This window comes from Ruditapes philippinarum, unplaced genomic scaffold, assembly GCF_026571515.1.
Source record: "Ruditapes philippinarum isolate M1 unplaced genomic scaffold, ASM2657151v2 ctg201_1_1_1_1, whole genome shotgun sequence".
Lineage (NCBI taxonomy): Eukaryota > Metazoa > Mollusca > Bivalvia > Venerida > Veneridae > Ruditapes > Ruditapes philippinarum.
This window is the reverse complement of record NW_026867332.1, coordinates 1-144,179: the sequence shown is the minus strand read 5'-3', so window position 1 is coordinate 144,179 and position 144,179 is coordinate 1. Positions and strand designations below refer to the sequence as shown.

The following is a 144,179-nucleotide window of genomic DNA, read 5'->3' as shown; positions in this document are numbered from 1 at the left end:
TTTTCTTTGCAAATGAGGAAAAATATCAGCCTGAACTTCGGCATTTAATTAAGGAGGTTGTCTTTGATTTCACCTTGCATATTTTAAGATTGTCTAGACAATCAATAACGTACTCTGTTACGTTCAAAAATAGTTTAACGTGGTTCACCAGGGCACGTAATGATAACGCGTAACGTTATGAATAAACGTGCTATTTTTATACGAACCTGTCATTATTGACGTCAGAAACGTGTGAAATCATGTTTATTACACAAGACATCAAATGTTCCTTATCCTATATTTAATATACATCTTTGAATTTGAAGTAACCCGTATCAACATATAAATATTAAAGTGCACATAACGTTTGTATTTTAAGGTAAAGTCGGCGGCCACCTGCTATAAAATGTAACCGACTTGTCGGAGGTCGATTAATGAATGCGATACGTTAATTAACAATACAATGTAATCGAATAACGTACCAAATTAGGTTTTATATCAGTTAACTATACAATTTATACATATAAAAACATGTTGCCGTAGATGTTACTTTTGTCAGTAATGTATGTTTTTTATGTATTTACATTATTTCTTCAGAGAACAAACAACTATCACTTGTGTTTGATACGCGTCAAATATTTCGAAATGTAGAAAAGAGTTTCTTGATTGTTATTAAAACTATTGAAACAAAAAACGAATTCAATCTCAACAATGCTCATGCCTTAGAGTATGTTAGTATTGTAAACTCAGCAATGATGAGCATTTTTTCCTATTACAGTGTATTTTTTAATTCAACTTTGCTTCCATTAAGACACACCCTGTCAGTTCCGACCACCTGTCATTTATTTAAACCATGATCCTTATTGTACAGTTTGAGGAAAATAAACATAAAGTCCAGGGACGGTGTGCTATGCGATAAGGGTGTTAAAAAAGACAGAATTGAATTAAAGTCAGGTACATATAAAACGAAATCGACAGCTGCTGGTCAAGATTTAACAACATTATCCTATTATCTTATATAATATTAAATAAATCTACTTTCACATTGTCAAATCTATGCCACTATTTATTCTTAAATGTGAACCGTTTATTTTTCAAAAAAAAAAAAATATGCTTCATAATTAAACATTAAGCGAACTCCATTGTTATTTTACCCTTTTCGTTTGGCTAAATTGAAAAACAGTGCTTACCTATACATATTGTCTAAAAGATAGTTTCCAAACACACATCTTCTGTTATTAAACATCCACGAGAGGTGTCCTTATCCACTTAAAAACTTGCACCAAACTTTGACCACTGATATACTAATTATTCTTTTGTCATGCTAACTTGCTATTTTCGTGACTGAATGCTATAAATAAGTTCATACAATTAATTTATTACCAACCTTAAAGTCAATATCATAATTGAATATATTTTTTAACTTAGTTCCATTATTTCCACATTTTCCCCAATAAATGCACAAATAGTTTATCCGGTGTCAGGCAACTGTGTTGTTGTTTTCTTTCTTTCTTTCTTTTCTTTTTTTCCGATTTCAACAAAACTGGATTTATTTTTTCAATACAGCATTAAAAAGGAGAGGCGTTAATTTCGACAACCCTGAAAAAATAATTATTAACATATTTATTCCATTCATAGTACAAAGTACGTATTATCTACCTATAATAGCGTTCTATAATCTATGGAGTCAAATTCTTCCATATTATACAGCTCCGATCACACGACTGTCCGAATATCTTATATAAAAATACACGGACTGACGGCGTAAGTATGTCATAGCAAACTTGTAAGTCATTTAAAGAAATACAGAGTATCGGATAAAAGTATATTCTGTAGACAAAGTTTCATATTCATTATAAACTTGAGTGCCTTAGTACATTATGTTTTTTTATATACCAAGTGGTGGTATTATGTTACGGTTAGAAAATAACATATATAGACAACATTTATTTAACAACAGCGCTGCAACTGTATTCATGGTCATTAAACAAAAGCCAAAGCGAGGTTGGTAAATCTAATTACTTTATGCCATATTATTTAAGTTGGTAGTATTACTGGGGACGTAACAGTAACGCGTTGAAGAAAGTTATGTTAGAGTGATCCATGTATATCGCTTCTTTGTCAACCGCTTGTTTTCACTTGCTTGATTTTGTTGTTGCATTTAATGTTGTCGTTTCTTTTTTATTTATTAACCAAATGCAAAACATCTGGACAGAGGCTTTTCTTGTTCAATGTCTTTCAATGACAAGGTCATGTATGAATTACTCAATATCGCAGTTTGGTCCTGAACATTATTTTGTCCGAGTGTAAACCAAATAAATTATAAATAATAAAATTACAGCAAACTGATAGATCATAAATTATATAGAATTGAAGGTCATTCAGTGTACGGGTTAGCTGTATGGTGACTAAATATTAATCTAGTTAAAGTTTTAGAGAGTTTTTATACATTTTCATATCTGACCTTTAGGTTCAAATGCATTTATAGGTCAAGGTTATACTTAAATTACTTCACACGGCGGTATTTTTTAAGGGTTGGTATTGTATGAAGATTCGAAAGTCATTCTCATTGAAAGGTCAGGGTCATACATAAATTGATACAATTGACGGTTTTATTCTGAGTTCAAATATGAATCAATACTGATTACAATAATATGCCAATATAAATAACATATAAATATTTTGTCCTTAAAGATGAAGGTCAAACAAAGGTCATATCATATTTTAAATACTCGCCGTCACGCTTTTATACCAAGTGTTGCTAACCAAAATATAGTCATTTTGAGTTATTTTGTCAGAAAACTGGAACATTTGCGAGTTGCGTTGTAATTCCACCTCTCAGACAATACGTAATTCATCAAAAGGCGATGTAAACTTTATAATTATATACTTTTTTACTCAAAAGATCATTTCTCAAATTTGAAGTGGTCGAAAGTATTTTATTGCAAATATGAACATTAACAATAAAGGATTAACACTGTATTAAAACTTTATTTGTATAATTTTGAAAGTCCTTATGATTACAAAAGATAGCGTATGACAATAAAAATGACAATATACATGAAGTGGCTCGTTGTCCGGGATTACAATTACAAAGAATAATGTCATATTTACTTTCATCTAAATATTTTGCACTTTAATCGTTGTGTATTCATCGTAAAACGATACAGTGTTATTTTAGGATTTATACTATATTACTAGCGAGTGGAATTATATAAATTATGTATACAAATGTGGCTCGCTTATTCTTGAAGAACATCGCTTTAATCAAACTTGATACGGGTTTTACGTTGAAGTTGTTAAACTTAGAAGTTATTAAACTTGTGCAACAATTTAACCTAAGAAAATCCTTTTGAAAAGATTCAAGTACTATTCAATTTTTTTGAAACATTTTTTTTTTAATTGTGTACCATGTCTTGTCAATTTATGCAATTAATTGTGTACCATGTCTTGTCAATCTATGCAATTAATTGTGTACCATGTCTTGTCAATTTATGCAATTAATTGTGTACCATGTCTTGTCAATCTATGCAATTAATTGTGTACCATGTCTTGTCAATTTATGCAATTAATTGTGTACCATGTCTTGTCAATCTATGCAATTAATTGTGTACCAGTCTTGTCAATCTATGCAATTAATTGTGTACCAGTCTTGTAAATATATGCAATTAATTATATACCTTGCGTTACGATTACATGCACGGTCACTAAACATTTTAGGAGGATACATAGTGTATCTTGTACCTTTCTTGCGATTACCGGAAGTAGACATAATACACTATGTAGAAACTTCTATTTTATTGCAGCATGCCTACAAATTCGTGCTTTTTTCATGAAAAATTTTGAAAATGTTTTTTTTAAAGTAAAATATTGTGCAGTGAGTGAAGAAAGTAATTAACATATTGCACACGACACCTACAGTCCATGTAAATTAACAAACAACATGTCAAAGTGTACAAAAATCGCCCTTACTAAGTAAGTCACACAGTAGAAATACGATGAATGATAAATACTACAATATCACTCTTTAATCGCACATAACATGTTAATCATTATTTACTTTTCTTAAAATGTTAGTACATCTTTTTTCAAATTTGATTTTTTGAAATACTTTGGCTCATCAGAAGGCATGCAGCTTTAAAATTAGAATGAACTGTTCCAAATTCAAAACTGGGCTTAACCATTACAAAATCCCGGCAAATTAAAGGTTAAATAGCACAATAATTAAGTGAATAAAATCTAGGGACAAATCCTCGACATGATAATATTTTGTCGACGATTTAAGACATTTATATGATTTACACAGAAATTGTGAATGTTGACACAAAACAATTTTTAAGGTTCTTATAAAATTAAAATTTTTTCGTCTGAAATTTTACAAAAAAATTAAATCACGTTTTTCTTCAAAAAACCCAAAATCTATATTTAAATATTCAAAGTTTTTTTTAATTTATGTATTATTTATTATTTGGTTTTTAAAAAATTAAAATCGTATAAAATATATAGCTTTTTTTTTAGTCGCGCCCGGTGAAACGCGGAAAGAAAAGGATGCTTGCTTAAAAAGACAACTAAAAGAGACCCTAGTGAAAAAATAAATGTTATCTTCTTTGATTAAATAAATTGGCCCAAATTATTTGTACCTACCCCCGGAGTGTGGTCGTTGAGAAACAAGGGGATCGCGTAATTGAAAACATGCCCGGAAAAATGGCATTGCTGTTTTTCCCTTGGGTAAAGTTTTGGGGCACGACTTAGCTTGCATGAAGTTAACTGCCGGCTTGTAAGGCAGGCCATATTTTTTGGCACCAACAGCCCTTTAAAGTGCAACCTCCTCTCATTATTGTCTCAGGTTACTGTACATTTAGGTTCTCATTGACCGCCGTACAGTGACCAATTCATATCTTTGGCTAATACTCTGTTGAAATTGCATGGAGATAAATTATCACCACTTAGTGCTTCAAAATAAACTCTTTTAGGGCATGACAAGTGACATGTCCAGGATCCGTACTAGACAGCGAAAGCTGCATTTTATGCCCTTACGGGCGGATGGACCCTCATTAAGAATGGACTACAACAACAACGTCGATTTCCGGAGCATAATAAGGTAATAAGGGAGAGGTGGTGATGGGGCGGGGTGTCTGATTAAAGATGGGAAGACAGTCTTATGATTTAATAAAGGGCAATCAAAGACTGTTAGATTAAGTACTGGATGTTCTTTTCAGGGTCAAATTTGTTAATGGACGACGCAAATCTAACCCTTACGGTACGAAAGCAGTTAGCCTTTGACCAGGCCATCCTGCACGTACTTGCAGTCAAATATGATTCTATACCATTGGTTGACCTGCGTTCAAATTTTCATCTTGATATGTTCCAAATTTGATAATGGACAGTTCCAACAATTAATAAGAAATTCAGCAGATTAAGGAGGAAGATTTCAGAATGTTTGTAGATAATTAATGGACATCCGTTCGTTCGTGCTAAATTACAGTCCTTGCTGACCTTCCCTTTGGTACGTGTACGTTCTTGAGATGCACAAGACATCAGCAGAAGATTTTGGGAAGGCGAAAAAGAAAGCTGCGGACCAGCTGCTGATGTCCTGACTGGAGCAAAGGGAAGTGGCCCTACAAAGTAGGCAGGTACGACGGGGGGTCGTATGACAGGGCGGACCGTATTTTAGGAAGGGTGCTTGAAACGAGAGTCCAAAGCACGATCATCGATGTGATCACTCAGGGCCATCTCCTTAATTGTTGTCTCCGGTTTCTGTACATACTCGTAAGGTGCTCATTGGCTGCTGTACAGTGACCTAGTTTCAGCTCAAAATTGACTTCTTTGGCTAATACTAGTACTCTGTGGAAAATAATCGTTTTGTGGTTCAACATTAAACCTTTATGGGCATGACTGCTATATCCAGGGTCAATACTCAATACTAAAAGTTTCTGCCCAAGTGGATAGATGAACCCTCGTTAAACATAGGGTACAGACAGGCATGATGCATTCTTTTATAATTAGCATTAACAGTTTATTCGCCATATTATTATAGTATTTATTTTTATCAAAATCACTGTACTACAACAAAAATCTTTCCCAACATAATACACATGTTTCTTGGCTTTACTTCTACTGAATTTTTTTTATTGTTTGGGATACTTCATGAATAGATTTGCTTAACATAAATCTGTTATGTACAAAGGGAAACAACTCCCATTTGGCGAATAGGTTCACAATTACATGTCTCACTAAAAGTATTGGTAAAAATAACAATTGTTTGTTATATCTATCACACAAAGTTTTTATTTTTTTCAAGTTTTAAATTTACAATATCTCAGTAACATCTTGTATTACATGACATAATAAATCTGGCATGAAGAGCAGTATATATACATGTATTTGTATTTACTATTACCTGACAAATCAGTAACAAAACTGTTATCTTTGAATCAAACAGAAAGAAGTAGAAATGAATTTTGTTCCAAACATTAGTAAGACAGAGATGTGTACTTCTTGTTTTATTGTAACATATGATATTGATAAACTTTCTTATAAAACTATAAATCCACCCTAAACAAGCATTTTGCATGTAATCGTTTGTATTAATAGTTTAACAGACCAGTTAATACATACATGTCAATCATGTATATTCAAACAGTACGGAGAGTGATATACTTCACAGATTATTTTTTTTCGAATTACGGTTCTGCAAGAGTAATTTTACTTTCCTCTCTAAAAAAAGATAAACAAGTATACTAAATTGGGACTACAGTATAATATAGCAAACACATTCTAACCAATTATACAAAAGAAAACTTTTTGCCCCAGAAGAAAATATATATGAAACTGTGTATACAGTATTAAAATTCAGGGCTATGTTCCCATCAACGTTGTTTTACCTTGTATATAAGGAATATAAACACCTTCAGAAATTTGAAATGTCAACCTTGGAATTCTGTAGTTTTGTGCCAAGATACTCTATGACATTTATTCATGCACCAGGTCAACACTTCACTGAAAAACAGTTTCATTTTACTTCAATCATTCAATAATTTCCATGATCTCAATGAATTAACAATAACCGTATTGTTCACAAAAAAGTTTCAATTATTCCAGTGTTCTTATTTCCTGTGTTTCACCAGGAGTTCACTAGATCTGTCAAATTCTTCATCCGTCACATTTAACATCAATGTTCCAGCATTCAAATACACACGGTTCTGTGATTGGGAAAGCTGAAATAAACAGAATTTAAGTTAACATTAAACAAGACAATCATCTTCCAATTTTTAGTCATTATATTATATGTGTTCACTATGAATTTATACTTGACCAGCTGGATCCAAAGGTGATATAGAAATTGAAAAAAATTTAAATGCACATTATGCCTTAGAAACAAATAAATTCTAACATCTTTAGAAAGGGCAAACATGAATTTTATAATGTTTTAATAATGGTTTCAGAGAATGTTAGATGGTTGTTACTTGAAGAAAGTGGCGCTAAATGTGATTTTTTTTGTCATAAAAATAGCAGTATGTAAACAAAGTAGTATTCTAACTTCCATACAAAATACTAATTCACTATATAACATTATATGTACTTTAAATATTTGCAAAGTTGAACTGATCAACTTTTTACATTCTTCTACAGTTTTATTTTCTTAAAATAGTGACTTATCTGGAAGTGGAAAATTAGTTATATAATCTAAATATGGTCTGCATTAAGAAAATTGTGATGTTATACTATGATTATTTACTTCCTTTAGAGAACAATCAGGTCATGTTCTAAATACAAGTACAAAATTAACTTACTGTTCTTGCTATGTTTTGTGCCGCTCTTATTTTTCTTAGTTTCAGGTATCCGGGGTTTAAACTCATTGCTTTTCCTATGTACACCGATGTCAAGGAGAACAACTTTAAAATTGTACATACTATGAAGCTCATTGCCACAAAAATGATAAAATGCTTATGTCAATATTGACTAAAATCTTACAGCACCTGCAAGAAAATTACAGGGCCATGCAACTTGTTTAAAGCTTGGTCAACCTGTCTGTGCTATCTTACTTATAAGCACTTATATATGGTTTCTTATATTAAAACATTTTCATATAAAGTAATATACCCAAAGTTTATAACAACTGACCATCGTAAATGCTGCAATGCTAGGAATGTGGACGAGGTATGCGAGTTTTTTTTTCCCCAGATCCACATCACACCAAAACTATAAAGGTGGTATGGCGACTTTCCAGCTTTAGTCATTGAGGAAAACCTCATGTGCCCCCTACATTATACATATTTTAGGCAAGACAAAGAAGCATGCGAGGAGATCCATAAACATTCCGCAAGCTGTCTGTATAGCTACCTTTGCTGGATAGCTTTCTCACATGAAAGAATCCAAGGTTCCTGACAGCTGTGAGGTTTTTAATAATCAGTCCCCAAAAAGATAAGCATGGTGTCCTGAACTTATCAAGGCTGCTTTACATTCCAATATTATATAAAACCATAAAATCCCTTTATATGATAATGGATAGTTCCATATTCAAAACAGGACAAGTCCATCACATATATTCAGCAGGTTTAAAGTTGTATCATAAAGGAAAAAGGATATAAGTTCTGCTGCAGTAGCTTCTCCTTCAGCCTGTACAATTTTTTGTGCTTTCTCCTGTATGGCTCTATCTACAAAGAACACAGATCTCTGGGCATCTTGTTGGGCTACCTATAACAATACAAGTTTATTTTTCAATGAACACATATCTTGTTCATCTATTATTTTAACTAAATTTTATTTTGACTAGGTATTGCATTTAGTACACTTTTTTTTCAATAACGACAAATTTGCTTAAATTTCAAAAACAGGAAAAGCTCTACACAGAGACCCACTCTAGAGCAATACGTTTTTACATATTCACTCAATAATAATTATAACCTCTGTATAGCATCATCTCTCAGTAACCAACCAAAATGTCTGTTTCCCAAAGAGTGTTGCTCTACAGAAGCTATATGTATATCAAGCAGTATTCAGAGCATATGAGCTAATAAAACTGTATGTATGAAATAACAAGAGCTGTCGGCAGGACAGCAACGCTCGACTATTCTTAGTCCTTGATAGTAAAAAAAATGCTTGATACAGTTACCTCCTCCTGTTTACAGGTTGGGGTCATGATGGTGAACTAGTGTGCAAAGTTTCAAAGCCATATGTCAATGGACTTTGAAAATATTTGAACTATTACAAAAACTTTAACATAAATTCTAAGTCAAAAAAGGGGCACAATTCTGTCAAAATGCTTGATAGAGTTACCTCCTCCTGTCTACAGGTTGGGGTCATGATGGTGAACAAGTGTGCAAAGTTTCAAAGCCATATGTCAATGGACTTTGAAAATATTTGAACTATTACAAAAACTTTAACATAAATTCTAAGTCGAAAAAGGGGCACAATTCTGTCAAAATGCTTGATAGAGTTACCTCCTCCTGTCTACAGGTTGGGGTCATGATGGTGAACAAGTGTGCAAAGTTTCAAAGCCATATGTCAATGGACTTTGAAAATATTTGAGCTATTACAAAAACTTTAACGTAAATTCTAAGTCGAAAAAGGGGCACAATTCTGTCAAAATGCTTGATAGAGTTACCTCCTCCTGTCTACAGGTTGGGGTCATGATGGTGAACAAGTGTGCAAAGTTTCAAAGCCATATGTCAATGGACTTTGAAAATATTTGAACTATTACAAAAACTTTAACATAAATTCTAAGTCGAAAAAGGGGCACAATTCTGTCAAAATGCTTGATAGAGTTACCTCCTCCTGTCTACAGGTTGGGGTCATGATGGTGAACAAGTGTGCAAAGTTTCAAAGCCATATGTCAATGGACTTTGAAAATATTTGAACTATTACAAAAACTTTAACGTAAATTCTAAGTCGAAAAAGGGGCATAATTCTGTCAAAATGCATGATAGAGTTACCTCCTCCTGTCTACAGTTTGGGGTCATGATGGTGAACAAGTGTGCAAAGTTTCAAAGCCATATGTCAATGGACTTTGAAAATATTTGAACTATTACAAAAACTTTAACATAAGTGGTTACGCCGACGCCGACGCTCGGGTGACTACAAGTACAATAGCTCTACTTATTCTTATCGAATAGTCGAGCTAAAAATACAATTAATAGTGAAAATAGTTAGAATATTTAGAATATTACAGTAAATACAGTAAATACGGGGAATATTTATTATTTTTCCTTATTTCTAAGAATTGTTCCTTATATTTTGAGTGTGTTTCTTATTTCAAAGAGTTGTTCCTTATTTTTAACATTGCTTCAAATTTCTTACAACTGTTCATATATTGTTAACTTGGAGAGCTGTAAAGACAGCCTTGTGCCCGACTACCAGAGCTTTAAGCTTACCAGTGGCTGGTTAGATTTTTGTGCCATAAATTACAAAGATTTAACAGGTAAAAGATTTGTTAAAAAAATCTATGATTTCTTGGATAACTAACCAGTAATTACCAACTTGTCCACAGGTTACCAGCTTCTAATTCTACATGGTTTCTGAATAAGCGGTTAGAGATAAATGGTCATTAGACGATCAATGGAGAAATTATATTTTGCCAGAGGATCAAACCACTCCAGGGACCTCTGAATTAATAATCCGAAGCCTTTCCTATCTAGATAACTAAATAAAGAGCTTGTTTTCTAATAATAAAGACAGTATATGGTATTGTATTTACCTGTTTTGATTCTACGGCTGCAGCATATTCTTTACTAAATGTAAGATCTGTAATGGAGACGTCATCAAGAATGATATGGAAATCTCTGGCACGTTCCACCAGGTCGTTACGGATCATTATACTAACTTGCTGTCTCATTGTGATCAGCTGTGATGCATTGAATTTGGCAACAACACTTTTAAGAACCTGTTTAATACAACAAATCTGATTGTTATGGTTATAATAAAGCATTCATTATAACATGATATGTGATATGAATTTCATATTTTTTTATCAAAATAATAAATGACTTTGTATTTAATGGGAAGAGGTGGAATAAAGGGAGATGAATAGGTCAAGCATTGATGAGCAAATTAAAATAGGAAAATAAGACTATCGGATAAATTCAAATTAAAATGTTAAACGTTATAATATTGTCAATCCTTGTTTTGTTAGGAGCTGCATACAAATAAGACAGATGAAAGTTAGATATTTCAAAACTCATGAAAATCCTGCATTTAGTAATTTTGTTTATATTTTTATCTTGAAGAAGGCAAATTTTGTGAGTATAAGTAATCAAATAATTCTGAAAGCTCTAACCCATGTTATCAACAAAAACAACAAGAAAAGAAAACAGCTCTGCCTAGCTACAGAGTAAATGTTATACATGTAGCCTGTGCAATCAACCAATCCTATACCTACCTCATTACATATAGAGGGAAGAACTCTTTCATCAAAATCTAAACCTAACTCTCTGTACATTTGTGGTAACAATCTTTCATCTGGTCTAGCCAACACTCTTAATGACAAGTTCACCATCTGTAAATCTGAAATGTTAAATTTTCCTCAACATCATTATAAAAACCTTTTAAGCAATTCATAACTGTATTTAGTTTCACAACGCCTTATGCAATGCAACCAATTAAAATCACATGATTTTCCAATTTAATCATTATTCAACTAAATCTTATCAATTCAGCCTTATTATCAATTTTACCTCATAATCATTTTTTGATTCGAAAAATTTCATATCAAATCAATATTGGACTACATCTGGCCTTTTTTTTTTGAAATCCAAAAAATCTTTTTAAATTCATATTGTACTCTGCCTATGTTGTTCTTATTTTTCTGTCAAAAACAATTCATATCACTTCCATTTATAGGTTATTTTGTACAATAAAAATGATTTTTTCTGGAAAAAATGGAGTCACCAAATGATCTGAAATTTTGCATACAAGTTATTGGTATAAATCCACATAAAATTGTATCAAAAATCTTAAAAAAAATATTGCCAGTCCAGCCATGTCAAAAAACCTCAAATGAGTCTTTTAAAAGATAAAATCATATTATATTGTCAGGGAGTTAGGAAAACTCAATTCTGGTTTTGCTTGGAAAATAACAAGACATTTTAAATGTATTCGAAAAGTTATGAATCCAGACACAAAATTCTAGTTACAAAATGTACATCATAAAAGATGAACAAAGTAAACAGCCCAAGTCCTTGTTAATCACACAATGACACTAAAAATACTGTGTTTATCTTGTAGAGTTTAAAGTTTACCTTTGCTTCCTGTGAGTGATGTCAGTTTTCTAGGTTTAGACCTGATATCATATATAATTGGCCACTGAAACCATGGAACTCTGTAACGTGTAAAATATTTGCATAAATTAATCATATACTTCATTCACATATTTCAAAAACCTCTTTATGTTTTATAACAAAATGTTACAGAGTAACAGACAAAATTATAAATACATTTTCCCCTAAGTTGCCAGATTACTTGTTTTAATTGGATTTATACTTAAGTCTTTAAATGCTGTCAGTTGAAAAAATCATTAAATAAATCAACATTGTACTTTTTAACTAAGAAACTTCACCATTCACTAAAAAAAAATAGCTGTAAATTATGTGTACTTATTTTTACCTGAAGTGTAAGCCTTCCTTGTAAATGTTTGGTTGAACACCTCCAAGTCTGCTGAAGATAATTGCTCTGTGACCACCATCAACTAAAAATAATGATAAAACTATTGTTATGACAAATAAATAACTAAACTGTTCCAACAAACGGCAAACAGTCAGTTTGTTCAAGTGTATAAAGCTATATATCAGCTGCAAAAATTTAATTATTGTTTAAAAGAACATTTTCAAAATACTCATTATACTTATATGAAAGAAATATGGTTGTAAATTGTCTTAAAAGCGAATGCTAATGAGTTGATGCGCAAAATCATTGCAAAACAGCTAAATCGTATTAAAATATATTAAACATATTTTGTTTCTGATAACTTGTTACACATTATTCGTGTGTTAAATTATTAGAAACATTCTATGCCACATCTCTTTCAAGAATCACAATCAAATTGAAAACTTAAATTTTTAGGTTGATGACCCTAAATAACAATTATGAATTTATCTGAACAAGGACAATTTTATACTTGTTTGTTTGTTTCATTTTACGCCTCTTCCCAACAGTATTTCAGTCATATAGGCGGGTAGTTTCCTAACCATCATTCCTGGAGAGTAACTACAGTACTAGACTACCTTCCTTCATGCTAAACTACCAAAGCATCTCCGGGGGATCGAACCCACGCCAGAGAGGTAACTAAAGTAGAAGTTAACGACTCTAACCCCTTAACCACGGGGGCGGCACAGTGTTTTACATATGTACATACATATATGTTGCATTTTTAAAAAAAAACGAACATTTTTGTTGTTGCTTTCTCTGATGCAATGACTTATAGGGGAAATGTGAAAATTGCCCCCTGCAACAGGTTTCACAGAGCCCAAAGTAGAAAATTATCCTAGACCCTACTACAGTACAGCTCGCGCGGAAATAAAATTCATAAAAATGATCAAAATAAAAGAAATTGTTTCTTGTAAATGTATGTTGTAGATCTACTTTCGATTTCAGCAAGGATATTATCTGTTACCTGGCCGGTATTCCGGACCATTGCACACGTGTTTATATTTATACCTATGACATAATAATAGAGATGAGCGTATATTTTATCATATGCATATGTATATTATTTAAACTTGATGAATGCAGACTTGTTCATAATTTTATGAGACACCTATTATGCGTTGTCTTTCAACGAATTTATTTCAAACAATTCATGTTAACAGAAGATCTAAACTTTTGTAAAAGAGATTGTTGTTGTTCTTGTAGTAACTGTGTACGGTTTTAATGTTAGGCCTAATTGTTTTTGTGTATCATCAAATTCAATACATTTATATACATGTTTATCTTTAGATCCATCGTCTCTTCCCATCATTTTATTTCTAACGAGTCATCTTTGAAAATAGATTGTACACTAGTGTTTGTAATAATAATAATTTCTATATTTGTTTTCATTTCAGGACCTTAGCAGTTTTAATAGTTCAGAAAAAGAAGCGAGTTGTATTCTCCTTAAGAGTTCAACTTCACATTCTCTTCCCTTTTCTTTTCCTTAATCTTGTACTTTTGGATTGAGATTATCTACATATTATATGAGCGTCGATCTTCGGAAGATAATTATGTACTGTAAGCTTTGAAGACGTCAAGACAGACTTTCTGAATGATAAAACTTAGGATTTGTCGGATGGTCCTTATCAAAAGGCACAATGTATCCTCATTACAAAAAAAGAATTATAACAAACAACTTTTGACAAGCATGTGCACATCTGAGCAAAAAGATAAGTATGTGCAAACGGCGCTCAGTCATTGGCGTTGACGTCAAACAACATACTCAAAAAATGTTCACTTACCTATAAATATATCATCTATGCAAATGTTGAATATTGAATAAATATGTTCCTCTACCATGAGGAGACTTACTGTTGGATAGTTCTTAATGTCTCCGTATGTGATTACATACCCACCTTCTGTAAAGCGTCATATCCATGTACATGTATGTTTGCCGGCTTTAAAAAAAAAGGGGGGGGGGGAGGCAAAGAAAAATGATACACAGTATAACATTCATAATATTCTTTGTTCACTTCTTTTATTTGTCAACCTTTGTAGAACAAATAATATAATATTATATTATTAGTATTAGTTATACTTCAAGTAAGAAGTTATTTAGATAAGGCACATCGTCTCTGGAAACTCTTGAAATTTTCCATGCATGGTCATCTTGCTGAAAAAAAAAACGTTAATGATTATAAATGATTGATAGAATAAAAAGTATTTTGAAACCAATATCATTATACACTAAATGAGAAAAAAGAACGTTCAATCTTATTTATTGAAAATGAAGTCGGTATAGTTTTTCACCAGTGTGTATACATTTATATTGAGAAGAGAAACTGTATAAAACACAGATATATTTTATCGTAAATTATTATAGAGAATTGTAAAAGGTGAAGACATTATAATTTTCGCTGTTGACACATAAAATTATCAGTGAGGACGTACTAGTTTTGTTGTACAAATTTTTGGACATTTGAAATAGACATCGTGTACGCGTTGGGAAACGTATAGGTCAAGAACTACATGTATATAAACAGGTAACCAATGTCTTATAAACTTTAAAATCTTAAAGAAAAAGAAACTTTATAATTTGTGTTGTTGACCAAATTAAATATGTGAAGCCATGAGCAAAGCATGGAGACCGACGTATTTTAAAAAACATGCATGTAAAATATAAAACAATATAGGTGTAGTATTACATGTACACGTCAAATTTTCAAAACTGTTGATCTTATTTCTTTACAAAATATAAATAGGGTTGTTATAGTTTTTCATGTTGACACATTTACCACAGAGCTATCTGTAATAAAAATCTCTGAATTTACGGGTGATTGAAATAACGGATATATCTACAGTACATGTATATCTAGCTCCGAGGCCTATTTCCAACATATGCCAACATTTCCAATGCGCTTCAATACATAAAAAACTTATATACACCTACAGTATCCTTGTCCTAAAAACAGCAACAAAAAATGCCAAATAAAGTATAAAAACAAAATACGATGTAGACATGATTCAGCGGTATGTGTTCAAGAAGATTGTTCACAAGAAATACTACGATCGATTAATCAAGTGGACCTACAAATTTCAAAACAAAAATAAATAACAATTAAGATAATTACAAAATGTAGTTTCTTTAATGAAAAAGGAAAATTACTTTAATGAAAAAGGATAATTTTAAAATATAATTTCAACTTATAAATCGTGATTATCTTGGAGAATCTCCGCGGTAATACCTTTACACTCTCTAAAACTCCGCGATTGTGGTCCAGGTTGTTTCTCCGCGATTACGCTCAGAAAAACGCGGTGGATTAAGGAGTTTGCTTAAACGTCGATCGCGGAGGAAGCATAAAAAATGTACATTCCGCGCGAGCTGTACTGTATAGTCCTGCTGCAGGATCAGGCAGTGCCTATGAAAAGGGGCCGGGTTGACTAGACACAGATTTACTTCAGGACGGATTGACTAATTGGGGGCCAGTTGACTTGCACTAACCCGAGTCCATAAATAAATACTAGATTCCTGGCATCATTAATGTTAAGACTTACCTTCAATGTACCCATCCTTTGGATATATATATTCTAAATTTCTAGAATATTTCTAGATAAAGAGACAAACATTTACATTACTTTATCCAGCGTAGGGTCGCGAGATCAGAAATCTCTTATAACCCCCTCGAGGTCTGACACCCAATGATTATTATCCGGTATAACAGTATATAATTTGTTTTTCATAACCTTATCGAGTCTGTTTTTTAGCGAATTCAGCGTTGGTGAACATACTACAGAATCTGGTAATTTATTCCACTCTGGTATTACTCTTAATGAGAAAAAATGTTTTCTTAATTCCTTTTTACATGATTTTAACAGTTTTAAAGTCGATTCCTTTTTCATTTGAAAGATTTCGATACATTTCAGCAATTTTTACTAAAGACATAACTAGCCATTATGAAATTTTATTGAGGCCTGAACTGTCAGCAAAATAAACAGTCATAATGTAATGATCAAGTTTTCCAAGTATCTGACCTTGACAGTGACAGTCGCGAATAAAATCTGAATATTTTGACAAACCTGTGTATAATGATTTAGACAGGGCATATGCGCCTGCAGCAATAACTGCCGCTACTCCACCTCCAATTCCTAAGCCCTTTCCTCCTGATGCCATTCTGCCAGCGGCATCTTTCAACTTGCTAGGATCCATCTTTATGTAATTGATGCAATACACCGGTCGGTTTCATAAAAAAATGGCGACCCACGTGTTTTTATCTGAATCATAGAGACGCTTGAATCAGCAGATTACTAACGACATTTAACGAAAGGGACCAAAAAGCGAAATTGCGCTTAATGTTTTTAATAAAAATATTAATAGCATCATCAGCATTTTAAGAATGTGTTTATAATACAGGATTTCCATGACATTTTCACTTGATTCATGTAGCATTTAGATTTATAATAGTGCAAATTCACGGTTAATGGCAAAAGAACCAATTCTAAAGATGGCCCAGTCTTTTTTTTCCTGCATTGACTTTTAATATTTCATATTTATTTATGGGATAGTTTAAAGTGTATAGCCTGCTCATTCTGATGAGAAACCCATGCAACGAAGGTATTTTTCACTTTCCATAAAAGTCGGATTTCCCCAAAAATATTTTTATGTAGATCGACTATACGTACTACAATTAGAGAATTCTACTGTACACTGTATCCGAATGGCAAAAAAGAACTATAAAAAATATGGAAGAAAATAAAATCTGGACCGTGTATATAATGGCATTGTATTTTTCTTCTTCTCTTTTTGCCCTACACAGATCATAAAATGTCACGTGGTACGTACAGGTCACCGTGACATTTTTTAGAGTCGATTTTCATTTAAGAATAGTGATGTTCATAAAGTTAGTCATATAGTTATGACGTTATTCTCATTTTTTCCCAAAAAAGGAACTGTGTTGAATTATTTATTCTTTATAAAGATTTAGACAGATGATGTGCTACCGATTGTTTATGTACAGTGTACGTTATTCTCGCTTAGCGGTTCATGTAATATAAGTTTACAACCTTTTATAATCGGCAAAAAAAACTGATAACAAATAATATAAATGTTGAGATTGCAAGTACTGGATGATACAGAAGTGTCTAATTTGGACATGCAAATGTCGTGAAGATCAAATGTTTGGCATGTTAGATGTTAAAATGATTATTACGTTCATCTGTTAATTTGACTGTTGATCTATTGAAAATGGTTGGGATGTTACTATACACAAAATTGCTTAGGTCACATGTAAATGAATGAATAAAAGTACATGTATTACTATTGTTTGAAGGCACATATATGTTATCCTCTAGGATCTTTCATGAATAAAGTATGGTAATTATGATATATTTTTGATAATTTTTAAGTCATTTGCATGGCTATGCTCTGATATACATTTAATATTTATATAAGTATGCACCAGGAGAAAACACAACACAACTTCATTACTGTGTTCATGCATGGTCTATTTATCAAGCAATCGTTTTGTAAAACAAAACTTTTATACGGGCGTAAACAGTGAAATTCCGTCCAGTCAGTGGCTATGTTACGATTGGAGAGAGCACACAGATAGTGTATTAAATGTAAGCAAACTTTGTCCCGGAATACATCGATTTTTATCGTAAGCGTAAACATGTATTCATTGACCAGATTTGTATAATTCCGGTAAAAAATATCACGAATCAGACATAAAGTGGTATTTGAACAGGGAGGTACACAAGTGATGCGATATATTCCCGAAATGCATAAGCTCGTAAGTACATGTATCATATTTGTGTTCCCTATCTGGAACATTTCCAGATGGTTCGCCTATATGACCAATGAAACTATAACCGAACACCTCAACTTGGCTTTATTAAATATTTCAACTACATATAGTAGCATAGACTATAACAACACATATCCAGCTCTGAATTCCACATCTGTTTTATCTAAATAAAGGCTACATACCGTCTTCAAATCATATGTATATATAACTAGAATGCGTTCTGCTGGTATTTACTTATTACAGGCAACAGAAAAAAAGTCAAGATATCCATGTATTGGCATATAAAGGTCAACAATAACTGTCATAATAATTTATAATAATAATTAATATATATTTTAGATATTGTTACTTTGTAGTTGAAAGACACAGGTAACCAATAAGATAAAAAAGTATTGCCTAAAATAACACTAGTACTCATCTTGTATAAGTTTTTATTGAGAGCGTATCAATATAATTAATATTAATAAATATACATGTAGTACTTATTTTTTAATGAGTATTACACTGTTGAAATCCTTTCATCTAACTAAACATTTTTTGTTCTTTCTTAAATTATTGTAAACATATGGCATATATGTATCTATGCATCAGTAATTTAACTTAATTACAATCATGTACATGTGTTTTGTAAAGAAAGTCATATCTATGTCATGCCTATAGGAATATATTTTGATTTGAAATGCAAACTATCCAACGCGCCTACCTATTGAGCTTATCATTCTAACATATTTTGAATATGGTAACTTTATGTAAGAAACATGCAGTCTAATACCTGATATCCAGCACTAAATCGATTATTTATGTCTATCCACTTAGTTCAACAGGGAGAACAACGGATGGGTAATCGAGCGGTGGCTTGTTCGATTCTCGGGTGTGTCGTAATTTATAAGTGACTATTGATCTCGGACATGTGGTCTAATGGACATTTGTCTCTCGATGCTGATTCAGAAATTATTCTGGATGAGAGACGGTTACTTGCGGAGAAATTGGTAGGGAATTACTTGTTAGTTATCCAGAAAATGCGGTTATGCAGATCGATTACCGAAATATGATGAAAAATGTATTAAAATCGGGTTTAAAAAGTTTGTTTAGGCATTTAACCACGCATTAGTTTATTATTTTTTATATTCCTGTTTGTTTGTTATTTGGGTTTTTTGTTGCTATTTTTGTTTTGTCTGTTGTTGTTGTTGTTGATTTGATTTTTTTGTTGTTGTTTTTTTCTTTATGTTTTCTTGAATTTGGCTAGCATCACCTTTGTTGATTTATTGTGTTCTTTGTAGTGCATGGTTGTGCCAACTGGGGTCTGACACATTACTTCTATTTGAGAGACCTTGTACCAATGAAATGGAAAGTTTGGAAGGTGGCCAAATGAATCGACCGACTATAAAACAGTCGAGAACTGTTTTCATTCTTGCTCGAGCTGAAAACATTTCTTACAATAACGATAGCAAAGCATCTGCATTATTTATTGCATCAATTGCTTAATCATCTCTTGCATATCAACTAAGGCATTAGGTAAATGCTGCATCATGCAATTGTTAAACAATAATATGATAATTGTTACATACTTTATGTGTCACTCAAATACACACCGAGAGCCTGGTAATATTCATTTCAAAAGAAACATCCCTGGGGTTCTGATCTTGTACAACATTTCTGTCAAGTTATGTTATAAGCACATCTGACAGACTTATTATTAATTTCTTTGCCACATTGTCACACGTCAGAAACATACGTATGGATATTTTCTGATCAAGATCAATATTTTCCGGAAGAGACCGGCGCCATATCAATTAACATTTTGATTTTTTTTTTAATTTACAAAGCTTCTAATGCTGTAGTGAAAACACATTGTGTAAATTTGTTTGGATTTTAAACTTTAAAAAGTGTATTGATTTATACGTTAATAAGAAAATTTATTAGATTCTATCGAATGTTTGCCAGTGATTCCAGGTTTCAATGAAGAGTTTTGGGTCAGAGTTTATACTAATATCGTGATAATGATACTTCATTTGATAGGGGAATAAATTAACAACAATCAAACTGTTTTGATCAGCCTTCAGCTTATTCCAAAGCAAAAAAAGAAGATATATTTAACGTACATATATCTCCTCATTACTTAACCACTGTGATTAATCAATCTTAAAACATTTTATTTGCCTAAATAACATTTTTTACTGTTAAAAAATATATAACGAAATGTGACATTTCGATCTAATGCATAAAATAGAGAGTAATTTCTCTCTCGATTGAATCTATCCCATATATAAATCGAGAAATGTGAGGTGGTTATTTTAATCTCTGATTCCTGCATGCATGTTAATCAAAATTGGATACAATAGTATCAAACATTGTAAATATTTAAATATCACAAGTGATTGAATTCAATAAAGATTACGTAGTTTAGGGCTGATTTATCACCCTCGCCAACATTCTTCAACATTGGTAGTCGACTGCTTAGAGATTTTGGATACGGGATTCTACAGGTAATACTTTTTTAATACTTACATTATTTGGGGTGTTTAAAATGTATATATTTTATTTTTATAACAATTTAATTAATTTAATAGTGCACTGGGAAACTTAAAAGAAAAAAAATGCACATGTGATTTGTATTATAAAGAACATATTATGTTAATGGTTTGAAATAACTGGATGTTAAACATTTAGGAAGCTTGTTAGCATATAAATGCAAACACAACGTAGTGGTGCTATTCACATAATCGAGTGATGCAGTTTTATTTCTCTTTTGAGACATGTAAAATATACAAAATATATATTGTAATGTGTATCAATTGAAAAAATATTGATGACTAAAAGAAACATTTTTAAGTATTTAAAATGAATTGCTTCGACTTAGCGAATGATATTTTTTCTAAAAATGAATTTCAGCTTTTTTCAACTGCCGATAAAGTTTTTTCATCTTTACTATTTTTGTCTTAAACCCTTTTTGCTAGAAACTTGTCTTTCACCATATAAATAGCTATATTTTTTTTAATGAAAACTACCATTTAGTTGCCGTGTTCTTACCATATAGATAACTGTAATTTAAAAGTGAGTGTAATGTTAGTATTGACTTTGTATTGATACGTATAACTAGTGTCTCATTATTTAATGTTTGAACGGTTATTTACTATTATTAATATAATGTACGGTTATAAACATTTAAACTTTATTTGTGAACATGAATTAGACATAAATAAAATAACTTAATTAATAAATGCATTACATTTGAAGCACATTTCAATATTTATAGACCTTTTTTATTGTTTTATACCGGTAACTTTTATTGACACATTACTTAATAAAATTAGATATTGTCTTTATTGAGAAGTAGCTTTTGATTTAACATATCTTGAAATTTTAAATGAAGAAAATCTACTTAACCCTTAAAATAACGGTTGTATGAGATCATGTGCAATGTGATTTGTTTCCCTTGATTTTTTCGACTTTTCAAGTACATTTTGTAATATTATATGATCTAAAATACCTAACCAAATGAAATTAATAGATGTGTGAATAAATTTACCATACCAGTCTTACCTTTGTATTACTGTAAACCATGTTTTCATTAGACACCTTTAATGTTTGGAAACATATCTTCTAATTGATTGCTTTCATTGTGTCATAGATATTAGACTTTTAACATTGCTTTTTCCTTGAACAATTTTTGCGGTTAAATTTAATTGCTTATCATTGACTAAAATCAACATTAACGTTGACATACTATTATATGAATTTGGGGGAAATATTCTTTTTCTGTTTTCTCCCACATAAAACGAGAAATAATAAACGATATGCAGTGTTGATAAATGTTTTTTTATTATACAAAATTGTGTCATAGTGAACGTATTTGTTGCTTATAGTAGTGTTTCCACTGAAAATTTAAATCATAAGCTTCTGATCACAACTTCTATATAAAATTGTTGAAATTATTTCAAAACCATAAGTATAAAAATACCTGTACAAAGAAGTTTTTTGTAGTTTTTTGTCCTTTTTTCTGTATAATGTGAAAATACTAAAATAGTTAAACAGAAAATAATATGATAATTAAAAGTTATTACAAGTTTAATCTGTTAATTTTACTTTTCATTTCAGAATTTAATGTTTACCAATGTATAAAAATATAGTATCACTAGCAGCAGATTATAGTTAATGATTCTGTTGATACAGTCTTTTATTGCCCCCTCTTTAAGTGTCATGTTCTGAAAATAAATGCAAATACTTAAAAATAAACACAAAAATGAAATATTGAAAATACAGCAAAGTGCTTATTAATGTTGATAATTTATTAAATGCTGAAAAGCGATAAAGGATATCAAAATATAAAAATTATAAGATATAAAACGATATGATCATTGAAACGCATTAAATATTACATAATTTGATATAAGGGCAAGAGCTAATCACTTTGAACCAATTGCCTACTTTTGTTGCATTTTGCTAAAAGCGATTTTTAACTTTCCCTTAACTATAATAATCCATTTAAAAGCAGGTGACGATATACCGTCTAAAGAATGTAATTGAATATGATAAAAATTCGTCAGGTAGTCGAGAAGTCATAAAATTTAAATGAATTTACTGACACGTTAAAAGCGAAACCCATATTTTAACTGGATTGGAACAGATACTTGTTTCATTAATTGACTTTTTAGATTTTATTTAACCCTTAAAATCTTCTTTATCTCTTTAAAACAAGTGTTTGATTAAAACATATTTGGTTAGATCTGTAATGCAGTGCTCAAAAGTTACTCTAACAGCAGGATTTGTACATTGTATATCAAGTGTGTTTGATAAAGTTGATAAATTAGATTTCTTTAATCACAAGGATGAGTGTTTTAAAATTTGGACCTGGAAGACCAAAGATTGGTATGGGAATCCTTCTCTAATATATATGACTACACTTAAATGATCTTAACATATCGTGTTTGTGGTTACAGTGTTAATCTTATGTATAATTCAAATCTATTTTATGAAAAGGCAACACATTTTGGCCACGCTGTTTTATTTTTTTTTTCATTTTTTTCTCTCGCATACTAGTTACATACATATTACACAATACATTTATCTGTAAATTTCTTGTATGGTACTATATATATTATTATTTTAATTTGGGAAGTGTAGCTGGTATGGTAAAGTTATCTTTTATTTTAGCAGCTTGCCATGATGTTTTTTTCGACGTTAATGATCCGTGTTGAATCTTTAAAAAGTGAATTATTGAGATTTAATTCGTTCAAGTATTTTCACAAAGATGTTTTTTTCTAAGCAAATTTTGAAAGATTGAAAACAAATTGCTAAGTTTAAAGAATTGGATTTTATATCAAATGATGTAAAATTGCTATTAGTTATTCATGTAAATAAATGAGAAAACGTTTATACTGACGACACACGCGCACAGACATTTGCTGAATGTGTATTTGCTTTAAGTCTTTGTTGGAAAAACAATGCTTCTCTGAAATGAGTTGGATATAGTGTAGTACATGTATTATTTTTTATCTAGTTTATCTAGTTAAAGTGACATTATACTCATTCTTTATTGTCAAGTTGAGATGAATTTATAACAAATTTCAAGAGATTGACTATTATCATCGTGACTGATCAACAATTAATAAAGAAAAATGTTAAGGATGAAACATGAAATAATATAAATTATAAAAAAAAGACTGCCCCACTCTTTTTAAAAATTGAACGCTGTCGATACCTAATAGGCATTGTTCGTGGGTCACATGGATTATTGATTACTTTTGCATAGTAAATTATGAAAACGAACACAACTTTGGTTAAATGTTAAGTTATTTTCACTTTTACCTGTGGACTCACTATTTACACAAAGATGGGCATAATGTCACTTTATGTTTGTTAAGATATGTACTAATGACAGAATCACATGTTCTAGGAAAATAATTAACACTTTCAAAACTTCCACACAATCATTGACTGCAGACTTTCCTAATCGATATAAACCATAGTTGAGACTATAGTTAAAAGAAAGATATATAATAGATGTCTTTTGTTTCTAGTGACAAACTTTGGGATGCCGCAAGCAACAAACATGAAGGTATGGAGGGAAAAGGAACTGTCGCCAGTAGGTCCCGGGACAGTATTCAACCGAGTAACTGAAATCAGCGCTGCAACAAGAGAAAGGTAGGTAAAATATATCTACAAATTTGCATCTCTTAACTCTGAACTGTACGATAAGATGAAATTTATTGAGGAATAGTGAAAATACTATTACAATAATTCAACTCCAAATTATTACAATAAAACTTTAATGCATGTATTAATATTCACTTCGTTTTTAAAAAAGGACTGTCAGTTTTAAACATAGGTACAGTCACATAATCGTTTTAGAAAAGGAAATATAGTCGATAATTTATTTGATAAATTTATTTTGACATAGTAAATACATACATTTTTATTATAATTTATCAGGGCTCTTCTCGCAAACAAAACAGAAAATGCACGTTTGGCAAGAATGCACAGATTAATCGACAAAGAACAGCGCTTTGTCAACAATCTGCAAAACAGAGTCATTGAAAGAACTTCAAAGACGTTAACAGAAAAAAGAGCACTGCTTCAACTGTTAGAAAAGGAGTATCGGTTTGACAACTTTGTCACAATGAAACAAGGATTCAATGCAAATCAGATAGAAGATATAGAAACAGCAAGACATTACGTAATTGAGTCGCGTGTGTTCAATTCCGGATTTAACGTGAAGTCTATGAAGCCAGAAGTGCACCGAAGAATCCGCATGTTGAATCCTAATCACAAATACAAAACTTTTAAGAAAAGACTGTTAGCAGATGTTAAAAGAAAAAACATTGAAATTGATAGAGAAATGTCCACTACAACATTTTACAGGATGCTTCACGACCATGAGCACTGGCGAGATTATAATCATACCACGACTAAGCACAGTAAACAAACTGATCTTTCACAATCGAAGGTTCCAGAAGAAGAAAAGCAACGAGAGGGATTAAATGCCATAGAAAAGAATACTGAAGGAGTTATTCAAGATAGCAAACACGTGACCGTTGCTACAGAAACTGGTGAAGATTCCGACAAGCCAAAAGAAAAATCAATGGTACTAGAAAAACGTTTAGCAAGACCCAAACAGGATACATTAAGCATGACAATGCGAACATTGGGTCCCGTTTACTTCCAAACTACAGTTACAACAGAATCCAGCTGAATTGTTTGATGTACATGTACTGAAACTATCAATAACTGATTGTTGATTAAAAACTAAACTTACATCATCGATACAAATGAATAACTATAGATTGAAACTTTTTTTTTGGAGTTTTTGTTTAATATGATTTTAAAAGTATTAAACTGTTCCATTGATGTACAATTTATCTTTTTACCAAAACAAGTGAGGTGATACGTTATTTGAACTCTGACTTTTCTAATCATCAACGGAATTAAATTTCAAAATGCATATGCTTATGTGTAATCATGACTGTTACATGTTTCAAGTAAAGGTCCTTATTTAATATAATTCCTTTAAATAGTAACATAAAATGTCTTTACAAAACTATATATACATTTTGAAATAATGGTATGACATGATACTACACGCGTGCTTTTATTATTTTATGATTTAATATAAAAATGTTCATTCATTACCGAGTTGCATTTATTTTGTTTGCCCCGCACCATAATGATTTTCGGATGTTTACCCAGGGTTCACGAATGCTTTAGATTAAAATTAATGAGCTAACCGTCTGTAGATCTACCAATAATCCTTGTTGAATTGTAAGTTGCTTTTACCAAATAATAAGAATAGCAAATATTACTTTGCTGGCGTGTTTTTACTTTAGCAAGAAAAGTGGAGTTCTGGCCGCTAATGAAGATTTAACAAAACGGTGTGATAAGTAATTAAGTTTGATAAGTTTATCATTCAAATTCCATATGTATGACTGTCGTTTACATGTCAAAAACTGCTGAACCGCCAGCTTTGTTACAATAAAATAATTACTAAGATGAAGAAAACACATTACCACATGTTATAATATACTTAAATAGCACATTTAATCATTTATGGACAATAACACAAAAAAGGTAATATGCATAACAAAAGTAAAGTACACTGCAGATCGAGTAAGAAAACCATATAATGATTACCGTTTCAATATGTTTATAATTAAGAAACATGGTGGAATGCGAAGCGGTAGCAACTATCTTGAAGGTTTCTAGTTGAAGTTTGACTAATTAATGTTAACTTGCTTAGTGTTTACAGTTATTTGGCTAGTAAGTGTACTCTTCTTGGATGGAACTATGACAGATGCATACATATAATTGACATGTAGCATGTAGAAATCAAGATTGGTTGTTACGATTGTTTCCAAATATGCCATATGCTCCTTATAGTAACAAAACATTTTATTCACCTCCATGTAGTCCAGTTGTCTTTTTTTATTTACATGACACAGTCTTAGAATTTTAATTAACTCAATATTTGATAAACGCTATTTTTCAAAACAATATAACATTTACGAATTTAATGTGAACAGAATTATCAAAGGGTGGGGTTTGATGAAACTCTAAGTTTGTTTGATAAAACTGTTCATAATACATGTATTTTATTTCATTTGTTTTAAGGGCGCCAGTTCCTTTTTATGTAACTTCGTAACACATGATGCAACCGTACGATTACTTGTGAATAGTTCGTGTAGTAAGATCAGTAATTAATAATTGAAGTTCTTAATAGGTACTAAGTAGTAATACCAGACCTAAGCTCGAGAACATTTTGAGCAATTCATAATAATTTATAATAATTAACACTTAATTAATTGATATATGTATATCAAATCGTCATACATTATCTATTAAAATAGACATCATTCGCGTTTAATCGTGTGATCTATCCAAATCCGATGCTTTTGAAATGCATCAGTGTCAGAAATTACAAAGGGGAGTTAAATAAGATATATATGATACATATATATATCATAATGGTGAACTTTCTTTCTTAACTAGTGTTATTACAGTAAATGAATTAAAATACACGTCAATATTCTCAAATTATTCTGCAAGTGAACTTCATCTAGGGAATGTTATCATTTTTTTTAAAAACCACATCTGTCAATGTTGTCATTCAATATATGTCCGAAATGTAGCCAAAGAAGTACAGGGCAATTTTTTTACAGCTGCAACACAACACACAACGTTATACAGTAAAAAAATCTGGATAAATGGAGATCCAACCAGAGCAAAAAGTTAAATTTTGCTTTAAAATTCATATAACAACAGTACATACAGTAGGCACTGCTCGTAGTATATATAAGCACACTTAGAGTTTTTGTTAATCCAGATAAACAAATTAACAAATGAAATAATTGTATTTGTTGTTTTTTTCCACTAAACATATCAAATAAAATAAGTGGGAGTAAAAATTCTGCATATATGATGATAAAATGAGGTACGGTATCTGGTGTGAAGCATGTTTCAGGTATTTCTGTTATAAACTTTATCAAAGTACAACATATATACATTGAGATAACTTCAGAATAGGGGCTGACTATATAAGTAGTGCTATGCGAGAATATGAGAGTTTTATTTTTTTTTTAAGTAAATGATATGCCGTTTTATTTTACATGTGTGTCGATATACATATTCGACAATCGCAACTTTTCGGCCCTTTCCGCCAGTCTTCGGATAAAGATTTAATTTCTTTTTTTTTTTTTTTCATTTCGCGAAAATAATTTCAAGCCTTTTTTCACTCAGATGATGACCTTCGTTTGCAAAATGAGAAAATTATAAAAATTTAAGACAGAGATCGATCATGGATATGCTACGATTTGTTTTTACTAAAACATTGCCTGTTACGAAGAGTTTAAGGCAACTTTGTATTTCTTCAACTTCAATAGCATCAACAAATTTCCACAGGTATAGTTTAATAGTGTTCGGACAAAGAGTATCCGAATTTATTTGTTTGTATGTGTCAAGTTAGTCAGATAGGAGGTATAATGTAAGTAGACATTGGTACTGTAACCAGTCCATAAACAATCTTGTAGCACATCAGTAGCCTGGCATCAATCCTGTTTGAAAGAAAACAACACTGTGACGGACGATACTACATTATACATACATGTGACTGTAAGGGGAGTAGTCACTGATGACCAATTGAGCAGCTCTGTGCTGTACCATCTCGACTTCTTGCATATATGACTGTCAGCATGTCATGTGCAATAAACTTTCCAATGGTTGTTGTTATAGATGTAGCATGTGGCTGCTAATTTCTTATGAAAAACATCTTCGAGGCATAATTGACAAACTTGGGTTGCAGGGGAAGCGAAATGTTCAGCCCCTTCCCCCCACCCATAAGTTTCTTTGGTGTTGAAATTTTGAGCAATTTAATATGTCAGCATTATTAGATGTATTGCCTGCTTTATCAGAAACCTCAACATAGCTGTGTCAGCATGTTGTATAAGAAGTTTTTTCACTGTCCTTTTCTTCTCTAAAGCCAGAATGCTCCCATATTTTTAATTCTGATGGAGCTGATTTCAATTTAACATCTGCCATTTTGACAAAAAGAAATACTGCCGTTGAAAATGGGTTAGGGAAAATGCTGCACCATTCCATGTCATACGGGACAGATGTCATATATATCGCAAATTGTATCGGGAAAAAACAGTTTTCACAAGACCTTTTTGACCTGAATCCATGTTAAATGAAATATTGTTGACCTGAAAGTGCTGTGTAACGTTTAAAGAGACAATGTACATGTATTCAATAACTTACAAAGAACATATCTCAAAGAAATGGGCTGTAGTTTGCCAGGTTACTTTTATCGCATTTTATAATAACAGGTGTCAGTTTGCCTCGGTTCAGCCAAAGGAAATATTGCCTGTATATAACAAATTTTGAAAAAATTTGGTGACTTACATTTTTGAAGACTATTGGTTTTAAATTGTAATGATATTTTTCTCAAGTTTGATTTTCTTGAAATATTTTGGCTCATCTGGAAGGGTGCAACTTTAAAAATAGGACCATCATTTAATACTGGAATTATTAAAGTTTTAGCTGCTTGTTGTACTGTTTTGTAATTGTCAATGCTGCTTTTTTGTTCAGAAATTTTCTACCTATACATGTATTCTAATAATTTCAAACCTTTTGCGGGACTTCTACATGCTTTGCAGATATGTGTTCACATTGATGTTTTGTTTTTGTTTTTTTCAGAAGAGAATGTGGTTCATCTTTTATACATACCACTGGTAGAAGATTTGATTTATATGAATTTTTTGACCTTGATGACTTTGATGTAGATGAGGTTAAAGTTGGTGAGTAGACTACCCAACATTATAATTATAGAAATAATTGTGAATAGAAATTCACAAAATATAAATATATGACACAGTGATTCTGTTCCTTCTTTAGATGGTCATCATTGGCTTAAGTAAACAAACCTGAGACTCAAAATATATCAATTTAATTTTTCCAAAAATGCTGCTAATAACAATAAATATCCATAAAAAATGTTAAATTTAAAAAGAGCATGAAAATTAACATTTTCCTGAAAACATTCAAAGATATTAAATTTTTCTTGTACAAAATTTCGCATTGTTATACATGAAAAAAAAAATAATGATATAATAACATTTTACTAAAGTCAGGATTTCCATGTTGCTCCAGTTTTAATTTGCAAGAAATTGCTTCAGGTCAGGTCAATAACGTTATTGTAGTACAATGTTTTTAACTCAAAATGTAATAATAAATAAATTGTGTTGTCAAATTAATGAAAATAGTCATTCATCAAGTAATGTTTTTTATGAAATATTGAGATATAATGGTGAAATATGTGTCATAATTATTAATAAACAATTGAAACAGTGAAAAATTCAGAATTTCAACTAGTTTCATAGTTCTCAAATACAGCATAAGATAGAAATAAAATGTTTGTTAGTTTTCAATAAGTGTGATATACTGACACCCTGCATGTACTTTTCAAGGCCCATAATGCCTCAAAAATTATACCAATTTTATTTCTCAAAAACTTATAAATTTTGATATCTTGAGTTGTTCTTGTTTTTACAGTAATACTCATTTTCCTTATTATTATACATGGACTATCTTTTGCACAACTATAGCTGTTAGCAACCTATATGATTATAGTGAATTAGTATTTTGTATGGGAGTCAAAATACTACTTTGTTTACATTTTGCTTGCTACCTTTATGATATATTACTGCATGTTCAGCATTTGTTAAACATCTAACATGCTCTAAATCCATTTTTAAACACATGTTTGACATTTCTAAAGAATTAAAAAGAATTGATTTTTGAGGCATAATTTGCCTTTAAAGTAAGCCTTTTTAGCTCACCTGAGCTAGGTCAGGGTGAGCTTTTAGGATCGTTTCAGTCGTCCGTCCAGACTTGTTCGTTAACTCTCTAGCAGTTACATTTTTGCCTCAATCATCATCAAACTTTGTCAGGATGCTTATCTAGTTGATAGCTCGGATGAGTTCGAACATGGGTCATCTAGGATGAAAAACTAGGTCACTGGAGCTAAAAATGGAAAAATGAGAATATTCTTGAGCACTAGAAAAACTTAACAAGAGGGCCAAGATGGCCCTAGATCGCTCACCTGGCCCATCCAACTCATCGGAATAATTACCTAGACAAGCATTCTGACCAAGTTTCATCTCAAATGATTAAGGTAAAAATGTGACCGCTAGAGTGTTAACATGGTTTTTCTATTTTTAGCTCCTGTGACCTAGATTTTCATCCGAGATGACCCATGTTCGAACTCATCCGAGCTATCACCTAGACAAGCATCCTGACCAAGTTTGATGATGATTGAGGCAAAAATGTGGCCACTAGAGTGTTAACAAGGTTTTTCTATTTTTAGCTCCGGTGACCTAGTTTTTCAACCTAGTGGTCAAAACTTTGACTCACCTGTTATGAAACTTGGTCAGAATGCTTGTCTAGGTAATTGTTCGGATGAGTTGGATGGGTCAGGTGAGCGATCTAGGGCCATCTTGGCCCTCTTGTTAAAAGTTTTTCTAGTGCTCAAGAATATTCTTTTTACCATTGAGATGTATATGCTGTGTTTATTGTTTTCAAGACTAGATAAGTACAGAAATATATTTCTAAATTATAATTGTCTGCTACATAAATGTTATTTTTTTACTTGCACATAAGTAAAGGAGTGTTAAATTCAGTGCTATGCATTATTTCAAGATATAGGGAATTGAATCAATTATAGTACATTATAGTAAATTGATAATTTTTTTTTTTTATTTATTCTTTTCAGAAAAGGCAAACATGTGTTGAAATAGTAATATTTAGAATAAAATTCATTAAGAGCATTATATTTATGCGGAGATGTAGTACTGAATGTGGAATAATCTGTCATAAAGAAGGCAAAATGTCAACATGTGTTTTTTTTTACTTGGTAACTTCCATACAAAATACCCAATCACTATAACTACTAATTGCCAAAAATGTCAAAAAGGAAAAGAAACAAAAAATAGTTTAGCTACAGTATATGGACGACGAGTACTTTTTCCGAAAAGTTTAAAAAAATGAAAATTGTACCATTTTTCACGGCTTTATGGGCCTAATAATTGAATGATTCATTGTTATAAAAATATTTCAGGTCGACCATGGAGAAAAGAAGAACTGAGAATAAAAAGTAACACTGATCTACATAAGTTATGGTAAACTGTTTTTGATTTCTTCATAGTTAGACATTTATAAGCACATCAATTTTAACCATGAAATTAAGTAATTTAAACATCATTACTTCATGTAAAAGAATCCTTTTGAAAAGAACGGTTAAAATGGCAACAAAAAATAGATAAAACATATAAAATATAAAAATGAATGATATGAAGTTGATTTTTTAGCTTTTTTCGGACAAAAAAGGAAGTGTTGACTTTAAAGCCGCAAAAATCCCTGCCCTGGTAGGGAGAATTTTGTAGGCGTGTTTATCAGATAAATCATGCAAAGGACACTGTACCTGTGCTAAATTTAGCTGATGTAAACAAACACTATAGCAGACGATTACTGATCAGCAGCTCCCTTCCTAGAGTAATATTTTAAGTTTCTACTGGAAAGTTAACACTGCCACGTGTATTTGTTTACAACCTGCAGTTCATGATCCCATTTACTCCGGCCCGGGATTTTCAAATTTTTGACAGTTAACTGATTTTTTTTTTCACAAAGTACATTTAAGTGAATCTTTGGTGATGTTTTCTCTGCCATTTTATTTCAAATGTTGCAAAGAAGTTATACAAAAAGTTTTTAGGCAAAATACTTCTTGGTTATTTTACTATTTCTAAAAAGGGCTGTTAGATGTGAAGCATATCAAAAATACCATGAAAATCTGCCCCAGTGCCATCTAGTGGCTTAAATAGTCAAGTTGCAGGTTTAACTACCTTCATGGTGCAGAAAGATTTTTTTTGTTTTGGATATCTCATTCAGGGTCATAAAGATGTGTACCAGTTTTACATTTCCATATTTTTTTTTTTTTTTAAATATAGTGTGAAATCTGAAACCTAGATTTAGGTGGGTCAGAATTGTAAATATACAGTCATGTACTTAGAAATATGATATTGCACACACACACAACTATTTGATTTAGTGTGAAGGTTATCTGTTAGTATTTTTTCTTTAGTTTAATCAAATGACTTAAGCTCACTTGATCTCAGCACTCAAGACTGAGTTATTAGGACCAGCCAGTTACCCACACTTGTGGGCTCTTAATACCCTTGAGGTCAATTTTAATCTTGAGATACGCATCTTTTAACTGACAAAATAAGGTTCCTATAAGAACATGAACTATATTGAAAAAGTTAATTTGATTTTATCACAAATGTTTGACATGTTCATCTATTTAAGGTATGTGTTATTGAAAGAGCGGAATCTCTTAATGACCATGGAACACATGTATAGGAGTGAATTGGAGGCTTTGCCAAGTCCGGAACGTTTTGAGAAGGTAAAATCTTGTTTATATTTCTTCTGTTTTATCAAGGTACATGTATATCATTCTGTGCAATCATGCAGTGTCAATTGTTTATCGGTTTTAAAAAAAAAACATATTCAATTCCTAAAGTTACAGCTGCTATGTTTTACATGAATAAAGTGCCAAAATTATCCAGCTAACTACAAAACATCTTTGTATTTTGATATAATTGAAATCCCTTAAAGCATCACGCCTCCAAATTCATGCTTATTTTCATGAAAATTTTGAAAATGTATTAAAAAGAAAAATATTTTAGTTAACTACGAAAATTTATTTCATGTTAATTACCAAAAAGAGGTCAAAATATGCAAAAATAGCAGTTTGATTTTCTTAAAACATTTTGGCTCATCTGATGGCATGTAGCTTTAATCTCAGAATTGACTGTCTAAAATCCAAAGCGAGGCAAATCCTTTACACAAAGTCAGCAGGTTTAGGTATAAAAAAATGAATGGCCAGACCAACCTGAATGCAAAATTTAGGATAAAATAAGGATTTTCAAAGTTCGATTTTATCATTGTTATTCAGGTTGAGGAAAGCATGGAAAATTTACTGGATGTTGTCAGAGAGAGAGATATCGCCTACAAGTTACTAGAAAAAGGAGAAATAGATGAGCCAAAATCGTATATTACACGTAATGCTATTGGTATTCCTTATCAAAGAACAGAGACAGAGCATTATATTCCGAAGGAAATAAATGAACGTTTCAATTTAATGCATCCTGAAAAAGAAGGCTGGATGGATAAATACCTTGCCCTGTATGAAGAGAAGATTCGCAGACAAAGAGACTATGCGAAAACAATGCATCAGAAAAAGAGAGAAGAAATTCTTGAAGAGTTTGAAATGGATGAGGAAGAGATTCCAGAACTTCCAGACGTCAGTGGTGATAAATTACAAGAATACCTTGAAAACACTTCAGAACTTAAGGATATTAATCATGAGGGCAGATAATCTGAAACTAGTGAGATATTGTTCATTTTCTGTCGTATACAAAAGTTTAGTTTTTGTATACACATGTTCAGGTGTTTGTTAGGCAATACAGGTATGAATGATACTGTTAGGAGGTGCTTGTATTTGTCTGTGTAAATGCCCATTTTAATTATGTAGTTCTCATAAAATGTTTCAGAATAAACTTGATTGTCAATATCAATGTTTGTGCAGTTTTGTATTGTTTATAAAGATGTTGGAGATACTGTTGTTAATTTAACTAGCATACAGAAATCTAACATAAAATATTCGATTTCGTATACAACCAATTATGAAATTGTATAAGAAGTATGTTTTATTTCTTTCTGTATGTACATATTTTTTTTAAAAATTACTTATGGACAAAGATAAATAGCAGAAAATGAACTCCTCAAATTAGGGGTCCGTACTCTCAGTGCCTGAAAGGGAAGAGGGACCCTTATTAGTCCCCTACAGGTTTACCGGAGGGGACTTTAGGTTTACCCTCCGTTCGTCTGTCCGTCGGCGTCCGTCATTCCATCTGTCCACAAAACTGGATCCTGCGATATCACAAAAAATACTGAAAATATTTTTATGAAACTTGATATATTGATAGATGGCAGTATGGTTATTATGCACGTCTTTTTCTTTTCTTCCTATGTTGAAAATTCTGGTTGCTATGGCAACAAATAGACTGAAAATATGGCAAATTTTACACATAACCTGGCCAGTGATAACGCAAAAAGTACTGAAAATATTTTTATGAAACTTGATAATTATGGATAGATGGCAGTATATGCACGTCTTTTTCTTTTCTTCCTATGTTGAAATTCTGGTTGCTATGGCAACAAATAGACTGAAAATATGGCAAATTTTACACATAACCTCGATCCAGCAATATCGCAAAAAATACTGAAAATATTTTTATGAAACTTGATATATGGATATAAGGCAGTATGGAGATTATGCACGTCTCTTTCTTCCTATGTTGAAAATTCTGGTTGCTATGGCAACAAAAAGACTGAAAATATGGCAAATTTTACACATATCCTGGAACCAGTGATAACGCAAAAAGTACTGAAAATATTTTTTATGAAACTTAAAATATGGGTAGATGGCAGTCTGGAGATTATGCACGTCTTTTTCTTTTCTTCCGATGTTGAAAATTCTGGTTACTATGGCAACAAATAGACTGAATTTCAAGATTTCTGATTCTAGTTTTTACGTTTTTTCACTATAAGTTCTTTCTTTCTTTAGGTTTTTTCTTCAAACTTTAAATATAAGTTTCTAGTCATCAACCACATCATATGTGACAAGGTTTACAACTTGATCAGAATTTCCTCCCTTGAACTTAAAATTTTCATGAAAAAAATATTGTTTTTTTTAATAACTTCTTTTTTTCTGAATGTATCTACTTCAATCTTCATATATATGTTTCTTATTATCACTCAGCATTTGTGAGAAAGTTCAATACTCTAGCAAGACTATTTTCAGAATTATGTCTCTTTTGAACTTTTTTTGAGAAAATGGTAATTTTTACTCCAATTGCTTCAATCATTATATGATTTTCTTCAAACTCCCACATCATAATAATATGACTAGGTTTATAAATCTAGCATCCATATTTCCAGAATTATCTTCTCTTTAAACTTTGAATTTTTCTTATTCGTTCTTTTAACTTTCTTTTACTTCAAATTCAAAATAAACATTCATTATCAATACCTTCATTACTAATTGTTCTTTGTTACACTCGCATCATGTATGACGTCTTGCATCTTTATTTCAAGAGTTATCTCCTTTTTAAGAGTTTTGCTTTTAAAAAGGTTATATTTTGATAACAGGGATGTTTAAGAAAATGATGTTAGAGTGTCCTTCTGTCCGTCTGTCTGTCTGTACATAAAAACTGTTTCCTGTGATCACTTTTAAAGAACTTTTTCAACAAATTTACTTAAAATAGAAACATAAGTGAATGACCAATGGCCCTTCAGAATGTTGCTGGGGTTCTAACCGGTAGGGGACTTCTGGATTGCTTGCAATACTATGATAATTGCTTGTTAAACTTAAAACACACACTCCTCACTAGTTTGATGAGGGAATCAAACTATTCTTTAGTGTACACCCGTTCATGGGATGGTGATCTTATCAATTCAATCTTTTGTAAATGTTATGGCCCAAATATTAGAAGCTTGTCTCAAAGGTTCATGCTTATAAAAACTGTTCTAAGTTGTGTTTAGCACTGTTAAGAGTGTTGATGGCCCATTATTTCCTTGAATTTAGATAAATACAATTGCATGTTATGTAAAATCGATCAGGAAATTTAAGTCGCCCAAATTTTTATGTTGTTTAAAGTTGTCATTTTTGACTTCCATTAGACTCTCTTTTTCTCATTGCAATCTAGTACATGTATATTCAAGATTTGCCATCTGCTAACGCTTTTATGACACTGTTGATGATGCAAATTTATTTGATAATGTTTTTAACAATTATTTACATATTAATCATACACATAAGCGTATTGTCTCATGTTTAACAAGTTTAAAATCGTATGACTTATATAACTAAGGCAGATCAAAACTGAAATCACTTAAATACATGAATACAAAATTACAAATGTCAATTTTCTAGACCAGCAAAATGCGATAGATGATTCAATTATGTATGTTCAAAACATCTAAAATATGTTTTACTAGATACTTGTATCTTTCTTTTGCCCAGGCAGTTACATATATGTTAAATCATCGAATCTTTGATATGTCAACGTAGCACCTCTCCTCCGTCTGATTGCCCAAGCTATGCCTTTAACTATCAGCACAAAGAGAAGTGTTCCAGTCACAGATATTACTGCAACTGTAACAGCAGAAACCTGCTCGTAGTTTTTATCAGTAGCATCCAGTGCATTACTATGAATTAGAAAAATTAAAGTGTTGTTACTGGAAGCTGCTTTAACAACTTCATCCTCTAAAGAAGACCAACTTGTACCATCACTACTGAAAATGGTCATTGACGAATCATCTTCTGTCTCTTTCTGTGGTATGTCTAAAGGTCTTGACATATAAGGAGGTAGTTTTATTTTCGGTAATTGTTCCATTGTTATTGCGCCGGATTGAATGCAATAATTTATCTCGCATCCGTCATCTACATCCGCTAAATGTTGGCTATACCCTTCTGGACAGGAGTTTGGATAACTTCTGTTTGTTCCTTTAATAGAGTCCAATGCCATTGGATTTCCTGCAGCACAGCTGAATAAGCCTGCAAAAGGAAGATTAAATTGTGAACCTTGTTCATAGTCATCGCTAACACATATAGTTAGGTCTTCAAGTATAGTTAACGGGATAAAGTATGCTGGACATACTTTTGTTTGTGTAACCACATTATCTATATGTTGGGTATACAAACCGCCAAACATATATCCACCTGGACTGCTTGCATTGATTTTAGCACACCAAAATGCTTCATAATCGGCGCTTGCAATGTCTATTACATTTTTGGCACACTTTCCAAGATGAAAAAACCAGCCACATTTCACTATCACAGCTCTATTTCTTTGTTGGGTCTTTTTTCCGCTGTTGATGCGAATAGCTTCGTAGTTGTTTGGGCAACTGAAGTCACCAGTTAATGGATTCTTAACAGACATTCCATCACATAGATTTACATAACCTGTGTTCGAACACGTTTGATAAACACCTCCAAAAGTAAAACTTGTCTTAGGCGGATCACATGTACTATCATTAACGTTAGCCTGAAAGCTAAAATTTGGCGCGTTTCGTACCGTACATCCTTTATGTACATTTTGTATGTAATAACGATAAACAGCTTTTTTGACAGAACTATGGACCTTTTCTATAATGTACTCTGGTATCCCAGGTAGGTTGTTTTCATTAACGAATAAATATAATGGGTCCCCCGATCTATCTAGTGGCACAAGATTGTTTTCAATTGAGCTGCTCCAGTTTTCAGCAGAATATTGACTTGGCCTGAACAAAAGAATACAAAAACATTTACAGTATAAAGAAATGAAGAAATTGAATTCAATTATTTTCTTCTATTTTATATATAAACAAGAAGACATAAAAACAAATAAACAACAAAAAGAACAGTGTGATGGCATGTGAAAGCTGACAAAATATAAATTATTTATAAAATATATAAATTATAAAATATATATACAAGTATAAGCACATGAAAATATTTTCATGTATACTTTTTTTATCCAAAGAAAAACATTGACCCAACATGTTTATATTTTTAGAAATACACAATAATAAATCATCAAGATAAAATCGCTTAATTTTAACTACTCAAAGACATTGGTTCAATAGACAGTAAAATTATACAAATAAAGCGTTATTTGTAAAAAATTTAAAGAATATAACATAAGGTCGACATGGCGTCATATGCAGGAAAAACTTGTTTATTTCTGATATAATTGAAAACATAATTTCATGATAGAGTACAGTTGAAACTACAAATGTACTTAGTGATGATGACAACGTGACGTTATATAAATAACCCATTACATGTATATTATTTTTGAAAACTTAGAAACATTTATAAATTTAAGCGGTATGTTGAACTTACTTGTAAATATCTCCACCAAGTGTTATAATTTCAGAGGACAATCGTGAATTTTTGTAATTGTTTACTGCTTCATTCGATGATGATGTAGAATACGAAACACCGAAATGGATGCCAACTTCTTCAAAGAACGCGGCAGCAGCTGCAGATATTGTTCTTTGCCGACTGTCGGATTCAGAGCTTCCATCTTGTGATATTGTTATTTGATCTGTCTGTCAAATTCATCATTAGTTAGTTTATATTAATTTATTTTAGTTCGATTGTGTTCGAAGCTATAAGCTTATTTTAACAGTCTCGAATCTTTTCCTGGAACAAACCAGTACAAGAAAAGCATTGATGCAAAGCATCAAAGGGCGTCCAAGCAAGAAATGCAGCAAGTGAAGATGAACTAGTACACATATGATGACAAGATATGTTATAAACTACCAGAAATGTATACCACTTATGAATGAGCGGACGAAAGACATTGTTCATTATGAACTTTGATTGGCATGCTAGAGATTAGAATATTACTTGTTATTTCTTTATGATCGTGGTTATTAATAGCAACGGATATACATGTATGCAATCATTTATAATCCATATGTGTAACGCATGATCAACACGTACCACACATTTGTCCCTTATTATGTACATGTTATCGCTATTAGCGAAGACCCCCTTAAGGTATCTGTTCACACTTTAAGTTAGTAAAAATATGACACTGGTTATATTACCATGTTGATCATGTTGAGCATAATTGTTTATTATACAATAATTGTAATATCTATTAATTTTAATTTAAAAAAAAATACAAATTTTATGAATATTGTTTTCTTTTATTCTTTTTTGTGTTTTATGTGCTATTTTAATACTGAGTTTTTACTACTCTTTTTTATTAAAATTGTAAAATAAATTTTAAGAATTCAATTGTCATATTGACCGACGATTATAAGTAAAAGCTTAACTGGAAAAAGTCAGTAAATTATGGTTTATCTTTCAATATATAATATTGTTTATTCTTAAACCATGTACATGTACATTGTATTTTTCTTTATCATTTTTTAAATTATCGATCAATTGAATAATTCATAAAATCTAATTTGTAACTTTGAAAAATTCCTCGGCATCTTTACTAAACACGGATAACAAATTGAATAATTAAATAAAATGTTTCAAAGTTGATAATGTCATTTTAATACCATAAAAAATGTACCTTTTTCTCAATTATTGTACATATCACGGATTTATATTACATATAAATCCGTGTACATATTTATTGTTTTTATCTCATATAGATAAAATGAAACATGCTATTGTTGTTTTTTTCCAATTGTAACGATATCAAACATCTACTCCAAAATCGGGAGAGACTGGACAATAAACGTGTGGTACTATTCGCCGGTCACTAGTAAATCCTGGTCAAAATAGACCGGGAGAGACCGGCATTTACCGATAGGAGTGATAAAAAGATATATCTATAAATAGGTTTTTGGAATATTTAGGTCATCAACTGATCATTCTAGGATACATGTACAACAATAACATACCATGACATGATAACCGACTGTGTACTACAAAATGATAAATAAAAAACCCCGAAGAGCGCGATTTATTGACGGAAAAGGTTATTTCATTTGTAAATGTTTGCATTGCGAAAATTCATTGTAACATATCGCGACATTTCATTCTTATTTAATAATCAAGCACCCTCATACCGATCGGAATTTTCGGCTTTTATTATGACCGACTAAAAGGCTCGAGAAGTTGCTGTCGCCCTTTCACAAAATCTGATCTCATTCCATAAGAGCGCCGCGCTTCGGCGCGGACGCCAACAATGAGTGTAAAGTTTCTTATTCACGGAAGCAACAGCTTGCCCCTGATCATGGTTGAACCCATGCGGCCATCAATCGTTTGATTACTAGTACGACAAAACCACTTGGCCACGCCGTCACTGCATAACTTGAGCATAAGTTAATATAGGACAAGTGCATAGAACAAAATTATTCAAATAAAATATGATGGGCCGCACCGTCCTTTTTTTAGATTAAGGTAGGCTTTGATTATGCATTTTATTTATTTTATAACTATAAAACTATCAATTAATTAATCAATATAACATAAATAAATATAACCCAAGTCATTCATTTTAAAAGCATTTTTTGTTTGTTGATGTTTTCTGATTATTTGTTCATTGTTTATAAATTTAGTGAAGGTACGAATTCTTATATTCTAGCATCATATAGTAGAATAAAAGACTCTTACTTTGACAAGTGTTGCACCAAGCTCAACGTTGTTTATCACATGAGTGCCATAGTCTCGTACAAGCAGCTGACTCTCGTATGAAGCGAGACGTGATCGATTTAACATCAAATCAGCCGCTATTTTCTGAACACGGCTCTTGAATGAAGGATGAAGCGTGTATCCGTTTTCTAATATGACATTGTACCTACGATAGCGCAACTAAAAAGGAAACAGACTTAAATTGTTTCTTTAACCTTTATTTTAATGGAAAAAAAAGGAATCATCCGAACGCACTTCATCGGCGTCATATTTGTTAACAAAGTAAGTTGAAGCAGTCCTGTATCAGTCCGGTATGCCTTTACAAGAAAATAATAAATCCTACTAGCATTTTAATTCAGATGCAAAAAGATTTCTATATCAACTAAACAAAAACCTTACAAAACATGGTTTTCTAGATAGGCATATATTTATTTATGTTAAACATGTTAATTCTAGATATTATTAATCCACTGTAATAACTATACTTAATTAAATAAAGGATGAAAACGTGATTGTAGAACAAATATTAAAACAGTAAAACAAATATTTCTTTGAATAAAGTTGTAAAACTTGACTCACTTGCATACGAGTTGTCGAACTTTTCTCAGAAATTTGTTTTGTTTTTATATTCCCATACTCTGTGGAAAATTTACCTCCAATAGGTATCCCTAATACCTCAACCTCTAAATTAATGGAACTTGAAGAAACACTCGTGTAGCTATCCCAGTGATCAAAGAACTCTGACACTGTGCTTACTCCGCTTGTCTTAATTGGAAGCGTCGTTATACTATCTGGTATCAGAAAACGACCATCCTCTGTTGTCATACATTTGTGATAAGTATGCTGAACAACTGCCCCCATGTCCTTATTACGGAGATTGTCCCAACCACCACCAGGGAGAGCTTCTAAACGCCGAAGATCTTTGTGTTCAGCAAGCATAATAAAACAACGTTCTGGATGACCTTCTGGCAGCGTATACTTTTGTTTCGGTATTGAATCAGATTCATTAAACGCCGATGAAACTGTAAAAACAAGTATTAACAGAAAAGGTAATTTCGCCATTCCGTTATTGAACAACCGTTATTTTAACAACACCAAATACCAATAGTATATACGACTATAAATTAAGGTATTCTCGTTAAGACTAATTTATTCAACTTTATTCCATTGTTTAATAAATTAACATTTAAACGTCGAACTATATAACTATAATGAGCAGAGATATAAGTATTATCATTACAACATGTCAGATCAATTCAAAAGAAATATTCAAGCGTATCGGTTTTCCCTAATATAGATAGATATATAGAATTTATTGACGTATTTAGTCATACAAAACACGCAATACATAATGACTTGCACAATTTCAAATGATACCTTTCCATAGTCTAAGATTTTGTAAAACCCCATATTGCTGAAAAATAATTACTAGTAATTGTTGATGCAACAAATGCATATCAAAGAGTTGAAGTGAAACGGAAGGGGTCACATGATGATATAGGGAAATGAGAGTTCTGCCTCAGGATTCAGGATCGAGCTATTTTTAGATTTCTTGAATCCAGTTGGAACCGGTTTTTCATTGGAATTTCCATCTATCTTTAGATCCGTATTTTCCAACGGAATTTCCTTGTTACCTAAATTAGCTAGCGTAAATTTCGAGGCATTTTTTTAAAAAATAAAACTGTGATTTAAACTACACATATTGTAACTATAATTTAGATTAGACGACACTTTATGAATTTAAAGTAAAATGAAAGCTCTGCTGAATGATGGATGACACATATTCTGTTTCCGCACTAAGGGTTCCCAGTAAGTGCTAATTTTAGACTGGGATGTACGATAACCCCTTATCGTATGTCCCAGTTTTAGACAAACAAGTTTAAACATGTAAACTTATCAATAGCTGGGACATACGATATCCCAGTCAATAGGTACTTCACTTTATTGTAGCAGGTGAAGAAAACATCAGATAATTCAAAATAACTTGTTAACTATTTCACGACATGATGTAAATGTTTATATAAGGAGTGTAACTTTATCCTCATATAATGCGAGTGCATTTTTAATATCTTGTCATTTTATGAAAATGAGTTGGAAAGATCCCTTGCAAAATATTTACTTTGACTTGAACAGTCCTATAAGTTATGCAGGACCTGAAAAAATTTACAAATTCTTGAAGAAGGAATTTAAGGTAAATTCACGCTATAAGACAGTGGTTGCAGAATGTGGATGCTTACAGTTTACAGAGACCAATGCGTTATAAATTTAAGACAAGAAAAGTAATATCACAAGGCCTAGATTTTCTTTGGGACATTGACCTGGCAGATGTATCCAGTTTAGCAAAAGAAAATGACCAAATTAGATATTTATTCGTTGCCATTGACGTTTTTTCTCGTTATGCATGGGTGGTTCCACTGAAGAATAAACAACATGATATTCTATAATAGATGGCTTTAAAGAGATATTACAGTCAGGACGCAAGCCGAAAGAAGTGAGAACAGACCCAGGTAGCGAATGGAAAAACAGATGGGTGAGATCATTTCTCAACAAACAAGGAATCCATCACTTCGTCACTCATAATATAACACACGCTAACTATGCCGAGAGATTGATACGCAGTTTGAAGTCGTTGATGTACAGATATTTCACGCATAAACGCACATACAATTATCTTGATATTTTACCTGATTTAGTCAGGAACTACAACTCAAGACCGCATTCTTCTTTGAGAGGGAAATTACCAAATGAAGTTACTGCAAACAATGAAGCCACCATATGGAAGCGGCTTTATGTCGATTCTTTAAAACCACAGAGCAAGAAAAGAAAGCATCAACGACCAAAGCCATTCAAATTCAAAGTTGGTGACTTTGTCAGACTTTCCAGCAACAGACGTACATTTCAGCGAGATTACCAGCAAAAATGGACAGAAGAAATTTTCATAATAAAAAGGAGATATCTGCGTCAAGGAATTGCAATATACAAAGTTGTGGATTATGATGGAGATTCAGTGGAAGGAACATTCTATTCCAGTGAACTACAAAAGGTGCAGAAAAGTCGTGATGATCTTTTCAAAGTAGAAAAAGTATTAAAGCGACGAAGAAGAAATGGACTGACTGAGGTGTTAGTTAAATGGTTGGGATACCCAAGGAAATTCAACAGCTGGATAAAGGAGAGTGACTTACAGGATCTCTAAATATCTACATATAAAAGCGGTTTAGTGTCAACTCAAATCATTTCACTCTGAACCGTGGACCTGTTAACATCGTCAAAATGACTTGCCAGTGTCATTTATGTGATAAAAACTACGTTTGGGAACAGGACTTAAAAAGACATTACAAAACAAAACATCCAAAATTAGAGTATATGTTCCAGCAGCAGCAGCAGCAGCAGCAGCAGCAGCAAAAACAACATTGAGAGTCATACAGAGCAGAACTACAGTATACATACACTCCAGCAGCAGCAGGCAGCAGCAGCAGCAGCAGCAGCAGCAGCAGCAGCAAAACAACATTGAGAGTCATACAGAGCAGAACTACAGTATGCATACACTCCAAAAGCAGCAGCAGCAGCAGCAGCAGCAGCAAAACAACATTGAGAGTCATACAGAGCAGAACTACAGTATGCATACACTCCAAAAGCAGCAGCAGCAGCAGCAGCAGCAGCAAAACAACATTGAGAGTCATACAGAGCAGAACTACAGTATGCATACACTCCAGCAGCAACAGCAGCAGCAGCAGCAGCAGCAGCAAGAGTTCAAGTTTCAACATCCATTTACATGTATGGTATCGGGACCCACATCCAGTGGTACGTATGTTTATTTATTTATTTATTTATTTATTATCCTTTATTTATCTATTATCCTTCCTAAATATTTTAATGCACAAAATTGAATTGTGTCACGTTATGGTGTATCAAATATTTTTTATGCTTTTGTATTATGTTTTCAGGTAAAACTTTCTTCGTGTTTCAGTTACTGCAACAAGCCTTCAATAAGATAAAACCATCACCACAAAGAATCATTTGTTTGTATAAAAGGTGGCAGCCGCTCTATGATGTAATCAAGGCATCTGTCATAACAAAAGTAGAGTTCATCAAAGGAGTGCCTTTACATTTGGAAAAGGATGAATTTCTTGACACGACTATCAGAAATCTTATTATTCTGGACGATATGGCATCGGAAACTGCGAAAGATCAACGAGTTACAGACCTATTTACAGAAGGAAGTCACCACAGGAATCTATCAGTGATTGCCTTAAATCAAAACTTGTATTTGAGTAAGGATCCAACACAGCGCAGAAATTGTCATTACTTGGTATTCTTTAATAACCCGGTAGATATGCAGCCCATTGCAACTCTGGCAAGGCAGATGTACCCCTCAAATTTTAAAGAAATGATAAGATATTTTGACAGTGCTGTAAGCCAGCCATACGGATATCTAATTCTAGACTTAAAACCAACCACATCGGAAGCAATGCGCATGCGCACTAATATATTTAGTATAAAGGAAAATGCAGCTTATCAAAGTCATCATTTAAAAGGAGACATTCAAACTGTGCGGACGTATTTTCCAGAGCACAACAGAGAAGATAATTCTGACCAAAATCAGAAATTTCCTACAGAGCCAAAACTAGACTATTCAAACAAAGTGACAATGCCTGCTTGTGACGACTGCGGTGTGATGTTTGAAAACGTACATGACCTTCAAAATCATGTAAAACTTTTGTGTCCTGAGCAAGAATCACTGAAGCGTGAAACTTTAGACGAAGATGTCATACCCACCAAGAGGGTAAAATGCGGCTATGATGAAGATAGCAGTGCGACGAACAAAGATAGTGAAAATGAAGTCTATAACGAACTTGCCGAGTTAACGAAGAAAACAAATATTCAAAAATGGCAAGATAAAGTACAGAAATATGTAACACAAGGACTTTCTGAGAATGAGGCTGAGGAGAAAGCAAATAAAAAACTGCGCGAAGAAGACATTCATGTGTTTATGAAAAAGTTTACTACTCTCCTATCTTATATACTGAAATTGAGAGGAGGACATGTGTATACCAAAATAATGAAGTCTGTGGAGAAATATTTACAAAAGATGGAACTCGAACGTGCTATTCGCCTGACAGTGGGAAAATACAAAAGTTATTTTGAGTCATTTCTTGAAGAATTTTACTCTAAAATGATAGCTCTGCTGCATGATGGATGACACATATTCTGTTTCCGCACTAAGGGTTCCCAGTAAGTGCTAATTTTAGACTGGGATGTACGATAACCCCTTATCGTATGTCCCAGTTTTAGACAAACAAGTTTAAACATGTAAACTTATCAATAGCTGGGACATACGATATCCCAGTCAATAGGTACTTCACTTTATTGTAGCAGGTGAAGAAAACATCAGATAATTCAAAATAACTTGTTAACTATTTCACGACATGATGTAAATGTTTATATAAGGAGTGTAACTTTATCCTCATATAATGCGAGTGCATTTTTAATATCTTGTCATTTTATGAAAATGAGTTGGAAAGATCACTTGCAAAATATTTACTTTGACTTGAACAGTCCTATAAGTTATGCAGGACCTGAAAAAATTTACAAATTCTTGAAGAAGGAAGGTAAATACAAAGTTGGTATTCACGCTATAAGACAGTGGTTGCAGAATGTGGATGCTTACATGCAGTTTACAGAGACCAATGCGTTATAAATTTAAGACAAGAAAAGTAATATCACAAGGCCTAGATTTTCTTTGGGACATTGACCTGGCAGATGTATCCAGTTTAGCAAAAGAAAATGACCAAATTAGATATTTATTCGTTGCCATTGACGTTTTTTCTCGTTATGCATGGGTGGTTCCACTGAAGAATAAACAACATGATATTCTATAATAGATGGCTTTAAAGAGATATTACAGTCAGGACGCAAGCCGAAAGAAGTGAGAACAGACCCAGGTAGCGAATGGAAAAACAGATGGGTGAGATCATTTCTCAACAAACAAGGAATCCATCACTTCGTCACTCATAATATAACACACGCTAACTATGCCGAGAGATTGATACGCAGTTTGAAGTCGTTGATGTACAGATATTTCACGCATAAACGCACATACAATTATCTTGATATTTTACCTGATTTAGTCAGGAACTACAACTCAAGACCGCATTCTTCTTTGAGAGGGAAATTACCAAATGAAGTTACTGCAAACAATGAAGCCACCATATGGAAGCGGCTTTATGTCGATTCTTTAAAACCACAGAGCAAGAAAAGAAAGCATCAACGATCAAAGCCATTCAAATTCAAAGTTGGTGACTTTGTCAGACTTTCCAGCAACAGACGTACATTTCAGCGAGATTACCAGCAAAAATGGACAGAAGAAATTTTCATAATAAAAAGGAGATATCTGCGGTAAGGAATTGCAATATACAAAGTTGTGGATTATGATGGAGATTCAGTGGAAGGAACATTCTATTCCAGTGAACTACAAAAGGTGCAGAAAAGTCGTGATGATATTTTCAAAGTGGAAAAAGTATTAAAGCGACGAAGAAGAAATGGACTGACTGAGGTGTTAGTTAAATGGTTGGGATACCCAAGGAAATTCAACAGCTGGATAAAGGAGAGTGACTTACAGGATCTCTAAATATCTACATATAAAAGCGGTTTAGTGTCAACTCAAATCATTTCACTCTGAACCGTGGACCTGTTAACATCGTCAAAATGACTTGCCAGTGTCATTTATGTGATAAAAACTACGTTTGGGAACAGGACTTAAAAAGACATTACAAAACAAAACATCCAAAATTAGAGTATATGTTCCAGCAGCAGCAGCAGCAGCAGCAGCAGCAAAACAACATTGAGAGTCATACAGAGCAGAACTACAGTATGCATACACTCCAGCAGCAGCAGCAGCAGCAGCAGCAGCAGCAGCAGCAGCAGCAGCAGCAGCAGCAAAACAACATTGAGAGTCATACAGAGCAGAACTACAGTATGCATACACTCCAAAAGCAGCAGCAGCAACAGCAGCAAAACAACATTGAGAGTCATACAGAGCAGAACTACAGTATGCATACACTCCAGCAGCAACAGCAGCAGCAGCAGCAGCAGCAAGAGTTCAAGTTTCAACATCCATTTACATGTATGGTATCGGGACCCACATCCAGTGGTACGTATGTTTATTTATTTATTTATTTATTTATTATCCTTTATTTATTTATTATCCTTCCTAAATATTTTAATGCACAAAATTGAATTGTGTCACGTTATGGTGTATCAAATATTTTTTATGCTTTTGTATTATGTTTTCAGGTAAAACTTTCTTCGTGGTTCAGTTACTGCAACAAGCCTTCAATAAGATAAAACCATCACCACAAAGAATCATTTGGTTGTATAAAAGGTGGCAGCCGCTCTATGATGTAATCAAGGCATCTGTCATAACAAAAGTAGAGTTCATCAAAGGAGTGCCTTTACATTTGGAAAAGGATGAATTTCTTGACACGACGACTATCAGAAATCTTATTATTCTGGACGATATGGCATCGGAAACTGCGAAAGATCAACGAGTTACAGACCTATTTACAGAAGGAAGTCACCACAGGAATCTATCAGTGATTGCCTTAAATCAAAACTTGTATTTGAGTAAGGATCCAACACAGCGCAGAAATTGTCATTACTTGGTATTCTTTAATAACCCGGTAGATATGCAGCCCATTGCAACTCTGGCAAGGCAGATGTACCCCTCAAATTTTAAAGAAATGATAAGATATTTTTGACAGTGCTGTAAGCCAGCCATACGGATATCTAATTCTAGACTTAAAACCAACCACATCGGAAGCAATGCGCATGCGCACTAATATATTTAGTATAAAGGAAAATGCAGCTTATCAAAGTCATCATTTAAAAGGAGACATTCAAACTGTGCGGACGTATTTTCCAGAGCACAACAGAGAAGATAATTCTGACCAAAATCAGAAATTTCCTACAGAGCCAAAACTAGACTATTCAAACAAAGTGACAATGCCTGCTTGTGACGACTGCGGTGTGATGTTTGAAAACGTACATGACCTTCAAAATCATGTAAAACTTTGGTGTCCTGAGCAAGAATCACTGAAGCGTGAAACTTTAGACGAAGATGTCATACCCACCAAGAGGGTAAAATGCGGCTATGATGAAGATAGCAGTGCGACGAACAAAGATAGTGAAAATGAAGTCTATAACGAACTTGCCGAGTTAACGAAGAAAACAAATATTCAAAAATGGCAAGATAAAGTACAGAAATATGTAACACAAGGACTTTCTGAGAATGAGGCTGAGGAGAAAGCAAATAAAAAACTGCGCGAAGAAGACATTCATGTGTTTATGAAAAAGTTTACTACTCTCCTATCTTATATACTGAAATTGAGAGGAGGACATGTGTATACCAAAATAATGAAGTCTGTGGAGAAATATTTACAAAAGATGGAACTCGAACGTGCTGTTCGCCTGACAGTGGGAAAATACAAAAGTTATTTTGAGGCATTTCTTGAAGAATTTTACTCTGATGGTGCTGAAAGCGATGATAGCGATGATGATCATGAGGACAGTGATGATGAATTTAGTGACTCGGAAACCGACGATTAAATAAACTTATATTGTTCTCTTTCAAAGACGTGATTTGTTAATAAGATATGAAAAATGACACTGTTTGAGCGGAATTATGTACTGTTAAATATAATAGATTTTTTCCTGGATTTAAATGCAGAATAAAGTTGAAGTTGTTTAATATCTTTTTATTAGCTATATTTTGATGAAAAAATTTTACAAAAAAACATCTTTGCGGGGCCTTTTTCCCTGTATTTAAAAAACCTTTAAATTTTACAAAACCTGTCGCTTAAAGGAGTTAAGAGTAATAAACTATGGGATCTATCCCAAAATTTCATTTAAAGGGTAAATTTAAAAAGAAAAAAAACAACTTTGTTTTTTAAAATGATAAATTATTTATTTCCATTTTTAACATAAAATTATTTAAATCCCAAATTCATATATAATCCCAAAAATTAGCACACTGAAACCCATACATTCAAACAATTTTTGAAAGGGGTTCGGGACTTTATTTTAAATAAACCTTCGGGGGGGGAGCGGTCTATTTTGCTTGAGCCCAAATACATATCTTTTTTTTGTCATAAGGAGACGTGTGGCTTTTGAGCACTATGGGCTCATAATTCATTTTTATGTGGCCAACAGACGTGCTTTAGACTCAGATTTCTAATCAAACAATAATGTCTAACATCTCCTCTAGAAAAAAGTAAGAGATTAACGTGTTGTGACATGTTTCTTTGATCTGTGATTTGAAGAGGAAATAGTTCGTTGCGTTCTAACCCAAACATATTGATTGAAATGTTATTTTGTTTTTCAAACCTTGAAATTTGAGAAATAGGTACAGGATAGTCAATACCATTTAAATTTAATTCGTGTTCAAACTGCTTATAGTGGCTAACACGATCTGCGTTTGTGACTGGATGCAATGCCGCGAGAATGGACCAGATGAAGCATTTTTGATCGTCATTTCTTATTTAATACAGCTTTTTTATCTTGTACTTTCTTAGGTAAAGGTAGGTAACTACTTCCAACTAAGGGTGCATACTCTGCTGTATTGACCTCAAGCTTAATAATCGTGTCAATAGACCACCCACTGCCATCCCTTTCAAAGTTTTGGTAACCATTATGTAAATCTTGGAACGCCCCGGCAATTTGATCCTCAATTTGAGAAGCATTTGTACATGCAAAGCTAGAGGATCTAAATACAGGTTCAGCATAAACGGCTTCATTGTTTTGATTGTATTTGATAAATTTAACAAATAACGTCATGAACCATTTCATACCTTTCAATCTTTCTAAGCGTGTCATAAGAATATCTGATATGGTGACGTCATTGTCTTTTAAAAACTGAAGTAAGTCCCATTTGTTGTTTGAGGAAGGTTCCAAAGTAGTAGATTCTGCAGTTTCATTGAGAGCTTTTATGGTTGGTCCCCCACCAATTTGACTTTTTATATACTTTTCTCGTCGTCTGTGGCATGAATCGCAGACTTCATTTCCTATGCTATAGAACCTTTCTGGCAGTGGACGATGGCACCACTTTCATTCCCTACCCTGGTCGCCGCATGATTTACAGAAGGGTTTACCAGGTAACAAAACCTTCTTGTGGGAGCACCAGTTGCATGGCTTCTCAATATCCCCTGATTTCTTTAATTGCTTTGCTGTTAATAATGGCTGCTGATTTTCTGTAAATAATTTCCTTTTCTTAGATTGTTTTTGTTCTCCCTGATATTCATTGATTGGTGCAACGTTTTCTTTGTGGTGTCGAAGATGATGATTTAAATTATCTTGTCTTTTAAATTTCTTCTGGCAGTAAGGACAGATAGCGCAGTCGCTTTTACCATGCATTGTCCTTTGATGCCTCAGTAAATTAGACTTCTGTTTAAATTTCGCCCCGCATTCTTCACAGGATAATGGAAGCTCTTTTGAAATACTGTCTGCAAGAAGCTGGAGTCGACGTAGACTGTAATCTGTGTCATTTTATATAGATAAACCATGTCTTTTAGCCCAGGAGTCCAATTCACTCACAGTTTTTATATTATTCATTTGTCGTCTATCCATCTACAAATAAATATAACGTTCTTCAAGTATAGAAATATGTAATATCTATTTATTCTAAAGAAGTAAATAAAGTTAAATGATACTTTAAAAAAATAACCAAAAACCTGTAATAGAAATTTCGTTCCAGTATTTTTTTTGCTAACTATAGGTGTGTAAAAAAATAAACTTAACCTTGAAAGATGATGAATCATGTTTGATAACGAAAGCCATAAAAATATACTATAAGGTCACTATACCTTTGATCTGTAACCGCTATAAACTTGTAAAAGTACTGTAGCGTTAACAAATGTAAAACTGTAAATTGTCCGTTTAAGATGTTGATTCGTCAAGATAATTCTCTAAAATGAACAGTTGAATTTAGATAAATGCAGTTGCTAGTTATGTTAGATTCTAGTTATGTTCAATCGATCAGGAAATTTAATCTACCTATATTTTGTACTGTTTAAAGTTGCCAGTTTTGCCTTCCATCAGACTATCCATTTCTCATAGAAATGCTTTGAGCGGTGACATCTTTCATCAAACTCCTCACAGTGATTACCTCCCTTGGCTGAATTGTAATCACTGCCTTCACAGACGTCACATGATGATGAAAGTCACATGACGTAACGTCGAAATTGAAATGTAGACCGTTACATAGAAAATCTAACGTCATTTTTCTCTTTCTGTTTTATTTTTAACTTTTTTTACCTATGTCCGTTATATTTTATCAAAAAATTATCAAAAGTATACAAAATAATGAAAAATAAATTAAAAAGTTAAAAAATATAAATATCAAAATATTGATAGATGTATTGATAAGGGGAGATCACTGCGTTTAAAGGTTTCAAGGTTTCAAGGTTTATTTGAATAAGTCAGGGCCCATATGGGCATGTGACAACATAAAACAGTACATACATACAAAATAATACAAAATGGCAAATAATATGTAAAAACAAAATACTACAAAATGGCAAATTATAAATGGTCATACAACTCCATGATGTAATAAAATTACAGTAATAATTGAACGGAGTTGACTGGTAATGGAGGATGAGAGAGAAAAGCGAGAAAAAACAAAGAGAAAAGACATAAGTCTAACAAGCTAACATTATTTAAATAATAACATAATATTTTTGCAAAATATGGCAAGTTTCAAAAGGATATCCTTATTACTATGGTTCATTAATTTTTCAAATTTTAAAGCACTTGGACGTTCATATAAATATTTATCAAGATACAGCTTTCTTGTATTAACTAAATGTGAACATTCAAAAAGATAGTGGAATTCGTCGCCTAAAGAGTTACTGGTACATAGGTTACAAGTTCGAAGTTCTCTTGGAATATCATCAAACCTTCCTTTTTCAATAGGAAGTTTGTGATTCATACTTCTAAATTTAAAGAGAATTAAAGCTAAATTCATAGGTAACTTGCTGAGGTATGGCTCAAAACAAAAATCCTGTTTATAAATCCTGTAATTTAGACATTTACTGGAATTATTAATTGTACTTCTCCAATTTTGCATAAAATGATCACGCAGTCTTAAGTTGACAGTATTCTTGAATGAAGCAGGAGATTCCAGAGATTGAGGTGAGACTAAAATAAAGTTTCCTTTTAAAAGGAAAGGCTTGCACAGTTGTGCCTTCATCCCAACCCTTTAAAATTTTTTTTTTTTGGTTTCAATTTATTATCACAATTTTTTTGAATTACGGTATTTGTATATCATACAGGGTATTTAGTTTTTTTTTTTGTAAAACGAATATTTTTTGTCATCTATTCTCTATTGTATAAAACTAATAAAGAAAATAATCAATCGTAAAACGTGGATACTGAAGGGAAACAAGTGTGCACATTTCATTTCCCCTTTTTCGCAGAGAAATCATTCGTTTGCTTTACAGACAAGTAAATGCACTAAAATACTTCGTTACGTGGTACCAATTAATAAGCATGTATCAACTATGTTACACGATCACAAATACGATGCGCTATCTGTAGTTTAGCACGTGGCAAGGTTAATGATATGCATGGGCTATTTTTAGATTACCTCACCAAGAAGTTGAATTGCGTTCAGTAGATCTAAATATAACTCGATCATGCGTGATTTGGTAAGCAGGACCACCCTTGAAGACGGAATACTACTCTATTGTATAAAACTAATACAGACAAAAAAAAAACAATTATAAAAGAAACTAACTTTTGCGTCTTGAAAAACAATTGAAACGGAGCAATTTCGTTTATAATTTATTACGATTTAAACCGATAAATCAAGTAAAAATAGAAATCCTTTTTATATAAACAAACTGGGATTACCGAAGTAACTAAAATAGCTTAGATTTCCGTAATATTACTTCGTCTGATTCCGCAGTATGACGGAATCGCCCGAATTGTCACGATTGCAATCGGAACTACATCGGCTATTATCTTTAATCCGAAGAGTGACGGAAAAGGCCGAAAAGTTGCGATTGGCCCGATTGGAGCTGGTTTCCAGTTCAATCATGCACCAACAGATGTAAGCATGAAACCACCTAACCGGAACAAGTTTTCCATATGAAATGGCTTGCAGCCGTGCAAGCCAACACGGCTGCAAGCCAAAAAGGATTGGAGCACCACACTTAAAACCGTATTCCGGTATATACCGGGCAGGGCGCTTGAATCATAAAATGCAAACATCTTGCCTTTTTACCCAACGGAATGAATTTTAATAGGTCTAATTCATCTTTTCACACCGATTTATGTATGATAACGAATGAATAATTAAATATCGGCGAAAAAAAACAATATTTGTCTATTTTGTGATCATGATTTCTGCAAGCGCCCAGAGGTACTGCTCCAATAATGTATTGTGTTCAATCCAGGAGATTGATCATTCATAGACACCTACCCTCGGATGAGGACCATTTGATAATACATGTATATGCTGGTAGGCCAATAAAAGGGTTTCTTTCTTTACTCAAATAACGGCAACTATTTGAGTTTTATCAAAATGAAATCAAGGACGCTTGATTCCCTGCTGTTTTACTTCATTTTACCTTTTATTATGCTTTTATCGCATGGATATGCATATATAGTGATGAAAGATCATTTGAATTACAAACACAATGGCGAGTTTTGATATGAGAAGACAAAACACATTTCTTGAAATTTTGAGAAAAGAAGCGGCGCAATATTGACCCAATTCTATGATAATCAAATCAATAAACAAGCCACTTTTTTCTTATAAAAACAACTTTGAGATAATTCAACATGAATTGTTTAAACAGCTCTGACCTCATCAAGTTGTAGCTGATATTTGTAATTGTGAAATGGTATAATACACCCAGTATTCTCCTATTGTGAAGGGGAACGGGCCTTTGATAAGGCCCGTGTTATAAAGTGAAAAAAAAAGATTATCAATGAAAACAGGATTGTTTCCGACCGTAAACTTTCTAATTTCTAATATCTGATAGTAATAAATAGTATTAACATTCACATAACTTCAATTCTTAATTTATTTAACTTGCCAATTGCTCGCATAATATAATTTTACAATCATTCAGAAACGTTTTTATAGAAAAAAATACAATTTCAAAAATCGAATATTTTATAAGTTTTTGAAAATCTAATTAAGATTATCAAAAAATACAGATTTATATACATCCATGGCTAACTGTATGAAACAATTTTGTATTCAAATATTACTTAACGTAAAGTTTTTAAAAAAATCTGGATTGTCTGATAGAAAATTTCAAAAGAAGTAGATGTAGTAGAAGTAGAACTTTTTTGCTCTTAAGCTTTACAATGGAAACTAAGAAAGAGTTAGGATGAGATATAAGACTTTAGATTGTTCTTAGCAGGCAAGCAATATTATTCAAGATTAAATTTTGCTGTCTTCCCGTTAACTCGGGTGTCACTCAGTAGAAAACCCTACAAGTGTCATCTGAAATCGTAAATTTAATTAACCAAATACTGCTTATTGTTTGCAATTCATTATCACTGATATTAAAACATATTTCATAGAAGTCCCGAATAGATCTATCGATGCATTGGTCAGACATTAATGTCAGCAATGTTAAATTAGTATTAATGTTTGTCCTTTCATATCAATTTTCACAAAAATGTAATATTTTTGTAGGGATTATCAAACTGAGGATTAAGAGAGACCATGACATTGTTGATGACGCAGATTTATATGATTATGTGTTTTACACATATCTACATGTTAATCATACATATCAGAGAATTGTCTCATGTATAACAAGTTTATGATTAAATGACTTGTATAAGCATCTAATACATAAATACAAAATTACAAATGTCAATTCCTAGACCGACAACATGCTATATATGCTTCAATTATATATGTATAAAAAATCTAAAATATTGCTAGATACATGTACATGTATCTGTTTTTGCTCAGTAAGTTATATTAAATCATCAAATCTTTTGATATGGTAACGCTGCACCTCTTCTACGTCTGATTGCCCATGCTATGCCTAATACTATCAGCACACAGAGAATTGTCCCATTAACAGATATTACCGCAACTGTAACAGTAGAAACCTGCTTATGGTTTTTGCTAGTTTCATCATGTGCATTACTCAGAACTGGAGAACTTTCCTTGTCAAGTTTTAAATTGTTTTGGTTGTGTATCATTTTCAGTGCAGACTGTTTAACATCTGACTCGTCCAACATGTTTCCACTCCCAAGATTAGTAATAAATTCGCTGGATACATTTGCCATAACCAAAGATTTGATGTAAGGGATATTGAGTGCTGTTTGTTTTGCAAACTCAAATGTTAAAGTGTTGTTACTGGAAGCTGCTTTAACAACTTCATCCTCTAAAGAAGACCAACTGGTACCATCACTACTGAAAATGGTCACTGACGAATCATCTTCTGTCTCTTCCTGTGGTATGTCTAAAGGTCTTGACATATAGGGAGGTAACTTTATTTTCGGTAATTGTTCCATTGCTATTGCGCCGGATTGTATGCAATAATTTATCTCGCATCCGTCATCTACATCCGCTAAATGTTGGCTATACCCTTCTGGACAGGAGTTGGGATAATTTCTGTCTCTTCTTTTACTAGAGTCCAATGCCATTGGATTTCCTCCAACACAGCTGAATAAGCCTGCGAAACGAAGATTAAATTGTGAACCTTGTTCGTTGTCATCGCTTACACATATAGTTAGGTCTTCAAGTATAGTTAACGAAGTAAAGTATGTGGGACATTCTCTTGTTTGTGTAACCACATTATGTGTATGTGTGGTATACAAACCGCCAAACATATATCCACCGGGACTGCTTGTATCGATTTTAGCACACCAATATGCTTCATAATCGGCACTTGCAGTGTCTATAACATTTTTGGCACACTTTTTAAACCAGCCACATTTCGTAACCACAGCTCTATTTCTTTGTTGGGTCTTTTTTCCGCTGTTGATGCGAATAGCTTCGTAGTTGTTTGGGCAACTGAAGTCACCAGTTAATGGATTCTTTACAGACATTCCATCACATAGATTTACATAACCTGTGTTCGAACACGTTTGATAAACACCCCCAAAAGTAAAATTTGTCTTAGGCGGATCACATGTACTATCATTAACGTTAGCCTGAAAGCTAAAATTTGGCGCGTTTCGTACCGTACATCCTTTATGTACATTTTGTATGTAATAACGATAAACAGCTTTTTTGACATAGGCATGAACTCTTTCTATAATGTACTCTGGTATACCAGGTAGGTTGTTTTCATTAACGAATAAATATAATGGGTCCCCCGATCTATCTAGTGGCACAAGATTGTTTTCAATCGAGCTGCTCCAGTTTTCAGCAGAAAATTGTGTTGGTCTGGAAAAAACAATAACAAATATACGTACATGTAACTTTTATCCTATTAGATTTTATTAGACATCTGATTTCATTTTAAAATTGAAAAGAAGAAAATGAATTAAATTACTTTTCTACAACAGTATGATGGCAAAAGAAAGCTGCAAAAATATAATTTCATACTTGAAATAAAAAACTTGAGTTGTAAGTAAAAAATGTGACAGCTGATTTTTAAAAAACAATTTGAGAGTTAAATTTGTCTATCAACTTCTATTTAGCGTAGATCACAAAAGCAAAGAAATTTGCAGTCACCTCCATATTGACATAAAAAAACTGTCAATGACTACAAGTCGTTTGTCATAAAATATAATCAAGAAGGAATAGTGAAAAACACCAAAGAAATATCTTTTCAATAGTGGGCATAATGCATAATACATGTTATAAGGCGTTGTTCATTTATTTTCAATTCCTAATTCACATGAAATCATATCATATTTTCGTGTAAATTTGAAAGTATATGGTTTGTGACAACGCGACGTTAATATTTATGTATAAAGTTGTACAAGGGAGCTGTTCGATGAGTTTAAGATATTCTGCATTTACTCTCTTTTATTTATGTTCTAATATTTTATCTCTATATTTATCGTTATTATCTATTAATGTCATCCGTATAGATTGTGTAAAGATCAAAGTACGTTCTCAATAAACGCCCAAAATGCTCGTAACCATAGAATTTAACCCTTGTTTTGCTTGATGCTGGGCTCCATTTGTAACTCTTTGTATTCTTACATTTATATCGCAAAAACGTCATTTTCGGAATAGAAAAAAAATGGCGCGAACTTAGCAGACGTTCAAGTATCTTCTTCAGACATTTCTTTGGAAGACGATGTTACTACAATATTCGTTACGGTAACATTGTCCTTTAAGTCTCGCAGGTGCTTTCTTGTCGTCAAAAGTTAGAAGAATCACGTGAAGTTTTTTTTTTTAATTTTTGTGTTGGCCTGGGTAAATTGCCAAAGGAGACTCTACTCCATAGACATGATTGAAGTGTCGGCTGCTACAATTAAGTTTTTCAGCGAATCAATTGTAAACAAGTGACATGAACTGTTTTTTAAAGGCAGGACATCGCTTAAAGACGATCCACATCAAGTAAACCCAGCAACTGTGACGACGTCAATTTTGTTCGGCGTTTAAGATACGGTTAATGCTTTTCGGCGAATTACGGTACGCGTAATTTCTGATGACCTAGGCGTATCCTGCTTTACCCTTCCCTTATTATGAATCAGGACCTAGTGATATCGAAGGTCAGCGCCAGATAGGTTCCCATACGTTTGAAGGACAGTTACAAGTATGATGAGTTGCCTATTCGACTCGTTTTCTACGTCGGCTTGGGCGCTAGGGCGAAATGTTTTTGGATTGATCACATAATTATGGTCAATGAAACTTGGATTCATCATTTTGACCCTTTGACCCGGAAATGAATGCATTGTCTCGCAGGATTCAAAAAAGGCATGGGTTCACTTGACTTATGAATGACGTTGTATCAATTTGATTCCCGGCAATGTATGTTTCATGGTGTTAATAAATGTATGTGACTATTTTATGTATCGATATATTTGATTGAAAAAGTCTTGTTTCGTGACTTTAACCTTTTTATTGGGTCTAATTTTAAGAGTTCTACGATTAAATTCCGCGATTATTTTTAGCAGCCCTCGTTTTGAGTTTTCAACAAAGCGACGTCGTGTTATTAAACATTGATCAGTATCACAGGAAGACGTGAACTTACTTGTAAATATCTCCACCAAGTGTTGAAAGTTTAGACGACATTCTTGATTGTTTGTACTTGTTAACTGCTTCATCAAATTTTGAATTAGAATACGATGCACCGAATTGGATTCCAACTTCTTCAAAGAACACAATAGCAGATGCAGATGCTGCTATGTGCCGAAAGTCAGTTTGAGAGCTTTCATCTTGCGATATTGTAATTTGATCCGTCTATTAAATACAGCAGAATATTATTAGCATACAAGTTGCAACTTTTTCTTTTGGGGTTTTTTTTCTTCTTTTCTATTTATTGTTGTTTGAATTTTGTTTTTATTACATTTATTTTCTGATGGTACGAATTCTTATATATTTAATCAGAAAATATTAACATATCAGATTCTTACTTTGACAAGTGTTGCACCAAGCTCAACGTTGTTTATCACATGAGTGCCATAGTCTCGAACAAGCAGCTGACTTTCGTAAGAAGCGAGACGTGTTCGATCTAACATCAAATGTGCCGCTATCTTCTGGAGACGGCTCTTGAACGAAGGATGAAGTGAGTATCCGTTTTCTAATATGACATTGTACTTCCGATAGCGCAACTAAAAAGGAAATATGTTAAAAATTGTTTATATAACCTTTTTGATGAGCACACTGGTGTGATCTCTCCAACGGCTCTCCATCGGCGTCATATGTGTTACCACAATTACTTGAAACAGTCATACTACTATTCTGATACCCCCCCCCCCCGTGCGTCAAGAAAAGTTAAATAGAGAAATAAAAGACCTTAAGTATATACAACATAATATACCAATAAAATAAATTGGTGAGATATGCTCAACTTGGCTAACAGCAATATTGAACTACTCTAGTGTGTCAATATATCAAAACATCAGGGAAGTGGAAAACTGTTTTTGAAAAAAAAAATAGTCTGTTTGGGCTTAGATTAACCTGTAACTCAGCATGGAGGCATGTCGGGAGGCTCTTCCTAATGGGGTGAGATGACATTCTATGGGGATGGTGACTATATCATTAGTTGTGCAAACCATTGAGAAACTACAGGCAATACGACAAAGATCTAGTTGGTGCAAATTAAATGACTCCAGCATCTTGGTAACACTGGATGTACGTCCAAAGATTTGATCTAAGGCGCAGATCTTCTTTGGACAGATTTTATCTGATCAACTTGAGTTTGGCTATTGGGGACCAGATATCAGATGCATATATTTTAGTTGTAGTCAATCAAGGGTCTTAAGAGGTTCTGAGTTTAATTTCATATTACGACATAAGAAGCCAAGTGTTTAGTTTGCCTTTTTTGGTTGACCTGTTTATGTGCTGGACCTTTAAGAAACCATTAGATATACACGCCCAGCTTTTTGAGAGTACATAAGATATGTACACGCCCAGGTATTTTATCGATATTACGTACAGCCTCTAGACTGGCCCGTCGTTACAAATTAATAAGTTGGTATGGGTTTCCTTTTTGTGACATGGATTACTTGACAATTGAATGGGCTGAACTACATTCCCATTCTAGATACCACGTACCATAGTAGTATAATAAAAAAAAAGACGCAAACTTTTAAGCGGACGTCCTGTGGGAGATCATATATGTATGCAAGAAAGTGAATTAGTCCAAGCACCGATCCCTGAAGTCTCCAGAAGTAACTTGATTGTTCATGGGATGATCTGTCTTATTTAGCCTATTATCTTAAAAAAACAACTTTTGACACATTAAAGTGTTGTGACCTCTTATGCCAGAGTTAAGCATTTTCCATTGGAGTTTTTCATGGCCCACCTTGTCTCAAATATAGGCTATGGTTCAGACGGCGGTGTTTTAAGGGAACTTGCGGAACGGCTTAACGTACGATATAATTATCGAAGTATTTCATTATTTTTTTCAAGTTATTAAATCGGTTAACACAATTTGAATTCCAATGCAGTTATATGTTCAAATGAACTGAACTAAAATCATAAAAAGTATAGTTTTCATGAAACCAAATTTTTTGTTGAATATGAGGACAATAAGGCCGTATCATCAAGCATACCCATGAAATACTTAATTCAGTCAAGGAAGAAAGCTTTGTATTGGCATATTAATAATTCTTAATTTTAACTTATTTTGAAGTGAATAGTTAAACAAATATTCCTTTGAATAAAATTGTTAAACTTTACTCACTTGCATACGAGTTGTCGAACTTTTCTCAGAAAATTGCTTTGATTTTATACTCCCATACTCTGTGGAAAATTTACCGCCGATAGGTATCCCGAATACCCCAACCTCTAAATTGATTGAACTTGAAGAAACACTCGTGTAGCTATCCCAGTGATCAAAGAACTCTGAAATCGTGTCAACACCACTCGTCTTAATGGGGAGCGTCGTTATACTATCTGGTATCAGAAAACGACCATCTTCTGTTGTCATACATTTGTGATAAGTATGTTGAACAACAGCGCCCATGTCATAATTACGTAGGTTGTCCCAGCCACCACCCGGGAGAGCTTCTAAACGCCGAAGATCTTTGTGTCCAGCTAGCATAATAAAACAGCGTTCTGGATGTCCTTCTGGCAGCGTATACCCTTGTTTCGAGATCGGATCAGATTCACTCAACGTAGATGTAAATGAAGAAACAAGTAATATCAACAAACATAGTATTTTTGCCATCCTGTTATATTTCAAGTAAAACGATTTCAATGGCTACTGTCTAAATATTTTGTTGTGTAGCCTCTTTTAAGCAGTTTTAAACAATGGTTATGTCAAGTACATGTACATCTACACCTCCCATAATGTAATTGTTTCAGCTTTTACGTTATCAAAGGGCACGTGTTTCAATTGTTCATATTTGAACATCGACCGATATAGATATTTGCTATCATACCTTTTCATTTCGGTCCAATGATTAAAGTTTTTTATGCCCCGCCATATAATGGACGGGTCATATATATAGTGTTCCCTGTTCCGTCCTTCCGTCATTCTGTCATTCCGTCATCATCAGTTTCCGTTCACTATCTTAGTAACGGTTGCACACATTCAACTTAAATTCGACATTTGGATATGTCATGAAAAATACAGGTCAAGTTCGAATTTGGTCATGGTTCGATGATTTTTGGCAGAGTTATGCCCCTTTTACTTTGAAAATAATATGAAATTTTCAGTTTCCGTTCATTATCTCCACAACGGTACAACACATTCAACTCAAACTTGACATATGGATATGTCATGAGAAAATACAGTTCAAGTTTGAATTTGGTCTTGGTTCGATGATTTTTGGCAGAGTAATGCCCCTTTGACTTTGAAAATAATATGAAATTTTCAGTTTCCGTTCATTATCTCCACAACGGTACAACACATTCAACTCAAACTTATCATATGAATATGTCATGAGAAAATACAGGTCAATTTCGAATTTGGTCATGGTTTGATAATTTTTGGATGAGTTATGCCCCTTTTACTTTGAAAAAAATATGAAGTTTTCAGTTTCCGTTCATTATCACCCCAACAGTATTAAACATTCAACTCAAATTTGACATATGGATATGTCAATGGAATGCGGAGGCCAAGTTCGAATTTGGTCATGGTTCATGCAGAGTAATACCCCTTTCACTTTGAAAATAATATGAAATTTTCAGTTTCTGTTCATTATCTCCCCAACAGATTATTGAAATAAACGTATCAGTAATATAGATATTTGCAAAAATGGCGTTTATTGACTATGCAAGACATTAACTTATGAATCGAATAATGATTGAATAAAGCTGTGTGTTAAAATCTGGCGATCGATTTGGAGATATATCTTTGTTAATATTGATTATATATAAGAGTAAATTAAAGGGTACAATTAAATGAAATTGTGTTCAATACCTATTGTGTTCAAGTTTTGTCATGTACGCAATGTGTAAATTAATTTGTATTGATAATTTCACATATTCAGGAATATTAATGTCACACAATATTACATCTTATCATATTCGGGTCACGACCTTTTTTCGTAAATAGAAAATACCTTTTTTGTTATTATTTGATGATGTAACATTATTACATATATTTGCATTATGTTTTATCTATTTTATAATGCTCTACTTAATGATATCAATCATTGAAAATGTGATATTAAACAATTGTCATTATCTCTCAATTATACATGTATCCATTGTTTGCACCATTGTACGTTCTTCCGTGTTTTAGTTAGGTTCTTTGGGGGTTAGGGAGTTTCGTTAAGATTGCTCACATGAATGGCCGCGAAACATAATTATTTCCTTTCTATTGTAACTTTCTTACGAGTAACCGACATGATCTAAATTTGGGGGGAAGGTGCAATACAGTCGCGGAAATATGTTTACGTTTAACTTCAAAAATGAATACTTTTTATATAAGTTATTGTGTTGATAAGCCATGGTAAGATTTTTTTTAGATTTATAAAGATACTATAATATATCTTCTTGGTTAATGAATTTCGTAAAATAATTTTGTCGATAAACAATATGAAAAAAAGTATTTTGTTTTATTCTCGTTTTGTAAGAAAACGTTTATCTTCAGAGAGGGATAAACATTTGTAACGCAAAGATCTACCTATATTTGATTCGGGACCAATGTTGCTTCAAAGTTATTGAGCCAAAATGAAACGGACCTCATAAATTGTAATGTTTGCCACATGGAATTGACTGATACTCTTTATAGAAACTACCTTTCAAATTAAACATATAGTGGGAAAGACTGTTTGTTTGTTTGTTTCATTTTACGCCTTTTCCCAACAGTATTTCAGTCATTTAGGCGGGTAGCATCCTAACCATCGTTCACCAGTACCAGTGGGAAGGAACCCTAACATTCGATTATTATAATTTTAATCGGTTGTACTACGACACACATTGTGTTCATATCAACAGTTATATAACTAAATGAATCTAAAAGGTAATTTTATTACTATATTACTATTGAAATAACCAATTACATGTATGTTGAACGGTTTGATTCACCAAATAACTTATTTTGTAGTTTATGCACCTACTCCCTCACTGCACACCAAAAATGCATTTATTGAATGTGATACAAACTCGTCTGACTATACGTCAAAGTATTTAAGAACATATCTATTTGCAAAATAATATATGGGTGCATGCAGTAACCAGTATAAGCAAACAATCAACAACTTTGCATTGCTTCACATGTACAACTATATGCAAAATCAGTCAGTCCATCTATTCTGCTTTCCAGGATAAATATCACTAGTAATTACAAGTGATGAATTACGTATCTAACATGATTTATTAATTAGCAATGAGAGAAAAACTGAGCATTTGGTTCAATGTCCGATCTGAAATAGTTTCGGAGTAATTTCATCTCGCCCGATGATCGTACCATAGACCCCTGGATTACAAATCCAATGCTCTCCATACTAGACAAAACAGGCTGAACCGATTCTTTAACAAATAAAGACAAAACTAAAAACTTAAGTATTTGAAAAACATATAGATATTTGTTAAAAGGACACGATGTAAAATTAATTTCGATACTTTCGATTTTCTATTGACTCTGATATGATTTCTTAATATATGTTCATAAAAGGTCAAGAGCACAAGTTTCATTCCACTACAACCTGGGTAATTTGCCAGTTCGCTACGCAAAGTAACGTATGTATTGTGACATCCCAGCAAACAAAAGACGTCGTACCAACGTTATATTGACGTTAGACCCTGACGTTGGGTAAACGTTGGCAAAAGGTTCGATTTGAAAGTTTTTTAGACGTCAGGAACCGACGTCTATACAACGTCATAAAATGACCTTTATCCAACCTTTTCTGACCATAATCCAACCTTTTCTGACCATTATCTGACCATAATCCAACCTTTTCTGACCATTATTTGGACATAATCCAACCTTTTCTGACCATAATCCAACCTTTTCTGACCATTATCTGACCATAATCCAAACTTATCTGACCAAATTTTCTGACCATGATTTAACTTCATTCAAAACTTGTGGAACATGATTTTTTTCATTTTAAAGCTCTTTAATAGGGTAAACAAATAAGCATTCTTATAATTTTAGCAATTTATTTTATACTCGGAATCACAAGTACAAAACAAGAAATGTGGTACTATAACAAATGCAAGATTTACATAATATTTTTTGAAACTATTAAACTTGACACTTTGTACTTTAATAACGCTTCATGTATTAATCAAGCATGTTTTAGAAATTACATTAGAACACTGACATTTTGTATAGTAAACATCCATGCATGTGTTTTTTCTTATATCACCACTGAACTGATCACCCTGAGTTTGGGATTTTCCAATCATCTATCCAACTCACTGAATGTATATGTGTCTTTGTATTTTATAACTGAATCAAGATCTGAATGTTAAATGGAACAATATTCTGAATATTTTATTATTACTAGAAATAACAATGTTCATGTATCTTAATTAGTATTGTTCTTTCGTCCTCTTCCACTATGTCCATCTGCATATTATGTGATGAACTTCTGATGAAGATATTTCTACAACTATATTATTTTATGTGTGTTTCTAATACATGTGTATAAAAGATAACAGCAATGCAATAATATATTTTAATAAACAAGGATATGATTGTGTAAATATATGTGTATATGATTCATTCAAAACATTTGGCACAATAATTATATATTAATAATTGTGATCGGTTAACAAGAATATTACAACCCGTTTCATGATAAACAAAAAGTTTAAAACGTAAGTATCTAAACATAATAAACTGTATACATCTAATATACTGTAATTAAAGATATTAATATATACAATAATAAATGTAAAACAAAGTCAAAACATTTTGCTGCATAAAGAATATAGCCTGACTGCTTTATATATCATTCATATCCGCTCACAATTCGTACATTTTAAAATCTCGGCATCTTATACATACGTACATGTTATATGTGTAAAAATTCTAAAGTACGTCTTTTATAACAAAAATATAATTTACACAGTAATTTGTATCCTTTGCATATAAACCTGAGTATTTCGCCGTCTCAACAAAATATATCCTGCATAAGTCCTATGTCCAAAGTATCTAATGAAACACAGGATACATAGGTGCATTTAAATTTTGCTAGCTACGGTCAAATGTAGTAATTTGTTTTCTTTAAACAGTCTGATTTATTTAAATGTATTGCCACTAAAAAAATAGAGACCACAAAATTAATGCATGTATCATCTATCGCAAAATGACAAAGATATTTCGAACATTTATATCTCTGGTATTTGCTAATTGGTGGTTGGCAATATCGGTTCAAAGATCACGTTCTAAGGCACAAAATATAATGTTTATTTCAAAAAATGTGTTTTTAAGATGCTGCCATTTTCTATTGCATGCGTATGTAAAATATTTGTTGCATAAGTAAGTACTTATCCTTCTAATCAGTTGAAGGGGTCACTCAGTTGTGTGATATTTGACATGGTGCCAAGAACGCTCTTTTTCTTTTACAAATGCATGCGTGTTAGCGTGTGTACTTTGTAATGATTTATATTATGTAATATCAAATTCATAAAAATACATCTGTACCAAGTTTTTTAATATTTGCTAGATTCGATCTAAACATTACATGCTGTGTAGAATTGGAGTAATCATGATGTTTTATTGTTGTAATATAGTGTATATTCAGCCGTGTTGATACTTTAACTAACGTGTATATTTATTTGTAATGTCATTTATGAAAAAAATTATTGCAATGTATTTGCCATAAGAGGAGGTCACGCACTTACTAATTATGCTGGTTGTGTTTTGCGGAGTCTTTGACAATCTACTTCGATAATTATGCATGCTCTTAAAAATATTTTATTGTTCTATTAATTTTTTTACCCTCCGGGTGGTATTGCGTAACAATAATGGTATCATGGCCATGACTTCTTGACATGGCAAATGGACGTCGCACGTTTTCAGTAATAGAGCGTTCGTAATCACCCGTTGTCTTTGACAAAACTTCAATCGCATATGAAACGTTCATAGATAAATATATGCTCTCATCGCACAAAGTTATTCCTTCTACATTTGGGAGCTTTTTTCTCCAGACCATTTCACCCGTTGATATACAGAAACAGTACACAGAATTAGAATAAATGTCATAAGTGAAACCGAATTCGCAACGCGAATCAACAACTGAATAGTTTGGCCACCACTCATTTTCATTCTTTATATCACAGCTTACAATTTTCGTCTCTATACCGTCTTTTGAAAAGACATGCATATGTTTATCAATGCAAAAGGCTACGACATTGTTATTTCCACTTGCAACTGAGCACAGCTTCCCATTACATTTTGCAGACATGGCTACTGTCTTCACAAATACGACATCCGATGCATGTAAATTGCACTGTACCAGTACATTTGTGCAATCCCGTGTTCGAAACAGAATATATAAGTGGTTTTCACCTATAGAGCATAAACATATAGGAATGTAATTCTTAAATCTAGGACTCTTCAACTTCTCACATATATTAGACCTACCATATATATGGAAAGAACAGTTACATTGATCGACAAGGACTGTTTTATTGTTTGGTAGGCAACAAACACTAGATAAAACACAGTTGGTTTTACAATTTACAACCTTTTCGTGGTGAAAAATGTACGATTCTCTGCGTTCAATAAGAACCTTCTTCTCTGTGACACTTGCTGTCTTTGTTGATGATGACAAAGAAGATGTTCCAGTTAGAGAATCGGTTAGACTTGAGGACGGTGGTCTGTCGGTAGATGAAACTATCGACGCATCGGTGGAGAACACACTAGATTCAGAAAAATTGCGTTTTCTGCAGGTCTTCTTCGTTCCATACTGAGAAAGGTAATCACTGTTACTATCTATTTTCTGCTGATTTTGGTTTTTCTTATGTTTCTCATGAAGCATTTCATTGTCATCTGCAAATCTTACTTTTGATACATGGTTTACTCTACTATCTTCTTCGATAGCTAGAGAATCTGATGAAGTCGATAACTGCGTTGGATTTGTTACAAATAAGTAGCTTGATGATGAACTAGAACCAGAAGAACTTTCCGAAAAGCATCTTCGACGACGATTCGCTGTTGTTCCTTGAAATATGCTTGCAACTGGTTTTGTTTTATTTTCTATTGTATTCTGTTTTCTGTCAGACGTATGTTTTATCGGTGACGTATTATATGATTCTTGTAAAACACCCAGTTTTGTCAGTTTTGTGAAGGAATCAACATCACAAAGGGTATAGGATGTAGACATCACGCGTTTGAGACATGTTTCGAATTCTTGCCTCAAACCTGCGTCTTGAGTTCTGAAAAAAAAATGTTAAAAGGGTTCGTTTGATTTAACAGACTATCTAACTCTCATGGATAACTAACCGGTATTTACCAATTTCTTCGCAAATGACCGACTACTTGTCCAGTATATAATTTCTTTGTCAGTTGTATCAAATGTATTTGTCAGGAAATAATCATTAGAATACTGAGATCAATTGACACGGAGAAATTCTGTCTCGCTCGAGGATTGAATAAGCGAAAATTCGTTGTTCTACCTAGCCAGTGAGCCAAACGATATGGCCAAGTTAGTAAGACAAAGTGACAATAACGAAGACAATAGTAACATCACGCTTAAATCATTAACATCATTGTTGTGATTCTAATTTCATCTAGAATATCAATATCCTTACTTACAATTGGATCTCAATGGCTGTTCTAATGTTAATGTGTACCAAGGTTCACAAACACATTCAGATGATATAAGATATCCATTATGATATACGAAATTTAGTGGCAATGCACTCATAACTGAAATGTTGTTTCACGATGTCTTAATGTATGGTTCTTATTTATGTAAAAAGCACAATTTGTTACCTTTCTGTCATATTTTCAAGATTCTTTGTCAATGCAAACGATTTATTTTCTATTTGCTCAAACATGCTTTTCTTCAAAGCATCAAAGTGTTTTTGTAACTTGACTACTTCCTGTTTTGCAGATTTCTCCAAGTTGTAGATGTGACAGTGTGCAGCATCTATTCTCTCATCTAAATTGATGGCCTCTTGCGGAATTACCTCATTGACATCACTTTCTTTCTCAACTTCTGCAAACAATAAGAACGAATTTGAAATATTTAAAAACAGTTAGTTGTTAAATCAAAAATGATAGAATTAAACTGAAAATGGAAAACTGATTACGAAACGCGTTTGCATTTAATAAAGACATTGTATTTTTTTTGTCCAATAAAATACGTTAATAAACATATTGGTGATTGCGTACACCTCGTCGATTCACAGTAAAAGTCCTTATCCAGTTTCACATAAAGAGCTAAGAAATTGCGATTCAAAATCATGTCAATGATTAAATCTTCTTTTATTCTTTTTCTCTTTTGTTTTAAAATATTTTGCAGTATTGATATAATTATATTGTTAAAGCAGAACTTACCGGAACTATCATACATGTATTTCTTGAAATACTCAGGATCTATTATTTCCACAAGATCATCTCGGTTACATGCATGAAGCGCTTTCAAAAAGGCACTATACCATTGTGCAGGCGCCAATCGACATTGTACACAATCAATAAGAACTAAGGAAGCGGCTGTCTTTCCAGATTGATGAAGAGTTTTGAGTACTTCCTCTTTATCTCGATGATTTATTGCATTATCTTTTTCAAGATGTGATATAAGATCAATAGGTTCAAGTTGCTCTCCAAGTACTGGCTGAAACAATCTTAATACAGCTTTCTCTTTACTTTGACATTTGTTCGTTCGCGGTTTGGATAAAAGTTCTGCTAAGTGTGGATAATCTAAAACAACAGCAATAAAATAATTCAACAAAACAACAACTGAATAAATAAAAGTAAAGTTCAAGCTATATGAGCCAAATAAGTTTGTTAATAAAAACCAAGGAAACAGAAAATCGATCCGGTAAATTAAATGTGGGGATTACCTAGCTAGGGCACGAGGGTATGAAATTTACATAAGAATAAAAAAAGAGCAAAATTTAGATCGATGACTTTCATAATAATGTCTACCCTACTCCCATGCGCATCGGTCGAATGTTTCACTGCCAGTGCATTAACTAAGCTGCTGAGGGAACGTAAATAATAATGCCCTTTATTAGAAATAAGAACACGAGTTAACACTATTTTTGTACAAAGAGAGCATTAGTCCATTGATTCTAATAGTAATTTAAGAGAAAACTGTGTGTCGTCTTCTTTTAATATCACAAGACATGTATGAGTTTGTGCACGTCTCATAGTTCTTTCCTGGAATGACTTGTGTGTATATATTTCAAATAAATACCGGAGGATTCGTTCATCTAAATGGTTACGAATACATTGTATTTCTTGAGAATAAGAGTTTACCAGATTCTTTCAGGCAGCAGATAAATGTCCTCCATTTTGTCTTGCTCCTCAATTTGATGATTTCTTCGATTAAACTGTCGATAGACTCTTTTTTCGAAGAAAATTGATCTTGCATTATTCGACAAATCTTACCTAAATTAAATTTGATAAAGATATTAAAGTTGACATATGTTATCACATAATTAGCCCCACCAAATTTTTATTTAAATCGACAGTCACGTGTATTTAAGACATCATTACGTAAGATCAGATTATAACTTTACCAAGCAACAAAAAAGTGTTATACCATCATAAATCATACATACCTAAACTAATCAACTGACACAGGGCTGGTGCAATCTTTTCAACGCTAAGAAGTTCTGTAATTTCAGACTGAAAGTATCTAACTTTGGCTTCAATTTTCTCCTCTATGGAGCAACCATACTCATCTGTGTCTATGTCTGAATCGGATGTATCTTAAATTGAAGTGTTAATTATGTACATGATACAGCTTTGAAAGGTTATGAAATAGACATTTAAAGCACAGGGGATCAGAGTAAGACTAAATAAAATACCTTATTATGGAAAACAATTGTGAGTAGTTGTATTCTTACAAGGCTGGGTGTTTTAAGTTCTAAAAAATGTGTAGTACCTAACCATCTTTATATGTTACGTACAGTTTGCCATGATTGTGGATTCCCTTAATTGGCTAATTAGCGACCGAATCAGACACGAGCGAACTTAGCTTGTCAAACTATCATTTTACGGTGTTGAATTGCTTTCAATGATTTTCACTATTTTTGGATATTTTTGAGTGTTTTGTAAATGGATTGAACAGGTTATGGTAAAACACCGCATTCGGTCTGTACGTCTGTTCATCTATCTTTTAACTTCAATTGGAAAAAAAATCAGGATAACAAACCAGTGACTAGAAGCTTCGGTATCTTCAATATTTCACAATCGAGACTAAACTCAGGCTCCATCTCATGAACAATATCTTTGAATCCTTTCTGATAAAGAATCTTAAGGAAACCAGTGTACCACTTAGATGGTGCCTGTCGACGCTGTATGCAATCTAACATCAATATCGTCGCAGCAACAGAGCCTCGACTCCTTTGGCATGCCTATAATTGCAAAGAAGTGCATGGCGTTTCATATAAAGTTTTGAAGTTCTTTTAAATGCAGTTGTAATTTCATTGTGTACGTTATTCAATTGATTTTTTATAATAATCGCCACTAACTTGCAAAATATGAAGACGGTGCAAAGAGTCCTAGCTTTCGCATTAAGAAATTGTGTACTTTTTTATTACACTATTACAAATTTAAACATATGTGTACAGATTTAAACACATATGGTACCAATTAAACTATATATTTCGTATGTTCTAATTTGGATGCATGTCTTCGGTTCAAGCCTAGATCTAATATGCATGTGCTATTGTGCTATATGTACTATTAGTTTACCTGTATTTCTTCCATGTCACTTTTATTGATCAGATTTGACGAAAAGAAATGTGTAATGAGGTCACATGGCTCTATCTGTAATTCCAAATATGGCGCAAAAATTTGCAAGATCTTCTTTTGATGATTACATTGTTCTGGAGTTTGATTTGAAACCAATAAAGATACCAAATATGGGTATTCTGTATTGAAGAAAATATAAACGATGATGAATCAAGTAAAGTGAAACAATTAACTAGCTGTATATCCCTATCTAAAACTGAATGTTTTTCGAGTTTAAATATAACATATGCGTGCATGAGATTAAGAAAATAATAAGAAGCATGAACTTTGGAAATCGGATAAAAAAACTTGTCAAAATTGTTGAAAAGTTTAAGGACGTTAAGGCATTGATAATTAGCCGTTTTTCTTTAGAATTACAAGTATCCTCGATCTACGTATAGAAATGTGTTGGTTTTTTTATAATTGACTTATTTAAAAACAATTTACCTGCCCTCCTTAGAGCTTCGAGAAATGCCTCCCATTTTCCCGATCCAATGCATGCAGAAATTTGCTTAAGGAGAATGAAAGCTGCCCGTTCATGCGATTGTAAATCTACTGATTCAATTTCTCTCTCATCCGCTATAATTAAAGTTGATAAAAGTCATGCAATGCAAATAAATATGCTCATTTCATTATAAACTATAAAAAATAATTCAATGTCAATCATTTAAACTCTGAAAAGTAAAAAAGGTCTGAAAAGTACAAGAAAAAGAAAAGAAACGCATCTACCAAAGAAAGCGTACTCTAATTAAGATAAAACACGACGAGAGCTGGATTGTTTGCATTAAAATAATGTGTGTTTATGTAACAGGGTCTTATTTTTAGGATCAGGTCTAAGGGACAATACTCTTGCTTTACTGTTGGATTTTATAATTTTGCAAAGGGAGACAAATCCGTCGGTCTTGTCTGATACCTTTCAAGGGAGATTACTCTATTGGTTTTAACTGATTTTATTTTATGTTTACATTGGTCAGTATTCTAAGAATTCAAATGACTTGTTCACGGATCATTGATTTTAAGCTATTTTTATGTCATGTAATTTCTTGGTGGGAAAAAGTCATTGTGTCTTTGTTATGTTGTAAAGGAGAGAGGTTAGAAAAAATAGTGTTTGTGGTCAAGTTCTTTATTTCCTAAGTTGGTATGTATTTATCCTGACTGCTGCTAAATGCTTTATTGTAAATATGTAGAATTGCATTATTGTGATTCTGTTCTATTTTGGTTCAGTCCATTGATTGTGAATTTTGTAAATAAGTATGAGTTTCAGAATGACATGTATCTATCAAATCACCTTTCATCTTTTATTCACTATTAATATTTAACCTTACAGTTAAAGTTACATTAAATAAATATGTAAAAATATTTTGCCGTCGGCCTAAAAATCAAACATTCTACAGTTTCATTAACCTGTTTAATAGTATTGTTGTAAATCTCATCAAACATTGTTCATAAATTAGGATTTTAAACGGGAAACCCCACGGTACCGCTAAAGTTCGTATACGAATTTTAACATGCAAATGAAGACTATAATGAGCTCGTGCATGCACTACGTCACAGTTTTTTAGTTGCTATCCGGAGCACAGCAAATGTGATATTTTCTTGTGCAAACACACTTTAACCGTTAAAGCTTCACGGTGCACTAAACCTGGGGTTCAGTAAAAGTAATAATCTCGTAAAAAGATTAAATTTGTATGAAAACATCCGTTACAATGCGGAAATATACCGTTAAATTAGGACTGCCGCTAATAGTCATGTTTGTTGATTTAATATTGATGTACGGATGATCCGAAGGCGGAGTTTCTCATGCAAACAGAAATTGTATTTTCCATTTCGCCACAATGAGGTTACCTATTTTTATGCTAATAAAACTCATTTTGGTTGTTTGGACACCAAAATAAGACCTGGAGTCGATATAAAACCCAATTTATTAATGAATTGTCGCTATTTAGTTTTTTTATGAAATTTATTTAATGTAACTTAAATTTTAACAGTCACTGGTGTGATAGTCAGAGAGGTAATAATTAGATTGATGTACTGCACTCATCCCTCAGATGGTAAGTTACATGTGCGATGTATTGTGTATTGTTTAAAAGGTAAAATATCTTAATTGTGTGTATAATTCCATAAGCTATGATATTATATTTAAGGACTGTTGCTGAGTGTAAAGAACTAAATTGGCCACTAGACATGTAATTGATTATGTTCTAGATTAGAACATAAGATATGAATTATTTATTCATGTAATCTGGGACATACGATATTATCGTATATTCCAGATGTAATGCATTGTTTCTACTTTATTTTACTTTATATTTACATATTGTTATATATATACTTATTTCAGAGTGTTGGTTTGTACTTATCGAATCTACTTGTTGTAACAACCTTATTTGAAGATTGGATCAGTATATAAACAGGATAGAACTTTACAGCTGTTGTTGAAATGATTTAATAATCCCGAACTTACTTGACCCTCAGGGGCTCGGATAGTTATATTTATATTGCGCCGAACCACCCCTATTAAATTTATTCAGTGTGACGAAATATAGATAGATAGGTAATACATGGGTCTTCATTTTTAATACAGCAGTCTGGTTAGCTCAATGGTGTTGGACTCTGAATTGGGCGACCCGGGTCCGATTCCCGGACGGTACGTGCAAAGTGACCTACTTTCGTTTTTTGATTAGTCATGAAATCCTTTCTACGGTCATTCGCACTAGCTAAGTGCAGAAGCGGATGTAAACTGTTTTCAATTCATGACAGCATGCCCAGGAAAGGTGCGGTGGCTGCATTAACTGTCCTCTGGTAAATTCATTGTGGCTTAATCACTTATAGGCCCTACTTGAAACCTCCCAACACCACAACCACTTTTTCGCGTGAATGTAACCACGGATTTAACTTATTTCTTGGTTTCCCAATAAAAATATGTGCATCAACTGATGAGCTATCCATATTCTATATTTAGTTTCATTTGTCCTGTGAAATTATTAACATTGCATGGAAGTCATTTACAAGTGTATATGTACCTGTCGAGAGAAAACCTGGCATCCAGCGCAATACGTTCGGAGCGTTTATAACCCGACATAACTGTGTTCTATATTCCAAGACCTTTTTCTCCACTAAGTCTTGTTGAAAACTATCCGCGGCAGTACACATATCGAACCAAAGCAGCACAGTTACACATGTACGAGTAAGTGTTGAAAAAATGCATTGCAATTTACCAGTATATTACATTTTCCTGACATATTTAAAAGAAAGGAGGTATAACCACTTTCGATCTAGATCAACAACGGAAATTTATGGGGAATTCCCACTGCAATTGATCCGCCGACCTTGATCCGCATTCTAAATTTGGAATTAGCCAGCTGAATTTTCGCTATGTGTTTATACAGACAAAGCAAATACAAAATATCTAAAAATGACTACTTTAAGTTAAAGTGTAAAATCATTTTGAGAATGTCAAGTTCACTCGAACCCTCACTCAAGACGTTCTAACAAGAGGTAGGTCGTACCGCTACGTTTCGTTTCATATCACGGATAGGGAATATTACGCACCGTTCATTTGGTGTCACTCTGACTTTTTCCTTTACACCGGCAAGATGGCATCCAAAAGCACAAAACAGAAAAATTTAACAAAAGAAGAGGAATTGCTGCTTCAAGATTTCAGCAGAAACGTTTCAACGAAGTCTTCGGCACTATTTTATGGAAATGCGTTGATAGTTTCAGCCATCCCCATTTGTAAGTTTGAGTAAAATTATATTTAAGTTGACCGAGTTTTGCCACGTAGGCAGGATACTGGTGGGTGGGGTAATAGGATTTTAATTGTAAGAACATGTTTCTTTTAAATTTTAAGATTGTGAAATGTATCTTTTTGTTTGTTTGGTTTTACTGCGCACCAATGCAAGTTTTAGAATCGTTCAATTTCAATGATAATTTTACAGTACTAGTACACCACTTCCAACCATCATTGTGAACCATTTTCTACTCACATCTAGGAATACATGATATTTATGGACAGTCCGAGTAGCGTAAATTTTTGGACCGTCCATTATTTTTATAGACTTTTTTTATCTGTAAATTTACAGACATGAAGTATGGAAATAGTATAAGTTTTCTTGAAATTCAAAACTAATGTAGTTAGAATAAGGTTACTGAATAACTTATTGTATGATTAAATGCAACAGTATGGTAAGATTCAGAGCAATTTGATGACTTTCTATTTTCACTTTTTTCAAAATCATTTCAAATACCTTTGTAAAGCCTCATTACCTTTTTTGGTAAAATGTAATCACAGGAGCCTGAAATTATATCAAAAACAAAAAAATAACGATTTAAAAAAATTTCCCATATATATACTATAAAAAACACAAGGAAGGCAACAACATTTCCCCACCCACCGCTACATTTACAAGGAATATTTATAAAAACGCCTGGGATTTACTTCCGAGCACTTTTAATCAATAAAGCACATTAAAATCTATCAGAAACACTGATTACTCTTATCAACTATCCAACTTTTACGCCAATTGAATGAATTTATCACTGCTCTTCTCCCATCGTCGGTTCCATTGCCAGTTCTGCGCTAAATTCCGTCATACCGTCATTGACTGGTTTTTGTAGATCCCGAAATTCTATCAAAAACGAAAAAGAACGATTTAAATAAAAGTCCCATATTATAAATACTATTATAAATATAGGATTTTTATTTAAATCGTTCTTATTTTTTTTTGTTTTGGAAAGAATTTCGGTATCTACAAAGACCGGTCAATAACGGTATGACGGAATTTAGCGCAGAACTGGCAATGGAACCGACGATGGGAGAAGAGCAGTGATAAATTCATTCAATTGGCGTAAAAGTTGGATAGTTGATAAGAGTAAACAGTGTTTCTGAAAGATTTTAATGTGCTTTATTGATTAAAAGTGTTCGGAAGTAAATCCAAGGCGTTTTTATAAATATTCCTTGTAAATGTAGCGGTGGGTGGGGAAATGTTGTTGCCTTCCTTGTGTTTTTTATAGTATATATATGGGATTTTTTTTTAAATCGTTATTTTTTTGTTTTTGATATAACTTCAGGCTCCTGTGATGTAATCGATCAGTAAGACAGCTCATCTAAAGCTGCTGATTATAGTATTATTTAAACTAAAAAAGGAAATTTTTTTCACATTGAATATAGGAAGTGGCTAGCCGTACGGGCACTTTTCAAAATTATATGGAAGTCGAACATGCATATGTTATTTTGTGCCTCATGATTATGATTTGTTGTTTTAATTGTATGAAAGGTGAATTTTTGTTAATTAAGCACATGGATCGAATAAATAATGATCGGAATGGAATATATAAAAAGAACATTGAAAAAAAACTCAGTAAAATGCAAAAATAATTGTATAATTTTCAAATACAGTAGATAAATATCGGACATAAAAGCACAATCAATTAATTAATAAGTCTTAATTAAAGCCTACCCAGGGACTTACAATAGAATTTTAATATCTATACCGTCGGTAATTGACGCAATTATCAGATCCCAACAACAATAATTTTTAGCTCGACTATTCGATAAGAATAAGTAGAGCTATTGCAGTCACCCGAGCGTCGGCGTCGGCGTCCGCGTAACCACTTATGTTAAAGTTTTTGTAATAGTTCAAATATTTCAAAGTCCATAGACATACGGCTTTGAAACTTTGCACACTTGTTCACCATCATGACCCCAACCTGTAGACAGGAGGAGGTAACTCTATCAAGCATTTTGACAGAATTATGCCCCTTTTTCGACTTAGAATTTACGTTAAAGTTTTTGTAATAGTTCAAATATTTTCAAAGTCCATTGACATATGGCTTTGAAAGTTTGCACACTTGTTCACCATCATGACCCCAACCTGTAGACAAGAGGAGGTAACTCTATCAAGCATTTTGACAGAATTATGCTCCTTTTTCGACTTAGAATTTACGTTAAAGTTTTTGTAATAGTTCAAATATTTTCAAAGTCCATTGACATATGGCTTTGAAACTTTGCACACTTAATCACCATCATGACCCCAACCTGTAAACAGGAGGAGGTAACTCTATCAAGCATTTTGACAGGATAATGCCCCTTTTTCGACTTAGAATTTACGTTAAAGTTTTTGTAATAGTTCAATTATTTTCAAAGTCCATTGATATATGGCTTTAAAACTTTGCACACTTGTTCACCATCATGACCCCAACCTGTAAACAGGAGGAGGTAACTGTATCAAGCCTTTTTTTTTCTATCAAGCACTAAGAATAGTCGAGCGTTGCTGTCCTACCGACAGCTCTTGTTCATTTTAAAGGTGTCGAAAATTAAACTTAACTAAACAAAAACGGACTATCATCAACATCAAAATTTTGTAAACTATTTCAATTGATGTTATTTAACTGCGATCAAACGCTATTTTTTTCTCAACGTTTTGAGATGACAAATAGATTCGTATTTTTTTACTGTAGCCAACAAGGCGATTAATCTCTAAAAAGTAAACATACAAAGACAATTGCTGTGTCTTAGTTAAATTCCTCGCTTAAAGTCATAAAATAACATATGCATTTTCGACTTCCATCTAATTTTGAAAATGCCGTACGACTAGCCAATACAGTGTGTCCTTGCTAGTCTTACGTGACTGACGTACGGCTAGAACTTTTGGCTAGCCGTACGGGCCCATACGGCTTGCCACTTCCTTGAATATATATGTAAATTTATGGATTGAAAAAACTATAAATCTTTAGACAATCCATGAAATATCATGAAATCAAAGACCTGCTAATTACAGCACAGCCACTATCAATCAAATATAAAGGAACATGCTTAAATTTTCTAAAATATTTTTTTCAGGGTTGTACTGGAGGATTCATCAAATGGACTTGTACCAGTCAGGCATTTTATTTGCTGTTGGCACTCTCATCAGTACATACCTTGTTGCCTTTGCTTACAAAAATGTCAAGTTTGTTCTTAAACATAAGTGAGTATACTTGTCTTTATATTGAAATTACAAAAATCAGTTGATTAAAAGCATTCTTTCAGATATTTCATAAATTTTCAATGGATGTTTATCTATGCATTTTTATCAAGAGTTTGTTTCAGAAGTTTGCAATAGTATTTTTTCCGTAAAGTGTTTTAACATTTAGTTATTATTTCTCTGATGGTTTCCCTTGAATGTTGTTTCTTTCAATTGCTTCTAATACCTATATTACTATTATTCAATGCAGTGCATTATGTTACATTGAACACTTCAATGCCTTGTTAATTATGTTGCTTTTATTCAAACCCATCAATCTAGACAATAATTATAATCCTTTCCCTTACTGTGGTAACATAGTTGACGGTTGAAGTTAATTTCTTTAACATTCCAGGATTGCCCAAAAACGAGAAGATGCTGTTGCCAGGGAAGTAATGAAAAAAGTAGCTGATGACAAGAAAATGAACAAAAAAGAAAAAGATGAAAGGTATTGCCTTAATTTGTTTTTGTATTTTCTGACCAAAGGTCAGTAAATACAAAGCTGACATTCAATCTCTGACACAGAATTTCACGACAAACCTAACAGCAAGTAGTTCTCAAAACAGCTTAAAACTAGCGATTTAAAAGAAAGAAATATTTTTATTTTGTTACAAGTATCAGACAAATTACAACGGATTCAAAGTTTAAAAGTAGCGTTGTCTTATAGAATTGTCAATAAATGCACAATCACAAATTACGCGGATGAATTTGATTTTAATCAATGAAAATGCTATTTTTAGCGATTTCGATTACCGAATACTACACAAATAAATCTGACTGCAGAGTAGTGGAATACATGTATATAGATTCTACATGTCGGACTGTTTCGGCGAGAAGATTTTCGCTAAATTATTTACTTCAATTTTAAACAACAGGTTTATCCTGAACAAAATACCTCGAAATTATTAAGGATTGCAATGGAAGTTCTAAATTTAGAATGACTAGATTTTATTCAGGCATCGTTTCCATAACTTCTCCGTGGAGCAGTGGTAACGCGCTCGTCTAGTGTGCGAGAGGTCTGGAGTTCAAATCCAAGTCGAGGCAACTTTTCTGAATTTTTTTTAAGTGTCTTTGTTAAGGAAGTAGCCATGATGTGCAAGGATAAAGTGTGGCTGCCATAAAAAATGAACATAAATGATTTTTTGATGCAACTCTATCAAACTCTGGTGCCTAGCAAGATGAATTATAGTACTACATAAAAATAAACTTATACAGGAAAATACATACTGCAAAGATCAGAAAATACCACAGAGCTTGCAGCCTTTGGTATACATCAAAAGGATTGACTAATACTATTCAAATGCTCAAATGTGTCAACTTATCTGATGGCTGTTACTAATGTTTTGATGTTCTAAAGTTTGTTCTTTACTTTGTACAAAGATAATTTATGTTTTATTGTAATAAAAGCTTGTTGCTTATTTGAGTCCATTTTCTGGAACTAACTACTGCTGGGTTCACATGAGAAAACATGGTTGTGATTTAAACCCAAAGTGCCTGTATTAAGAAGCAGACACTTCAACCGCTTTGCCAACACTCCACTTTGTACTTGTGTTTGGTAAGTGAACATTATTCATCGAAGTTGTATAGAAAAAATCTGTTGCAACTTCCACAATAAAGTTTATAACGTTAATTGTTATCACTGATAATAATGGTGTTTTCATTTTAGGATTTTATGGAAGAAGAACGAGGTAGCAGACTACGAGGCGACAACATTCTCTATATTCTATAACAACGCCTTTTACCTGGTGCTGCTGATTCTCTCATCATTTTATGTTCTCAAGAACTTCAACCCAAATGTGTATCCTTTACCTTTATGATTATCATAATATTTGAGTGGGAGAAGGGGTTATGTCATGTTCAACACAGTAGTGGTCATATGGAGACTTTCCAACTTTACTGGTGAAGCAGAACATCAGGAATCCATTTTATCTGAAAAAATGTAGCACATTCTGTAATCTAGAAAAGCTTCCTTACATTAAATTGTCCAGAGACCCTGTCTGGTTTTTAACCCAGTGTAGTGTGGGGCAATTGGTTTTGAAGTTCACAACCATAACCACTCGCCCATGGATGATGCCCAATCATAACCTAATTGATGAATATTTACACTAAAGTTATATGAACAAATACTAAAATATTTGAATGATTTATTTTATGATGACAAGCTCACAGTAAGACAGTATCATGTTGTGATAGTATTTATGCATCATCTAATGAGCATTTTTTGACAGTAATATGGATAGGTCATTGCCTGGGGCTGTTTATATTTGTCTGATATTTGTTGTTTTTTTCCTTAACATTTTTCTCAGAAATTATGTATTTTCAGTTGGGGCAGCAGCTGGACTTCTAGCTCTATTTTCAACCAGTACCAAATAAGATATTTTACATAGGATAGTTCTTAACAACATTGTACAAGTGGTCAAAGGATAGATGTGTATATGTATATATGATGAAAGACAATTTATCTGATAGCAACCACCACCACCAAAGACCAGTGTTTTTGTAACTGTATATTTGATGAAATATCACGAAAGTTAACAATGTCAATATAATATTTAAATGAAAATTTTTATATATTTGATTTAACATGTACTTTGGTATGTCTTAAATTAATTGATTAGGAAGTTGTAACCAAAACAATGACATTTTTCAAAAGATGTGATCATTTTCATACATATTAATTTATTGATTGTGCTCTTTTTAAGTTCACAAAAAAATGTAGATATAGTAATGTGTATCATGTAACTATATGTGAGTGAAACAGCGACAACTAAATTAGATTACAATTTGTGTCAGGTGCATATTTCAATTTAATTCAGGTGATAGAATGCTTCAATTTTTTATGTCAATAAAAATGGTAAACTGGATCTTGTTAGTACTTTGTAAAGAGTGTGTTGTTAAAGTGTTCCCCTCAAAAAGGCAAAGAGCAAAAACAATGCTGCCATTGTGCAGGTTCTCAGTCAATGTTGTCACCCTTGAAGACAAATTTTGTGTTGCCTTATAAATTGAATACCCCTTGAGGCATTTCTCCACACGTGGCTCAAATGTTCACCTTAAACGATGCAATGTACAAAACCCATGCTTCCACTGCAAAGGTCATCTTTGAAGGTCAAGCTCAAGCTGATAACTGTATCTAGCAAAGGGAAGGTGTTGAGGTGAAATGTTTTCCTTTGACTTTACCAGAAACAAAAGATTTAAGTTAAAACTTATTCATTCTGACATCTTGAGAAAGTATGTGAAAAAATTGACCATCCTTTTGTTTTCAAGCAGACACCTTAAACAGTGGACCGTATGTGCATGGTGATCTTGCAGGTGTGGAAACATTCTTTTTACAACCTAATTACTTTAAAGTTTTGTCTCTGGCATCCTTGCATGATCCCCTTTAAAACTTATGGTAATCTGAAACATGTAATATCAATTAAAGCTCAGGACAGTTAATTTTCTATACAAGTCTTACAAAATTATCAGGGAAAACTTTTGTAATGGTTCATTATCATGACTGCAGTGCTTCATGATAATATCAAAGCTGTAAGCCACAAAATATCTGACAAAAAAGTTATACACATTTTTCCATAAAAGTGAAAGAAATTACCCGAAGTTGGGGGCGATAAGTATGACAAACTTTTGTCGAGGACATCATCATGATTCTTTACATAATTATTTAAAACTATTCTTGGCTCCTATGACTACTTCTGTATCAGACCTTGTATCCTTGTAACCAGGCTTTATCTGAGACCATGACAAGTTTAAACAAATTTTAAAGAGAATGTTTGATCAACAGCTAGCCAAAACTTAAAAAAAGGAAGTTACGAACCTCAAATAGGAGAATTATAAATCATCTTTTCAACAATAAAAATATAACAAGAATTTTTATCTTCACTTATGTTTCCAATTCTTTTTAATATGTCACAGTATAATTTTTATACAGTATCACAATTTGCTTTCAACATCAACCCATACTTTTGTTTTCTTATATAATTTTCATCCTTTGACAAGACTTAAGTCTGGCTCTTATATGTCCAAGAATATATGGCACACAGAGATTGTATCTTAGCATAGAATATCAGGTATCATCAACATCGTCATTGTCTTTCATTATAAATGACACATTGTGAATACTTGAAACATCTCCAACTTTCCAGGAACAGAGAGGACATGCATAACTTGGATCTGCTTTGTAATTACTCTGTAAAATAAACCAAACATTTTGAAAATAAACCAAGCAAAACATTGAATAGCAGACACAACTTTTGATCAAGAGCACTGCATGTTGTTTTAACACTTATCCATTAAGTGCAACCAGTTAGACTACTTAAAATGGGACATAACTCCAATAACTAAAAGCTTTTAGAATTATGCCCCTTGTATTATAACTGCATCTTGTCATGAAAAGCAAGTATTTGAAGTTTGAATAATGGGCTATATTTAAGTTTTTTTTACAATGATGCAGCTATCATTATAGCTTGACATTTTCCTTCAAAACAGACATGCTAAAACTATACCAATGTCTTGAAAATAAATCCCATGTCTTAAACAATAAACAGAACTAACTCCGCCTTTATTGACTGTTTTACTTCTTTGCTTCATCTCTGAACTGGAAGGTTGTAACTTAAATGAAAGTCTATTTTCTTAAATTACATCAACAAGCTGTGTAATTAAGTAAGTCAACAACAAACATTTGAAAGTTGTTCTTCTCTTGAGAATTCATTTCTTTACAAACTAGCTGTTGGACATAAAAATGAGTTTTTACCTGCAGACAAAAGTAGCAGAAGACATGTGGACAACCAAATTCTTGAGCTCTGATTGGCCATTCACCACAAACGGCACATGTTGTGTAGTCACGTTTAGTATCTAAAGAACGGCTAGTCATAGTTGATGATGACAAGAACTTCTGAACCACAAAGTTTTTGAGTCTTTGAAAATTGATTAGTGGAAGCACAAAGAAAAGGAATTCCTGAAAAAAAGCAATTACAGTGTAATGTTATATTTTATTTCATGTGCTATCTCTCTGTTGACAGTCACATCCTTCTTCAAACAGTGTAGTTCTGATTGGAATGTTTTTGTTTTTTTTGTTGGGTTTTATCTCGCACCAATACAGTATAGGTCATACATGTATGACGACTTTCCAGCTTTTTGGTTGAGGAAGATCTCAGGTGCCTCTCCCTGCATTATTTCAGGCACAAAAGGGCACTTGAGTAGAACCAGAAAGAATGTTAATATACATTTGTAACATTATAATGTCAAATAGAATGCCATTTTACCACATGTAAAACTCTGAATACAGCTTCATCATACTTTCACATATTTTTTCCTATCATCCTCGGTAACCCATGCATACTTGTTATGTATAAACTTCTTTCTCATATGTAGTTAAGTGAAATCAGTACCATTGGGTTCCAACAATGTTTTCCTATAAGCATGGGCTATTCGTACAAATGTTTGTTTTAATGCTCTGTTACTTGGCCACAAAAGCTTTATCTAGCTTGATTAACCCTGAGAATCTGACTATAAAAATTTGACAAAGATTGCATTTCATAATAAACACTTAGAGTGCTTTAATACTATATTAAAGGGACACCACTGAGGTTTTTTGACATGTAATGATGGGACTGAAAATGTTGTTTTTTCCTTCTAGATTTATGTACATGTACCACCTGATTAAGGCCTAAACCCATAGGTATTCTGCAAAATTTCAGATATTTCACTCGATATTTTTTTGTTAAGAAAAGTAACATAGAATGAAAAGTTTTAAAGCTTTCAACTGGAATAAGTAAGATTTTCAATTCAAAATTGAGCAATCTTCTTTCTTAACATTTTTTCATATTTTACAGTAAACTGTCCAATTTCAAATTCTTGGTTTTTAGGCTGTTGAACATCAGTGGAGCCCCTTAAATAAATGATATATGTGCAGAGTCTAAGTTCTTTCTTTTATATAGACTCAAAAATCATAATATAATAAATTCTGTACACACTGCAACAACTTACTGAAAATCCATGCCATAGTAATTCCCTTGTCATGTATTCAAATGTTACCTGGAAAAAAAGATGTTTAGCATTGAAATAAAGGTTTTAAAAAGAATAGGAAACTATATAATGTATACATAGAAATAATTCAAATACAGTTAAGAAGTTTGTTATTCAATATTTTAACATCTTATCTAAAACAAAACTAATATAAGAGTATGTATCTACTGAAGTATGCACAGTCTTCAAAAATATTGTTTCAAAATGTTTAATATAAAGTACCATGCATGAAGATAATAGTATTCAAAATAATATGTTCCTTATATTGATCTAAAAGATAAAGTTTAACGGTTTAAGAGAATACATTCATTTTAATCATCAGTTGATGAAATATAAAGTTGCAAAATTAAACTTCAACCACGAGGGAAAAGGTGAGGATGGTCAACTATTCTTTAAATAGTAAATAGCTAAACATGCATGCATGATTTATAATATTTTGGTCAAATGCAAATATTCTTGTAATTCAACATAACTTGTTACAGTCCAAATATTCCAAATTCAAAGGGAGCAAACTTAACCATGCCTTAACAATATAAAAGGGAGCAAACTCTAGCCAGCCTGACACAATTTTATCTGACATCAAATTATCCCTTCACCTGCTAGAACCAAATTGTTTAGCCTTTGCCACCAGTATAGAGCCAGGCAAGCCTGCAGATACAGTCAGACCAGGCACTACAATGTTGGAAGCTTATTTCCTTGAATTTCAATATAAAAGTCTCTGAAAGTTTCAAATGCAACATTCAAATTCAAAGCACGGCAAAGCCACTACACAAATACAGCACTTTCAAGGGAGTAAACTCTAGCTTGCCTAACACAGGTTAAAGGGAGCAAACTCTAGCTTGACCAGATTAAATTACCTGTCTCATGCCTTGTTTCTCTGGAAACACTGACCAAATTCCCACAATCCTCTCCAGCAATGATAGATACGACCCTTGTCTTAGAAATATAAGAAAATTCACTAAAGTTGCCACTTTAAACCCTGTTTCTATCCACTTTATTACTTTTTCAATCTGCAAAAAAGAAGAGAGAATTACTTAAATCATTCTCTGAATTTAACCGCATTTAAGTGTCTTGTTATGGGCACTTCATAAAGATTAACGGTTAATTAATTTGAATTTGGACAGTTTGAAATACATTAATACTACTGAACAAACATAAATTTGTTGAAGTAATTTAATTGAACAGCCATTTTGTTGATTTTACAGTATGCACACATAGAAGTTTGGTTTGGTTGTTGATTTGTTTTAACTTAAAGCTACTTTCAATGCCTATAAAAAAAAGTTTCTAATAAATGTAAAATGAAAATTTAGTCTCCTGTTTTAACATAAATATTTAAGACAATTGGAATGCTTAGTAATGATAGATAGATAAACAGTTAAACCCGTGTCACCTTCAAATAGAGGCAACCCTGTAAATAAAGGACTATGCTTCAAAAAGCCTTCATTGATTAAATATATCATAGTAACCTCCAAATAAAGACCATTTGACTGTAACAGTTGTGCTTGGTCTCCAAAATCTTTAGGTGGCCTTTGACTGTACATTCATGCCTTCATACTTATTCATATCCTTTGCTGTTTTTGGGCTTTGACATCCCCTATACTGTTGGGAGCTCTATTTTTATATTAAAATCCTTTCAGCTTTCACTAGACTGTTTCAAATTTAATGCATGACTACGGTAATTCATTACTAAAGGGTTAAACTATGTACCTTTAGATAAGTTTAATCTAATGTTTATAGACAGAGCAACACTGTAACCTTTGCAGGAAGAGCCAAACGCTTATGTTGAAAGAACTAGGGTCCAACCCTTTCGCTATTTATCATTTTGAAAACATGTTGTTTCTGTGTATATTAATAAGTATATACATGTATTAGCAATAAAATATGATTAAGTCAATGTCACCTAATTGTTTACTGGAATTCTTACAAACCTTTTCCCTCCATTTTTGAACATTAAAGATTCTGATGAGGTCATGTGACCTTTCCTTTAACCATGGACAGCCAATCAGAAGAAGGGCATACAGTAACTTCTGGCTGTGTGAAATCCAACGACTGGTACATGTTTGCCCCCGCTCATTAAAGTATTTCAAATTCAGCATAGACTGCCCCAGTGTTGACTCACTGGCACTCACAGAAAACTGAATAAAAGGAAAAAAAATATAATCATAACACGGTTTTAAAGGTACATTATGCCCCAGAAACAAATAAATATTTACTTTTTAAGAAAGGGCAAACATGAATTTACTGCATTGTACAGCTTGTTAGATACTTGTTACCTGTAGAAAGTAGCACTACATAAAAGTAGAAATATAATAAAAGTAGAAATATGTAAAGAAAGTATTTTGACTTCCATAATATTATGTAAAATACTAAATGACTATAAATGTATTCATTGCCAAAAAAGCAGCAGATGCGAAAGTAGATTAGGTTATTTGGCCTATGAGTAACTTTTTTACACAAAAAGGAAAAAGTCTTTATGAGGCATTTCTAAGGCATAATGGGCCTTTAAAGAAATATTTAATTTTATCAAAACAAGTAACATGTATTTGCATAATCCTTCATTTATCAAATGTTTCAACTTTCTATTCATTTCAAACATACATGTAACATAACATTGTCACACAAGAATCTTTTGATTTTTCTTTAGGAATAAATTGTTTTAATGGGCACACAATCACTTACAATTTAAAGCAGCATGCTTCCAGATCTATCGAGTGTCGTAATTTTCATAAATTTTTGCAAACATTGTAATTTGTTAAGTGTATAAATAAAAGATTGAACTTTTATGAACATGGTTTGTATTTTTAGGAGTCTTAATGAAACACACATCACATTTCAAACTAAAACTTACAAACTTAACTGTATTATTATATAAAGCAAGTCCTGCTTGCATGTTGGATATAACATGTTAAGGAATATATAAAATGCACTAGACTTGTCCATCGTTCAATCTTGACAAAAACAATCCTCATTTTTCGGTGGAGTTTTAAAATATGTATTGACTAAAAAGTGCATTAATGATTGCTGCAAGCAGTCCATAGGTTTAAATATTTGGACAAAATTATCAAATCGATATAAAAATTATACATATAAAATTAAAAACAATCACTTAATATACAAAGATTAGTCTTGTTAAATGCATGTTACTATTATACACAATAGGCATTTTTGTCTTTTAAACTTTTTTAGGCATTGAAAATCAGAAAGTGTAATATTATCTATCTCTGTTTAAACATTTTTGTTGTACTTAGATTACTTAATAACGTTCATCTGTTTGTTTCAATATAAACTTCAATTTCACTTTCAAAAGAAACACTTAACATATGCATTCAAGACTGTCACCAAATCTTTGCTCAACATTTTAATTACCCCAAAGAGATCAATTTGAGTAAAAGTAAACTTTTATATAGGCTTGATGGGTCAGCAAGTTAATGATTAAGTCTAGAACATAAATTAATGTGGGCTAATAAAGCTTTTGTTCTAAATTTAACAAGACAATGTGTATAAAATTTCCATTTAAATGCATTTCAATGGCTTTGTATTAACTTAGAGTTATTATACCGAGGTGGGTACGAATTACTGTCGAGTTTAAAGGACATTGTCAAGAAATCATGAAATTTTCAACGATTTCTAAATTATTTGTTGTAAAATGGAAAAATGAAATTAATACATTATAAATGTAACATAAGCTGCATTGTTTATTTTTAATTCATTAAAAGCTTGTGGGGGCAAAAAGAATTCAATGATTCAGAAATCAATACATTTATATGGTCATCGAGAAACTGTGCTATTGTTCTCTCGTTAAAACAACAAGTTGAAACATTTCATTTTGATTTTTTTTTTTCGAAATTAAAAAAATCGACACCCAGTACAAGTGTAAAATCAATGGATTTTAATTAAGAGAAGATAAGGATTTCAAAATGGCGGATAATTCCGAAGAAACTGTCGACAAGTCTGGAGTTAAAATAGTTGTAACGGAGGTGTCAGTGGAAGGAGAGCAAGCTGATGATGATGATGTAAATATCAAGTCAGCTGATCAGTCACTTGACATGTCACATGACACATCAGGACCTATTGCCGACCCTGATATTAGTGTACAGGTACATATTTCAACAATTACACATGATTATTACTAGTAAAACCTTAAATATACACAGTATTTTATATAACTTGGTGAATATTTAACCATTTTATAATGAAGTTTTTTTAAAAGGAGCTAATAGCAATGATATCGTTCTTGGAATTCTTGAAATGTTTATTTATATAATAGCATTAATTCACACATGTCATCCAGAATTTAAACTTAATGTCTATTCTTTATATTCATGGTATAATATTAATCAAAACTGAGCTCCATTTTGAGAAAAGTAACTGGCCCCGAGGTTATAAAACTTTTTTCTAAACATTGTCTCACATTTCAGGATATTCATTGGTCAGTGTACACTCTGTCGGGAGTTTCTGACCAATCAAATACCTAAGATCTGAGATGGAGCTTGGAGAAAATTTATTTATAACCTCGGACCCAGGTCTTTAGTGGCTATTTAGTATTAAACATTCAACTCAATGCAAATTTTATATCTTACAATGCTGGTGGCGATACTCAACACGTACCTGAAATAAGACTTCAGCGCAGTCTGACCCATTAGACACCTAAACTGTTGGACAGTTGGTTCTATAAATTTTAGAATTTTTGACTTTTTAACACTTTAAATGGTAAATTTTTCAAAATCAGAGCAACTCCAATACATGAATATTTATCAAATTGTACATATACATTTATTAAAATTTTAAACAAAAGAGCCTTTTTGAGCGAGTTTTATTGGAAAACTTAAGTTTGCAATGAACTAAATTGTGAGACAATGCATTTATCTGAGATACAAAAATATAATATTATAGTTTGATGAGAGTATAGACAATATGGGAGATGTATCAGCTGAACAAGAACAGTTTGAAGATGCAGCTGAATCACTTAAACTTGACCTCAGTGATGACAAGGTAATACCATAGTTACCTGACAAATAGAGATGTGAAATCCTGTATCAATTTATGAATTTTGAATTTTGAATCGCTCTATAAGATTGCTTTTGAAAGAAACATTTAATTAACTGACAATTCTTTACAATAAATGCAATTTTAAGTTTGAAACACAACTAAAGATTTAAACCTCTAAACATTTTGGTAGATTCATGCAACTTCTAATTACTTTCACTGATTTTTTATTTATAATTCATCATTCTTGCAAGTAAAAACATTTTCTAGGATGACTTAGCCACATATGGATTCTTTTATTAGTCTTTTAGTTTTGAGAACTGATAACTGAACTCATGGTTAGTTGTGTATTACAAGTACATTAATATGATTTTCAAAGTTTCTGTATCATTTCTAGAATGGTAGAGCACAACATGAGGACAGTTACAGTAGCAGTAGCAGTTTAGAAGAAGTCATAGCAGTAAGTTTATGCACATAATGCAATACATGTATAATGCACTAGCAGACACTTGTTATCTCCCCTAGTACCCCATCCCCCAACTCTTCAGTTTGGAGTGTCATTTTTACCCTAAAATGTAAACAAAGTAGTATTTTGACTTTCATACTAAAGTACTAAATCACAAAGTGTATTAATTGCCAAAAGCTTAAACAGAAGCAAAATATGGATCAGATAATTGGCAAATGAGTATTTCCTGTGGAAACACAAAAAAAGCTTTTTCCAGGACAAAATGGGCCTTTAAATGAAACAATTCAATCTATTACTGATCATACAATACAATAGATAAGACAATCATAATTGTAAAGACTTATTTTGTTTCCTAAAATGTTTCCAATACTCTTACAAAGGAATATCTTAGAACCCTTTCATCTGATCATCAATGATTAATGTAAATTTGTCAACATTTCTCCATTAACATTGTGTCAATGTATATACATGAAATTCTACCTGTTGACACACAATTGCTATATTGATTATATACAATTTCTATATTGATTATCTAAGTTTAAAATGCATCTACTGGCATTATACAACAGTTAATGAGACATAATGAGGATAATTCTCATTACATTGATGCAAAGTTAACTTATCATAGATAAAAAATGTCAAGGCCAAATAAAATTTTCACAAACAGTAAACCAGTCTCAAGGTGCTGCTATTCAATTGGCTAACTTAAATAATTATATTTCTAGAATCAGCCAATCAGATTTAATGGCTTTAGACTGGTTCAAGAACATGTATCTTAATAACATCATTCTCTGATTCTTAGAACTAAGTTACTCAGATCATTTATTATACAGTTAATTTTGATACAAAATAAAAAAAGTTATGAAATGTTTATTCGAAAAGTATTACTGGTATATATGATTAAAACATTTATTTTTTCATATGTCCAATTAGGCAGTTTTGTAACCACCTTCAATATTTTAAATGGACTTGTCCATCTTTCATTTTGGACATCACCATTAATTCTATTATTTTTTAAAGGAAAATTTCAAAATGAATACTGACTGAATAGTAAATAAGTGCAGATAATGATAAGATTGCACAAATGTGCCGGCCTATATCGGTATACTCTGATCACATGCGTAGATTCAGTTGTTACCCTAGGGTAGCGCTATGGGTTTAATAATGAGAGGAGACAAGACTTCCATAATATGTCGGTCCGACGAACATGTCCGATAAATTTCGATTAGGTCAGACGATTCTTTACTGTGGATCGGTCTGACTGTCCAGCTTTTATCCAAGTCACATGTATACAAAATGAAGGTGTCAAACCTGGGAAAAAACGAAAATCTATGCTAGGGGAGAACACAGAACAGCAGTAAAAGGATAAAAAGAATAGACCTGAAACAAAATTAAATGAAAAATGGAAGCAGGACTGTGAATGGTTGGTGTACGACATGGAGGAGGTGAAAATGCGCTGTACTGACTGCCAATTTTTACAGCAAAAAAATTAAAACCAAAAAATGTCTTAGAAATATAAACACAAGTTTTCCTTTGATTTTGTTTAATTTCATTTGGTCTGACAGATTTCCTTTGGGTCAGACCGAATGTCTGACACTTTTTTTTTTTAACTTTCGGGAAGTCTGGCAGACATATAATTTATCTAAAAGATAAAAATTAAGAGTTCTGGTCAAAAAGTTCAAGATGAGCTTGACCTATAGATTATACCGGGTATTAAAAAGTGAAATAATATGGTCAGAGAAGACAAATTTTTAAGCAGCTTACATTAATTGCCTATGATAATATTATTAATGAAAGTGTTTCTTGGCCATACAAAATGATCAATAATAAATATGACAATTTAACAAGACAGATAATCAGATCAAATGATCAAAGGTCACCCTTAATAATATCATTAAAGCAGCATGCCTCAAGATTCGTGCAAATTTTCATGAAAATTTTGGAAATGTATTTTAAAAGTAAAATATTGTGAAGTGAACAAAGAAAAGTAAATTAAATATTGCAAACGGCACTTAATATCCACAAAATTAACCAAAAAGGTCAAAATGGGCAAAAATAGCCCTTACTGTGTAAATCATGCAGATAAACACTTTATAATCAGTCATTAGAAAATCAGCATGAAATAGATATATAGATGTATAACATGTATTTAACAACTAACTCTATTATAAATATGAATGTCAATTAAAAATTTAATGTCAGTGCATGATTTATGATGTTCACTCTAAAAACTATGCACACAATAAATCAGTCTGGCCTATACTAGAAATCATGCATAGAAATCTAAAGCAATTGAAAATCTATAACCAGACTACTGTAATATTTACAATCAAGATCTCAGTCATAAAAGACAAAAGAATTAAATAACACAAAAATTTATTAGAATCCCTTGGTGGCATTTAATGACATTTGAGTTAATAATCAACTTAATATCTGAAGTGGTATTTCTAGATGTATTATTTTAGGTCTATCCTATGTAATACATATTTTAGTACCCTTAATCCACGTACGAGATAACATTTATGGCATAATATTACATTTAAGAGCATTTACTCAATATCATAACATGTTAATTGGCACTTCTCAGCGCACATGTTGCCTTTTGAATATATCGGATATTCTGTATCAATACTTAGTATTGACCAAGACCTGAGTACATGTAACATGTTGAGCTAATTAAGGCAGACTTAATTATATAGATCTGCTCTTTGAGTTTATCCCAAAGGCATTTCCCTCAGTGAGTCAATACCTTGGAAGAGAAGAAAAAAAATCTATCAATTCTTATGTTAAACAATCAGTGTATGTATGGGGCTGGGTATCCAATCGGTGTGGTATGAGCTATTGTTAAAGATAGGAGCCGAGATTAGCAAACGCTGATCAATAATTTGTAAAGGTAATATATTATTGAGACTGAAGGACACATTGCTGATACGAGTTAAAAATCTGGCCTTCTGCCACTGAGCAATTTTTGTAATATTTAAAATCCAGACTGGTGCAGTGTTTGCAAAATATATTTGAATGATTATCGGGACTGGTTATCTGAAAAGAGTTTATCCAGGTGGGAATACAAACTATACTGAACTGACATTGTGTATACATGATGAGCGCACTTCAATAAGCTGACTGACTGAGCATGTAAATAATGATTGTGTTATCAAAAAAATAGGAAATATCGGAAATCTACATATCCCTGTATTGAGAACATTTAAATCAATTTGACAAAAAGTAAATTAATAGTAAAGTGTTGCAATATTGCTTTGTGAATAGTGTAAATGATGACAACATTTGGTTACCTTTAGATTTATTCATTGTTACCTTGTGAGAAAAATAAAGCATGGATAAAGACCGAGAGGATACAAATGGAAGTGATAAAGGTCAGGGGTCAGAGGATGAAGAAAGTGAGGAGATTGAAGAGGTTCTGGAAGGGGTTGTGACGCAAGATGAAGACAGTGGAACCAGTGAAGAGCCTATGATGGTTTTAGAGCAAAAAACTGAAAGTCCAGACCAGGTGAAAGAAGAAAGTTTTAATAAAAGCTTAAGTTTTTCTACTGAGGAATCAGAGAGTTCAACTATTGATGAAAAACAGTATCAAGAAGATAAAGAAATAACATTAGAAGACAAAGAGATTGACCTAGGTCACTCAGGTCAACATGACACCTTGCAATCAGCCGATGACCCAATAATTAGCGATGAAGATGATAGTGATCGCATGGAACAGGAAAATAAACTGACCAAATCTAATCTGAAAGAGGTTGTGAGTGATATGGAGATTTCTGAGATAGTTATGCAGGATCCTCCTTCAGATAGGGAAATTGTTGAAGGGGAAGAAGACCAGAAAGATGATGAAAGTGACAGAAATAGTTATATTCACAGTGTTAGTGACGATACTGAGCTGAATGTTTCAGCAGACAATTACATGGATTTCCCCACAACTATGCAGAAAAGATCTTTTGACAGTGGTACACTGCAAAGTGGGGCTTACGCCAGATTAACACCTGTTCCATCGAGTACACCAAACAAGTCGGTGGACACAGATGATATTATTAATGCAGTTTATGACAGGGAGTCAGTAGTGAGTGACATATTCGAACCAAATACTGACGATGTGGAGGAACCTAGTACTGAGCTAAAGTTTAGCCGCTATGACAGCTTGAGGTCAAAGTACACAAGGCCAAGACCACCACCGCACAGATCAGAGGATCCGTCCTTGACCTACCTACCAGCAAGAGGGGTTAGAAGTTATGCTCCTTTTCTACAGTCCTCCCCACTTGCAGGACTTTACATGGGATATGAACAAGTAAGGTTATTTCGTCTACAATTTTAATTATTCAGCACTCCTAAAACCACGAAGTCATAATTATTCCCACACACTTTAAACTCATTGTCAAAAAAATTTCTTTACAATTTATTGTCTTAAAATAATTCAAGACAAAGGGACTTTTGAACAATTTCCAAATAATATTAGCAGTTGTATAATAATAGTACTATGTAGATTTAACGCTCAAATTACAAATCAAATTAATAATTAATATCTGGTTTTAAACAATTTTAAAACAAAAGTAAAGTTACAACATATTTAGACAAAATCAACTGACAGAAAACGTAAGTTAATCAATAAGAGTCTAAACAGAAATAAGACAGCATGTCTAAACTTCTCATTAATGACTTTTCTTTACTGTTCTGAATTTAAAACTCAGCCTGGGCAATATCTCATTCAAAATATTATAACATTATATAACATTATAATTAAATATATTACAATATGACCTACATGTATTATAACATAATATTATGTTAACAATTCAGTTAAAATATGAATTTGCAGCCCCAAAAAACAGTGACTATTAGTCTGGCTTACTTCTAATATTGGTGGCATGAAATCACCACCCATATTGCTCAATGAGTTAATGCTGCATGTTTTCATACATCATTGTAATTTACACCAGTAATCAATTTGAACAAGTTAGATGAATTGAACATTTCCTAGCAATAACAAACTATCACACTAGTACACATGAAAGGGAAAACAAACATACAAGAGTGCATTGTCACATAAAATGATTTAATCAACAATAAAACTTGATAATCAATACCTCATACTAGTGTGTATGGAAATGCTGAATCATAAATATGTAAAGTTTTTTGAAGCAAAATCTGTAATCTATTTCCCTAAATGTGGTTCATAAAAATTGATATGAAAATACACTCAAAGTATGTTTTACCATTCAAATTACAATGCTTTTGTATAAACAAATATAGACGTTTGTTATAAACCTACAATTTACCTCAAAACAGTGAAAAGTAAGGATGGCCTCTTTGGCAAAGTGGTTAATGTTGCTGACTACAGGTATCACCTGCCCCATATTGCCGTGAGTTTGAAAACCAGTCAGGGACTATGATTTCTTTCATGTTAGCAGTAAACAACACAGCTAGCTCAGATAAAGTCAGTAGTTCTAAATGCAGAGTACTTACATTGTAGATACATAAGTGTCACTGAAACAATGCACAAAGGGGTATCTAAGATTTTGCCTGTAAACCCAGTCAAAAAAGTAACATATTAAATGTGGGAATGGAGATGATGTTTGCTAAAGAATTACAAGAATAATTATCATGCAAAAAAACTAAATAAGAAGTAAAACTTCTACAGTAAAACTTACTATCTAAGAAGTGACCTCAGTCAGCAAAAATTGAACATTTAATACTCTTGAAACATGGTGTTTTGCATTGTTAGTAATGAAATAGAGATGGCCTTTAGAGTAAATTGTTATATAGTTGGCATTTACTTAGAGGTGAGTTTGACTGTACCTAGGACAAATTCATTTTTAACAAATACCTTTTTCACAAATAATTTGTTTCATATAACAATTAGATACATCTTTTTAAAGAGCTAAGCTAAAAATGTAAGAACTTATTAATTCTTACAAATAACCTACTTCATTCTTCAAGACTATAAGCAATTTATGAATAATTTACACATATATATACATGTATGTATATCTTACTAATGTTGACATTTATGTTTCCATGTACATGTATATACAGATTATATGACCTTCAGAAAATTCCCAGGTAGTTATTAAAAGACAGTTGAAGCATTTAATTGAAACTGGAGATTGCATGATGGGAGATTATAAATCAATCAAAGTTTGCATGATATTACTCTAATAAATAATTATGTTCAAAGCATGTTGTGATTATTTTTAAAATCTATATAATATTGAACAGCCATTTAGGTTGACAACAACACTTTATTTTGTAAAAAAAAACAACAACAACACAACTTTAACATATCTTTCAAATCTATCTTAACATGCCATGTTTATTATAGTTTTGAAAAAAAAATTAAGTATTATCAGTTTTTGACATTACATTTCAATTTTTTCTTCCAGTTTCTGTTCGCACCTTTAAGAAATTATTGGGCTTCATAATTATGCATTTACATGTATGTATATATTGGAGTATAATATATGTATGACTTGCATTGTAATTCTTCTGTATGACTCTCTTCAAAAAATCAAGTAAAAAATTCACTTTGAAATGACTAAAATCCTAATTAAATATAGTTAAAGATCATCCACTTTAGTTTTACTGGGTACATGTATTTCTAGATTGACCTTGAAAAAAAACAACTTATGATGTGCCAAAGATAAATATTTTATGCACGGTACATGTCTAATGTCCAATCTTATTTACTAGTAATTTAACCTTTGCCCTAACATATGATATGACCTTGAATGTATATGACCAGTGTATCTCATCAAAGTTATCACACATCAAGATAAGTCTGTTATATTTACCTAATATTTACCAAGTCCTAAGAACTTGTGTATGTGCATTTGAGTTTATTTATAATACTACATCTACCTCCAGAAGAGTTTTTTTCAATGGTGAGATTTCAAGTCTACTGCTTTAACAGATTGAGATATGTGAGCTGGCAATAAGAACTTGACCTTGATTAAAATAATGAACAGAATAAGTTCCTGAAAAATCGCTATACTGGTCACACACCAGTAATTTTAATTGATTAAATAGTCTAAGATTTATTTATCCTTCACTGACCACTTTCATCTTCCCAATCAATTTAATTGTTCTTTAACTTGGTGGTCATTTATATACATTGTACATAATATGATACAGACTGCCCCTGTATTGGAGATACATGATAACATAAGAAATGTTGGGCACAATTTTTTTAAAACTCTTTCCACACTAAATATCATTTTCAATCAGGACAACCTGATTTTCATTTTTTAGGAGAAATTTCAACATATTTACTGAGCGAATAATGAACAGTTCAGACCATGATCAGACAATTATAAATGATGTGCCGGCTGATCTTCACTGATTGCATTGGTATAATCATTTATGGGAAGTAGGCTATGGGTTGAGAGTCAGCATTCAAATTTGCAATACTGTTTGTATAGTACATGTAGTACAAATGTAATTTAAATGATGTTAATGTACAGAACTGAAAAAGCAGTTTACAAATTATGATGTCTACTGAATATAATCTTAAGCTAGAACTCTATGTATGCAGCAGAGCAGGTCTTGCTTTCTCATCCAACAACCTCCTTGTTGCCTAGATTTTAGTAAATAAATAAATAAATAAAACAGTCTCTTTAAATTCAATTAAAACTTCTAATCTCTAGTTGGCAGCCAATCTAAACGCAGTGCAGCAGAGTTCCTTTCCTGTCAGTTTTATCATGTAGCTATGATAAAAAGGAAAATTTCACACAGTCTCTCGAGGAAAGAACATAAATTAATTGCGCCTTATAATCAATAACTAATCAAATCTGTTCACAATTGGTTCAATATACGTGAATAGAGACTGTAAACAATTAAAAACGAATAAAACATAGCCAATACAAGGAAATTGCATGAGTGGTATAATTGTGAATGTAATGTTCACCTTTCACTAAATATTGACGTATATACTGAGTTCATTCTACGTTTAAAATCATTAAAGGTAACAAGAAAAGGGAAAAAGTTATGGTAATTTGCTGACATTGTAGAGAATACATTCATAATAAAAAGACAGGATATTACGAAGGAAATAACTGTATCAAAAAAATGTTCCACTTGCATAATAGTAATTAATTACAATTATGACATGCATTACGTAATTAATCGTTTTTAAATGGAATCTATTTGAACAGAACAGTTGCTTACCAAAGCATTTTATTAAACTAACAGAATTCATTGAATCTATAAAGAAGAGAATGCATTTTCCATGAAATAGAAACAAACACAGCATAATATTAGATAAATTTATTTTCTCAGTCTCCAAATAAATAACATATCAAACCGCATCAACAATTAATGCGAATACACAAATGAAATAAAATCTAGCCCAAAGTCCATCAAATTCCCAATAAAGTTGATGAATTCTTTTAGGATCTGCAAAATATTGTCATTCTGACATAAAGATTTATCAAGGGGGATAACCATTCAGACATATACATTTGTCAAGGGGGACAATCATTTTGACACAAACATTTGTCAAGGGGGATAAACATTTTGACACATACATTAATTTTGCCAAGGGGAACAATCATTTGACACAAACATTTGCCAAGGGGAACAATCATTCTCACACAAACATTTGTCAAGGGGGGCAATCATTTTCACACAAACATTTATCAAGGGGGTCAGGGACAAATGGAAACAATCATTCTAACAGTCAAACAAACATTTGTCAAGGGGGACAATCATTCTGACACAAACATTTGTCAAGGGGGACAATCATTCTGACAAATATATTTGTCAAGGGGGACAATCATTCTGACACATTCATTTGCCAAGGGGGACAATCATTCTCACACAATCATTTGTCAAGGGGGACAATCACTGACATTCTCACACAAACATTTGTCAAAGGGGAGAATCATTATCACACAAACAGTTATCAAGGGGGTCAATCATTTTCACACAAACATTTGTCAAGGGGGGCCAATAATTCTCACACAAACATTTGTCATGGGTCACAATCTTTTCTAACAAAAATTTTAACACAATCTAACGAAAATTAACAAACTTCAAGCACGGTCATTTTAGTTGCCAAAAAAAAAAGTTTTGCAAAAGGCAATAAAAGTTCTGTATTTTTAAAAAGTGACAATGCCATACATTAAGATTTTTAAAATGAAATTAATTATGCAAATTAAAAGGAACCAAGGGGATAAAATTTTTTTTATTTTAAAGTTTTTAGGCTTCCCTAAAAATACAAAACATTGCAGTTAACCATATTCAAATAAAATTTTGACAAATACCCTTGACATGTTTAATCATATTTAAACATATCCAACTTTAAATTACAAACCCAAAACAGTTCAGTAAAATCTTACAAAATTAACCAAATTCTAAGCGAATAAAGCCTTAAATTTTTAAACAAATCCTTGCCAGAGTTTACCTTCTCTTGGGCTAAAAAGGGGTAATGATGTGAAATAGCATTAAAAGTTTAAAGCATATAAAGGTTAAAATATGGTTTTTAACCAAATTTTCCCAAAAAGGTTTTTCAACCTCCGAATTTAAAGAACAAAAATCGGTTTTATACCGACGAAAATTTTTAAACCCACGAATTTAAATAAATTGCAGTATTAAAACAATAATTCAGATTAAAAATAAAAGATTGTATACATGAACTAACCTTCCATATAAGATACTTGATGCCCGCATTTATCTCTGGTTCAAAGTTTGCAAGAAAATTGGTCTGAAACAAAAAAGAACATTTTTTTTTATTTTACATCATTGTGATCTTTATGCACCAATCATTTGTAAGACAGGCCCTAAACAACCTCAATAACCCCTGAGATGCCCAATTTACAGTCTAATGCTTTACTTATTGAGCTTAGAGCCATCTACTAAGACTGTACTACAGCAGCTTATATTTTATTTTTGTTAAAAAGAATGTAAGCATTAAATGCTGGCATGATTACACATAAAATTCACTATTTGCTCAACGAAAAAGAATTTTTAACATTCATTTATGTATTACAATATTTGTATATACCTGTTGGTACTTGAAGAGCTTTGACAACTGTAATTTTGTCAAAGAGACAATTTCATCATCAAGTTCGGCAGCATCTAGCTGAAATAAATGTTATATAAATCATAAAAATGTGTTAAATTCAAAAATAAACACAATGACTTATCTAGAACAAAAATGTAAAAATTAACATAATTTCACTTAAAACAATTCATGACAATATTTTGGATTTTCCCATAAAACCCACAGAAGTATAGCACTTGTAGCCAATGTATCCATTGCCACTCCCCCTCTCACTACATCCTGGAAATTGCAGAGTGAGATTATGATTCAGAATAACACCTACTTTTAGTCCTGGCACTGCAAAATCGAAACCAGTTTGCAAACACAACAATGACCCAATAGTGCGGGGACAGCCATAAGATAAAACCCTTAAATTCTTTTCCTCCACATTAATAAGTTAATAGGTGTAAATAATAGACAGCTGAAAGACGGTGCTGATGATGAGACGCGGCGAACTGTACCAAGGCAGACTCAAAAGACTCTAGATTGAGATGGGGTGGACCTTTTTTTTTTGACAGACCACCCTGTGACTCTGGACATCCCAATACAAATTTACATGGATTTGACTGTTTATTATTTTAAGACTCTAAATGTATGAAATTTTAATAAATATACTTATGTTTTAAATAACTCTCTTACAAATATACATATATTAGGGTTGTAAAAGTGTACAAGGTAATAGGTATTTGTTAATGTTTACAGTATTGATAGGACTAATCTCTTAGGCATGTTTCTAACTTATCACCGGTAAACTACCACAATTTTGTCCTCTATGAGAAATCAGAAGGATTTATCTAACTACAGATGACTAACATTCTCAAATATTTCATTAATAAATGAAACCTAAGCGAAAAGAAATGTTAATCTTTCAATACAATATAAAATTACCTGGCTAACACGAAGTGCAACATTTGGAACGTCCATTTCAGGCATTTGTTTACTTTCGCGAAATAGTGTATATAACATGGCATTTGATTGGATCTTGAATTAGGAACCAATTAAATCCTTGTTAACAGTTATGCGGGGAAATTAGAAAGACGGGTCACTTTACACTAATTGGTCACGACATAGGTCACTTTAAACACGAAATTAAGATCCGTGCTTTACGTGCGGTCTAATAATCATTTTATTCTGTTTAGGTACTATAAACATGTGTGTTTAAATAACAGAGACATTCAATGTTACAACGCGAGAAACGACCATTAGATTTTGAATCTATTTGAAAGACCTGATAGAATCAATCACAGATCTAGATCTACACCCTCAGCGGTACCCTTCCCTTACGTCTTGGGGTCCTCCCCCAGGGAAAAGTGAAATCTACATGCTGTTAAATGGTGGCTTCTGGTGCATCATTTTAAAATACGTGTCTATGAATATTTAATTTCCACCAAATTACAAACTAGGGTTTTAAATTCTAGTAAATCTCTGAAAAAAAATAATTGGAGATTTCTTGTGCATTTTAATTCATGTACACAGTGTTTCTACGTTTACAATTTCAAAATATCGCAAACTTTTCAACGGTATTCTATTGTAAAATATGAAATAAGTAACTTATTAGTTATACAAGTTCGATGATATTTAGTCCATGAAACGTGTCTATAAACTTATCAAAATTCATTGTCCTCGAATTGTACTTGATTATAATTATAGCGTCATTCATTCATTCATTCATTCATTCATTCATTCATTCATTCATTCATTCATTCATTCATTCATTCATTCATTCATTTATTCATTCATTCATTCATACATTCATTCATCCATCCATTCATTCATTCATTCATTCATTCATTCATTCATTCATTCATTCATTCATTTGAAAGACCATGATCATAGTAAGGCTATGTAAGATTGAACCAGAGACGTTAAAATACATATTATATTATATGTCTCTGATTGAACATGCTATAATAAATATATTTGCAAACCCGTGGACGTCCGGACAGCATTTTCCCCGATAATTTGCTGATTATAATACATGTAGAAAAATTTTAAGTCATAATTGTATCATAGTTTGGGGACCTTTCTGTTGAAAATTGAAATAAGTAACATTTATACAAATCATGATATTTAGTCATTCATCATTGTCATTCATTCATCATTTTTTTTTTCCGGTTTTCATTCATCATCATCATGCATTCATCATTCATTTCATTATTCATCATTCTTCATGGTTTCATTCATTCATTTATTCGCATTCATCATCATCAATTCATTATTCATGCGATCCACATCCATCCATCCATCGATTCATCCATTCATTCATTCATTCATTCATTCATTCATTCATTCATTCATTCATTCATTTGAAAGACCATGATCATAGTAAGGCTATGTAAGATTGAACCAGAGACGTTAAAATACATATTATATTATATGTCTCTGATTGAACATGCTATAATAAATATATTTGCAAACCCGTGGACGTCCGGACAGCATTTTTCCCGGTAATTTGCTGATTACATGTAGAAAAAATTTAAGTCATAATTAGACTCGGGGAGACAAATGAAGTCATGTTCAATATTCCTGTTACGGTAAAAGTCACGTTAGAATTTTTTATTTATTTCAAAAAATAATTAGGGCCTACATATGCTTTGTACATGAATGTGTTGTTGTTGTTATTTGTTGATTATATCTTATTTGAATTTACTTTGGATTAACGGAGGTTCAATGGGTTTCGAGTCAGATAATGTAAGGTCTACCACTGCACCCTCTCCAGTAAGTCTTTTTATTGGAGACTACTTATAATACCAATAGTTAAAGGGAGATAATTACTATATGATATTGGTTTTCTTGTTTCTTGCCGTGGTAAACTCAACCGAGCGATCGGAATCGATCACTGTCTGATTGATTTTTACATTGAACGGAACGTAAATTTTGGCAAGCGATTGACAGGTATGATTTTTTGATAGTTTAATCTTTGTTTTAGATTATCCAACATTCAAATTTCCCACCTTTCATAACCTAAATGTAGCGACCAGCAGTTTAACACTTTTGGCGAAGTTTTGTTTTGTTTTATTTAATAACTTTAAAGTTTATAATCTATTTAAACTACCACAACGCTTCTTAAAAAGACATATTCATAAGTATGTATATTTCTATTGTATAGAGGCGGGTATACATAGTTAAGGCAAAAAGATTTATAGCGTATATATCTATTGTCCTAAATGTTTCATCGTTAATATTTATTTTGTTGGCACACATTCATTTAGTTTTGTATGAATGATAATACTTGCGTTATAAAGATGTTCATACACGAGTAATAAGAATAGGTATCTGTGTGTTTTTTTTCTTGTTTTTTTTCTTGTCTTTTTTTAATGAAATAATTATATCTTCGTAACAAATAGTGAAATAATAATAATAAAAAGAATATCATATCACTTTATAATTATCTGCATCATTTTTTTGTCTGTATTTCTGTTCAAATTTGCGAAATGGGAAAGAATTAAACATTGGTTGAATAGTTTACCTGTTTCAACAGAAACTTAAAACATCTTTTAAATTAATTCGTGTAGCTAAGCAATTAAGCATTTTTGCAGGACATTCATGGCAGAATTAGTCTGACAATAAACTATTTGACTTATGGTCTATTCTATAAATCATCTAAAAAAACTGTTACATTTGAACCAATGCATATCTCTCAATTTAATTAAATAGAAAATTTCTTCTTTGAGACTGAATGCTGTTTGCTTAAAAGACGATATAAATGAGCAGCGCCATGACAAAACCAACGTAGTGCATTTGCGACCAGCATGGATCAAGACCAGCCTGCGCATCCGCGCAGTCTGGTCCGGATCCATGCTGTTCGCTTACAAACCCTATAACAAGTAGAGAAACTGAAAGCGACCAGCATGGATCCTGATCGGATTGCACGGATGCGCAAGCTGGTGTGGATCCATGCTGGTCGCAAACGCACTATGTTGGATTTGTCATGGCGCGGCTCAAATATAATAACATAGAATTTGGTTTTAAGGCTTTGCGGAGGGAAAGGGAAGTGGGGGACGAGGGAGAACTGTATTAAGCACATTAGAATCAAATAAATTTTTACTTCGTTAAAATGTGCAAACATGAATTTTATAATGTTAAAGCAATGGGGAATGTTAGATGATTGTTACCTGAAGAAAGTAGCAATAAATGTGAAATAATTTGTCATAAAAGTAGCAAAATGTTAACAAAGTAGTACTTTGACTTCCATACAAAATACTTATTCCCTATAACTGTACTTATGTTGCCAAGTTAGGTAATTGGCAAATGAGTTACTCTTTGAAAACTATAAAAGTACACCAAAACTATTAAAGTACACCAAAACTATAAAACAACACCAAGCTTTTGAGAAAATAAATTAAAAGACATTTCTGAGGCATAATGGGCCTTTAAGAAATCAGACGCGGACACACACAAGTTTACAGTACAATAAATTACAATAATCATGTTATGAACATGAATGAGAAAAAATAACTTACAACTAGAATTCCTGTGCAGCAAGTGATTTTCGTCGATTTTCAGTAACTGTATTTAAGACAATATTTTATCATATAAAGTTTGCATTAAAATATACCTTTTAATGCATTCAGATCAAAATTATATAACTTTGTAGTTGTTTGGATTCATATAGCCCAGACAATTGTACTTCGCGTTGAGCTATATTATGGGAATTAAAAAGCGAGTCTAAGCGAAGTATTCTAGAATCTGCTAGATACTTTAAGTAACCGAAAATTCTTTTGAAATGTAAAACATGTCTTTTATAATGTTTAAATGGTATATTAAGTGCTTTTTAGATGTTTTAAAACTGCAAAAAGTAACGCTGAACATTCAGTTATGTGTTATAAAGATAGCAAAACGTAAATAAAGTAATATTTTGACTTCCATATACAAATAAAAATGATAACATTTCTGAGGCATATTGGACCTTTAATATTCATGCGTAGCATTGAAGCACGCTGAATTTTACCAAACTAATGAAATTCTATCATAGCCCTTCAATCCACTTGCACCATTGATGACATGATTTGAGCTGGAATATATGAAATGTAATTAATCTTAAATCTTGTTTACATGCAATGCACAGCGAGATGTCTAAATGAGAGATGCGGCTAACGGCATCATATTCAAAAGCTAACCTTAACTTCTAAGGAACAATGTCAAAAGCATTGAGAGGACACTGTATTTTGTGTTATTTTATGTGCTTTAAAATTCTCTTTAAATTGTATGACTTAAGCATTTAGACTGCATTAAGAATAAACTTATATACTTAGCAAATCGATCACTTTCATTTTAAACTTGAAAACCAATTACTTAAGTTCACTTTGTACAATAGAAATTCGACGATAATTCCAATTGAGAGGGGCTTAAAGTCTTTAAACGGATTTCAATGTCTGTAAAATTTAAAGATTAAACGCTCTTAGAACGAAAAATAACCTCTGTGAAGATAGAATAAAATAAATGTTTTACAAGACGAAACATTTGTATTGCATTGTAGGGCAGCAGGTCACATAATACCAAACATTTTACGATGCTTTAAGCGCAAAATTAATGTTTTAATTTGACCTGACATAAGAAATTGGTTCTAAAAGCTCTTTTGAATTTCAAAACAATTAATCTTTTTTATGTCACTGATGTTAAAAAGTCACAAATCCACCTCTCACTGACGTTGCTATGAACATATTACACTCAACAACGAACTAATCCACATATCATTTAATATTTATACACAGTTTCTAAACATAAGTTTTACGTAAAAAGAACCCTAAGTATCAAAAAATCTTACAAGGCATTCTTTTACAAACCCAAAAATATTACTTCGGATCATATACATGTAGTTGCCGATATGTCTGTCCGTTCACCCGTCCGTTCTAATGCCAATTTCTTAAAGGGTCAGCACCTTCATTTTTGTTGGATATCTTAGATAATTGGTTTGTTGGTACATTTTTGTACTTTTTTTCACTGTCTTCTGGCATTTTAATTGGGTGTCAAGGTAGCAGAAGCTCAAAATAGGTTTCTATTTATTCCCCATAGTAGAGACCTCGTTCATCTCTGTCATTTAATGTAAAAATCCAAAAAGACTATTTGTTTTTTAAAAGAATATTGTAAAATTATAGCAAGGAATACTTAAACAGAAATAAGTATATATTTTTAATTAAACGGAATTAAAGTTAAAGATGTGGTATTCTATATTTTGAAACACATCACTGAATTTTTTGTTTAATAATATCTGTCATATAATACTGAATCTGTCATATAATACTGAATCACTCACCGTCTACCTGCATTCGATATGTACTCGTATCACAGTTGTTTCCCTTTCATTGTTTTGCCAGGCTGTATGCACACGGCAAGGGAGGGGTGCACGCCGCAATATACGATGCAGTGTAATTAATTATTTTTTATAATTATTTTTCTATTTTGCTAAGATTAATAGTTTAAGATAATAATTAAGTATTCTCGAAATCATGTAAAGTGAAAATTTATCTACAAATTACTTTTAATGTTGTTTTCTTGAAAGGAGGCTAATAAAAGACGATGCATACATTTTGCTTAAATAGTTTCAGTTTAAAAAAGCAATTTGACAAGTACATGTGTGTGATTATCATTTGATACTATGATTTAAGTCTGCGTGAATGTAACTATAAACAAATTTATTTAAGTGATACAAATATAAAATAGCGGTCAATAATCTGTCTAAATGTAATTCACACCTAGTTTAGATTGTAACACATAGCCCAGCAATGGAGGTCGAAGTTTGCTAAATTAATTTCGATCTTATACAACCGAGGTCTTGGACGTGAAGAAAATGATATACAATATTAATGGTTTATTACGATCTGGACAATGGTCATGTATTGCACTATTTGTACAGTTGTAGTCAACAAAATAAATCAGATCAATTAATTATTCCAAAAATATTTTTTACAATGATAAAATGATCTATATGCAATCCAAATTATGCAATATAAGGTATGCACATTAAAAAAATGTAAGTGCTAATTCATGTTTTAACTCAAAGACAGTTTTAAGAAAAAATAGCGCTTTTAATGATTAACACTTATTGTGTTTACTGGATGCACGAATTTATTAAGATCGGTGCTGCATGTACTAATTGTTCGGATCATGTATGTATTTACTCTCTTTTAACCACACAATTTTCATAGCATCACTGGCACACCATATATTTTTCAATGTGTTGATTGTGGATTCATCACATTTGAAAAAAAAACTCAATCCTCATCTGCTGAGTTCCCTTAAAGCGCCATCTATATATTATGCGCTGATAGCAAGTGCCTGGTTTTCTGAGTCCGCTTCTTCGGTTAAATACACCATTTTTACGGTAGGTTGAATGATGAAGTACGTGAAGTATGGCACTGCAGCGAGAGGCGTTGTTTTACGAGAACGCGTTTGAATTTTCTCTTTAAAGAACGGGTTTACAAATGTTTTATGCCAGAAAAAACTATTTTCATCCCAAACTGACCTGAAACAACTAATTAAGACAATAATATAGATATGGTCTTCGTGGAAAGACGGTCTTTCAAGATAAGTTATTCCACTACATAGTTTTTCTAAAAGTGAAAATTAGTGGATGACTTTCAGTGTTCCGGATCTTAAAACGGTGATCAAATAAACATGGACCATGGCATTAATAAAACTGTGGGCAGACATGAGACGCCTCGTGGGGCAGGATTTTGACAGACTGTAATCTCATAATCCCGAGAGATAAATATAAAATTCTAATACTCTGTATCATTTCACATGCAAATCATCCCAAACACATGAGGTTTTCATGAATTGCAATTGCTTTAGAGCCGGAACTTAAACTTCAGATATTCCTCGTGTCAGGACGCCATGAAAGCCAATTAAAGAGAAACTTGTGCATGTCAATGAACACACAAAATCAACAAAACAATTTTATGAAGCATGCGAAAATGATATTTTTTGTTCCTGAATAACCCAGTCACGGTAGGGATGCACTGGGTTTTGCAATGGTTGAAATCATTAGAATAGTGTATACATAAATTTGCGTTCATTAGCTGAAATGAAAGTTGTAATTAGATCTTATTAATTTTTTTCTGATGCCATTCTCAAGGGAAGTCTGTTTCCATTCACGAATAACGATTTCTACTGACATACTACACAAAATAAATTTATTTTGTTTTGCTCTTTTTCTTAACGTTTGACAATCGGAATGATTAATACGCTTTGATATTGGGATATCTGTAAGCGCGGTAGTACAATGACATGCTGATACTTGAACTTACGGAATCCAGGTAGCTTTAATCGGAAATCGACCTGCGGTACGTACGGCCTTGTCGGGATTGACTATTTATTTATAGAACAGTGTCAAAGTCTAGCGTATATAGTGTATTGAATGTTTATTGGGTGGTGGAGTAGGTAAGAAAAGCGGTGTCCATTTTCGATCAGTGTTAGATGAAAGCTTTTGATGATTCGAGTCTGAAATTTAAATTCGCGTGGACAAAAAACAGGTGAATTATTGAGGACATTGTTAAGAAATCGCGAGAGAGGGGCAAATGTCTTATAGGGACACAGACAGGGATCAAAGATTAGAACGTGTTATACAGGTTAATATTTATTATATGTTATAACATACTTATTTTAACCTACTTACATTACCTTAGATTATATACATTTAACAGTATAACACAGAACATTGAACATTCTTAGTTTTTCTTAATTTTAATGTATAATATTGCACAAAATATACGCCCTAGTACAGCTAGTCAATATAATAAGCCCTTAAGTTATGATGTAGAATTACAACAGACTTAGTGTGGGTCACCTATCTTTGGATTTTATCATTATATCAATATAGAATTTCAAAAGTCCCTGTGAACAGTTATACATTCAATGTAATCAGATATAAATATACACACATGTATACATGTGTATTTAGACTGTTTCTGTCATTTTAAAGAGTTTACAAGTGTGTAAACATGTATAAATGATTGACAAGGAGGAGGGAATGTCAAGTTTATGTAAAAGTATATATACATGTACATGTACAATGTATCATATAGCTGGATGGTCCCTTTAAGTTCAATGACAACATCACAGACACTTGAGGTGTGGGGCTCCAAAGCCTAAAATCCAAATAAATTGTATGTTTGTCAATCCCAGCACATATCAAATATACCAATAAAACTAGATCTAAATAAAGGCTGTTTAAAAATATATTGATGTACGTCAACGAATTTATTATTATCCTGCAAAATAAAATAAAAAACTTCCTAAAATACTTTGTAAAATATTGTTTTAGATAATCGCCATTGCCTAAATCTAAATCAGATTCAATTTGTTGTACTGAACTAACAAATAACACCCATAAACAAATTCAGAATGCGTTAATTGCCAATTACAGATTTCACTATTTGGAAAGCGATGACGCGGTAACCACGCAACGCGTCCGAGATGTAGATTTTTGACAACGGATATTCATTCGTGGGACATTTAACCTACTTCCGGTAAAGGTGCAGGAAGTAACTTTCCCAAACTTTATAAAGTTGACAATTTATCGTTGCATGTTATTGCATTTAAATATGCGTAAGCATGAGCTTCTTAGGTGATAGGAGAAACTCACCCCCTGTTAAAGATACGGGACTAGGAAGTCCTAGCCTATCAATTTTGAAGAAAACTTTGCAAAGAGAGGCACGCCAGTTAGAGATGATGGAACAGTCGATTCTCTCCCCTGAACAAATTTATCCGCCTTTTGGTGCAGTTCGTAAACAGTTATTCCAAGACCATAGCTATGGTGCATCCTCTATGCCATTTATGGTATATACCACTTATTCAACAGAAATTTAATGAATAACTTGTAACTCTCTTATTTAGTTTGTCAAAATATACTCCCCCATATCATTTCCTCCCTGACTTGGTGTTTTCCACCTATTTTGGGGCTGGGACATAATATAAAGTAACGAGCTACAACAGACTAGGTCAGCAATGTTATCTTCGCGTCCAGTGAACAACTTATTGATTGATAAACATAGAAATCATGTTTAAGTCATATGATATATAAATATCATTACAGTATATTAAAAATAGAATAAATATGTTGATAATTTTTAATAAAATAATGTTAAGAACATATAGGTGCAAATGAAAGAACTGTTGAAATCATACACAATTTGACATATTATTTTCTTAGTAACTCTGTTTACTTATACTTATTTTACAATGGTCAACATGACAAAATGGTGGCATATGCATCTTATTGGTTGGAAAGATTACAGGCGCTAATCTTGAGTTGCTTGTCCCGTGGGATGTCCAAGTTTGTTGGAGAATGTCAAGGGAATCAGGAAATGATAAGAGGCAGAATTGTTTGGAATTTTTTGTTTCAGCTATAAGATGCCAGAGCACAATTAAAATTGTGAAATTCTGCATGATGCTATCACATCTATTTCTTTAAAAACCACAATGATAACACAAGTCAAACTCAAAAACTAAGCTAAAGTCACAGACTATAGGGTTTGACATTAATATTAAGACTGAAAATACAGATACAGTGGTCGAAATAAGCGTGAACCTGACAGTGAAGAACTTGTAGATTTTCTCTCCAGAGTTATAAAACTTCCACATTTAATGATTTGCAGTGAAAATTGCTTTGCTTCTTTGAGGGATTGGCTTGTCAACTTTAATCCTAATTTTCAGGACTGCAGACATATTCCAATATATGTCAACCTGCAACTTAGATGATAAATTAGTAGTCTTATGAGCATTCATTTTATGACAACTGAAATGAAAAAACAGAATAATTATAGTTTATACTGATATTTTGAAATATTCAGGTACAAGGTAATATTACATAATAATGTCAATCAAAATATAGCTGCCAGCTGGCTTGGTATTTTAAACAATGCACATGCATTTTAAAACGTGCATATTAATTCATTCTATTCTGAAAGAATAACATTTGATTATAAAAACTGGTTGGCTCAAACAAGGAAATCCTTTTGTGTTATAATTATTCCATGCCAAGATTTCTTACTAACTTAAGTACAAATGTAATTGTTGTCAATATTGGAAAAAAACTCTGTATTTTCTTGGTAGTGGACTTTATTTTAACAATTATTGTTTTATTTGGAATACAAACTGCCCTAAGGAGTAAACATTAAAAAAAGCATCTTTAGTAATAAAAGGCATATTTTTTGAAATATGAATTTTTTCCCCTAGTTTCTTTATATCTTAGGCTTTCTTTTGGATGTAATGGCTTTATATCTTAGCCATATGCATTCTATCATAACTTATAAGACTTAGATAGAGCTCTGTATAACCAAGGAATGCATTCAATTTTGGCCAAGGCAGTTAGACCCTAAACAGTCTATATTTCTAGGAAGTTGATGTTGTTGAGAAAAATATATGCAGTTAAGGAATAAAATATTCAGAGGTACATCTAGGGAAAAAAACTAAATCTGCAAGTTCAATTCTGTAACTGAATCAGCAGTCTGTTTCAAACTGTAAATTGTTTCTTTAACCCTTGCTCATTTCTGAAATGGACTTGTCCATCTTCCATTTTAGGAACAGTTGTCAATTGTCATTTTTTGGAATATAAAAATGAAAATTGAAGTTGGTCAGCCAATAGTATAGACTCTAGTCAGGCTGCAAGAATGTGCAGGCAGGCTGTGTCTTTACAGGTGGCATAGGCCAATCACTTTTGGATACAGCAGGGTAAGAGACAAAGTTGGATAAACAGTTTTTTTCTTTAGAAATTCTGCCGTAGAAAGTTTAGCAAATACAGAACATTTCTTTATAAATATATTAGAAAATGGCTAATCTCACAGCTCAGCTGGCATTTGGCTTTAATCCTGATTTCTGCATAAAGATACGCAGTGGATTAGAATAGAAGCATTTAGGGCATACATTTAAATCTTTTAAATGGATAAACTTTAGTTTGAATATACCGGTAGATGATTTGCCTTACAGTCCAAAGTTCTAGTACATTTAATGTTATGTAAAAAATATTGTTTACTATTTCAGTAAGCTGCAAAAAATAATTTATCATAATTTCAGGACATGCTTTTTGAGTAGGTCAAACAAACTTGATAACTGAACATTTTGGAATGTGTAGGATGTTTTCTTGACTTTGTGGTCATTAAATTCACCTTTCGTCTTCTCCTTTACCTCTAGTATTGTGTAAAATGTGGTTAAATTCCATCCCAAAATAGCCTTCAAGTTCACATACATATTTAAAGATAAACAGCATATCTATCCAATTTTTTTAGCTTCAAATTACTTTTCAATTAAGTTACATTGAAATCTGCTTAAACCAGTGCAAGATTTAGATTAAGGATTATAATGTTAAATCACTAGGCTTTAGATATCAGAAATTGATTTTTTATTTTGAAATAACATTTCTTGTTTTGTCAGTGGTAGGTTATTGTAAACTGACTTAAACAGATTATGTGTTTTGTATTTCCACCTTCTTAAGGTACCCCAGCTTTGAACTTTTCATGTTTTTAAGGGGATTGGTGGCCTAGTGGTTAAGGTGTCTGCCTGTCAACCCAGGAATCATGGGTTCGAGCCCTACTCTGATGACATGAATCATGATTCCTCATATGACACAGGGCTCTTGTTAGCATTTTGAGACTGGGGCCAGGGTCAATGCAGTGGGGGGGGGGATTTTTGCATGATTTTTCAAGTATTTTTCATTCACGGGGGAATTTTTTTTTCGGTAAGACTTAAATTTGTGCGACATGTTGGAATGCTAAAAACTGTCCGGAACGTTTAATTTATATATCCGTACTTATTTCCAATTGCCTTCTGCGGAATACGTACTAATTTCTGGTTGCTGTTCGCGGAATATATATTCGTTTTCTATGCCCGTTAAATATTAATTTCAAGGGATTTAAAGGGGGATTTTTTTAGGTTTTAGGGAAAAAACACACACTTTTTAGATGGGGGAATGGGGCCGATATTCGGCCCCAAATTTTACCAAACGAGAGCCCTGTGACACCAGTACTGGTTAGTTCCAGGAAGCATACTCGTAAGTGATCAATATAAGTTGTAAGAACTTGTTTCGCAATCATGATGAAAGAAATATGTTAAAACTAAACTAACATTTCATGTTTTTAAATAACCATTGATTATAGACAAATATTGATTGCTGAGTTTATTTTCATTGTATTCTTCATGTTTAAATGCCCAGACGAGTTCAAAGAAATATTTAAAATTTCATACCGCTTTATATTAAGTCCACCTGCTCTTTCCAGGCAAAGTAAAGTATTAATTATTTTATGTGTACATAGACCTCTGGAATGTGTCAATGCATGCTGTTAAAAGAAAGGTTTTTGAAAACTAATTCATGGCATTGCCCCCTTATGTGTCAGTTGAAAATCAAATACATTTCAGATCAAAAGACAGCATAATCAAATAATAAACATACAGTGACCCAAAACAGTATAAAAGCTCCGTGTTGATTTGTTCAAGTAAATTTTTCCACAATATTTTTTGACAACACCCCTTACCATTGGATTAGGAATGTTCAAAGTTGGGAATTTATATATAGATTGGTTTCCTAGCTTAGTGTCAGATATAAAACACATTGTCTTTAGATAAAAAGGCTCACCCAATTTACAGCCAATGCACAATTTACAAATGTGTTTCCACTAGAAACTTTTGTACAAATATTATGATTATGTAAAAATATAGATTATATTTTCAATTACTTTGGAATGCGAATCAATTTTGGATTTAAAATTACAGAAATGACCTTAACCGGGGGATTTAAGCTTGGTTTCAATTAATGGGTAGGCCAATTCTAGGGTGGCTGTGGGCAATCACATCTCCACAAACTCTTTTTCTTATGACATTGGTTTCTTGAAGATGCATTTAGGTGAATGTTTAGGTTGATATTTTTTTCATCGGATCATTAGAAATTACAGTGAGATATATAATTATTTTTTATGTCACATTCTTTGAAAAAAGCGTAAGCCCTGGGCTAAGCCTAAAAAGCCTTTTGGAAACTATGCAATTGTTGACAAGTGATGCTTGTGAACATATTACTTATCATTTAATCTGCCCGCATGTAGCCTGTCTCAATATTAACTGTGTAAGCAGTCATCTCCACATTGGGCTGTGATGACGGCAAGCTTGAAGCTAAGAGTAGATGTAACAGTTTTGCTTTCATTTTATAATTCCATATTCAAATTTTAATGCTTGTGTCTGTAGGGCCTTTCTTTGTGACTCATTCGGATTGCTCCATCCCAATAACACCCACCCCTCCCCTAATTAGTTTTTATCTGGCTTTGAGTAGACATGATGGATTTTCTCTCAATTCTAGCCACAAAACATCAGGGCATCATCAACTTATGTCTGTTGGTCCTTTCTTTGTGGCTCATTTGGATTGCTTTCCCCATCAGTTCATTATTTCATTCAGTTTCAAAATATTTACTACATTTATTAAGTCGTACTTGGTACGAAATTTTACCTCATTTTGTTAATTTGAAAAATAACCAATATATTGGGCTTCATTTAAAACCTCATTTTCATTGTCATGAAATATTTTCAAATGTGTTTGTAAACCTTATATAACTGTTTGACTTATGACAATATTGCTCTTTTATACACTAAATTTCATGCTTTTTCCGTTTTGATACATTTAAGTGTTAACAATTTCCCCAGAGTATATTTATAAAGATTTTGAAATAGTTATATACCCAAGTATTTTTAGTGAAGTCTAAAATTGCAAATATATATATACAAGTTCTATTAGGAGAGTAATAAAATGTTCAAATTGAAATTTTTGGAAATGTAAACATCACCTTTCATGAAAATATTCAATTAAAGTTTGAATTTCGTACAATAGATATATACAAGAGATAAACCTATGTAAATATTGCCCACTTAAGGCCCAAGTAAAATTGGATATTAGAGTTGTGAAAAGTTACACTATGACTTTTTGTTATATCTATATACGGGGGAACATTATTCTTATGAAAGAATGTTTACGAGGGTTCATTTAGATGTTCACCGCAAGTTAAATTACTGCCAGTTTTTATGGTAGAAATATTGATATTAATAATAGAGTTGTGACGAAAGGTCGCCTAAAGATGTATCGAAAATTTTGTATCAAATGTTACCCTAGGTCTGACTTTTGCTTCAAGTTAAAGTAAATGTAAAGAATTTGATATGACAGTAACTGTAGAGTTATTCAATGAGGAAATTAATGACAATATCAAATTATAATGTTTTTAACCTTGTCTTTTTTTTATTGAACTAAAGTGCCATACAGTGGTATAACTTTACAAAATAAAGTTTAATAGGTTTTGATTCAGCTTTAACCCTTAACAAGCTAAAAATCATAAATGGACTTGTCCGTCTTTTAATCTGGACAAAACCATTCATCATAGTTAGGGAAAATTTCCAAATAAGTAATAATTGAATAGTAAACATTGCAGACCATGATCAGATTACACAGCCTGCACTGGTTGCATGGGGAAATTCAGACTTTGGGTTAAACCGTATTCTAGAAAGTCTTCTTGTTTCCTTAAAAATAAATGTACATTTACTAAATGAAGAGACATGTTTGGGCGGTCAATTTTCATCCTTTGGGAGAAGAAAGTTTATTCTTTAGTTTAATTGTTTCTTTATTTTTGCTGACATTCGTTATTGTAATGATGACATAAATATTTTATTTTACTTTTGTGTTAACATTTTCACTTTAAAAAGAATCTTTTATTTAATCAAACTGGTCCCATGTGTACATTTTATAAATGTCACAATAAAACAGTACTCAAAGCTTTCGCAGGTCAGGAATTAAATGATGTATAAATCATAACATTTCTTTGTAGCTTTTTTTCTTATCAAAGAGTGGCAATTTCATGCATTAATATTTATAGCGGGTCCTATAATACGTTCCATTGTCCCAGACTTAAATGGTATCAATTATTCAGGCTGGCTTTGTTTGTGAATAGGTTAAAAATATTTGTTGGATTGGTTCCATAGAAAACTTGAAAAGAAAATCCTGCATCAGCAGTTATTTGAAACAGTGTGATGAAATGCTTCAGAATTTTAGCAACAAACATATATTGTAACCCTTAACTGGCTTGTACCAGAAGTGATATAGGCCTTTTCCACCAGTATCTTGAAAGCTAGATCAGCATGTACATCTTTGCAGTCTGAGACCAGGCTCTATACTGCAATGGCAGTTTATTTTTAGCTTGCTGGTGTGAAGAAAAAGTCAAGCTGTTATAATTGTGGCAACAACCAGTACAAAGTTATAAGTGTAAAATGTCTTGTGACTTGCTGCAATGCCCCTGACAAGGTTTTAACCCACACAGTCAGCAATCCTCAGATTACTAGTCTGATGCTTAAATTACTTGGCAGTGTCACTCATAGTATTAACTGGATAGGTACTACTAAGTATATCAATGTGTATGTAGCCAAATTTGTCACACAAATTTTTAAATTAGGAAAATCTATGTATTTTAATTTTGAACTCTTTTGTAATTAATGCTCATTTCCCTTTTGTAGTCAATGCTAATTTCTCTTTTGTAGTCAATGCTAATTTAGACATTTAAAACGATCAAATGATATGATGTTTTCCTACACTTAACATTATTATATAAATTTGTTATCTAAGTTTTATTGTCCTTAAATTTATCTTTTACCTTCAATCTTAAGTTCTTTATTAACTAACAAATGCTTAGTATTGAAACTTGGTCATGCAGAATTTTAAACTGGTATTTTCTTTTTCGACAATTAATGAAGAAATGTCATACCTCTGATTTTAATCAAAACCTATATCATATCATTTATATACCGAGGAAATTTTTTGCATGAAATGTAGCTTCAATATCAAGATGTAAGCTGGCGATATATATTGGATATATTGGATTTTGTTTACCCGGTGCAGTATACATTAAGATATATAATAGCACGGTAATTAGGCGGGTCACTGTAAACAATTTTCTGGTTCGTTCACCAAAGCTGATTTACATTCAAGCTAATCATTCATTAATTGGATGTAATCTTTGATTGAAAATTTAATTTATGACAAGGGTGATTTACATGAACACGTGTCAAAAAAATAGCCTGATTTAAAGGCTTGGGACATAGGTGGGGGTGATTTTAATATTATTGGTAAACCTGTAATACATTATTTTAGGCAGGGGACTTTTTGATAAAAGAATGTACATGTTTACTTATAAGGAATTGTTTAATGATTTAGCATTATTATGTCCTGCTGCATTTAATTAATTTACTTGTCCAGCTTGTGTCTTTTGGATCTGTCAGTTGTAAAGACACTTAGATAAAAGTTGGAAAACCAGTTGATATATAGAACCTTGTCAAGAAAGATGGATACCAGCTTTGCATGGCATTAAATTTTACAAATGGCAATATCTGTTTTACAGTTAGTCTGGCTTTATACTGTTGGCATAGTTCTATTGTTGTTGTTAGCTCTTAAAACTCTAAATTTAATTTAAAGACATAGCTTAAGTTGATGTAGTTATACCCCCACCACAAAATGTGGGGGGGGCTATAATGGATTCGCTTTGTCGCGTCGGTCGGTCGGTCGGTCAGTCGGTCGGTCGGTCCGTCCGTCCGTCCGTCTCCATTTTGTGTCCGCTCTATAACTCCTATACCACTTGAAGGATTTTCTTCAAACTTGGCTCAAATGTTCACCTCAGCAAGGGGATGTGCAGAACCCATGTTGCCCATGTGTCAGCTCAAGGTCAAGGTCACAATTGAAGGTCAAATATCAAACACAATCATTTATTAGACAGTATGTCGTGTCCGCTCTGTAGGTCCTACAATAATTGAAAGATTTTCTTCAAACTTGGCTAAAATGTTCACCTCAACAAGGGGATGTGCAGAACTCATGTTGCCCATGTGTCAGCTCAAGGTCAAGGCCACAATTGAAGGTCAAATATCAAACAATCAAATATTACACAATATGTCATGTCCGCTCTGTAAGTCCTACACTAATTGAAAGATTTTCTTCAAACTTGGCTCAAATGTTCATTTCAACAATGGGATGTGCAGAACCCATGTTGCTCATGTGTCAGCTCAAGGTCAAGGTCACAATTGAAGGTCAAATATCAAACAATCAAATATTACACAGTATGTCGTGTCCGCTCTGTAAGTCCTACACTTATGGAAAGATTTTCTTCAAACTTGGCTCAAATGTTCACCTCAACAAGGTTATGTGCAGAACCCATGTCACTCTTTTGCCGGCTTCAGGTCAAGGTCACACTTGAAGGTCAAAAATTGACTTAGAAAATGTTCTTTAATATTAACATATATCTGAATATTTCTGAATCTAGGAAAGGTATTTGCTTGAAACTTAAAATATAAATGAAATGTCACAATTAAGATATGCTGGTCAAGTTTCATAACTCTGTATTGCATTTTAACAAAGTTATGCCCCTTTTTAATCTTCAAATTTACATACAATCACATATTAGACAATATGTTGTGTCCGCTCTATAAATCCTATACTAATGGAAGAATTTTCTTCAAACTTTTCTCAAATGTTCACCTTAACAAGGTTATGTGCAGAATCTATGTCACCTTTGTGCAGACTAAAGGTCAAGGTCAGACTTGAAGGTCAAAAATTGACTTAGAAAATGTTCTTAGATTAAAACATGTTCTTGAATATTTCGGAAACTAGCATAGGTATTTGCTTGAAACTTAAAAGATATATGAGGTGTCACAATTACAATATGCAGGTCAAGTTTCATAACTCTGTATTGGATTTTGACAAAGTTATGCCCCTTTTTAAGTCTTTAAATTTACATACAATCAATACTAGACAATATGTTGTGTCCGCTCTATAAATTCTATACTAATGGAAGGATTTTCTTCAAACTTTACTCAAATGTTCACTCCAATTGGGCGATGTGCAGAACCCATCTTACCCTTGTGCCAGCTGAAGGTCAAGGCCACACTTGAAGGTCAAAAATTGACTTATAAAAAGTTTAGTATATTGGGAAAATGAAAGGTTATTTGTAACTGTTTCGAACATGATTCGATAATAGATATTTTTACTATTACCTGTACAATTAGTCTTTTTTTCACCAGAGATAATTTCTTTTTATGTATTTGTGTCACTTAAGTTTTTCCCTTAACCACCTTTCCAAGTTGTCTTCTGTCAAGGACATTGGTGGGGGTATGAATCGCATTCAGCGATAGTTCTAGTTTATTATGTGCAAAAAAAAAAAAGAACAAATATTCTAAGCTCAACAATTACATCAGTTTCTGGCATTCACAATATTCTATGAGTGTAAGCACTGCTGTTTTTATAATGTTACAAGGAAAGTCTTTGCTGTACATTGCCCCTCAGATACCTATATAGGTTTGAATGCTGCCATGGACTATGAAGAAACTTGTAAGTTAGCTTACGAAGATTTATGCTTCTACTCGGGTGCCAGTTCATGCTTTAGAAGGGCAACTGCAGTCTCTCTCAGAGTACCAGTAGACTGAAAAGTCACCGTATGATCTTTATCGTATAAGAATGTCTTGAATACTTACCAAGTAGATTCTGAGAGAAGAAGCATGCTCATCTAGTGTTAATAATTTGAACCTGCGGTATATTAATCACATTGTTTTCTTTTTTCAGAGGCTCGAGGACTCTGTGTTGAAGGATAAAGACACTGAAGATTATACTGTCCGAGGCGAAGGCGACAGTCCATCAAAGATCCCGGCACGTATTCGGGAGATCATCACAAAGAATCTGGCATCGGATGACAAAGGTTTGAGACTAGCCAGCATGTCAACACCAACACCGCAACAGCTGCAGGAAGAAAACCGACTACTGTCGACAGAACTGAACCGAGTTGAAGATCTGTTGGCCGCAAGTAGGGCGGAGAGAGATGAGCTGGGCATCAAGTATAATGCTCTCAGTGAAAAGGTTAGAGAAATTTTCTTAGTTAACCAGACCTTTTTGCAGGTCAAAACTTCTTAAGAAATGGTTTTGAAAACCAGTCCATTATAAAAAGTTATTTGATTGGTTGAATTTGAAAATTGTATTTTTAAATTAACCAATCAAATGATTTTATGATTGTCTGGTTCTCAAAAAGAACTGAATTCCAATACATGCTTTGAAATTGTAGCAGTCCTTCCTTACTTCTACATTTTCCTGATTTTAGCTTTAATTTCTCTTAATTTTCATCATTATGGCTAGATTATATCTGTTTTTTTTTTTTTTAGTTTCCCTTTACAGAACTCTTTAAACTCATGCACATAATTGGTAGGTTGTGATATTATTTATATTTGAGTTCATGTTTCTGAGCTTACGCTTTCTCTGGAGTATTTCCGCTGTCCAAGATATTAATTATTCATCTTTGATACCCGTGAAAGTGTGCACAATCAAAGATTTAGTTAGCTCTCCATTTATTATACATTTTGTCAATTAGGTGCATGAATGAAGTAACAAGATTGTTATATAGTGGTAGATACAACAGTATTGTTATATCTGAATGTGAGATTTTCATTAACCTTTTAACTTTGGTTTCTTAGTATTTTAGATTTTTTTTCAACTAGTGCATTATGCCTGTATATTTATTATTCTATACCTTTTATAAGTTTAGATGTCTGACATTTTTATGTTAATTTAACACCATTGTTGCTAAAGTGATTTTTATAGTAAGGTTACATTTTAGAAATTGTGTGGCAAAGCATTGCAAAAATATATCTATATTTGAAGTAGTTAGGCCTGTTTATCATTAAGCCATCAGTTTACAAAGTTGATAGTGGGAGAAAGATGATTTGTAAATATTACAATGGTGTCACAATCATAAAGTAATTGACACAAGGCGGATTTTAATATTTTTACTTTATTAAGTGATTAAAAGAGGCATCTTGATAGGATGTGTAGTCTTTTGTTTTTAATCATACATTGTAAATAAGTCATATTATTGTGAAATAAAAATCTGTAAAAAACTTTTTTTTTAAAGTCTGATGACTGCCTTTTTGCAAGGTTATTTTTAATGGGTAAACAAACACTCAGGAAAATGTGGATCCATTTTCACCAATGCTGTACAGAAACTGCAATATTCCACGCTTTTTTCAATGCACTTCATGTACCGTATATTTTTTGTTAACCCTCTTGCATTTTATCAGATTTAATTCTCTTTTTTTCCCATCATTTTTATTCTTTTGATGATGCAAAGCCAAATTATTGAATGTTCTGTTTAGAAATTATTGTTATGGCATAATGATAAGTTTACTTGCATGTTATTATTTTGCGTTACCTCTTTTCATGCTTTCATACATTAACATTATTACCCAAGCATAGCCGTGACTTTTTTTTGGAAAAGTCATGGAGTTACTTAAGTGTTGCCAATGAATAATTCATCTGTCATGACATCATTTTGTTCAGTTTGGTACCCGGCATTTTCTCATTCACAGGTTCTCTCATTAGATGGTTCTGTGGCGGCAAACAGTGAAAACGTAGGAATCACAATTATACCCTCATTTTGATGTCATTATTTGTTTTTGCTTACCTCACTCACCAATCAGTTAGCTGTCATGGCTTATAAACATGGCTATAAAAACGCAAGATTACTTTTATCCTATGAGATGTTATTATATTATCACTCTGACCACGTTAACATAAAACTTGTTAGCGCTGACATAAATGATTTTTACATGCATTAAAATTATTGATCTAATTAAAAGTCTTCATACATTGTTTTCGTACATGTATATACTAATTAAATAAGGCAGTAGCATGATGATTAAATAGAAAAAAGAAAAAGTAAATTATTTCTATTTGAAAATAAAATTTTAAAATGGCGACCAGTCTGGTAATCCTAACTTCTGATTGGTTTATTTCTGAACTTGACCAATGGCAGAGATGCAATTGTAGAATGGTTATCATTATCATTCTCAGAGTTTTAAATCATGGAAAAAAGTAATCTTGGGTTTTCTGTAAGTCATTCCTTTAGCCATCACTTTAAATGTTAATATCCCATGTCACTCACTCTGCATTTTCATATTTTATTGTAAAATGTAAATAAGTTTGTGTTTGATTTATAGCTGCGATGTCTGGGTCATCGATTTAGAATTGATTTTAACACAGGTGCATCATTGGTATTTTAGAAGAAAAAAAAACTTGACATTTAATCACTATGATCTTCTCTTGGATCTGCGGCTGCCACACATTATCACATTTTAAATTCATTTTTCAAAAAAAAAATTGAATTTTGATTTTCAGTGTTTTTATTAGCAACACATTCTTATAAAAAAATAGTGTTAATCAAATCTACCTTTTTGACACATTATATTTTATTCGATACCCAATCATTTGGTTTGTGTTGTCTGCCAATGTATAAACTGGTGATGGAAATATGAAGGTTTTAATAACAGTGTTTACTTTTTATATAATCTTTGAAGTTCTTTTAATATTTGAGTGTTTAGATGTCAGATTTTTTGAGTGTTTTGGTGAACTAGTTGGAAAATAGTAGAGCAACCCAACTCAGCTGTGCGTCAGCATCGGGTAATACTTGGTAAAAGTTTTGTGTACCACTTTATATCTCATTAAGTTATTAACAATTTACATTCCTTCAAAATATGTAGAAAAATTTCTTTAGTTTTCTGGAGACTTTAAAGTGAATTGGTCCGTAATATGTAAGGTCTGAATAAGAAAAAATTTAATGATGTTATTAATATTTACATGTAGTAGCAAACCTGACAACAAGCCAAGATCAAGAAACATGATTTGATCCTACATGAACTAATTAAAGCAGATAATAAATTGTTCAAGAACAAAATATTATTCATTATAATTATGTATATATGTTCATACAAATGTTCATACAAAATCACTTAGACATCTATCAACATTTTTTCAAGAAATATTTTATAAAAATATCCAATTGATACATTTTCTATTATTTTTATCAATATTTTAAAATACTAAATGAAACTGTGCCCATTGTAAACCAATCCATTAAAAAGGACATGGAAGTAAAATGTAAAGAAAGAAAACTTAAAATGAAATGCATAATTTACATTGCATTCTTTGCGATTCTTGATATTAAATTCTGATTGTTTCTCGGGCTTAAGAATAGATAATATGCCTGTGCTGAAGTTTATTTATATCTGAACAATGTGACTTATCAAAGACTACCTGAGAAAAATATTTGATAGAGAGTATTATTTGAAGTAGTTACTATTTGAAAACTTCGACCACTTCGGCTTCAAACATGTCAATTTATTTTGTATTGATGAATCAAGCTTGACATTTGGAAGTGCCTGCAACTTAAAAATATTTCGAATGCAATAAAATTATTTTCATTTTGAAAGAAAACTTATTGATCTTTGTATACATTGCTGTGTAAATTTTATATTTGAGCCATGTCATGACAAAACCAACATAATGGGTTTGTGACCAGCATGGATCCAGACCAGCCTGCGCATCCGCACAGTCTGATCAGGATCCATGCTGTTCGCAATCAGTTTCTCTACTTGTTATAGAGTTTGTAAGCGAACAGCATGGATCCTGATCAGCCTGTGCGGATGTGCAGGCTGGTCTGGATCCATGCTGGTGGCAAACCCATTATGTTGGTTTTGTCATGACGCGGCTCATTTTACTTGTTCATGATTTTAGACAACATTTTGAAGTTGTTTTATACAGAGAACTACATATAAAAACATGACGTTTGAAAGAATTAAATGAATTATAAATGAGTTTTAATTGCTATTGTTATCGCAATTACTGCGGGTAGAACTCTTGAGGTATCAAATAGCATTATACTCGGGTTGCGGCACTGCCTGTGTGTCATATTAGTTTGATCAGTATTGAAGCATTTTCTATACATGTATGTAGTTTCATAGCAATTTGAACTTGTAACAGGAGGCTTTTCAATGAAAACAGCCATTTTACACAAAATGCTCAGGCAGTAATGGGTTATATACCTTAACCTGCTAAATGGGTGGAAAAGAAATGTATTTGCCTATCTTTGAATATGGACCAGTCAATTCAGTTTTAAGAAATTTCAATAACAAAGTATGAAAATTGAGTAACCAACAGTATAGAACCTGGAAAAGGTAGCAAATGCTTTTAAATTCAGTTCCAGTATTTTAAGACGGTTTTAGTGATAATTTGCCATCCCATGCCCGATTGCCAGAGTAAATAAGGTTTGGTTATGAAATTGTGCATGTCCAATTGCCACATACTTTATTGGAACTTTAAAAACTTTGTTATTTTCAATAATGGTACTTTGATATAATTTTTTACAAAAAAACAAACAAATATTTTGCTAAGATATGACTTTTTACACTGTAACACCTGTGAAAATAAGACTAATAACAGATCAAATCTTTGAGGTTAATGTAGTCCTTTTTCTATTGAGGACTTCAAAGATTACATACTTTAAACTTCCTGCAGACTTTACAGCTGCTTTTAAGTTGTTTTTCCATGAGGTTTTTTTTTGTATTTGTTAAGTTTAAGGATTGAACCAAGGATTTTTTGTTTTATTTCAAAAAATGAATCTCAATGGTTTTGCGTAGATGTCGATTTGTCGATATATCCAAAACAGTAATGTTAGAAAATTTGCTATATGTGACCTTAGAAGAATTGTATATAAATGTTCTTTGTTGATTTTTTTTCCCATTAAACAGATAAAAAATAAACCAGTAAACTTTGTAATTGAGCACTAGAGCAAGATCACTGATCTTAAATTGATATGTTTATGATTTTGAACTGTATTTGAAGAACACTGGAGTATCATGAAACATTCAAACTTACTTTTTGTTTAAGGAAATACAAATAAACTTTGAAAAAATTAAACTCTTAAATTTCAAAGCTCCTGTAGAAGTACTTAAGAATGAGTGCATTTTGTGCGAGTTTTTTTTTCTCTGATAAAAATGGTGGTTATTTTGTCTTTAAGAGTGCCTTAAGTGGTGATAATGGCTTGCTATGCCAACAGTATATATAGAGACAGGCTAGCCTAGCTAACCATCCATACAGTCTGCCTAGGTTTATGCTACTCACATCTATCCCTTAACCAGTTTAATTTATGTAATTGATTTGTCCAGCTTTTAATTAATTGGGAACAATCCATTTGAAAATTATGGGATTTCAATATATCAAAATACATGTACAAAAGTATAGGAAGTGTTACTAGCCTGATCTTACTTCACAGAAGTGCAGACTGTCCTTACCATATACTGGTGGCAATGGCTTGTCACTTGCTAAAGGTTATTTATGTATTTTGCCAATGAAACAACAGTTACTCCAAACTCCCAAAGGACAGACTGGTCCGAGTGCAAAAACATGAAACAACTCGAAACTCCCAAATTCACAGGTCTGAGTCTTAAAACAGGACAAGTTTGTAACTTAAGTTCAGAATGGTTGGAGTTAGAGGTATTTTTAAGCTCTCTGGAAGTTGACGTGACCCAAAAGATAGCAAATATAAATGAGCCAATAAATTGTCATGACAAAACCAACGTAATGCGTTTGCGACCAGCATGGATCCAGACCAGCCTTCGCATCCGCGCAGTCTGATCAGAATCCATGCTGTTCGCTTACAAACCCTATTACAAGTAGAGAAACTGATAGCGAACAGCATGGATCCTGATCAGACTGCGCGGATGCGCAGGCTGGTCTAGATCCATGCTCGTTGCAAAACCACTATGTTGGTTTTGTCATGACACGGCTCAAATTGATTTCATAATCCCTTGACATAATCATATTAATGCATAATCAATGTTGATTTAAAGCTTCCAGGCGTCCGGAATAAATAAATGTATAATTGTCATTGGCTTCGGACAATACTGATTGCATCAATTATAGTTCAGCTTTACCATGATTCCCCGCTTTGTCCAAATAAGTTATTGATAAAAAACCTAGCGTAATTTTGGTAATCACATTAATGTATAATAAATTAAGGTTAGAATATTTTCGGTCGAGGTGTAGGTATCATTCACTGGCGCTGGACAGGTTGTGATGTGTCAATTGTGTTTTAGTTTGACAGTACGAGATAAGCTTGTTTGTGTAGCTAGATTAAAGTTTTATAACATTAGGAAGACAAGAGGTTTGTTTATCTTTTTTTCCCTGTTCGATTGCGGGATTGATTATTTCTATTTTTGATACTGCAGATTTACTCATATACATATTCAGGTCTTAAATCAGCAAAGATTTTGCTGCAGTTTGTATTTCATACTGGGAATGACAATAGATAGGTTTGGGAGAACAGGTAACTTTTTGTCATAGTTTTTATTAAAATATTTTTTTTTTTTGTATGATTGTTATTTAAATAATAAAGGTCCTGTAAAATCAATAGGAGATTTAAAAGAAAATTCTAGTACTACTTTTGTGTAATTTAATTTTTACTGGTAAATATTAACTAAGTTATTTTTATAATCTTATTAAGCTTTGAAGAGTTGTTCCCCTTGTTATGTTTGTTAACATAATAAAAATTTAAGTTTACATGCATTAACGCTTTCTGCATGGGTAAGGAAAGCAATCATTTTAGTAGAACAATATTATTCCCATTTCAGCTAGTATTAATGATATATACATTGTCAGATTTCATGAATCAATCATTTTTTTTTGGTGAAAAACATGTTTGGTATGAAGTATGAATACATTTACAAGTCAAAGAATTAAAAACAAGAGCATTATTTATAAGTACAGAGGTCATCTTATTTGTATTTGCATCTTATTAAGTGCATGGTAGTGCTTAATATTTTCATAGAAAAATAAAGAGAGATCTTTTCCAAGTTATTTTTTATTCATTAAAAAAATATTTTTATTTTTTTATTTTATTTAATTGCTAAAAGAATGTTTTGACAAAAGTACGTTGGAATAATTATTATAAATAGAAGAATTTTGCCTGACAGTTAACAGAATTTTAACATTGTACTCAAGATTTTATATTTGTTTTCGTTCAGAGGATTTTTTTTGGTGATAAGGAAATAGTTTACTACTTTGGCTCAGATTTTTGTACTTGTGTTTAATGAACATGCACGTTTTGCAGATTTTTCCTTCCTGTAGTTTTATTTACTCAATTCTCAATGACATGATGAACGTATTTAGATAGAGAAAGTTTAAAATCGAGGAGAGGGTACAACACACTTAATAGTTGTCAAGTATTGAAAATGTACCATGTCATAAATCAACATTGATATAAATAAGTATTTATTTGACGTATTTAACGTACAAACCAAGCTTTAATGATTTTGTTAGGGACTAGAAGTTCGGCCAATATTTTTGTGACAAATTCGACTCGTAGACAATCAATTGGGACGATCAATATAAATTTTAGGCGGGTAATTCGATACAGGTCGGAACTTGTTAAAATAGCACTCTTGTGTTTAAAATGATATACAATAGAAATATGATTGAAAGGTCTTTACAAACTTGATCAAGTTTAATTAATTCGTATTGAAACGTCTTTTTTAATTATGACCCTCTCCATACAATACATGTATAACAATAGAAAAATACTTTCAATTAGCTGAAAAGTAAAGATGGTAATTTGAAACATTGTAAAAATTGTATGGTTTTATTATACATTGTTAGTCAGATATTAGCTATAGACTTTCATATTTTAAAGGTTAATTCAGCAATTCCATTCAAAGATATGAATTTGCCTGATGTAATTATGAAATAATTAAATTAGGAAGTTTTCTTATAGTTTCAATAGCAAAAGAAGCAGCAAGCAGTTATTTCATTGTATTCTGGGTAGTTTAAATAATTGTTGAAGGTGTTTTGACCTGGCCATATACCCTAGTTCTATTGGCATAGGGAAAACATGCTTCAAGCATCTAAAGAGCTCGACAGACCCATCCTCAGTATCTTTGAAACGCAAAAAAAATGAAAACTTATATAAATTTTTTTATCAAAACTTAGAAAAGGAACAACTAAAGAACTTGCATCACCAACTGAACAGTTATTATTGAATAGATGTTCCATAAGTATCATATCAGCTGATTATCTTTCTGTTAAGTGCACTGTATATACATGTTCAAATACTGTAAGTACTTGTTTCTAAGGTGCCACTCAGGGGCAGGGTTTAATTAAGTTAGTGTTTCCATGGATATTTTGCCTTTTTGAGTATATATTATGTACTGTTATATAAGTGTTTAATCAAGTGTCTCTCTTTTCTCTTTGGTTTTAATTATTTTTAGACCTTACCATTTGTAAATTATCAACTTTTTCCCCTTTGAAAGAATATTAGAACAGTAACTGTTAGTAAATACAGAATTTATCTTAATTCCGATTGTGTAGGAAGCTAAAATCTTAGAGACTTACTGTCAAATGAGCAATGAGTGTAAAGTTTCTTTCTCAAGGAAACAACGGCTTCCCCACGAAACGACTTGCCTTCAATGAGGTATGAACCCACATGGCTTAAGTGATCCTTAGATGATTATTCTGATGAATAAACCACCCGCCCTTGCTGCCACTAAATATTATAGAACTGTCAGTTGTTATTGATCTAAATGGTAAAATTTTTATAAGCAACTTACTGCTTATATTAATATAATAATAGAGTTTAGTCAGATGGCACCTGGTAGGCTCTGTGTCAACAATATTAGATGAATCATTGTTTAAACATTGTACGGTCATGTTCTGATATACACATGTACATGTTAAAACTCCCTTAGCCCTTCATGAGAAATTTAGCATTGATGTAAAAGGACCTATTAGTACATTCATCATTGTAATTAAAAAAGCATAAATCATTTATAATATATAATATGTACATTTATTTCTCCTTAAAGTTTGGAATACATTATCTGTTATTATTATGCTTTATTGTGTATGATTCAGCAAAAAATGAATAAGTTGTCTAAATTGTTCCAACAACATACATACGTATGCTTGGGGTTCTGCCATTAATATTTTAATAAAACAGCGACTTGCATGCTTTGAAATAATAGTATAATGCAGTAAATTGTATAGAATGGATTAAATGGACGCAAAAAGTTCTTTTGACAGTCCATTGTTTTCGTGCTACATGCCTCACTGATTATATTTTAAATCGTTCAGTATTTTAAATTATTGGTTCTAATTCTATTGTTCTCAATCAGCGGTGCCTTATTAAATTACTTTATACTTTCCCACTTGACTTTCTGGCACTTCGCTATTTTTCGAGGCGGCGGGCTTGTGCAGGAATTTGAGGATTAAGGTTTTTTCGAAAAAATATTTTTGTTTTTTATGCATGTGTTAAAATATACCTTTGGAAATTGTAAAGTATTCGTAAGATGAGTTACAGGCACAGCTTTCAAAGGGCTCGGCCCTTTCAAAGGGTCCCACTGTCAGAGGTATGCGAAACATTTTAATTTAGAAGTTTGTTAAAAAATTGTTCTCAAAGTTTCAGTAATGCAGAAGTACTGACTGTCATATTTTTGTTATATCATGAATAATAAGTCTTAGAAAAATGAGTTGACCTGGTAAATTAATTGAAAATGAAAAACTAATTATAAACTAATTGATAAACAGTGACCAATATGTAAAAAAGAATAGGAATAGAGACTTAGACTTTTCAGCCTAAAGTTCAAGTTGACCAACTGCAATGCTGGGTTAGATTGACTGTTACGCGTTGATGTATTTCGGCTGAAAAGCTTCCAACCTCAGATGCGAAATAAAATTGATAACCTCCATTTTTATTAGAAAACCAAATCCTGTCTGCTTTTAAATTTGGAACTTTGACCTGAATATAATAATTGTATTCATTCATGCCACATACAATAAAATGTGTTTATGATAAGACACAACTTTTGGATCAAAAGACTTACTCTTCCCGATCATGAATTACTTTTAACAGATATTTGAATTCTGAAATGATATTGTGATGTTTGGTAACATTAATTCTCTTCATGTCTTGTTAAGTAAGCAAAAAACTCCATCAGGATATGCTTGATTATATTCAAATAATAAAAAAAAATCTATATCAATGTTTTCTACTGGATATTTTATCAAGTGACCTTGTGAGCGTTATTTTCAGAAAGGAATACTGATAAAAACACTTGATGTAAATAAATTTGGGTACAGCCAGAATCAATCCTTATTAAGATTTGAATGATAAAGTAATTTATCTATAATTTGCACATATACATGTTCCTATTGCTTAAACTAGAGAGAGCATTATAATATTTTATTTACACACATGTATTAATTTTTTCGTAGAAGAATTGGTCAGTGTTGACAATATTTTATCAAAATAATTGTTTTCAGGTTTAGTAACTCCTTTATAACCATAAATTTTTAACATTTATACGTAAGAAATAGCAGTTTCATTTTTCTTTGAGGTAGATGTTATAAAAGCAACTTGAGTAATTTGAAATAATTGCATTCCATTGATTCTATAAACAACACTTAACAATGCTGAAGTTGAGACTGCAAAGCCAGTGCGACAGTTCCGAGCGATGCTTGAATTATGTCTTGTGGCAGAATGAATGTATTGGTACTGTATTAATTGTAATGTTATCATTTTGAAGGTTGCCCACAAAACATATATGAAGTAAAGAAGGACTTACCAAACCACGATTAATGGTTTTTGAATAAAAAAAAATCATGAAACACTGTTTTCTACAGCTTCTTTCAAGGAATAAGACTTTAGTGTAAATATACGATTGTACTTAAGACATTGTGAATTAAAATAAATTTTCTTTTTTTTTTTTTTATCAAGTCCATTGAGTAAAAAAGCAAATGTAAAAGTGACATTAACAAAATGGGGTATGACAATGATTAATTTTTCTACAGTCAATACATTACATTGTTATTAACCTATTAAAAGATTATTAGTGGAGAATTAAACTGTCAAAGCTGAAAAAACCAGAGTCTTATCATAGAAGAATATATTGATTTAACGTTTAAAAAGAATAAGCTTTTCTACAAAGACGTTACCATAAAGTTTGGAAAAAAAATGTTTACGGTTTTGCATCAATTGGAAAGAAATACTCGGGATCTCAGTAAATACAGGTTTTTTCAAATTTAATTGCAGGGTGCAAACAAACTTTTAACTTGGTGAATATTTTGATACAGGAACCACGTTGAAATAAGGCACCATGAAGTTATAATGAAAAAAAGTAACTCAATTTTTTGAAAATGTCTTTTTTAAAGTTTGACATTAGTAATTTAAGAAGGATCTCTTCTAAGCAAATATTAAGGAAAGGCCGAAAAAAAGATTATTCAATTCTTTTGATATAGTTAAATTTTAATAAAATTTATTGTTTGCTGTATTCACTTCATACAGTGCTCTCTTGGATTGTTCAGTTGTAAAATTGCCACACTGAGTGAATTAAATGATTTTATTATATATTGATAACTGTAATTGACAGAAAATGTTCCTTATTATATTAATGAAATTGTTACTTGTTTGATGTATTAATTTTCTATTTCTGATGTATGTACTAGAGTCATTGGGGAAGAATTATTGGACTCATTGCCATTTAATTGTATAATTTAAAGATTGGGCACATATTAGTTAATTCTTAGAAGGAGAGTTGACAGGTGATCACATTGAATAGTATCACAGGTCAAATGATGTTTCAAATGTTTCCAGTGTTTTACTGCTCAGGTGCTGAGTGACCAATATGGTATATTTAGTGTTATGGGCAATGATTTAGTTAATAAATGTTTCATAGCGTTTTGTGAAATTGTTAATTTGATATATTTATCACATGTTATATGTCTCTGAGAAACAGTATTTGTCTGTAAGGAACTCTAAGTCCATGGATGTGATTTAATTACAACAAGTAACTTGCTTAAATATATAAACTTTCTTTTTAAATTTAAAATATTTTTGTAACTTGACCTATTTTAGGCAATCTTCAGTCAATCTATAAACTTTCAGTTGTTGCTTTGCTTTACAATAAAGATGGCATTAAATTGAATATTAGCTATTTTCATTCATTACTATGCCATATATCATGGCACTGAAAACTTGTTACTGTAGATGAACATTTTTGTAAATTGTTAAATACATTTCTTTTTTTTAATTGTTTTTTAACACCTTTTCAATAGGATCTTATCTCCCTTTGTATACTGCTTTAATAAAATGTTACTGGTATTTTGTGGAATTACCATATTATATTAAAATTATATAGTATTTTATGAGACCAGTTCTATATTTATTTGAAAAAGGCTGTTGCATTAATTATTGTATGGATAGTTGAAGTTTTTAACTTTTTCCAAGTGCAGAAATTGCATTCCTTAATCAGATTACCTCCCTTTAGTGAATTATCTTTATTTTAAATTTTCTTACCTCTTTGTGTACGAATTCTACTATGTGAAAGATGTTAATGTTCAAGGGGAAGCTTAGACTTGACAACTAGAATTCGCGGGGTTCGCTCGGTTGAGGCGAATTCTTTATGTATTGATTTGGTGTAAATTGGCCAGTTGTCTCAGTTCATATGGATAAGTTCGTTGGTCACTTGTGGGAAATGTGATAGTACAGTCGACTTGCATATTACTAATTTATCATTCAGTTTGAATTACTGATTCAAATATTATATAGCTCTCCTTTTTGTTAGCTAATAACATTAATTTTAAGGACATGATGGGTTGAACATTTCCAGGGTTGGTACTCCAAGGCCTGGAAGTGCAGATGGACCACATTAGCCAAGGCATACAGTATACAAGATGATAATTACTTAGTTTGTTTTAAGTCATTTAGGCCACTTCTTTTTTTTTCTTGGTTTTTACAAAATTTTTTTCCAAATGTTCCACTGGGTGGTCCGAAAAACAAAACAAAAACCTCAACGAGGTCCATCGGGTATTTGTAAAAAATCTTGTATCGGTGCACTAACACACTATTTTGTCACAATGTGTCATTTTCTCATTGACATAGGCAAAAACGTATTTAACATCTTTTTATTGCTTGCGTTGAATTACAAAACTCGTATGACATTGTTTAATATTGTATTCAGATGAAAACATTGTACTGTTGAAGTATTTTCGATTCATGACTATTCACGAATTCGAAAAACCTAGGGCTAACGACCGTTTTCGGTACTTTCTGACATAGCTCTGAGGGAATTACTAATGGAGTGTTTATAGCGAACTCAACGTTTTTCGGCCTTTTTTTTAAATTAAATGATATAAACACTTATTTCTTATAAGAATTATCAATATCCATTGTTGATAATTCCATACAAACAATTAAGTAATACCAGTTTCGCAGAAAATACCTTATTCTATTATGTCGATTCCCACTACGTCGGTTGCATTTTATTGATTTCATTATAAAATTTTAATTTTTTGAATAATTTGCAATAGTATTAACGAATATTAATATTTTCAAACATCAGTTTTTTTCACCTTAACGGTAATGTGATTAGAAAATAGGCTATTCTCGTACTGTGTTCTGTACTTCATTTCGTTGTATGTCCCCAGAGCTAAACGGTAACGTTACCGGACAACGTGGTTAGCTTAGGTTTTCGAAAAGGTCAATTGACTAGTTACAGTATTGAGTCTCACTCAGATATGACAGTTTCTACAGCCTAACGTCACCAAGTCCAGTGCTGGGCTAGCTCTTCTAGAACGCATGGCCAAGTGTCTGGAACGTTTGCTTGTTTTATAAAGCAGCACTTTCTTCCCAGGTTCTTACTGATCTGTGATGTCGTGTCCGAACGGTCCGGCTGGCATTTTCCGACGACAGAAATACATTTACATTACTAGAACAATATGTCGTCAATCCAACCATTAAACTTCTCGGAGGATACGGCTCTATGCCGTGCCGTGTCCTTCATCAAACGGCCAGCCTTTCAAAAAAGCCGTTCTTGGTTTGGCAATCTTTATTCAACAAATTACTTGTGAAATTAAACAGTGCCGCTCAGGGCGCCGCCATTGTTGTTTTACATGAACTGTGGTGGTTCCAGGTAGTCGATATGTTGTGTCTTTAAGATTCGTACTCAAAGATATTCAATTTTCGTACTCTATTTTCGCGCTTATCGGATATTTTTTTTGATCGGTAGGGAAAGAAGTGGATTTCGTTTTATTTCTTTTTCCAATTTACAATATTTTCGGCGTCGCCGGTTTTGGAAACCAGAATATTTAAAGAAGTGGCCTTAGGTGGATGCAGTTGCCGAGATTATGGTTAAATCCCTGTATGTTAAAATGCGCGTTAAATTCAAAGAGACATAAGTGGAATTTGTCAGTATGTTATTCAGTTCAAAACTTCACCAGGCGAAATAATAAGATTATTTGGTTTATATTATATTTTTATCTGTCTGTATAGTCATTTTCTAGATGTATTTTTACATCTCATGTAACTATTTCATCTAAGTATTTGAACCCTGATACGATTTTTATTGATGGTCAGTTATGAATTGCTTTTCCATTTGCCTCATGAACATAATTTTTGCTTAGCTGTGTATGGTTGAGAATTGGTTGAACTGCCAGGTTTTCTACGCAGTTGTTGTGTGCTTTTATTCGCGATAACTAGTTTTGTTTTCTGTGTGTCAATTTTTACGATAATATGCAATTTGATTGGATTTGGGCGGTTTTTTTGCTCATTCTGTCTTGTGTGTAAGCGTCATCTTGTCTGTTTACTAGTTTGTTATTTATTGATTTAAGAAGTTTAAAAGCAGGTTTACTCCCCCTGCATTGATAGTGATTAATTTATTTCATCCTTGCTTTTTTTTGGTTCAATTTTGTGGTATCTGTTTATGACCAATTTTAATTTTTCAATGATTGCTGTTTTAGTGAAGATTACTTAATACTTCTAAGGAAAGGATTGGTTACAATTTCATTCTGATTCTGCGGGAATGGATCTTGTTTTTAATAAAGTGACTGATTTTATAATTTTGAATTATTTCATTTATATATATAACGGATAGTTAGAGTTGAGTTCACTTTAAACTTTGTAATCTTTTTCTGTCGACTATGTTTGTATTGAGAGATTATTTTAAAATATTATTGATTTAGCTTAGTATTTACTATTTTGAAATATATTACTGTGTTTGCCGGAGGACCCTTAGCTAGTTTTACTCATTTTTCAGTGTTTACATTGCGGTCCTTATTGTTCCATTTCGGTGTAATCATTTCGATAATGTTTAAATTCGCTGGCGAGGAGAAGGTTCGATGCGAGTAAGACCTTGTATATATGGAACGTGTCCGTGTACGTCACCTGCAATAAGACCGTTTTGTTCTTTCACAATTTGCATGAGTTGACCTTTGGTCCATGATTGATTGTATTTCAGTTTGCGCTGATAGAAGCTGGGATTGTCGTCCCACGTATCTCGAACGAAACTTAACGCATTACCGATCGTAGACTGCCAATCTCTATACCGGTCCTCTTGCATTTGCTTCATAAACGCTATTTGCACTTCGTTTTCCAAGCTTCAATTGTTTAGGAGATAAATTTTATAGCACAATGTATAGAGTTACAAATATCAAAGACATTTTAAGGCCGGGATATCTTATATAGTACTTGCTCTTGTTTTTGAATAATTTTTATGGGTGGGGCCCCCCCAGTACGAGCAGGAGAGCCATATCTGGTTATATTGAAGCATTTATATAGCATTCATCTGATGACAGGGGCTCTGAGAATTTATCCACCAGTCGCTTTATTATAACTGTTTTTTTTTTCAATATCGTTCCAATGGAATCTTCTGTTTTACTGATTGAGTCCGGTGATTAAGGTGTATTTATTGTTATGAACCGAAGTCGGGGTGTATGGTTGACACAGAGATTAGGTTTGCAAGATCGCATTTGCAGAAATTTTCTTTGTAGGTCAGGTCGGGGTATTCGGGGATCAGAAAATTTTAATACAGATTCTTTATAGTAAATTTACATCTCGTTAATATAGTTATTACAGTGCTAAATTGCAAGTTATATCTTTTTCATACTACAATGCTTCTTACCTATCAATAGGATTTCAGCTTAAAAGATGAAATGCGATCGTAATTGAATATGTTAGCAAAAATAAGACATTTTTTTCAGTATTTCGAAAAAAAACTTGTGATTTGAGCGAAAGAAGATATTAAGTGCAATTTTTCATTGGAACTTAGACATTGGACTTAAGTTGGGATAATTCTCAAAGTGTATGAAGTTTTGAGGCATTTAAAATATCGTTCTTAGAGGTTTGATTATGGTGAAATACATGAACTAGTAGATGATTTTTGTCTTTATATTTGTTCCCTCTTTGAACTGTATGAAAGAAATATTTTCTAATCAAGTGAAAAAATAAGGAATTGTTCTGAGGAACAAAGTTATATAGCTTGTGTAACGAATGGATGATGTTTTACTGAACTAACAATAATAGTTATAGATTTTACTTGTTAAAGATAGAAGTTAACATAAGTGAAGCAATTCTTAGTCCATGGACAAAGTATCTCTCGGACGGATTGGCAGACGTCTGCGATAGAGTTGAAAGAAAGTGACTCTTTTGTCACCAAGGTCAGGGGCAAGCATTGACCTTGCTGACCCGGAGATGACGACCTCGACTGGGCTGGTGAGACAAAGAGTTGACAATGTTAGTGTATAACTTTGGTTTCTTTTTGTTTCAATTAATGTAACCTTTGTGTTTCTGTTGCATACCATAATGTTGTTGTTTTTTGCCACAATGTTGTTGTCTCTTTTAGTACAAGCACAGGTTATCAGACTTGTTTTCGTTATCAATAGGAAGCATTTTTTAAATTTTGGGTTCAGAGTTTTGAAGTTGTATTTTGCTGTACCAGTCAAAAAATGCAGCATTTTAATTGGTTAACTTCAATGTTAATCTGTTTAAAGAGCCAATCAGATCATTTGATTCTAGACTGGTTTTCAAACTCAATACTTTTTATCTCTTTAAGATCTGGGCTTTCATGCTCGACTTTTCTATGAAAGGGGAGCTATCCTACTCGCCCCGGCGTCGGCGTCGGCGTCGGCGTTGGCGTCACACCTTGGTTAAGTTTTTCGTACCACCCCACTTTATTTCAGAAGTATTACAAGTATGGCTTTGAAACTTACCATACTTGTTCACCATCATAACCTCCATCTACAGACAAGAGTACATAACTCTGTCAAGGTTTTTGACAGAATTATGGCCCTTTTTTGACTTAGAAAGTGTATTGAGCTTGGTTAAGTTTTTTGTACCACCTCACTTTATTTCAAAACCATTGGAGGTATTGCTTTGAAACTGACCATACTTGTTTACCATCACGACCTTCATCAACAGACAAGAGGACATAACTCTGTCAAAGGTTTTTGACAGAATTATGCCCCTTTTTGACTTAGAAAATACATTGAATATGGGTAAAATCCACTTATTGCCTTAACCCTTTGAGATATTGCTTTGAAACTTTTAATGCTATTTCACATCATTACCCCCATCTGTACGCAAGAGAAGGTAACTCTGTCAAGGATTTGTTTTAAAAATTAAGGCCTTTTATCGACTTAGAATCTTGGTTAAGTTTTTAGTACCAGTCCACTTTTGACTGAACTGTTTGAGATATTAATTTGAAAGTTGGAATACTTGTTTACAATCATGATTCCCAAACATGTCCAGGAGAAGGTAATTCTGTCAAAGATTTTATTTGAATTATGGCCCTTAACTGTCAATGTTTTGTATTATAGGCAAGCACTAAAAAACTTAAAAAATCTAAAAAAATTCATTCCTATCCACTTTTTCACTTTACCATAAATTATGTCATATAAACATTGCTGTAATATTCAAGGGTATCAAACAACTAGTTCACTTTCAAATACAGAGATTCTTGTATTGCCTTTTACTGCAAAAACTTTTTTTATACAGTCGAGCGCGCTGTTTACGGACAGCTCTTGTTTTATTCTTTTAAGACCTTTGATTATTTTGGGAAATTTAAAGGTATCTGATGTGCAAAAACGAAGAAATCATTCAGAAAGTTGACATTGGTGACAAGTACTATAGCCTGTTCAAAGCAAGACAGTGTTTTTTCAGGAAGAGTATTAAAAAAAAGTGCTTAAGAGCGATTTTATGGCGAGCTGTGGAGTACTTAACATCTTTGTAAAGTGCTTAAGGGATTCAGCTTTTTTGCGTTCTTGTAAAAAGTTAAGGCTTTACCCACATTCAGCAGCTAAAAAACTGTCAAGAGAAACGATTTATGAATGCCAATATATCAAAATATAAGATTTATACCAGATTTGGGTACATTTAAGGTTGTGAGATGGTTGTAGAGGGCCTCGTACGATGACAGCCCTCTTGTCTGTTGATAGGATTTTTAAGATACATTAGTAATTTTAATGCAGTTTTCATTTCGCTATTTGATTTAAAGCATTACTGTATTGATTCAGATTATTGATTTGTACAGTTTGGCATTCTTTTCAAGTTAGTTACGTCAAGTTGGCATTATCTCCTGTTTGTCCATGTAGATCTCTTTTAATAGAAATGTAAATTGCATACGCAAGGCCTTTTTTTTTGCTTGAGGAAGTTGGGTCCGTATTTTTGAAAAAGTTCAAGCTTGAACGTAATTATTCTTGGTGATTTTCTTGTCACATTTAGTGATCTATCAAGGTAAATATAGATTTATAGATTATACTGTATTGATTTCAGTTCGAGATAAATTGTTGTTTTTTTTTTTTGTTAGAGCGGTTTTTTTTTTTTTTCAAGATTGCATGTTTTGCACTTGTTATAACAGATAATGCCTTTTGCCAGGCAGTTTTTCTTACTGCAAAAAAGAAAAAGAAAATGTTATAGATATGTCAACATTGATTAAAAAGTTTTAAATGAATTTATTCAGACTTTTTTTTTTTGTCTATGTTCTTTAATTATTGGTTAGATACTTGTACCCACAGAATCACGAAAAAAAGTGACTTCCTTTATATAATATAAGCACCGATTATCATAGTCTGATTTTAGAGCCTGATTGTTTAGTTTAGATTGAATGATTTGAGCCAATTTCTGTGACTTTTTTCCGGTTACTGAGGCATTGGTTTCGTTTGCATTGTTTGTATATAATATTGATTGTTTTTTAATTGAACTTCTTTTAACGGAAAACTTTCCCAGGTTAGGAGTACTGCTGATTATGAAATTGTTACAAAAATGTTTAGATTATTGTGATAAACTACTGGGCATTACCTAAGTTGTGTGTCCTTTGGGTACTTTCCTGCTTACTTGGGGTGATTAGTTCACAATGAAGTGAGGAAATTGAGTTGATTCAAATATGGCTGAGTAAGATTTTGAAACATTAAAGTAAACAATGCATTCCACTTTTTCAGCAGCTTTGTAATTATGGGACACCTGACCGGGGACTGAATTTGTGCTCTAAATTTACTATGGACTGTTCTACATTATAATGGCTTTCCTTTATACATTTTTCAGTACAATATATGTAGAAAACGAATAAAATAGATCTTAGACTTTATTTCCCTTTAAATGCTGATCTGCTATATGGCTTGGACAGCTTGTCGTACGATTGTGATAGAAGTGATTTTATATATATCAGAATTTATGCCAAATTTAGTAAATTCCAAGCCGGGACTGGTCAGACGTTGGTGACTTACCTTGCCTATAGGCTGGTGGGGTAATTCACTGCTCATGTGTACTATTTAGGGTTAAAAGTTTAGGACTTCTTATCTTAAACTGAAATAATATACTTAATTTGTTATGCTTTTTTAAAGGCACAGTTCAGATTAGGGTTGTAAATTTTGATTTCCTGCCAAAGACAATGTGGGAATGTTTTGTCATAAACGTGCCATTATATTTTCTGAAAAAATTATAGTTACAGGCTCCTAGTAAAGTTATGTAATATTTGTTATATATTGTTTGTTATTTAATAGTACATGGAGAATCAACTTAATAGTCTGCCGTTAGTAGAGTATCGAGTTCGTCTCGCACCTATCAGGTTCAGGCGAGATGGTCGTATTTAACAATAACGGAGAAAGGACGTTAAAATGAAACGTACACAGTGAGTTGTCCAACCAAGCCGATGCTTAGGAATAAAAATATACATATTATTGGTACTTGATATATCAAATAGGCCTTAATAAGAAAGTGTTTGTTTGCTGCGTCACAAATGTTCAGTTCTACTTCAGTACTTACTTGGCATAAAAGGGCTGGGGTTTTTCTTTGGCATGGGGTTTTTATTTTGAAAGTTTTGAAGTTTTACATACATAGTTTAAAAGATATAAATATGTATTTGATTATAAAAACAGTGAGAAAAAGTATTACATTTGTGATGTGTTTCTTTTGCGGCTAGAGCTTCAAACAAACTATTATTATTACTTTATTATATAGCGTTATAGAAGTTTATGAAACTTGTATATATATTATTTGGTTAGTTCTAAACTATGATTTAAATGCTGAACAGTAGATAATAAAGTATAAAAGCTGAGCACATTAAATTTTGCATTCAAAAAGCTTGGCTTTTAACCGTATTGTCCTGTTAACTAATAAGTACATTTGATAAACTTGCACTGCAATTGCCATTTTAAATTTTTGTACTCATAATTTTCCAATAGAATTACATTCATTTGTAAGCTGATTTCTTTTGTGTAAAAATTATGGCCTAACTTGTGGAATATTATTTACTCTACTCTTTTGGCTTAGTTAGCAGTTGGTTTTAGATTTCTCGCCCAATTGATGGCAATTGTTTTTGTTTCACTGTTTATTAAAACTGTGATTGACACAATTTTTCGATACCATCGTCATTCTGCTGATTTACTTCCAGAACTCTAATAATAGGGTGCTAAAATGTTTCCATATTACACAGGATATCAAATATTGCTAGGACACAATACTTTCTTGAACAAATGTTTGCTCTACTCTTTTACCATGCTGTGTAAGCGCTTTTAGTAGACTGGGAATTTTGCTTATTTTTTTCTTTGCTTTACTCTTGATTGCATGGAACATAATGAATCTGATTTTTCAGGTTTGGCTCTTTTGTAGTTTTTTTGATGTTTATTTAGGCTTATTACAATTGTTTAGATACTGTATTTACTTTGCCTCAGGATCTTAAACAAGGGTTAGATAATTCTGTTCATTTAACAGGGACGGTGTTTTGTATATTTTGTTAGAGCAAACATTACATGTTATAAGCTAAACTAAGGGAATGCTACAGTTTTAAATTGAAGTTTTAGAGGTATAGAGTACCACACTACTTTTATTTCATTTTAAGAGAGATAAAAACTGCTAAGAACTTAGCCAGTCGAAAGAATAATTAACATTAGAAAAAATGACTTTAAGTAAAGTGTTTTTTTTACTACTCAAGTGAAGTAATTATGTTGTATTGGAGATAAAGGGGTTAATAAGTATTTTGCTGAACTGTCACGTAACACTTATTAATGTTTAAGTTTTTGTAGGGCATGTCCATCAGTATTCTGTTGTGGTAATGACATTAGGTTGTAAAGTGGTCCTATTCAGTGTTTGTTTGTCATTGTATACCCATTACTAGATCGGCTTTGTTATTGTAACAATGGCTGATAGTTTTAGTACTTTACGCTTGGTGACGATAACATATTAAGGCTGTGTTTGACATGTTGTTAGCGCTATAAGATTATTTAGACGTCGCCGTTTAAGTCTTTAGACATATCATGATGCATTATGTTTTTATTATACTCCGATTGGGCCTGAGTAAGAATGTTACAATTTTTGAAGTTTTGAATTGTAACAACAGTAAGTTAATGTATTGATTGTTTCTTTGCAGTTCAGTTATTTCTTTTTAGACATCTGCAAAATGCTGAACAAGGATTAGAAACTGGTCCATAAACAAAATGGGCTTTTAGGCTGTCATTTTATGAAGATCAATGCAATAAGAACATTCTTGTGTCGAATGACTTATTAATTAAATAAATTCTTAATCTGCTAAATTTGTGTAATGGAATTGCCTAATTCTTTGAATGTGGACCAATCCATCTCAAAATGATTTGGGATTTCTTCAAGAAAATGCTACCAACAGTAATTTAGAGCCTGGTCAGACTTAAAATATATGTGTTGTATTTGTGAATTTGGGGGTTAGCAAGGGTTCGCAGTAAGGGCACTGATAGTGGAAAATGTACAAAATGATGTTTACAAACTTAAAAGCATTAGAGTCCGAACTAAACGATGTTTTACAAACTTAAAGCATTAGAGTCCGAACTAAACGATGTTTTACAAACTTAAAGCATTACGAGTCAGAAATCTAAACGATATTTGCAAACTTAGCATTAGAGTCTGAACTAAAAGATGTTTACAAACTTTAAGCTTTGAGTCTGAACTAAATGATGTTTACAAACTTAAGCTGACTAAAAGATGTTTACAAACTTAAAGTTGAGTCTCACTACAAGAATGTATGGATGAGTAAATATCTTCACCTTGCAATATAGCAAAATGAGGAAGGAATTATGATTAGTCTGTTATAAGTCTATTCGTGGAATAGATGTTTTTGTTTGCTTTAATTGTTTAGATTTTTACTCGGGAGCGCTTTGAACGGTTACATAATATTAGTCTGTAATCGAACAATTTATATTCTAACAGGTGACCTTTATATTTGAATTAGAAGTGAAATTAAAAATATCCTTCTTACTTAGAGTCTGAGGGCTTTGGGAATGGAAAGAATTGTTATTTTGACTTCAAGCACGAAGGGTATTAACATAGATGTTTTATGTTTATCTTTGATATATTAGGCAAATTTTGTATAATCTGCCATCCAATTTACAGAAATTATTGAAAGTTTTTATAAGAATTTCAATAGCATTACATAACCAGTGAAATAAATAAAATATTTGAAATCAATGGTTATTAAGTTTAAGGGTGATATTACGAGGGCCGTTGCATAGAATTATAGGAAGGGTTGTGAAGAATTGTTAAAGTTATTACAAGTGAAAATCTGGAGTGAAACTGTAGGCACTGTGAATGTTTGAATGTGTGAACTTGTCTTAGAGAATTTTTGTAAGTACAGGTTCATTGATATTATCACAGGTAGAAGGGATTTAGCATTTTGCATGCTGATCAATTAATTTAAAACTTATTATGAATATTAAGCTTTACAATAAATCATTTAAAGCGTGTGTTTGAATAGTGCTTTTGTTAGTTTCATTGAATACAATTTTAGAATAGTGTTAATTTACAACGCTTTAGTGAGTGAATATATACAATGTACATATATTATACAATAATAATTTTATTCAAATATTCATGGATTAGTTTTCATTTGTAATTTTGTATTCAATGTTCCTTTTTTTCTTCAAAGAAAATGTAAGTTATGGATTTTTATAACATTATTTCATTAAATTCTTAAATTTCTTTATTTTGATTTATTCATTTATCTTCACTTTCATGCATGTGTTATATTATGTTTTGGTTTATAACAGATTTCTCTATCAAGTTTTATCATTTTTTTGTGTCATGATGACATATTTTCCAGTTTTTCCATATTTGACTCAAATTCTAGCCGATACAATGCTGAAGAAACCAAATTTGTGAAACCTAAGCAACGCATATGAGATTTAAGTTCAAAATAAGAAAAGTTCTTTATTGTCTTCAGCCCAAGTGTACAAAAGTTGTACTGAATAGAGAGATTCTTAACTATTTTCTTTTCATTTTCATTATCAGCTTGAACAGTCGTTGAGGGGTGACAGTTTAGACGCCAGTGACTCGACATCAAAACCCCTTCTTCAGCAAAAACATTGACTTGAGACGGAAGCTAGAAGAGGAACACGCCATTCAACAAACTACAGGCGTACCAAAAGG

The 144,179-nt window shown here is 32.3% G+C and overlaps 11 protein-coding genes and 1 pseudogene across 14 annotated transcripts; 6 read left to right on the top strand and 6 right to left on the bottom strand.

Moving 5' to 3' along the window:
* Positions 1 to 6,661: 6,661 nt before the first annotated feature.
* LOC132735749 (prohibitin-2-like) lies at positions 6,662 to 16,883 on the bottom strand. Its single transcript, XM_060722740.1, has 8 exons — positions 16,678 to 16,883; positions 12,580 to 12,661; positions 12,216 to 12,295; positions 11,357 to 11,481; positions 10,676 to 10,861; positions 8,569 to 8,676; positions 7,773 to 7,850; positions 6,662 to 7,196 (listed from the first exon to the last, which is right to left on the bottom strand). The coding sequence occupies exons 1-8, from the start codon at positions 16,805 to 16,807 to the stop codon at positions 7,086 to 7,088; spliced, it is 900 nt and encodes a 299-aa protein (XP_060578723.1). The 5' UTR covers positions 16,808 to 16,883; the 3' UTR covers positions 6,662 to 7,085.
* Positions 16,884 to 20,689: 3,806 nt separating this feature from the next.
* Positions 20,690 to 26,000, top strand: LOC132735752 (uncharacterized). Its single transcript, XM_060722743.1, has 3 exons — positions 20,690 to 20,890; positions 24,425 to 24,548; positions 24,837 to 26,000. Exons 2-3 carry the CDS (start codon positions 24,439 to 24,441, stop codon positions 25,594 to 25,596), a joined length of 870 nt encoding a protein of 289 aa, XP_060578726.1. The 5' UTR covers positions 20,690 to 20,890; positions 24,425 to 24,438; the 3' UTR covers positions 25,597 to 26,000.
* A 2,104-nt stretch (positions 26,001 to 28,104) lies between these two features.
* Positions 28,105 to 34,522, top strand: LOC132735760 (large ribosomal subunit protein uL29m-like). Its single transcript, XM_060722753.1, has 5 exons — positions 28,105 to 28,295; positions 29,589 to 29,689; positions 32,008 to 32,068; positions 33,252 to 33,348; positions 33,901 to 34,522. The coding sequence occupies exons 1-5, from the start codon at positions 28,192 to 28,194 to the stop codon at positions 34,321 to 34,323; spliced, it is 786 nt and encodes a 261-aa protein (XP_060578736.1). The 5' UTR covers positions 28,105 to 28,191; the 3' UTR covers positions 34,324 to 34,522.
* A 2,241-nt stretch (positions 34,523 to 36,763) lies between these two features.
* Positions 36,764 to 42,412, bottom strand: LOC132735759 (macrophage-expressed gene 1 protein-like). The gene is made up of 4 exons (XM_060722752.1): positions 41,734 to 42,412; positions 41,137 to 41,334; positions 38,896 to 39,104; positions 36,764 to 38,291 (listed from the first exon to the last, which is right to left on the bottom strand). The coding sequence occupies exons 1-4, from the start codon at positions 42,214 to 42,216 to the stop codon at positions 37,037 to 37,039; spliced, it is 2,145 nt and encodes a 714-aa protein (XP_060578735.1). The 5' UTR covers positions 42,217 to 42,412; the 3' UTR covers positions 36,764 to 37,036.
* Positions 42,413 to 46,663: 4,251 nt separating this feature from the next.
* Positions 46,664 to 47,782, top strand: LOC132735754 (uncharacterized). Its single transcript, XM_060722745.1, has 3 exons — positions 46,664 to 46,763; positions 47,037 to 47,480; positions 47,574 to 47,782. Exons 1-3 carry the CDS (start codon positions 46,664 to 46,666, stop codon positions 47,780 to 47,782), a joined length of 753 nt encoding a protein of 250 aa, XP_060578728.1.
* Positions 47,783 to 48,129: 347 nt separating this feature from the next.
* On the top strand, positions 48,130 to 48,911 carry LOC132735753 (uncharacterized). The gene is made up of 2 exons (XM_060722744.1): positions 48,130 to 48,304; positions 48,448 to 48,911. The coding sequence occupies exons 1-2, from the start codon at positions 48,130 to 48,132 to the stop codon at positions 48,909 to 48,911; spliced, it is 639 nt and encodes a 212-aa protein (XP_060578727.1).
* A 1,466-nt stretch (positions 48,912 to 50,377) lies between these two features.
* LOC132735746 (uncharacterized) lies at positions 50,378 to 51,768 on the bottom strand (annotated as a pseudogene).
* A 3,536-nt stretch (positions 51,769 to 55,304) lies between these two features.
* On the bottom strand, positions 55,305 to 62,021 carry LOC132735756 (macrophage-expressed gene 1 protein-like). Its single transcript, XM_060722748.1, has 4 exons — positions 61,497 to 62,021; positions 59,722 to 59,919; positions 59,340 to 59,548; positions 55,305 to 57,574 (listed from the first exon to the last, which is right to left on the bottom strand). Exons 1-4 carry the CDS (start codon positions 61,980 to 61,982, stop codon positions 56,164 to 56,166), a joined length of 2,304 nt encoding a protein of 767 aa, XP_060578731.1. The 5' UTR covers positions 61,983 to 62,021; the 3' UTR covers positions 55,305 to 56,163.
* Positions 62,022 to 65,348: 3,327 nt separating this feature from the next.
* Positions 65,349 to 75,447, bottom strand: LOC132735758 (uncharacterized). 2 transcript variants are annotated; one of them, XM_060722750.1, is made up of 9 exons: positions 75,152 to 75,447; positions 72,576 to 72,707; positions 72,090 to 72,268; positions 71,548 to 71,749; positions 70,952 to 71,101; positions 70,647 to 70,778; positions 69,723 to 70,085; positions 69,156 to 69,381; positions 65,349 to 68,596 (listed from the first exon to the last, which is right to left on the bottom strand). In XM_060722750.1, exons 1-9 carry the CDS (start codon positions 75,279 to 75,281, stop codon positions 67,123 to 67,125), a joined length of 2,988 nt encoding a protein of 995 aa, XP_060578733.1. In that variant the 5' UTR covers positions 75,282 to 75,447; the 3' UTR covers positions 65,349 to 67,122. The 2 variants fall into 2 exon arrangements, with proteins under 2 accessions (XP_060578733.1, XP_060578734.1); XM_060722751.1 differs by lacking the exon at positions 72,576 to 72,707.
* Positions 75,448 to 75,687: 240 nt separating this feature from the next.
* Positions 75,688 to 81,994, top strand: LOC132735757 (translocon-associated protein subunit gamma-like). Its single transcript, XM_060722749.1, has 5 exons — positions 75,688 to 75,863; positions 78,970 to 79,096; positions 79,488 to 79,580; positions 80,799 to 80,930; positions 81,439 to 81,994. Exons 1-5 carry the CDS (start codon positions 75,725 to 75,727, stop codon positions 81,503 to 81,505), a joined length of 558 nt encoding a protein of 185 aa, XP_060578732.1. The 5' UTR covers positions 75,688 to 75,724; the 3' UTR covers positions 81,506 to 81,994.
* A 958-nt stretch (positions 81,995 to 82,952) lies between these two features.
* On the bottom strand, positions 82,953 to 101,651 carry LOC132735748 (peroxisome biogenesis factor 2-like). The gene is made up of 8 exons (XM_060722739.1): positions 101,539 to 101,651; positions 100,612 to 100,689; positions 100,249 to 100,311; positions 87,082 to 87,288; positions 86,011 to 86,163; positions 85,115 to 85,162; positions 83,880 to 84,083; positions 82,953 to 83,315 (listed from the first exon to the last, which is right to left on the bottom strand). The coding sequence occupies exons 1-8, from the start codon at positions 101,614 to 101,616 to the stop codon at positions 83,193 to 83,195; spliced, it is 954 nt and encodes a 317-aa protein (XP_060578722.1). The 5' UTR covers positions 101,617 to 101,651; the 3' UTR covers positions 82,953 to 83,192.
* LOC132735747 (rootletin-like) lies at positions 88,514 to 144,153 on the top strand. 3 transcript variants are annotated; one of them, XM_060722738.1, is made up of 6 exons: positions 88,514 to 89,250; positions 90,047 to 90,145; positions 90,537 to 90,599; positions 120,215 to 120,505; positions 122,005 to 122,046; positions 144,042 to 144,151. In XM_060722738.1, exons 1-6 carry the CDS (start codon positions 89,071 to 89,073, stop codon positions 144,117 to 144,119), a joined length of 753 nt encoding a protein of 250 aa, XP_060578721.1. In that variant the 5' UTR covers positions 88,514 to 89,070; the 3' UTR covers positions 144,120 to 144,151. The 3 variants fall into 3 exon arrangements, with proteins under 3 accessions (XP_060578721.1, XP_060578719.1, XP_060578720.1); XM_060722736.1 differs by lacking the exons at positions 88,514 to 89,250; positions 90,047 to 90,145; positions 90,537 to 90,599 and adding an exon at positions 92,806 to 94,902; XM_060722737.1 differs by lacking the exons at positions 88,514 to 89,250; positions 90,047 to 90,145; positions 90,537 to 90,599; positions 122,005 to 122,046 and adding an exon at positions 93,407 to 94,902 and having other exon boundaries at positions 144,042 to 144,153.
* The last annotated feature ends 26 nt before the right edge of the window (positions 144,154 to 144,179 follow it).

Bases quoted from the DNA above. Each gene is read 5' to 3' on its own strand.
- LOC132735749 (XM_060722740.1), bottom strand. From the start codon at position 16,807: ATGGATCCTAGCAAGTTGAAAGATGCCGCTGGCAGAATGGCATCAGGA. The intron at 10,862-11,356 runs GTAGGTATAGGA...TGTATTAAACAG, and splicing joins TTCCCTCTATATGTAATGAG to GTTCTTAAAAGTGTTGTTGC. The intron at 8,677-10,675 runs GTAAATACAATA...GTATTGTTATAG, and splicing joins CAGCCGTAGAATCAAAACAG to GTAGCCCAACAAGATGCCCA.
- LOC132735752 (XM_060722743.1), top strand. From the start codon at position 24,439: ATGCCGCAAGCAACAAACATGAAGGTATGGAGGGAAAAGGAACTGTCG. The intron at 24,549-24,836 runs GTAGGTAAAATA...ATAATTTATCAG, and splicing joins AGCGCTGCAACAAGAGAAAG to GGCTCTTCTCGCAAACAAAA.
- LOC132735760 (XM_060722753.1), top strand. From the start codon at position 28,192: ATGGATATGCTACGATTTGTTTTTACTAAAACATTGCCTGTTACGAAG. The intron at 29,690-32,007 runs GTGAGTAGACTA...AAAATATTTCAG, and splicing joins TGTAGATGAGGTTAAAGTTG to GTCGACCATGGAGAAAAGAA. The intron at 32,069-33,251 runs GTAAACTGTTTT...CATCTATTTAAG, and splicing joins ACTGATCTACATAAGTTATG to GTATGTGTTATTGAAAGAGC.
- LOC132735759 (XM_060722752.1), bottom strand. From the start codon at position 42,216: ATGGCGAAATTACCTTTTCTGTTAATACTTGTTTTTACAGTTTCATCG. The intron at 39,105-41,136 runs GTAAGAGTCTTT...TGAATTTGACAG, and splicing joins TTGGTGCAACACTTGTCAAA to ACAGATCAAATAACAATATC. The intron at 38,292-38,895 runs GTAAGTTCAACA...TCTTTTGTTCAG, and splicing joins CTTGGTGGAGATATTTACAA to GCCAAGTCAATATTCTGCTG.
- LOC132735754 (XM_060722745.1), top strand. From the start codon at position 46,664: ATGAGTTGGAAAGATCACTTGCAAAATATTTACTTTGACTTGAACAGT. The intron at 46,764-47,036 runs GTAAATACAAAG...ATTCTATAATAG, and splicing joins CAAATTCTTGAAGAAGGAAG to ATGGCTTTAAAGAGATATTA. The intron at 47,481-47,573 runs GTACATTTCAGC...CAATATACAAAG, and splicing joins CAGACTTTCCAGCAACAGAC to TTGTGGATTATGATGGAGAT.
- LOC132735753 (XM_060722744.1), top strand. From the start codon at position 48,130: ATGCATACACTCCAAAAGCAGCAGCAGCAACAGCAGCAAAACAACATT. The intron at 48,305-48,447 runs GTACGTATGTTT...TTATGTTTTCAG, and splicing joins ATCGGGACCCACATCCAGTG to GTAAAACTTTCTTCGTGGTT.
- LOC132735756 (XM_060722748.1), bottom strand. From the start codon at position 61,982: ATGGCAAAAATACTATGTTTGTTGATATTACTTGTTTCTTCATTTACA. The intron at 59,920-61,496 runs GTGAGTAAAGTT...TTTCCTTTTTAG, and splicing joins GTTCGACAACTCGTATGCAA to TTGCGCTATCGGAAGTACAA. The intron at 57,575-59,339 runs GTAAGTTCACGT...TGTTTTTTCCAG, and splicing joins CTTGGTGGAGATATTTACAA to ACCAACACAATTTTCTGCTG.
- LOC132735758 (XM_060722750.1), bottom strand. From the start codon at position 75,281: ATGTGTACTGCCGCGGATAGTTTTCAACAAGACTTAGTGGAGAAAAAG. The intron at 72,708-75,151 runs GTACATATACAC...CTTTAATTATAG, and splicing joins GCCAGGTTTTCTCTCGACAG to CGGATGAGAGAGAAATTGAA. The intron at 70,086-70,646 runs GTAAACTCTTAT...CTGTTGTTTTAG, and splicing joins CTGCTGCCTGAAAGAATCTG to ATTATCCACACTTAGCAGAA.
- LOC132735757 (XM_060722749.1), top strand. From the start codon at position 75,725: ATGGCATCCAAAAGCACAAAACAGAAAAATTTAACAAAAGAAGAGGAA. The intron at 79,097-79,487 runs GTGAGTATACTT...TTAACATTCCAG, and splicing joins AAGTTTGTTCTTAAACATAA to GATTGCCCAAAAACGAGAAG. The intron at 79,581-80,798 runs GTATTGCCTTAA...TTTTCATTTTAG, and splicing joins AAAAAAGAAAAAGATGAAAG to GATTTTATGGAAGAAGAACG.
- LOC132735747 (XM_060722736.1), top strand. From the start codon at position 93,940: ATGGATAAAGACCGAGAGGATACAAATGGAAGTGATAAAGGTCAGGGG. The intron at 120,506-122,004 runs GTTAGAGAAATT...TCTCATTCACAG, and splicing joins ATAATGCTCTCAGTGAAAAG to GTTCTCTCATTAGATGGTTC. The intron at 122,047-144,041 runs GTAGGAATCACA...TTTCATTATCAG, and splicing joins TGGCGGCAAACAGTGAAAAC to CTTGAACAGTCGTTGAGGGG.
- LOC132735748 (XM_060722739.1), bottom strand. From the start codon at position 101,616: ATGTTATATACACTATTTCGCGAAAGTAAACAAATGCCTGAAATGGAC. The intron at 100,690-101,538 runs GTAATTTTATAT...CATTTATTTCAG, and splicing joins TTGCACTTCGTGTTAGCCAG to CTAGATGCTGCCGAACTTGA. The intron at 86,164-87,081 runs GTTTGTAAGAAT...TCTTTTTTGCAG, and splicing joins TTCAAAAATGGAGGGAAAAG to ATTGAAAAAGTAATAAAGTG.